Source organism: Podarcis pityusensis, assembly GCF_964106645.2.
Source record: "Podarcis pityusensis genome assembly, chromosome: 17".
Lineage (NCBI taxonomy): Eukaryota > Metazoa > Chordata > Lepidosauria > Squamata > Lacertidae > Podarcis > Podarcis pityusensis.
The window spans coordinates 18,871,914-19,015,212 of record NC_138042.1 but is presented as its reverse complement, the minus strand read 5'-3'; the positions used below and the strand labels follow the sequence as shown (position 1 = coordinate 19,015,212).

The window sequence follows — 143,299 nt, the reverse complement described above, 5'->3', positions numbered from 1 at the left end:
ATAAGGAGCCCCAGCCTGCCAACCAATTCGGTATGCAAACAACCATGTACCTGGAAGTCAGGCATCCTTGCATATCCATAAATTCTGAAGTCAAATGTGATATTCAGACTAATTCCCACCCAGCTCCCTGAATAGTCTTTTCAGAGTCAAATCGTGATGTGCTTTACCATTTAAATCTCAGTTTCGTTGTTGTGTCTCTTTAGAGATATCTTGTGGACCACCGGCTCACGTAGCAAATGCTTTGGTTCGGGGAACGTTTTATCAGTACGGAGATGTGGTGACATACTCGTGCTACAGCGGGTACATGCTGGAAGGCTCCCTACGAAGCGTTTGTTTAGAGAACGCAACCTGGACAACACCACCAGCCTGTAGAGGTAAATAGGCCTTTGCCATAACAGCTGTGCCAGAGGCTCATCCTGCCACATTCCCTAGCAATTGTATGATAGGTGCCCTCTAAAAAGAATTTCCCAGAGCTTTCCCCAGTGTTTACCGTTAAAGAAGCACTGTCTATATAATATAATAATAAACATTTTATTATTTATACCCCACCCATCTGCCTGGGTTTCCCCAGCCACTCTGGGAGGTTCCCAACAGATTATTAAAAACACCAAACATTAAAAACTTCCCTAACAGGGCTACCTTCAGACATCTTCTAAAAGTCAGATAGTTGTTTATTTCCTTGACATCTGATGGGAGGGTGTTCCACAGGGCGGGCGCCACCACCAAGAAGGCCCTCTGCCTGGTTCCCTGTAACCTCAATTCTCACAGTGAGGGAACCGCCAGAAGACCCTCGGAGCTGGACCTCAGTGTCTGGGTTGAACTATGAGGGTGGAGATGCTGCTTCTAATATAGTCATGGTTTTGCTGTGCTGAATTTAGAGACAACATCTTTCAGGAAACAGGTTTTTAAATTTAAAGGTTTTTAAAAAACAACAACACACACATCTTTTTTTAATCTTTTCTTTTCCTATTGCCATTACTGCTGCTTTTAGGTTCTTACTTGGTTGTCCTCAGTTGCTTTTGATGTAAGTTGCTTTGGGTCACTCTGTGAAAAAACATAATGAACAATAATGAACATAATAATTAAAATGGGGAGGTGGAGGACCATAAATGCCACCTTGAGGTAATAATGATAAAGGTAGCAATAATAGAATAAACTCCTCCCTCAGTTTAGCTGCGGGGCTACTCAAACTGGGAGGTGTGGAGTTGCCACCACCCAACCCCCAACAGATATCTAGGTTAAATACAAAGCAGCACGCTATCCGACATCATCGTTCTTAAGGTTTGCTCTGCCCTGCCTTGCAGAATTGGCTGGCAGGGTGTTGGCAAATAACACACAGCCTGATGCTGTGATGTTACCACTTGTCTTCCACTGGACGTTGCAAGGGAGGTGGAATGAAGATGTATCTGTTTCACATTTCCCATAAAACTATCCCAGTTTTGTCAGGACAGTTCTGGAAATCACCGTTACATTTCGGCTCAGTGTTTCTCAAACATTGGGGGCGTGGGGTGAACTTCCAGAATTCTGTTTCCTTCCCTCCCACCCCAACCCCAACCATCCCATGCCAACCACCGGCTTGGCTAGTGAGTGCGTGGGTATTCTTGGATGTGGGTGGCGCTGTGGTCTAAACCACTGAGCCTCTTGGGCTTGCTGATCAGAAGCTCGGTGGTTCAAATCCCTGCAATAGGGTGAGTTCCTGTTGCTCTGTCCCAGCTCCTGCCAACCTAGCAGTTCGAAAGCATGCCAGTGCAAGTAGATAAATAGGTATCACTGTGGCGGGAAAGTAAACAGCATTTCTGTGCGCTCTGGTTTCTGTCACGGTGTTCCATTGGGCCAGAAGCAGTTTAGTCCTGCTGGCCACATGTCCCAGAAAGCTGTCTGTGGACAAATGCTGGCTCTCTCGGCCCAAAAGCGAGATGAGTGCCGCACCCCATAGTCGTCTTTGACTGGACTTAACCATCCAGGGGTCCTTTACCTTTACCTTTTTTACAGCAAGGACAAGCAAGGATGGCACTGGTGTAAATTTTGTGTCTACATATGACAGTCTTATGCTGACCTGCACGTTGCCCTAATCCAGCTGCATGCAGCAATTTGAGAGGATGTGGGATTATCCGTCCCCAGCAAACATTGAGCATCTACAAAAAGAAATAACAACCGGCTTTATTGTATGCAACTCTTTAATCTATTAAATATCGTGCATTATTCATCCTCGCCTTTCTACCCAAAAAATGAGTAATAGAAAAAAAGGACCAAAGGCAGAAAGGGTCCTGTGTTCTCCTGATTCATGTCCCAGAGAGATTTTTTAAAAAGAGAGAAAGGAAGAAGTGTATTATAAATAATGCAGACTATTTGCATTGCAAAAAGACCTCCAGCCCCTAAGCCTTTGAAGGGCCTACATCAGAAGCAACATGAAAGCAGTCAGCATCAATGACTCACGTGAACCCTGTAGGGCTTTAGCACCAATAAATAGTATTAAGAAATGCGCCAGGTCTGCAAAATCAATACATTCTAACCCAATTAATGACATATTAATTAATACGAGTCTTACAAATAAAAATGCAGTGTGAGTACTTTAAGCTGGGACCGTTTCTGAACAGATTACATGTCATATTCTGGCAACTCTGGAGTTGTCCAGTGGATTCATGACAGTAAGACTCAGTGTGACTCGGAGTAACCTCAAGGGAAAAACCAATACAGTACTCAGCAGCTCACTCCCAGTTGTAGACCCCACTCAAGAAAGTGCAGAATATATTACTCACAACAAAAATCATAGTATTCTACATACTTAGTAGATCTGTATTAGTATTTAAGTAACATGAAGAGACAAAATGATGTAACCCCCTGCGACAGGTTTTCTGGGTATTGTGAGTGTGACACAGTGCTCAAATTCATTCCACGTTAGACGCTGTGCTTCACATGGGTTTGATAAGAGGGACTTGCCGATCAAAAGGTTGGCGGTTCGAATCCCCGCAACGGGGTGAGCTCCCGTTGCTCGGTCCCTGCTCCTGCCCACCTAAGCAGTTCGAAAGCACTTCAAGTGCAAGTAGATAAATAGGTACCGCTCTGGAGGGAAGGTAAATGGCATTTCCATGTGCTGTTCTGGTTCGCCAGAAGTGGCTTAGTCATGCTGGCCACATGACCCGGAAGCTGTATGCCGGCTCCCTCGGCCAATAAAGCGAGATGAGCGCCGCAACCCCAGAGTCGGCCATGACTGGAACTAATGGTCAGGGGTCCCTTTACCTTTACTCAGACCACCATGTGGCCCAATACGTTGTCAGATCAGTTTTAATTGCTGCAATCTGATGACAGGGAGGAGATGATGGATGGGGTCCAGCCCCTACATGTATTCCCCACTCTTGTCTTTCTTGGCTAATAAAAGCAAGCTGAAGAGTCAGTTGACTGCGTGGGTCTAGGGGGTGATTTCATGCCTTGACGCGAAAGGGGTGATGGTGCCATAAGCTTTAAAAGAGGCAGTGGTTCATCCCCTCAAGAGGAGATCTCTGGACCCAGAAATATCTGTCAATTACCAGTTGCTAATATCTCCTTCTTTGGTAAGGTGTTTGGGAAGGTCGTGGCATGACAGCTTCAGGTGTGCTTGGAAAGAATCGGTCATCTAGTCCCATTGCAAGTCCAGCTTCTGGTTTGGGACCCAAACTGCCTTGGTCACCCTAGTCCGTTGGTCTTGGTTGGGAGAGAACTCAGAGGAGTGTGCCCCTGTTGATTCTCCTGGACTGCTTTCAGAATTTAGGAGCTGGGTGCATTGCTTTGTAGCGGTTCCGCTCTCAATCTCCGAGAGCAGTTTCAGAAAGCAGCATTGAGTGGCTTCTTCACCCCATGGGAGCTGTTCTTTGGGGTTCTGCAGGGATAATAATAATAATAATAATAATAATAATAATAATAATAATAATTTATTATTTGTACCCCGCCCATCTGGCTGGGTTTCCCCAGCCACTCTGGGCGGCTTCCATAGAAACAAAAAATACAGTAAAATATCACAGATTAAAAGCTTCCCTAAACAGGGCTGCCTTAAGATGTCTTCTAAATGTCAGGTAGTTATTTATCGCTTTGACATCTGATGGGAGGGCGTTCCACAGGGCGGGCGCCACTACCGAGAAGGCCCTCTGCCTGGTTCCCTGTAGCTTTGCTTCTCGCAATGAAGGAACCGCCAGAAGGCCCTCGGCGCTGGACCTCAGCGTCCGGGCAGAACGATGGGGGTGGAGACGCTCCTTCAGGGATCATTCTTGTTGCCCATGCTGTTTCGTATTTGCGTACGAAGTCACTGCAGGAGCAGCCACTGTGATTTGGAGCGAAGTGCCGTCAATAGGCTGTTGACGCCCAGCTCTGTTCCACCAATATCAAGGGAGGAAGTTCCTGAAGCCAGTAAATGGGTGGATGTGGACCTGTAAATTGAAACTGGATCCAGATGACAGAGGTTCACCTGGCTGTGTGGGTCCCAGGTCTAGAATATTTTATTTTATTATTTTATTAACCTACTGAAAAAGATTGAAGTAGGTCAAACATTGAATCCACTAGAGGGCAGCAGTGCATATGCATGTTCTTCTGTATAAATATTTATAGCATGCTTCAGCAAATGCAAGAGCTACTTTTTCCTAACTGCGCCAAGTATTTCTTCTACATTATTTCAATAATCCTGAATTGAATTTACAGAAACTCTGTAAAAATAAGCCAATATTACCTCCAGTGAAGAAGTCAATGTGGTGCTTTCCTGATGCTGTTAGGCTTCCAGCATGGCTTAAGTCCAGGGATGACAAGAGTTGTAGTTCAGCAACACCTGGAATGCACCTGTTGGTGACAGCTGGGTAGAGTGTTGGACTAAGGCCTAGGATGTGGGAATGTTAAGGACAGTAGGAAAGGATATATTGAATAAGTATTATCCTACCTTCACTCGCACTAGTGGATGGTGTAGCATTGCAGATTCCCCTCAGTATCGCAGGAAGCTAGTTTGCAGATTCGTCTGAATCTCTTTAGTTAAGCAATCCAATCTGGCTTGCCCAGATGGATTATTCCCGGTGTCCCCTTTTATCCCTCTTAAAAGAATAAAGACACAAGAGTAACAAGAAGTTTACTCACATATCAGTTCAAGATTTGATCCCTGAAAGGCAGGCTTTGCTTAGTAGTTACCGTATTTTTTGCTCTATAAGACTCACTTTTTCCCTCCTAAAAAGTAAGGGGAAATGTGTGTGCGTCTTATGGAGCGAATGCAGGCTGCGCAGCTATCCCAGAAGCCAGAACAGCAAGAGGGATTGCTGCTTTCGCTGCATAGCGATCCCTCTTGCTGTTCTGGCTTCTGAGATTCAGAATATTTTTTTTCTTGTTTTCCTCCTCCAAAAACTAGGTGCCTCTTGTGGTCTGGTGCGTCTTATAGAACGAAAAATACGGTACATAACAATCTGTGAGTTCATCTCACATGGAGATTGAGCTCATGTGCTGCTAGCTGAGAGCCAGCAGACAGCAAAATTACATTAAGAGATCAAAATGGCAGCAAAAGAGCAGCAAGCAAGCGAGAGAAGACAAGACTGAGAAAATGGCTGTGTGACTTGGCTCTTTTATGGAGTCAGCCCATCTCCCAGATCACATGCAGGGGGAGAATGCTCCAGACCAGTGGAACAGGAAGTTACACTGACTGGATGTCCCCCTGCCTGTGCCCACTCTAGGGAAATAAGGAATGTTGCATTTGATAGTTCCAATGGATGACATCCCACATAGGAGACCAAAGTATAAATCAACCACTCAGCCACGGAACTCACTGGCTGACCTGGGACAGTCACCTTCTCTCTGGCAAGCCTACCTTACAGGGTTGTCAGGTTGATAAAATGGGGAAAGGAAAACAAACTGTGCCACTTTGAGCTCCTTGCAGGAAATACGAGGTCTAACTGTAGGAAATAAATAAAATATTATTCCCGTGTTGCAGGTGGGGGCTTAGGCTGACAGGGTAACCTGACAAAATTAATTCAGTGGCTGAAGGCTACTAATTAAGGTGCTCATCCAGTATGCTGTACAGTGGTACCTCGGGTTACAGACGCTTCAGGTTACAGACTCTGCTAACCCAGAAATAGTACCTCAAGTTAAGAACTTTGCTTCAGGATGAGAACAGAAATCATGCTCCAGTGGTGCGGAGGCAGCAGCAGGAGGCCCCATTAGCTAAAATGGTACCTCAGGTTAAGAACAGTTTCAGGTTAAGAACAGACCTCCAGAACAAATTAGGTACCACTGTACCCGATAATCCTTGCAAGTAAGGAAACCTACTTTGCCTAGAAACCACCTACTGCCAAGAATGTTTGGAATGTGTCTGTTCTGTAGTCATCCTCTGCTTTCACTGTCCCACGTTCTCTAACCTGATGCCGCTCCCCTTTCCAGCTATTTGCCGGTTCCCGTGTCAGAATGGCGGCGTCTGTGAGAGACCAAATGTGTGTTCTTGCCCAGATGGATGGATGGGGCGTCTCTGTGAAGAGCGTACGTACCTTTATTATTTTTTTAAAAAATCCTGTGTGTGTTACCCACCTTAAGTACCTGAAATTACAGCCGTACCTTGAAAGTCAAACAGCTTAGTTCCTGAATGTTTTGGCTCCCAAACGTTGCAAACCTGGAAGTGACTGTTCCGGTTTGGGAACTATTTTTGGAAGCCGAACGTCCAACGGGGCTTCCGGGGCTTCAGGAGCTTCCTGCAGCCAATCAGAAGCCACGATTTGGTTTTCGAATGTTTTGGAAGTCGAACGGACTTCCAGAACGGGTTCTGTTTTACTTCCAAGCTCGACTTCTTCTTTCTTTGGCGATCACTCGTAGCCGAGTAAGATTGTATTCCATAACCACAGTTTTAACAATGAGTCCATAAGTGACTGTGGAGGCCAATTCTGGATCCACACGTCCTTCCACAGTGGGGACATAGGTTTCCGGGCAGGAGTTGATCACGGTGAGGGTTCGCCAATCGTGCCTTCCTCGTAGCACATTTCTCCCTTGTGTCCTGAGTTCGAGTGTCTTCAAAGCCCATGACACCTTTGGAAAAGGCTGTTCTCCAATTGGAGCACTTGTTTCCCAATTGTTGGTGTATACTACATATTTAAAGATTTGCCTTGAGAGAGTCTTTAAACCTCTTCTGTTGACCACCAGCATTACGCTTTCCATTTTTAAGTTCAGAATAGAGTAGTTGCTTTGGAAGACGATAATCATACGACTGTATGCATCCCAAGTTTCCATCCACATTACTGGCATTTTCAGTGCTTGTCAGAATCGGTCCAGAAATAGTGAAAAGTTAAATCTTCCACAGAGAAGTTTGGACTCCCTCACTATCCTGTATCACGATTGGTTCATGCCAATCATGCATCCCTCAGCGATGGTCATCTATCTGCAGCAAAACCCTAGAAATAACCAATCTCTGGTGAAATACTGAAGCCACAGTCCTATCAGCATGCTTAGCTTGGAAATAACCCCCCTTTGAACCCTGTGGGACATACGCCTAAGTAGATATTGCACTGGACTGCGCTGTAATAGTAGCAAATGTAATAAAATGTAGTCACAAAAGTTCTTCCTTCTCCGCACCCGGCAAGTTCAGATTGTTTGAGAATTGCAGAGCAGTGGCGTAAATATTACAAGGAGCATCCAGTGCACATCATCTTCGTTTGCTAGCATTTTTTGTAACCAGGTGAACGGATTATACAGAAAAGATAAAGAGAGTCTAAACAACTCCGAGCCCAAATTTGCACTTCAGAGAGCAAAAACCAAGCAGACAGTTAAAAGAGAACCAGGTCAGGTGCATTTGGTGCTCCAGCTGCCAAAGCAAATGGAAATGACACTGTCTTGTCGGAGCCCTTTCTTTTAAAAGGGTTCGTCCTACATTGTACGGGAAATGCAATGGGTGGTATTGTGCTACGTTTTGCTCAGAGAAGATCCTCTGAAATTAATGAACATGACCAACTGGTTCTGCTAGCAGAAGCCCACATAAGGATTTCCACTAGTGCAATGCCCCCAGTGTCAGATTTACGTATAAGCTAAACAAGCTGCAGCTTAGGGCCCCACTCTCTTGGGGGGGGGGGCAAAAAATTTAAAGGAAAAAAACCTGTGGATGTACATTTCCAAAATATAAGATAAAAACAAATAAAATAAAACCTACATAGAGCAGCAGTGTTTTGTGTTGTGTAGGCTCCTATGTTGTAAGTCATGGACCCCGCCTGCTAGCCGGCTCCCTAAAATATTACTGGTTTGCTCATTTCTATATATAGGGTGCCTACATTCTGCATGGACTGGTGGCATGGCAACATGGGCAAATGGCTTTAGAGACCTGTTAGGTCCATAAATTGCCATATAGCATATATTCAACACAAAAAGCAGTGACAAATTGTTGATGACAAAGGACAGCTGGATATATAAAGGGCCCCATTACCTTCAATAGATTAGGGCCTCATCAAACCTAAATCCGGCCCTGAATGCCCCCCTCCCTTGCCTGTCTCCCCCATACCACCACAATGGTCTACGGGAGTCAGGAGAACACCTGGAACAGTGCAGGGGATGGGAGGAAGAGAGGAGATCTTTCCAACAAGCAAGAGGTAACGCTTGCACGGATGCAAAAGCAAGTCACCGAAATCCTCTGTAATTTAGGTTCATTCATTTCTATAGGTTTGCTGCCAACCTGTCTTTCCCCCCTGTACAGACAAATATATATGCCTTCATTCCCACTGTTTAAATTAACATATTTACATTTACAAAGCAATTATAAATATTGAGAAGCTGTTTGGTGTTTGAAATCCAAACAAAGCAGGGAAATTTCTTCCAACTTGTATACTCTATGCTGATCACAAAACTTATCCTTTTCTAATGATAGTTTCTAAAGCAGTATTCTAGGTCTGCCTGCCCCCCCCCCTTTATGCTTGAACAGATCAGTCAGAGGTGGAGCAGACACACAGCTCTGGCCTTGCATTTGACATGTCGCCGCTTGTTTCCTTACCTTAGTGTCGGCAGCAATGCTAAACCGAGACTCCCAACACTTAGGGACTGCTTTTGTGCTCTTGGTCATTGTGATCTGCCACCTCAATTCACTTTTCAACTCTCTTTTGTAAGGAAAGGAATGGACAGCTGTCTAGAGCCATCAAAGTTCATGTTTTCTTTTCTTTTTTTCCCATTTGGCTTGGAATGGTAGTAACATCCTATGGGGGAGGCTTAAGAATGCCTTATCTAATGTCATCGCAGTTTGTAAAGGATCTAATGTCGAGGATGCTGCCAACCGCTGATATTTCATGTGCCTCTTAACTCAAAAAAAGAGTTAAAGGTTGCTGTTGAAAGTGCAGTTGGGAATTGTATAAAGACAATGTGATTTAACAGAGTAAGCTAGGGGAAAACGTTTGCGAAAACATATTTTTAAAAAACTTGGGCATTTTAAAAAAATTATTTTTGTTTTTATTTTGCTTTAAACTTTAACTTTAAACAAATACAGATAAATATAAACAACCAAAATTACAAAAGAAAAATCCTCGATGATAATAATAATGGAAAAGGCTTTAAAAAACCTACAAAAAATATCAAAGTACATGACATAGAACATAAGCCATTATGGGAAAGAAAAAAGAAAGAGGAAAGGAGAAGGAGAAGGAAGAAAAAAAGGGGGGGTGAGCGAAAACACAAGAAGGCTTGTCTATTGTACGCTTCCGTCAAGGTCACAACAGATCATTATTCTTATCAGTTCTCTCTATCCGCATTCCATAGAATCCCTCATCTTGGTATCAGGGAACATTTCCCTATGCGGTATCATTCTAAACATAACCAGGTCTTTATTGATGAACCCTTATCCCCTAGATAATTACCGTATTTTTCGCTCCATAAGGCGCACTTAGTTTTTAGAGGGGGAAATCAAGGGGGGAAATCTTATTTCCGCCCTCCAGCCCCAAAGAGCAAAGAAGCCAAGACAGCGAGCGGGATCCATCCTCTTTAGCGGCGCGCAACCTCTCCAGCTGGGAGAGGCTGCGCGTGGCTATGGCAATACCCCCACCTCCCACAAAAGCCCACAGGAGCTGCGCACCCTTTAAGGAGCGCGCGGCTCCTGCAGGCTTTTCTACAAGGAGGGAGAAGGGACTGACTGGCCGCGTCAGTCCCTTCTCCCTCCTGGGGAAAAGCCCGCAAGAGCTGCACGGAGCCTGCCTCCCCCCTGCATTCGTTCCATAAGACGCACACACATTTCCCCTTACCTTTTAGGAGGGAAAAAGCGCGTCTTATGGAGCGAAAAATACAGTATGTTTAAATAAGCTTGGGCATTTTAGTTCAATCATCCCACTTTATGAAAGTGGTTTTTCTGGTCCTAATATTGATGCATTTATTTTCTCTGGTACTCCCCCCCCCCATCTTCTCTTTAGCAATCTGCATCCTGCATTGCCTGAATGGAGGTCGCTGTGTGGCTCCTTACCAGTGTGACTGCCAAGCAGGGTGGACCGGATCCCGTTGCCATCAGGGTAAACCTGTCTCACTTTGTGCCTCCCGCTATCTAACAGCAACATCTGTTATGCTGGTCTGTAATTGTTCCTGGGAAGCTTTGAGGGACAATGTCATAATCTTATCATTGCACGCCACCCCAGTCTACTGAGACCTCAGGGGTTCCAGGCACCGAGGAGTCTGTGGTGTCTTTATGATATATGGCTTATTTACACACATATGCAACCTGAAGCTTTCAATGAAGGGGCTCACGGCAGCAGCACCCCAAAAGTCACTAGCTTATTCCATGATTGCCGCGTCAGCATCCATTCTCTGCAGTCTTCCTTGCTCTGAAAGCACATCCCAGCTCACCTTCTCTGCTTCCAGGTTACATCACTCCCTAAACTAAGCCCTCATTATCTACAGGGGGTGGGGCTCCAATTATTTACATACCAACTTCTTTTTCCTTGAATGCTTTGAACTTCTGGTGGTTCACCCCAGGCAGAGACATCTCAAAAGAAGTTTCATCGACACTTGTTGATTTGGCTAGGCTTGCCAAGTCCAAAACACCAACCCAGGAAATGTGCCTCAGCTAATTAGCTTTGACATACATGCTAATTATCGAGGCTTAGAATACATGCTATGCTTCCTTAGAATCTAAGCCTTGGATAGACCTACACATAAGCTTAATTAAACATATTACATTACGTTGTAAATAAGTGTTTTTCTTAACTGGTCTTGCAGTGAGAGTTTTCCAGCAAGGATGTTTCCACAAACACTCATGGCAGTGTTAACGTTCACATAGAGCATTTAGCTATAAAATCTACATACAATATTTCCCAATTGTTTTTTTTTTAAAAAAAGTGGGTGGAGCTATGGTCTCAACCACTGAGCCTCTTGGGCTTGCCGATCAGAAGGTCAGCAGTTCGAATCCCCACAACGGGGTGAGCTCCTGTTGCTCTGCCCCAGCTCCTGCCAACCTAGCAGTTCGAAAGCACACCAGTGCAAGTAGATAAATAGGTACCACTCTGGCGGGAAGGTAAACAGTGTTTCCGTGCGCTCTGGCGTCCAGACAGGATGTTAGTATTTCACGCCTCCATTGCTGCAGATGAGATTGGTGTAAATCACATCTGCAGCAACGGAGGCATGAAATACTAAGAGGAGTTTGGATTTGATATCCCGCTTTATCACTACCCTAAGGAGTCTCAAAGCGGCTAACAATCTCCTTTCCCTTCCTCCCCCACAACAAACACTCTGTGAGGTGAGTGAGGCTGAGAGACTTCAAAGAAGTGTGACTGGCCCAAGGTCACCCAGCAGCTGCATGTGGAAGAGCAGGGAATCAAACCCGATTCACCAGATTACGAGTCCCCCGCTCTTAACCACTACACCACACTGGCTCCAGAAGTGGTTTAGTCATGCTGGCCACATGACCTGGAAAATCTGTCTGCGGACAAATGCCGGCTCCCTCAGCCTGAAGAGAGATGAGTGCCTCAACCCAATAATAATAATAATAATAATAATTATTATTATTATTATTTATTATTTGTACTCCGCCCATCTGACTGGGCCTCCCCAGCCACTCCTGGCGGCTTCCAACAAAGATTAAAAACGCATCAAAATGTCACACATTAAAAACTTCCCTGAACAGGGCTGCCTTCAGATGTCTTCTAAATGTCAGGTAGTTGTTTATCTCTTTGACATCTGATAGGATGTCACATTTGATATAGCCACCTTTGACTGGACTTAACCGTCCAGGGGTCCTTTACCTTAACCTTTTACCTCAGGTCAGTGTGGTCCAACTTTTCATACGAAGTGGGCTGCAAAAGTACTTTGACACAGAACCCAGGGAGGGGCACACACTGCCTTGTGGGGGGGGGTGGAGCCCTCATGCTGCTTTCTACCCAAAGCTGGCTAAGTGAGGCACTGGGAACTCTAGGAAGGAGATGTGTGGGCCCTCTGGGTCCTAGAGCCCTCCTACCTCCTTCCCAAAACTGGGAAATCACTAACTAAGCTTCGGGAAGGAGGTAGGAGGATGTGAGGGTCCTATCAGAGCGCTCGCACCTCCTTCCCCAAACCAAGCACCTTGCTTACATGGCTTTGGGAAGGCAGCGTGAGGGCCGGTGGGGGCATCAAATGCCCCTGAGGGCCGCCTAAAATGCCTTGATAGCCACCCTTTGGACTCCACCCCTGGTTTAGGTGCACACCTGAAATAACTTTAAGCATACTTTTAAAATGTAAATGTGTGTGGCAAGCTCACGAGGGTCGCAGTTGAATGTATTTGCCTTCCGTTTCCAAACCTGTAATATTCAAGGCATCCATTATGTATTGTCTTGAGAGGATTGCGCCAATGTTTTTTTAAAAATAAACTCCTTAAATAGGACTTCCAGTTCGTCTTGGGCTGCAGCCATATGAGGTGTAAGCCCCGAGGGAAAACAGTTGGACTTCTAAGTAAACAGCCATAGGATTGCATTCTCAGTTATTTGTTCCTATCAAACCTAGTCTTTGTGTCTCAGATTTAACAGGAAATGCTAGGGTTTTATCTCTCTGCCCATTTTCCGGGTAATTAAATAGCTAGCACAGTGAAACTACTATAGCTATCACATGGCTATTGGGGCACTATTCCTACTGCGTAAGATTAGTTCCTTAATTATTTGTCCCTTATAGTTCAGCTACAGGCTGTTCCTTTTAGTATAACAGCTTCCACAGAGATTCTGCCCCTTTTCCCACTTTACATCCATGTCCAGTTATCAACAAACAGAGAAGTCCTTATCAAATCATTGCATTTTTCAACTATTTGTTTTCTGTACCTTTCTCTCTTTTTTTGGTTTTTCTTTCCATTCCCTGTTTTCTGGGTTATAAGAACTGAGATGGATTCCGTGCATGCAGGTTAAGAGAATTGGTTTAAAATGTATGTTTCTGGAAACAAAAAACAACAAATGACTTTTGCTGTCATGATCCCTTCATGTCTGTCAATGGAAACAGGCACATAAAAAGGTAAAGGGACCCCTGACCATGAGGTCCAGTCGCGGACGACTCTGGGGTTGCGGCGCTCATCTCACTTTACTGGCCGAGGGAGCCAGCGTACAGCTTCCGGGTCATGTGGCCAGCATGACTAAGCCACTTCTGGCAAACCAGAGCAGCGCACAGAAAAGCCATTTACCTTCCTGCTGGAGCGGTACCTATTTATCTACTTGCACTTTGACGTGCTTTCGAACTGCTAGGTGGGCAGGAGCAGGGACCGAGCAACGGGAGCTCACCCCATCGCGGGGATTCGAACCGCCAACCTTCTGATTGGCAAACCCTAGGCTCTGTGGTTTAGACCACAGTGCCACCCACGTCCCTCCCTTTAATCTGCACCCGTCACAAAAAGTTTGCGCCATAGAGAAATAAGCCCTATTTTGCATGTACAAATTCATCCTCAGTTGTAAGCGTATGTGTAAATATTTTCTGTTCTCAAGGAACGAAAATCGGATGACACTGCAGGGAGCTCTGATAGAAACCTCCCTGAAGTTTGTCGTGATTCATGCCTTCCTTTTCTGAAGAAAGGGTTTGGGGGAACAGCGGGTGGGTGATTCCTTCTCTTTTTTTCAGCAGCCAAAAGAAGAAAAAGCCAATGCATATGAAAAAGCAAAGCAGTGCAGAGAAAGGCTGAGGCCTATGGCAATGAAGGAAATGTACATATGGGAAGGAAGGCGTAGGAATAAAGAGGCAGAGCTATGAAGGGCAAACTGTCCGCTTCCACTAGCCACTGAAAGTTTCTCCCTAGACCTCCATTTGTTTTACCTCCACATGAACAGAACAAAAACCCCTGGAGTTTTCAAAACTGATGTACAGAATCCTTCCATTTGTTTATTATTATTTTTAAAAGACACACCTGCTTGCATTATCATGGCAAGCCATGCAGTTAAACTGGCTGAAAACTTGTTCAGTTGGAAATGGTTATGTGTAAGCAGTTACAGTGGTACCTCGGGTTAAGTACTTAATTTGTTCTGGAGGTCCGTTCTTAACCTGAAACTGTTCTTAACCTGAAGCACCACTTTAGCTAATGAGGCCTCCTGCTGCTGCCGTGCCGCCGGAGCACAATTTCTGTTCTCATCCTGAAGCAAAGTTCTTAACCCGAGGTACTATTTCTGGGTTAACGGAGCCTGTAACCTGAAGCGTATGTAACCTGAGGTACCACTTTATACAGGCCACTATGTAAACTGGGACGGCTAGCCTGCGTCTCCCCCTCCCAGATGTTGTTGGGACTACAACACCCATCGTCCAGTGTGGCCCTTCAACATCTGGAAGGCCCATGGGTTAGCAACCCGTGATGCAAACAAATGCTAATGTGGATCTGTGGTCTTCTAATACAGCTGTCTGCCAGTCTCCATGCTTAAATGGTGGGAAATGCGTACGACCGGATCGGTGCCATTGCCCGTCACCTTGGACTGGACATGACTGCTCTAGGTATGTATGTAGTTTCCCCTGCGGCTTGATGGAGGTAGAAACTGTCTCTCATGTCTTGTTACGCTGCCATTTCTACAGGGATATACGCTCTGTATTTATCACTCCTGTTATACAAAAATCTCCAAATGGGTCCAAACTTCAATGTCTAAAACTCCTGGTAGAGGACAAGGATCCAGAGATCACGCTAAGGGTGGTCAAATTCTGTGCGACGGCCATAAAACTTAGGGAACAAGCTGTACTACCAAAACGATTAAGGTTAATTTTAGGTTATATTTTAGTGATCAAGATTTAATATATATTTTTAACTGCAGCTATATCTGAATTGCCTCTGTCATACCCAATTGCAATTCAATGTATTCCTGTTGTGTTTTATGATTTTCCTGATATAGTAAGTGAGCCAGAACTGGTCTGTGACCATAATAATAAAATTCAATTCAATTCAATGTATGTAGTTTTGTTTTAAGAGTTTCGTCCCAAATTCTGGCCTCTCTGTACACACAACCACTTACAACAGGTCTGGAGAAGGTAGAATCATTTGTTGTTGTTGTTTAGTCATTTAGTCATGTCCGACTCTTCGTGACCCCATGGACCAAAGCATCCTAGAATTGTTGAGTTGGAAGGGACCCCATGGGTCATTGATTCCAAGCCCCTGCAATGCAGGAATCTCACCTAAAGCATCCAGGACAGATGGCCATCTAACCTCTGCTTGGAAACCTCCAAGGAAGGAGAGTCCACAGCCTCCCAAGGAAGCTGAATGCGGCCCCCTGGACCTCTTTCTTTGACCCTTGGAGCTCCTCCCCAGCCTCACTTCCAGGCCCAACACCTTGCTCACCCTATTTTGCACTGGCTCCCAATTAGTTTCCGCGCCCAATTCAAAGTGCTGGTTTTGACCTATAAAGCCTTAAACGGCTCAGGACTGCAATACCTCAAGGACCGCCTCTTTCCATATGAACCTACCCAAACCCTGAGATCACCTTCTGAGGCCCTTCTTCCTGTGCCTCCTCCTTGAGAGGTCCGAAGGGTGGCAACACGAGAACGGGGCCTTCTCTGCAGTGGCTCCCCATTTTGTGGAATGCTCTCCCCAGGGAAGTTCTCCTGATGCCTTCATTACACACCTTTAGGCGGTAGGCAAAAATGTTCCTTTTTAACCAGGCCTTTGGTTGATCTGTTTGACATCCTATACCCTTTTCAAATGTGGCTCTTTGGGGGGGGGGGGCTTTATTGGGTTGTTTTTATTCTGATTATATATGTTGTGATTTTTTCTGTGAACCGCCCTGAGACCTCCAGGTGTTGGGCGGTATATAAACTATAATAATAATAATAATAATCAGGGCAGACGTCTTCCTGATGCAGCACACCCTGCTTTGTGTAATGATCTGTAGTGAATAATTAACCTGTTTTTCCCCTCTTGTTCCATGTGTGCTAATCTAGGAAAAGGAAATCTGGATTCCACCACTTTTAACATGAACTCTGGACATTCCAGGACTGATCCAGTACACCCTGGTATTTTACAGGCATTGTAAAATCGAACCCAGTGCAGGGTTTGTTTGTTTTTTTAAACAACGGCAACGTGTTTGAGTTTTTTAAATGTTCTTTTTAAATTTTGTATGATGTTTTCTTAATACTTTTTTTATTTTGAAAAGAACCACCTTTTTCACATGCAGAAGTGTTATCGTATATGCTGCTGTCAGTACACACAAATGTACAAACAATGTTGTCGACTGAGAGTATTTTTTAATTATTGTTGCAAATCCTTGAGCATAAGTTGTGCCCTGTCATCCTCTGGTTCACACACACACACACACACAAACCTGCCCGTCCCACCAATTTTCGAAAGCAGTTTTTCATGTGGCATGGAAACCCTACTGTTTGAAGGAGACAAATTCATCTCTCCTCACTTCCCGCAACAGAGAAAGAATTGTGCGATTCTTTCAGACCTGACCATCACAATAATAAGTAGAAGGCATCCCCCTCGATTAGCTCTGGTGTGAAGCAACACACAATCACTTTACTGTAGATTTATGGCTTACATATTTAAAACACACACACACACACATGTATTGTGGTGGTGCTTGGTTGCCGTTTAATTCAGAATTAAATAAACAAAACACTAGTTGCTGTTTTCATAAAAGAGATGGAAATTAGGCTTCTTATTTGCCTGCCACTGACATCATTTGTTTGCTGTCCTTCCTTCCTTTTTAAATATATATATTCATTTTCCATTTTCGTTCATTACATACATCTCAAATTCTTAATGTTTACTACATATTCATCCCTCCCTCCCCTCCAAGACTTCCCCCAACTTGCGTTTCTGGTTTGTTTCTATTTTCACCCGCTTTGCTATCTCTCAACCGAAAAAGTTATTAATAACATAACATCAAACCTTAAAAACATAAAAATTAAATACATCATCTTATTTCACTATCCTCCAAACATTTTCTGATGCTAATAATGTGGATGTTTATTTGCTGTCCTTCCTTCCTGAGTGAGGCCGTTACAACTAGTGATCCTAAGCAATACAAAGGTCACAGTACTGTAACTTTCATCACCAGAGATCTCAAACTACAATGAATCAGCCACTGCTAAAATTAAAAGATGGTCAGAAACAAAGGGGGAAGGACGATGTTTGGACCCAGTGCTAATTCTGCTGTATTTCATGTATGAATTTACTACTTTCCAGCCTGAGTGTTTTCCATAGAACAACAGGTGCTTCTTCCACACTTCCTACTCTCTACAAAAAATGACACTATTTGCTGCTTAATTAGACACTATTTGCTTGCTTAATGGTCACTCCTTGATCACTGAATTCTGGTTCTACCCCTGCCCTGTGGCACCTTATTTTTGGCTTCAAAGAGTATTGCAGCTTGCTCCTTAGAGGTGCAAATGGGCTTAGCTTTGCTAGATTGTCTTCTGCCAAGGAGTTCACTGTGACACAGAGTAATGTGACTGGTGAGCGCATCTTTTCCCCACACTTTGCCGCTTCCATATTGCTTTGCTTGCAATACCTGTGATTAGGACTCAAAGACTCGCAGCAAAACAATACAAGTTTTTTTATTATTATTATGAGCGTATTGCAGTTGCCCATAAGCTCCAGACTTAAGCTTGTGGTGGCGGATTTTTCAGAAAAGTGTGGGTGGAATCAACGGCTGCGTCCATCGCGAGTTTTCAGGAGGCTTGTAGTATGTTTGCATGTAATCTATGTTTAAACAAAATGATCGGAGACTGAATATGCCCTGTAGGCTTCTGTTTTTTTTTAAAAAAAAAAAAACAAAACATGGTAGTGCACTGCAAATGTTACACACTTGTTGTTGTTTAGTCGTTTAGTCGTGTCCGACTCTTCGTGACCCCATGGACCAGAGCACACCAGGCACTCCTGCCTTCCGCTGCCTCCCGCAGTTTGGTCAAACTCATGCTGGTAGCTTCGAGAACACTATCCAACCATCGCGTCCTCTGTCGTCCCCTTCTCCTTATGCCCTCCATCTTTCCCAACATCAGGGTCTTTTCCAGGGAGTCTTCTCTTCTCATGAGGTGGCCAAAGTATTGGAGCCTTTGCTTCAGGATCTGTCCTTCCAGTGAGCACTCAGGGCTGATTTCCTTCAGAATGGAGAGGTTTGATCTTCTTGTAGTCCATGGGACTCTCAAGAGTCTCCTCCAGCACCATAATTCAAAAGCATCAATTCTTCAGCGATCAGCCTTCTTTATAGTCCAGCTTTCACTTCCATACATCACTACTTGTAAAACCATAGCTTTTACTATACGGACCTTTGTTGGCAAGGTGATGTCGGTACTTTTTAAGATGCTGTCTAGGTTTGTCATTGCTTTTCTCCCAATAAGCAGGCGTCTTTTAATTTCATGGCTGCTGTCACCATCTGCAGTGATCATGGAGCCCAAGAAAGTAAAATCTCTCACTGCCTCCATTTCTTCCCCTTCTATTTGCCAGGAGGTGATGGGACCAGTGGCCATGATCTTGGTTTTTTTGATGTTGAGCTTCAGACCGTATTTTGCGCTCACCTCTTTCACCCTCATTAAAAGGTTCTTTAATTCCTCCTCACTTTCTGGGCATAGGAGCCAACCCCTAGGGGCCGAGGTCCCTTCGGGCCCCCTCAATAAAATATCTGAGGGGGCCAGGTCCCCCCCCCAACAAGTTGATGGGCATTGCCATTCAAATGGTGTGTGTCACATATTGTGATCAATAATGTGGGGTGAGGCTTTCCTGCTCCCCCCCCCCAATATTTTATTCAAGTTAGCATCCCTGAAACAGGGAATGAGATTACTTCCCATCTGTAACGTACTTGAAATATCAGTTCTGTGCCACCCACTTAAGCATTTGTGTTGTGGATAGACAACCATGACTGTTAGCTGGGAAAATATCTCTGTACTTGGGAGTTAAACATCAACTTTCAGCTGACGGTGGAAGACCACTGACTAGGGCCCTGGTTTGAAAACAGCCCGTGTGTCTGATAGCAGTCAGATTCATTCCAAAAGGGTAGGAAATAATTGTTAATCTTTTATAACCTCACTGTTATGGCCCTTTCTGAGCATAGCCAGGCTCTCCCTTTCTGGTGCATGTGCACAACTACAAGAACTTTATTTTTAGGTTTTTGCAGGGGCTTGGAGATACTAAGAGCAAACAGGATAGAAAGACAAAACATATAGCTCTTTTACCAGGAACCTTTAAAAATTAAGAGGAGGAGTTGAAATAATGAAAATGCATTTTCTAATAAATATATGGTCACCACTGTCTAGTTTTGTTTTTTTAGATCATTTTTATTAAGTTTTCCATTTTAACAATCCAATCACATCACATGAAGTATTCCAAATTATACATATACATATCAAATAATCTACATATTCTGCCGAATTATAATTTTTTTATTGGGACTTCCCATGCTTCAAGTTCGGGGGGGGGGGCTCTGATCATCTCATATCACTACTGCTTTTGATAGTCATTTCTAGTAGTTCCTTTAAATCTTCCTGTTGTTAACCTACCGCTGTCTAGTTTTGAGCAGAAAGTGTAATGAAGAATCAGCCCTGGGAGGGCAACTGTGTATAACACTGACTAAACTAAGAATATATTGTCTTGCAATTCCACTGACGTTCTTTTTTCACAGCCTTCCCCCCTTCATTATTTGCTCCTGTCATTGCAACAGCAGGCAGCAATCTCCACAACATAATGCACATGTGCTGGAACATAGCATACATACACTAATGATTAGCTTATCTTCACACAAAGACTTTTAAGAGAACTTGCTGTTCTACAAGATTTACAGAGCGATACATGCGCAGACCAAACCCTATGCATGTTTACTCAGAAGTAAGTCTTGCTGAGTTCAGTGACAAGTAACTCCCAAGTCAGAGTATATTTCCACCTTAGAAACCTTCACTTAGTGGGTAAGAAAGGGAATTAAAACTCAGCTGCCATTGCCTTCCTCGAATCATTGTAAAATTGCCCCATTTTCCTCTGTGTTCAAGCATTCTGTGTATTATTTTATCCTGGTGGCATTCTGAATCATACCTTTCCCTGAAAAAAAGCCCGTATTTTGAACCACACTTTTGATCTGAGAGGCGGGAAAATGTCGGGGAGGGATCATAAAGCCAACCGACCTGTTTTCAGTTCTAGCTGTTCGTACATTTTGCTGTTTATATGGTGATCAGGCAGAGAGTTCGAAACCTAACGACCCAGAAACATCCCTCAAGAACAGCACTGCTGCTGCGATGCAGTTCCTAGAGGAAACAATAAAAGGCTGGATTGGTGAATTTCAATCTCTTTTTACTATACGAAATCCTCAGAGGGATTAACCCGTTGTTGTTTTTAAAAAAATTAAATTCCAATAATGTATTGTCATTTATGTCACTGCTTGTCATGTGTTTGAACAACTTCTGTGTGATGCACTTTACATTGTAAATAAAGTTGCACCCCATTTATTACCTGGACTGCTCATTGTTGACACCAATCAAAGGGGGTCTCTTTCTTAGCCCAGGCCAGACCCACCTGGCCTCATGTCAGGGACTAGACACGGTGGAACCTTCCTGAACCTTCCCGAGAAGAGGAGGGCAGTATAGATTTATAATGGTGGTTTGCAGAAAGTCATGACTTTTGCATGTTGAGGTCCCCAGGGCCACCCCAATAACTCACACATCACACAGAATTTTTTGTTTAAGATTTTTGGCATAATTTTGGCCACAACTTTATTAAAATACAAATTTGTGAGTGGTTGCTTAGGCATTGGTTGTGACTATCTGCCCCCACCATGGGGGACAGTCTGACATTCTGCACGATGCGAAAGTCAGAATAGGGGAATACACTTGGGGGTAGCGACGGAGCAGGGAACCTGCCCTCACCCCAAATGCAACCAGGAGCTCATTGCTATGGCCCGAGCCCCCTTGGCAGAGTGGACAAGCAATAGTTAGCCCCCGATTCCTTTAACGGAATCCCTTGCCACAGCAGCATTAGAGGGGCAGGCACAGCCAATCCATGCCCCTCAACCAACCAAACCATAAACCAATGCCTAACCACAACCTTACAAGTTGTGACGATTTGCTACGCAGTAGGCAAAAACCAAATGGCCCCAGCCAATCAGGCAGATGGACAAAATTCCTACAGGGCCCCTGCCCCAAGAGCTGATGACCCCATGACAGGCATAGCAAGGTCAAAGTGAACAACCCTAATTCTAGGGGGGGGGGGGGACGGGCAATCCGATGCACGGGCGAAAAGAGGAAGCCCTAGCCTCATGCAAGGAGTTTTAGCATTTCTGGCTGTCAATCAACAAATGGCAACATTAACTTCTTCCCCACAACAAGGGAAGCCGCAATCGCATCAGTGGCCAACGATCAATTAGCCCGCCCCCAACTTTGGAGTGTCCTGGCGGCCCCCACCGCAACACGTGCTCTCCATGAAGGAGAACACGCTTTCCCTAAAACATTTGCACTCCCTAGACCTATTGAATGCACACATAATATCAGTCACATGGAAACCTTGATGAGCGTATACGAAAAGTGACTCATGGCCACATGTTAGGGCCTGGCAGTGAGAAGGGATGAAATAATTACAGCATTGTATGTTGTGGGTTTGGCTGAACAGCTTGCTGTTTTCCAACACAGCTACGCCGGCTTGTGGTTGATCTGCAGTCTGGTTTCAGTACTTCAGCCTCCATACCGACACCAACAGCGTGACACAGAAACTCATGATGCTCTGCAGGTGGAAGAAAATGCTTGCCCAAATCCACAACGCCGCCTCAAGGTCTTTGCTCATCAGAACTGGTTTAAGAGGATTAATGCCATCAGAGGGAATTCAAGCTCTGAGCCACCCCAGCAGTTAATTGCAGGAATCATTAAACAGCGTGTAATGTTTATTCTCCATAACACATGCCTATAGCCTTTTCAGGGCATAGAAAGGCTGGTGGCCACACCTAGTGATGCTTCTCTTTCAGATGTTGCCAGAACCTTAATGAGATCTTTAAAGAGTGTCGCTGAGCCTGATAGAAACTCATGGGGTGGGTTACAATTCTCTTTGGCGGAATGTAGGGAGGAATGGAGAAGGCCAGCTCAACAACAAATGTCCACAAATGAGCTAGGAAGAACACCTCTTTCATTTTACCCAGACCCCAGCGTGGAGAGAGAACAAAATGGGGCAGCCTCAATGATGACTGCTTTGGGAAGGCAGATGCCATAAATGTAGGCCTGGAAACCTGCAGAAGAGAAAGGAACTTCGGGCATTGCAATAGGGCAGGGAGGAAAATGGTTGTATGGTACCATTTACAGCACAATCCTATGCAAATTCAGTTAGCAGTAAGGCCCAGTGTGATATACCTGAAGGAGTGTCTCCACCTCCATCGTTCAGCCCAGACACTGAGGTCTAGCTCTGAGGGCCTTCTGGCGGTTCCCTCCCTGTGAGAAGTGAGGTTACAGGGAACCAGGCAGAGGGCCTTCTTGGTGGTGGCGCCTGCCCTGTGGAACGCCCTCCCATCAGACGTCAAGGAAATAAACAACTATCTGACTTTTAGAAGGCATCTGAAGGCAGCCCTGTTTAGGGAAGTTTTTCATGTTTGATGTTTGATCGTGTTTTTAATATTCTGTTGGGAGCTGCCCAGAGTGGGATACGTTGTTGTTGTTGTCCATAGGATTATATTCTCAGTCCCCATTTTACTTGATCTGGGGGGGCAGCTGCCCCCCTGACCACCCTTGGGTACGCCCATGCAGGCATTGATATTAGCACACTGATGTGCACACTCATTTTCACTTTGCTCAGCCCAAGGCAGGAAAAAAGTCACTCCACTTGGCTCACCCACAGGCTCGCGCATCTCAGCAACTGAGACGAAACTGCCAGGTTTAAGCAAAAGGAGGAGGGGAAAGACACACAGCAACTCCAGAGTTGTTCGTGGTGGAATCCCAACGCCATGGCTTTTCAAAGGGTCTGACCCTTATTCTGAAACCACTTTCCAACAGAATGTAAGCTTATCAACACAGCACAAAGCAGGTCAGTGTCTGCACAAAGGAAGCCTTCTCTGACTTGAGCTAAGCGTTCTGGAAGTAAAGTTCTCTTGCACCAATAAACCAATGTATGAAAATTGGACATGTTGCTGTTTTAGGTTTTTGGTTTTTTCTTAAGCTTCTTAATCTGCCGTGCTACAGTCTCTTACATCAACCGGCAGATTTTACTCTGATAGCTGAGAAGTGTGCTGTTACTGGGAGGTATGAAATTCCCGCATTCGCAGACTCAAATTACCAGGGAATCCAACACCAGCAAAGCTGTCACTCTTCCCTTGTGGCAACTGGAGCAGAGGACTGGCCCTCCCTGAGATGGTATACCTGTGGCAGGTGACACTACCTCAGACTGCAGGTGGGGGCTCACAAAGGTGAATACCAAAAAAAAACCAAACACACTTTCCGCCTTGAAACTTACACGCTGCATTTATTCTCCTTAATAGTCTATCTAGAGATGGTTTTACTTTGTCTTATTTTAATGGAGGCACATTGAATCGTTTGAGTCTGAAGTGGTATAACCCTGACACAGGTTTGCCACCTTCCTGAGCATCCCACCCCTAGCACAGAATTGCAGCCCGAGAAGGCAGTTGTTGATCTTAGGCAAATGCTTAGTCCTGGGCTGTGAATCAGGCTGCAAAATGACAACAGTCCCAAGAGAGAGCATTTGTGAAAGCGTCAAGAGCAGCACTGTTATTTATGTATGTCACTACCGTGGCCCATGTTTTGTTAGCTCAAAAACGGAAAACAAATGAGGTCCCAACTAAAGAAGAATGGCAACTTAAACTGATATAATATATGCAGCTTGCAGACCTAACACACAGAATAAGGGAACAAGAAGAACATACGTTTAAGATAAATCCAACAGTGTAAATAAGCTTTGATGGATGTAATAATGGAATACTGAATGGTTTAATTCATGGGTAGGCAACCTGAAGCCCAGGGGCCGGATCCGGCCCAATCGCCTTCTAAATTCAGACCACAGACGGTCTGGGTATCAGCATGTTTTTACATGAGTAGAACGTGTCCTTCTATTTAAAATGCATCTCTGGGTTATTTGTGGGGCATAGAAATTCGTTCCTTTTTCCCCAAAAAATATAGTCCGGGCCCCCACAAGGTCTGAGGGACAGTGGACTGGCCACCAGCTGAAAAAGTTTGCTGACCCCTGGGCGTCCACCACTACCATAAAGGTCCGGCCGTAAAAGGGGCCGGCCAGATCGATGTGCACCCTCGACCAGGGTGTCTTGGGCGTCTCCCAGGTGTGTCCCTTAGCTGCCGGTGGTGTAGGCCTCGATTCTTGGCACACTTGACAGGCGGACACCCAGGCAGTGATGGCATCGTCCATGTTAAGCCACCAGACGTAACACTGAGCCAACGCCTTCATTTTGACGATTCCCAGGTGGCCAACGTGCAGAGCCTCCAGGACACGTTGGCGGAGTCTTTGGGGAATCACAACACGATCTCCCCACAGCAGACAGCCGCGATGAGCCGAGAGTTCATGTTGTCTGGTTGCGAAGGGCTGGAACTCCGATGCAAAAGGCCCTTGTGGCCACCCCCTCCACACCCAGTTGAGCACATGGCTGATGGTGCGATCCTGGGCAGATGCGGAGGCCACAGTGGCAGCCAATACAGGCGTTGCCGGAAGATCCTCAATCAGGAGGAGCGATGAAGCAGGAGCCGGGTCTTCCACAAACGCTGGAAGAGGGCAACGGCATGGCCCATCAATTTCCCCGGGCGATGGACGAGCCGGTAGTGGTAGGCAGCCAGCAAAACAGTCCATTGCAGCATGCGCGGCGAGAGGACCGGTGGAGTTGGTCGATCACCGGCGAGGAGGCCCAGGAGCGGCTTGTGGTCAGTGATGAGGTTGAAAGTCCTGCCGTAGAGGTATTCATGGAACCTCTTTACTCCAGCCACAAGTGCCAGTGCCTCCTTGTCGAGCTGGCTGTAATTCTGTTTCGTTGGAGATAGCGTCCTGGAAAAGTAGGCGAGCGGTGCTTCTCTTCCGTCTGGAAAACGGTGACTAAGGACAGCGCCGATGCCAAAAGGTGAGGCATTGCAGGCAAGGACCAGCGGCCTGGCTTCACTGTACTGTACAAGCACACTGTCCGATGAAAGGAGAGCCTTGACCGCGTTGAAGGCGGCCGTCTCCCGATGACCCCAGGATCAAGGCGTCTTTGTGCTGAGGAGTCGATGAAGAGGCTCAGCCACCGTGGCTTTGTGGGGTAGGAACATGTTATAAAAGTTCAGCAGTCCCAGGAATGCCTGCAACTCCGTCTTGTTCTTTGGGATGGGGGCCTGCTGGATAGCGTGGATCTTAGATGTGGTCGGGTGAAGGCCGGAGGCGTCGATAAGATAGCCCAGGAACTCCACCTGTGGAACGGCGATCTGGCACTTCTCCCTCTTTACCTTGAGCCCGGCCTCCTGGAACCTGGTCAGCACGGCATGGAGGCGCTCAAACAGCTGCTGGTGTGAGTTTGCGGACACCAAGACATCATCAGAATACGGTACCACGCCCGGAAGCCCTTGCAGGGGACGCTCCATAAGGCTTTGGAAGATGCCAGGAGCCACACTCACCCCGAACTGCAAACCGCGGCAACGGAATGCCCCTCGGTGGGTGACGATCCTCTGGGCTTCAGCAGTGGTATCATCGACAGACAATTGTTGATAGGCTTGGGCAAGGTCCAGCTTAGCAAAGACCTTACCCTCACCCAAGGAATGCAGCAGGTGTTGAACAACAGGAACCGGGTAAGCGTGCTGCTGAAGTGCCTTGTTGATCGTGCACTTGTAGTCAGCGCAGATTCTCACCGACCCGTCTGGCTTGACAGGCGTGACGATGGGGGTTTCCCACTTGGCGTGGTCAACCAGCTCCCAAACTCCTTGGGCGATCAGCTTGTCCAGTTGTTCGTCCACCTTAGCTTTGAGAGCAAAGGGAACCCGGTGTGGCTTTAGCTTGATGGGGGCGACTTGTGGATCAAGGCTAAAGGAGATGGGCGTACCTGTATACTGCCCCAAAGTGCCGTCAAAAACCTCGGCAAAGTCTTTGACCAGACCCTCAGTCTCTGCGTTAGAGATGCAGTTGATGCCGGTGACTTCCAGGCCGAGGGCATCAAACCAGTCTAGCCCTTGGTCGCTGACCTTCGACCACCACCAGTCGGAGCAGGCCCGAAAAAAAGGCGATCCGGAACCGGCCAACACCTACCACGGGAATGTCGTTTCCCTGGTAGTATCTCAGGTGTACGCGGTGAGAGAGTCTTTTGATGGTGCTCCAAGACACGATGGACAGGACAGACCCAGTGTCGATCTCCATGTCACATGGAGCTCCTTCAATGAGCACCGTGACGTTCAGCTTGCGTCGCGTAGGCGAGTCGGTTTGGCCAATCGTGGTTCCAGACGGGCAGCGGCAGTTGGTGAGAGCGAAACAGCTTTCCTTGGCAGACTGGAGTGAAGACTTGGACTTGCGAGTTGGTGAAGGGGGGGTGTCAGACGGAGCCGATCGGCAGACCTTAGCGATGTGGCCCCTTCTGGAACACGTCCGACAGATGGCGTCTCTGAATCGACACTTGGCACGGGAATGGTTGCCTCCGCAGCTGGCACATTCCGGTTGGCCCTTGGACTTCTGTTGGAACTTCTTGCGCTCCCGCTTTGTCTGGTGCACGTCATCGTCTTCACTGGAGGATGCCTCATCACTGCTGGCCTCTTCGTGATGCACTGGAACTGGCTTCCTAGCAAGACGCGGGCTGCTGGCCTTGCGGATCTCCTGGGCGGAGCGTTCAGCAGCTTCTGAGGCCACGGCCTCCTCAATGGCTTGAGGTCTGGCTTGGCGAGGAGACGCCGTTGCAGATGGATGTCCCGGACCCCACAGACGATTCAATCCATCAGGGCATCGTCTAAGTCTCGGAACTCGCAGTGCATTGCAGCCTGTCGCAGGGCAGTGGTGTAGTTGTTGATTGACTCCTCCTCTGCCTGGTTCCTGTGGTAAAACGCATGGCGGGCAGCAATCTTGGACGGCTTTGGCGTGTAGTGGTTGCGGAGCTTTTTTTGGATCGTGTCCCATGGTGTTGCCTGGACTGCTTCAGGCGCAACCAATGCTAGGGCCGTCTCAAACACCTCAGGCCCATAGAGGCTGAGGAATAGGCCCCGCTTCCGTTCCCTTGATACTGCTGTCAGCTCGTTGGCTTGGAGGTAGCAGTCGAACCGAGCGAGGTAGGAGTCCCATGATTCAAAGGCTGGCGCAAACGGCGGTAGAGGCACAAGTGAAGCCATGATTCCGATGCCGGCATGAAGGGCGATGGATGGAACACAGTGCTCTAGCCAGAACAGTCAGCTCTGAATTGGTTCTGTCCAGTGATTTCGCTCAGTGACTTCGCTCAGTGATTCAGCTCAGTGATTCAGCTCAGTTCAAAGGATGGCTGCATCTGGCTGTGCTCTGATGTCCATCGATCCCACCTTCATCGCCAGTATTAAGTTGTGGGTTGACATAGCAGACGACACAGCAATTTCTCCAAAGCAGCTCTTTATTTGTAAGCTGGAACAGAACTGAACTGAGGAGCTCAGTCAGCCTGCTTATATAGAGCTCCAGAACAATTGTAACTGTTGCAGCTTTCTAAAACTATCCAATCACTGAACGTCACTTTCGATCCTTCATTTGCATACAAACTATCCAATCACTGAACGTCACTTTTGATTCTTCATTTGCATAACTATCTACAGTATCCCCCTGCTGGCCCAGGTGAGAACCTCAGTACATAACACCCCCCACCAAAAAACCCACATTTTAAAAGGGCATCAGATTAACCAGATCAATCAAAGGCCTGGTTAAAAAGGAACGTTTTTGCCTGGAGGCTAAAATGAAGGCGCCAGGCGAAACTTTTACTACTCCTTAACTAAACATAGAACTTTTTAAAAAAATGAGTCATTAAAGCAATGGTATCCAGTCAGTTAGCATTCCTTCTTTACCTGTCCTGGGTGTTGCCGAACAGGGAATTTCTGCAGATGAAGCTTTTCTCATTCTTGCACAATAAGAAACCTCACCAATCATTCCACTTCTATGCCGTTAGGAAAGCGACAGGCACCTGCCCTCCTTTCCAGGGGGGTTATTTAAGCTCACCTGCAGCTCAAGGCACAGGAGTGAGCTCTTCCTTCTGTGCCCTTTTTTGGTGGGAACTGTCCAGAACAGTTTGCAGAGTCAGTCCCGGGGCATTTTTCTGCTGGAGGCAAATGGCAAAATGGAAGATATGCACTCTCTCATTGCATGCACAGACTGGCAACTTAATCTGACCTCAATATCTGCAGCAGGAAAGAACCCACCTAGGCACTTGAAGGCAGCAAGCAGGAGAGTCAGAAGTTGTGACCCAGAACTGGGCTCAAGGTTGAGGGGTACATGTGCAAGATTGACTGCTGCCAACGGAGTGTAGCTTAAAATCTTTTGCAGGTTTATTTCACTTTCCCAAAAAATCCAGTTTGCCCATATGCAATTAACAGAACAGTTATGAACCATAAATAAAATAGTTCGATCGATTCCATGAGGGCTATTTTGATTTCTTATTTAAAGTACTAAACAAATACGGAAGCCATCGTTAAATGTATGAAATATGTTCGATTTGTTCAGTTATAATGATTTTAGCTCCATTTTACCATGGCTTAATCCATTGCATTGATACAATTTTGTGAAACTGGGGTGTTTATTGGAGCCTCAACTTAATTAAACTGAGTTAAATCACCTTCATAAAAAAAATAGTTAAATATTGTAACCAGTGCAGGCTCTCCTATTAGGGCTGCTGGGGCACAGTATTCTCAATAAGCAAGTATATATATATATATATATATATATATATATATATATATATATATATAGTATATAGTACAGATAGGTGTCAGGAACGTGGCCCCCCAGAGTGCAGGGAATGAGTTAGACTCAGAAATTGAGCTAAGTGAATGAGGGACCGACTCTGCAGATGAGAACTGGCTGACAGAGAGAGCAGCCCTACCCCCCTTTCCGGGGAAGACTCTATTAGCTCTCTAGAAGAGGAAGAGTTGGAAGGCAGCCAGAGCATTGCTAGGCAATCAGCAAATAAGCAGAGGTCTGTGTCTGTGTTGAGTGAGAGTGGGGAGGAGGAGGAAGGGGGGAGGTCAGCCTCTCAGTCCCCGTTCTAGGCGTTTGGATAAAATCAGAAGGCAATGGAAGAGCAAGAGGGGAAAGGCGGGAGTCTGGCGTCCTTCCTGCTGTGGGAGGGGTGAAACTTCAGACTGACCAACAAACAAATGCGAGCAGGCGAGAAGCCGGGCTCTGGGTGTGTCTTTTTGTAAATAAACATACATAACATTGCCGGAGGGTCATTACTTCTTACTGGGGCTTGCTTGCCGCCCAGAGAAGCAATGCAGTAGAAGCATTTATTTCCAAGCCCTGTTCTTTGGTCAATTAGCTCTCTGCACCATGCAGCCAATCCTAACCCAAAAGTATAGTCATGGCAAAAATGTCCCTCCCATGTATCTCTGGGAAGAAAAAACATGGACTGGTATTGGAGTATCAGGTTTGTGCCTTTCTAGTCCTTGACCAGGTTCAGAACTACTTAGCTTCAGCAAGGCTACTGGTGACTTCAGACTGTACTCTGGGATGCCCTTATCCACACAGGGTTGGCCCTACTATTGGACAAGATTTTACACACACACACACATCCCAAAAAAGTCTATTTAACCTTTAATTATCCAAAACACTTAAACGGGGAAAGGGGTTGTTTCATTTAAGCCAAGGCACATCAGAACATTTCTGCAACGCATGGCTCAGGTTTTCAGAAGGATGTGGAGTCAGTCGATATCCAGACAGGCCAAACAGAGCCCAAACGTCATCTTAGGAATTCACTGAGACATTTTCACACCTGCATTCTGACATGGGACCATCTAGAATTCTTCCACTTGATTCTACATTCCGGGTAGAATGTTATTTCTGCCCACATTCCAGCCCTGTTCCTGCTCTGGAGCCTTCGCAGGAAGAGCCTCGATTGTCACATCAGACATTAAAGGAAGCCTGCTGTGACTCATATGGGCATAAATGGCAACTCTGAGAGGTAAAAGGTAAAGGTAAAGGACCCCTGGATGGTTAAGGCCAGTCAAAGGTGACTATGGGGTTGCAGTGCTCATCTCGCTTTCAGGCCAAGGGAGCCAGCATTTGTCCACAGACAGCTTTCTGGCTCGTGTGGCCAGCATGACTAAACCGCTTCTAGCGCAATGAGACACCATGATGGAAACCAAAGCGCACGGAAACACTGTTTACCTTCCCGCCACAGCAGTACCCATTTACAGTGGTACCTCAGGTTAAGTACTTATTCATTCCGGAGGTCCATACTTAACCTGAAACTGTTCTTAACCTGAAGCACCACTTTAGCTAATGGGGCCTCCTGCTGCTGCCGTGCCGCCAGAGCACGATTTCTGTTCTCATCCTGAAGCAAAGTTCTTAACCTGAAGCACTAGTTCTGGGTTAGCGGAGTCTGTAACCTGAAGCATATATAACCTGAAGCGTATGTAACCCGAGGTACCACTGTATCTACTTGCACCGGCATGCTTTCGAATTGCTAGGTTGGCAGGAGCTGGGACAGAGCAACGGGAGCTCACCCTGTCGCGGGGATTCAAACCGCCGACCTTCCGATCGGCAAGCCCAAGAAGCTCAGTGGTTAAGACCACAGCGCCTCCCGCTTGTTGCTCATCCACAGCAAACATTGAGCACTAGGCTCTTGCGCTGTTTGGTTGCTCAATAGGAATTCCATCTGGGTTACGGCATCTCTTGTGGCGAGCTGCTCGGACCAAACAGCCATGTTGGGCATCAGGATGGAAGCCCTTAGGAAAGGACAAAAATATGGAGGTTTCGGCACTGTTTCAATGGAGGCATAGGAAATAAAGACATCTACTTGGTGGCAACAGTGAAGATGACAGGAGGGGTTTAGCTGGCTCACTCCCATGTCTCACAGGACAGGCTACAACACTCCCTTAATTTATTCCTTCCTTTAGGCTCTGTTGCATTAGTGATAGTGACAATATTCCGAAATAAGACAGACGTAATAATTACAGCCTGACAACACAAAGAACTCTGCATCACTCTCATTTTTAAGGCTACGTACATGCTTTACATTTGAAGCAAATTTGCATGATTCCATGTTAGGTTAAATTGTTCTGCTATAAAAAGCAACAAACTGTTGATGTGCATAATTTATGCTGGTTATACTAGCTATGGCAGGAAGCATGCCAGATTCACAACCCCTGGAAATGTTACTTGGCTATATCTCTGGTTTCTGAGATTACAGTCAGGGCCGTCTTAAGCATCTCTGGCACAGTGGTGCAAAGATCCCTCTGGTGCCACCCCCCTTCCCCAGAGTTGTCAACCTTTCCCCAAGCCTCTGTGGGGATCGCTCTCCTCCCGCAGGGGCTTGGGAACGAAGCTGCACGCCCACCAGCCATATAGTTGGCGGGGCACAGCTGGTGGGCGTGCAGGGAAAGGGGAGGCCGCCGGCAAAGCCACGCAGCTCCCCCACTCGTTGGGGCGCCCCTGAGAGGCCAGCGCGCTGGCGCAAGGTGCCTGTAAGCCCAATAGGAAAGACGGCTCTGATTACAGTATGTAACACATCCACACCTTCAAGTACCTTATTTTTCGCTTTATAGGACGCACTTTTTCCCCTCCAAAAATGAAGGGGAAATGTGTGTGCGTCCTATGGAGCGAATGCAGGCTTTCACTGAAGCCTGGAGAGCGAGAGGGGTCGGTGCGCACCGACCCCTCTTGCTCTCCAGGCTTCAGGCAGCTATCTGCAAGCCTTCGGAGTGCTCCGAAGGCTTGCGGATAGCAGCCTGCAGCCTGAAGCCCGGGGAGCGCAGTGCCAACTGAGCTCAAAAGGCTTGCGGATAGCTGCCTGTTCTGGGGGCTGGGGTCAGGGGAAGTTTGGGCTTCCTCCGCCCCAGCCCCGCGGCTAAAAACGAAGTCGCACGCAGCCTCTCCCAGCTGGAGAGGTTGCACGTGGCTAAAGAGGAAGCCAAGACAGCCAGCGGGGTGGATCCCACTCTCTGTCTTGGCTTCTTTGCTCTTTGGGGCTGGGGGGGGGATTTTTCTTTATCCCCCCCCCAAAAAAAATAAACTAGGTGGGCCCTATGGTCCGGTGCACCCTATGGAGCGAAAAATATGGTATATATCTTCACAGCATAAGGTCTAGATCTTGCCTTTCTAAAAAGAAATGAAAGCTTAAATTCCAAGGAAGCCAAAATCTCCATCCAGGACCACATTTTGCACTCCTGCAAAATGGTAGCATTTACACAGCCCTGGGAGAAAGTTCTCACATTAATTTTAAACTCCCGGAGACATTTCAAACAGCAGGAAATGGTTGACACTCACCGCTAAAAGAAGAAATGTGCTGAGCAGATCACTATCAGCAGAATAATATTAAAAGTTCCAATGCATTTAAGCAGTAAGACCTGTTTGACTTATGGTGAGTTGTTTACTGCAAGTTACATTGTGAGAAAAACAGGATTTTAACAAAGTGGGCAGTACTGAGTCCCATTGACTTCAATGCTTAACTTTCTCCTATCGTGAAATCAGAGGGAATTAGAAGCCAACAGTATAAGCATCTTCCCTTCCATTGCTCTCCCTTCTTCATCTGCTGTTTCTTAAGAATTTAAGTGCCATGCACAGAGATGGTCCTATATCAATAAATCAAGCCTCTTTACATTTGCACTATGAAGTGTTGGCTAACTAACAAATCCTTTTAATATTGGATAGGAGGATGGCATAAGGAGGTGTCATCCTTCACTCCAGGAGACTCTCACGCATTTTCTTTTTTTAATTCTTTTGGGTTTTCTCAGAATTGGCTGGTACCTTTACAGCCCTCTGTGGCTCAACAAGAGTTCCTGACTTTCGTACCTCAAAATGTGTGTTTTTGAACGCCACGCTCAAAAAAAGCACAGCCCAAAATCGTGCAAAATTGTGGCGGCCATTTTGGCAGCTGTCCTCTCGCGAGAAAAAACTGCCTCGTTTTTCCCCAGGACGGTTGACAGGATGGACTTTTTATTTCAAAATTCTGGTACCCAGGTCAGGCAAAAGGCAGAGTCCAGGCAGGTTGTGGTAATCAGGGCGCCAGTTGTGAAACATCTGTCCACAGGAGGTCATTATCATGTTGCTAGGAAAGGACAAATAGGCCGGTTTTTATTTCTCTCAGTCCCTTGTTTTTCTAATCTTAAATTCAATTCTCCACATTTCTGCAGCACTGCGGATGTTAAAAATAAATAAACAATCCTCACGAAAATTCCACAGCATTTTAGTGTGAATTTCTCCTGATACATTTATTTTATTAATATGTGCATATTTTGCAAGCCATTTCCCCTAATAGAAGGTATATTACTGGGGTGTTATGGGAGAAGCAGCCATGCAGAGACCATTCCCACACAGCTATGACTCAGGTTTAAGAGCCGTTCTGAGGTGAACGAGAGTTCCAAGAAAGGAAAGTAAATGGAAGCTGTCCGTCTCCTTTCTGCTTCCTATAATACTTCCATTAAAACTTAATGGATTCTCCAACCTTACATCACCTCTGTTTACCAGCACCTGAACTGATGATACACACTGCAGAGCTGACAACTTAAAGTGCTCCACCGAGATGCTTCTCTTTAGAGCTCAGCACTGATCTATCCCATTGAGGGTCCTATTCTTTCGTTTCTAAACCCAATTCCCTCAAGCTTCCTTACCATTGTAGAAACTAGATGGCCTCTTTCATGACACTCCTAAATATAAGGGATTGGAGCACATCATAATAATTATTATAATTCTAGCCAGATTCCTCACACCTAGAAAACTAACTTGCTTTTGAAGGTTCAGCCCATCCTTCATTAAAGTTACAAAACCTTTATTTATTTCCAATTACAAGGCCTTGATTTGCTGTAGGGATGGGAAAGTTGGGGGGTTGCAGTTGTCTTCTGAGTGGCTTCCACTTTCAAAGCACCTTCTTTCAGATCTTTTGCCGTGTGCTCTGTGATTTAATGTCTGAATGTTTAACCTCAAGAGGTGGGGCATCACCATTTCCCCACATAATAAACACGTTGCATAAATAAAACAAGTCAGGTACCTTGAAACCTGCAGTTGCAAATATCAAAGGATTTATATTGGACCTTTTAGAATGGCAGATCCCAACAGCAAAGGCCAGTTTACCATTTGAAGAGGGCCTGAACTATAATGAACTATAATGCTCATTGTATGTAGAATAGGTACCCAGCCAATTCTTGGTTAGATTGCCACTATACTGTAATTGTTGTGACTGAGAAGATCTGTTTCAGGGTGCCAAATTTTGGCTGTGCAAAGGCTGCCATATTATGAAAGAGTAACACCAAGTAAACTGGCAGAAATGTTTTCGCTCTATAAGACGCACCAGACCACAAGATGCACCTAGTTGTTGGAGGAGGAAAACAAGAAAAAAAATATTCTGAATCTCAGAAGCCAGAACAGCAAGAGGGATCGCTGTGCAGTGAAAGCAGCAACCCCCCTTCTGTTCTGGCTTCTGGGATAGCTACGCAGCCTGCATTCACTCCATAAGACGCACACACATTGCCCCTTACTTTTTAGGAGGGGGAAAGTGAGTCATATAGAGCAAAAAAAACGGTAAATCTAAATCAAATAAATGTTGCAAATGTAAAGAGAAAGAAGGTTCTTTTTATCATTTGTGGTGGTCTTGTAGTAAGACTAAAGCTTGCTGGGAAATGATATATAATGAATTGAATATGATGTTCAAAATAACTTTTACCAAAAAACCAAAAAAAACAGCAACCAACAACCAGAAGGTTTTCTTTTGGGAATTATATATAAATTGTATAGAAATTTATTTATGTATGCTACTACTGCAGCAAGAATGTTACTTGCCCCACAATGGATAGAAGAAGAAGTCCCAGTAAAGGAAGAATGGATACAAAAATTTATGGACTATGCAGAAATGGCGAAACTTACCGGAAGAATAAGAAATCAAGATAACAAACTTTTAACAAAAGAATGGAAATGGTTTATTGAATGTTTATAGATAAACTGCAAACAGATAAAAACATTAGCAGGATTATTGTAATAACCTGCAGTTTTATAAGAGTATATATTTATAGTAGATAACTAAATGAGCAAGTTAAGTGAATTGGATGTGCAGAAGATATTAAAAAATAAATTTAAGGAACCGCAGAAAGAGGGGGAAGAAAGTCAAATTTTGAAATGATAAATGGATTGTAAAACGAATGAAATATATAAATTTGAAAAGTATAAACAAACAAACAAATAAATAAATAACATATTATGAAAGAGTACCAAAGTCTGCCCCGATAGTTGGGAAGGGGAATTACTTGAAATTGGGCGAAGGAAGAGGCTCTCTACTTGTTGTTTTTTTAACTTTTATTTTGCTTTAAACAGGTACATATAAATATAGACAACCAAAATTACAAAGAAAAATTCCTTAATAATAATGAAAAAAACTACAAAAAATATCGAAGTACATGACACAGAACATAAGCAACTATGGGAAATATAAAAGAAAAGAAAAAAGAAAAATAGGGGGGGGGGGGAGAGAGAAAAAGAAAAAGGAAGATGGGCCAAAGCAGGAAAGCTCATCTATTGTACACTTCCTTCAAGCTCACAACAGATAATTATTCTTATCAATTATCTCTATCTGCATTCCAAAGGAATCCCTCATCTTGGTATCAGGGAACATTTCTCTATGCGGTGTCATTCTAAACATAGCCAGATCTTTCTTGTTGAGCCCTTGTCCCCGAAATAATTATTTAAACATTCCCATTCTTCTTTCACCAGTTTTTTAGGTTTATCTCTTATTGCATCTGTCAGCTTTGCGAGCTCCAAGTACTCGCACAATTTGACTACCCATTCCTCTTTAGTGGGTGTATTTTTATCTACTCTCTACTTGTATTAAGGTTCGTCTGCCTAATTTCACACAAACAGGAAAAAGTGCCAAGTTATGAGGGAATTTCTGAAACGGAAAATCGGAGCCTCAGCAAGCCACCTGCACGTGATAGACACTGCAACCTAGCAAACACCACGTGGAAACTCTGTACGTCATGAGGCAAGTATAACATTTGGACCTCGTTTCCTATAAAGCCGTAACTGTTGATGGAGTCAAGAATCCGTAAGGATTAAGAACAAGGCCTCAACAACCTAAACCTCAGCAAATCTCTCCCCACAAAATGTGTTCAATTCAACAGGGCTTTTAACCCCAGAGTGAATGCAACCAGTGCCAGATTTACGTATAAGCTAAACAAGCTATAGCTTAGGGCCCCACTCTCTTGCCCCACCCCCAGAAAAAATTAAAGAAAAAATACCTGGATGTACATTTCTAAAATATAAGATAAAAAACAAAAAAAACCACCTACATACAGCAACAGTGTTTTGTGTTGTGTAGGCTCCTATGGTGTAAGTCATGGGCCCCACCTGCTAGCCTGCTCCCTAAAATATCACTGGTTTGCTCATTTCTATATATAGGGAGCCTACATTCTGAATGGGCTAGTTGCATGGCAACATGGGCAAATGGCTTTAGATACCTATTGGGTCCCTAAATAGCCGTATAGCATATATTCAACACAAAAAACAGCAACAATTTGTTGTTGACAAAGGACAGCTGTACATATACAGTGGTACCTCGGGTTACATACGCTTCAGGTTACATAGGCTTCAGGTTACAGACTCCGCTAACCCAGAAATATTACCTCAGGTTAACAACTTTGCTTCAGGATGAGAACAGAAATCGTGCTCTGGCGGCACGGTGGCAGCAGGAGGCCCCATTAGTGGTACTTTAGATTAAGAACAGTTTCAGGTTAAGAACGGATCTCCGGAATGAATTAAGTACTTAACCTGAGGTACCACTGTAAAGGGCCCCATTACCTTCAGTAGCTTAGGGCCTCATCAAACCGAAATCCGGCCCTGAATGCAACCCGCTCCAGACCCTCCCCAGGGACAGCTAGGAGTCCCTCCATGAAAGCCAACATCTTGCTTGGCCATCAGAAGTAATTGTATAGCTGAATATTGAAAGGGTTTGAGCTGGCACGCTTTATGTCATAAAAGCATCCTGGCAACCTGATCTGACTTTGAATCACTTGCTGATGATAAAAATTGTGGGGGAGAAAATAGCTTGAAGAGGACGTAATGGAGGAATCTGCGGTGCTACCGAATATACGCAATCGGGCAAGTGTTTGAATTCATGCTACTATAGAATTAGCTTGACGTCTCATTGAAAGCCAAGTAGATAACTGGAAGACATTCAGCCAAAGCTGGCCAAATCTGCAGAAATTGATGAATAAGCCTTTTCCCCCTCTCACTCCCCCACCCTCACCCCCTTTCTGGACACGGTGATGGGTGAAACAGAATTATGCCTTTTAGCCATTTGCAAAGATGCTCATGATGTCAGATTGCTCAGTGCCTTGTAAACTGCTGAGCCTAGGGTTGCCATACGCCCGGAATTTCCCTGACATATCCGGAATACTGCAGCTGCAAGCAGTGTCCAGGCAAGAATTGCTGAAATGTCAGGAAAAATCCAGGCGTATGGCAGCCCGTGTCTTCTTTGCAATTTTGCAAAAAAAAAAAAAAAATACTCTGTCCAAATTTTCACTTTTTGAAATATGGCACCCCTAGCTGAGCCTGTATCTTTAGAGCTCAACAGGCAATCATAGCCATGTCTTCTCAAAAGCAAATTCCCCTTGAGTTCCGTGAAGCTTCCTGAGAGAAAAGTGGCTTTGGGTTGCAGCCGTGATTCTTAGTCACTTAGCAAGTCATCATAAGCAAGAAGTAAGTTTTTAAGAAAAGAAAGAAAAAAAGAAAAGAATCACAATTTATCATTTTAAAATGTATTGGGTCTTGCTTTTGGTCCAATCATGACTGAGCAGTTTTGCAGAAAACTCAACTCTGGTTTGGGGTGAATTTTCTTCTGTATTGGGGCAACTTGGCAAAACAGTTCTCTTCATCTGTGTGCTTTAATTTGACATCTAATTCGAACTTCCGGGGGAGGCGCCTCCAGCAATGGCATAATTCCTCTGACCGGGAGGAATCTGCTCTGTGGAAATCTGGGTCTGGCCGCCACGGCGAAGGCGGAGACCCGTTAAAATCACAGGCGGGAGAAGCCTGTGAACGTGGGATTCGGCGGGCACCTTTTGCGCCTCCCCCATTCGCGGGGAACCCCGGTTTTTGGGGCTCCGGAGCGACGTGGGGTGAGCGGCGCGGTGCATTGAATCGTCTGCTTCTTCCATGGAGCGAAGCCGCATAGCTGTTGCCGGAGAGCGCTGACCTTTTCCTGTGGACAATTTGACTTTAAAGTAATTACCCGTGAGTAGAGCTGAAACGGAAGAATTGGATCTCTAAAAGTTTAATTTGGTATCGTAACGGGGAGGTTCAAAACAGGAAGTCTGCCTTCCCTTTTTGTAAATAGACTGAGGCAACAAAGTTGCAAGCTGGAGTCCTGGAAGGTCTTTTGTAAAAGATCAAATTTCCAATGGTAAAGAACATTAAACCCCCTCTTGGAGGCAGGAGAAGAGAGGGGGAAGTTGCGGATTGAGTATGCCTGCGGGAGAGAGCGAAGAGGCTTAAAACACCGCCACTCTGACCCTGGAAACGGGCTGCTAGTAAGACTGACGTTTTTTGGAATGTTCATTGACAGCGCTTAGAACGTTCATTGACAGCTAGCTAAATAAGAGAAATACATTGTTTCTACTGTTTCCGGCTGCTTTAAAAAGGAGTAAAAGTAACTGAAAATTGAAACTAATTTGAAACTAACTTTGGATTGTTTAAAAGAGGATACTATTGACTTTTACAAATAGAAACTGTTTCCCCCTAGTGGAAGCCTTTGAAACTGGTTGATTCACAAGAGTTGCACTAGGGGAATTTCCAGCTGCAAGTTAAAAACCGTGAGACTCTGGGACTGACCTTGAATCTTTCAAATGTTATGGTAAATGGAAGAGGAAAAACAGACCAGTCAACTGTTGATAAAACATTAAGGTCTGGGAGGACTTGGTAACAATCCAGGAGAGGTCTATTATTAAGCCCTCCTGTTCTTTTTGTTGCTGTCTCTGTACTAGTATATTTGAAACTAAGAGGAATGTCGACAGAAGAGGCTTTGGTGGCGGCATTATATAAGATAAATGACTCATTGGATCAGCTTCATAGGAAAATGGACATGATAAATGCAAAGGTGGATGTTTCAATTGTTGAGGTCGACTTGAATGCAGGGAGTATGGACAATACCAATACAGAAACCACCCAGAAATTGATACAAGAACCTATTTTGATATGGCAAGCTGTGGAGGAAGTCAAGGAAAAAGCTGTTGCTGTTGAAGGTACAGAAACACAACTGGAGAGAAAGAGAAAGAGAGCCCCAGCCCTACAGAGGCAATTTGATGAACATAAGTTGACGCTCACTATGACTGAATTTAAGGAAAAATAGACGAATTTGAGGATTAGAGTTCACCTTTGGTGGACATGCCCAAGAATTAAGACACTCTGGGAGATGATTCATAATGAAATGAAAAAGGTATTTAAATATACCCTTTTGAAGAAACCAGAGGCCTTTCTCCTGGGCATGGTCGGCCAATTGGTGTTAAAGAAGGATAGAATTTGTCTCATGTATGCAACAATAGCAGCAAGAATATTCATTGTGAAGTACTGGAAGACACAAGATTTATCTATCCGGGAAGAATGGCAGATGAAGTTGATGGACTATATGGAATTGGCGGAAACGACTGGCAGAAATCCGAGACCAGGGAGAAGAGTCGGTGGAAGAAAACTGGAAAAAGTTTAAGACTATGTATAGAAATATTGTAAAAATAATGAATGTTAGAAAAATGTTAGAATGAAGTTATATGGCTTTAGTAGAAATGTTATAAGGAATTAAGTATAAATAGAAATAGAGTATTAAAGGGAAAAATAAGATTAGAATATGTTAAGATAATTATAGGATAGAAAACAGAGGAAGATGGAAAGGAATTGCTGAAACAATTAATAGAAGTGGAATACAGAAAGGGAGGCGGGAGGAGGTCGTGGAAAAAAGGGAATGAAAGTTAAGATATTGAAATTGTTTTGTGTTTTAAATGGTTTGCGTCTTGTTTTGTTAATCTTATGTTTTTTCTCTTTTTTTCTTTGCTTTTTCTTTTCCTTTTTTGTTTTTTCTGTTTTACTGTGTTCAAATGGTTGGAAAATCAATAAAGATTATTTAAAAAAATAATAATAATTTGACATCTAATTCTTCTTTCTCTTTGACCATGGGTATTGGCCTAGGTTACAGCCGGACAAACCTGTTTTTTGAACATTCATTCTGATTCACTGGCGTAATATTTGTGAGGAAGTTAGAGGACACCATCTAATTGCTGAGCATTCATTTTGATTTGCTGTTGAGGTGGTTATACAAAGTTACCCCACACTTTTCAGCACATTTCCCCCTCACTTTCCTTATCACAGAAAGTCCTTTGGGTGAAGCAGTTGCACAAGGGCACCAAATCAGCTGTAGTTGCACAGCCTGAGTTTGCCGATGTGTGATTTAATCCTGACCCAAAATAGCCCCTTATCTATGATCCAGAGCTGACTCAGTCTTTACAAAGAGGGAAGTGATTATCGTATAGTCTTGGTTCAAAGAACAGTAAACAAAATAAAAAGTTGTACAATAGAAAATATCTGTGATAAAAGGCATAGTTTGGGGGTGATAAAAAATCATCCTCTTAAGAAAAATGTGCAGCTGGTTATTTAAAGTCAGAGGTTTCCACACAAAAACACCCTTTCCACACCGGCAAGTAAGGAGAATGATGTCAGTTCAAGGTCACATCCCAGCCAGGGTAAAATCACCTGAGGAGGTCGTAGAGTGGGACCAGTCGGAGGGAAGGGGTAACCTGGTGAAGAGGTATGGCCCTAGAGAGAGTCCTGAGGGCCAGATAAGAGAGCCCTAGAGGGTTACGGTCAGTCCCTGGTCCAGAGGTTCCCCCTTTCTTGTGCTATGTGATTGGCTCATCTGCTGACTGCCTGTGCCCTTGTTTTCCAAACAGAAAGAATTCAACGATCTACTAAAGAATGCAGGACCCAAACTGGTGGTTGTCGACTTTTCAGCAAAATGGTGCGGGCCTTGCAAAATGATCCGTCCTTTGGTTCACGTAAGTAAGTCTCGTGTTGCCGTCATGGGCCCTTCCGCAGTGCAAGGAGAAAATGTGGTTCCGTTGCTGTCCTGATTTTGCTTTGCAACTGGGCCGATTCTCCCTTGGAATCGTTGAAGGCTGTCTTGCACCAGCACACATCTGTCTAACTTGGTGCTCTCCAGGGTCGCTGGTGCCTAAGTTCTTTCACATCACCTCTTACCTGTTTCATTTTAGCACTGGAGATGACAGGGATTGAATCTGGAATCTTCTTCTACCAGTGAGCTACGGTCCTTTGCTATCTTCTATACCTCAACATGCTTCCCATGTTGTCTCCATGTTGCTTCCTTCAAACCTCTGCTCAGAACACACCTTTCCTATGAAGTCTTTGGCTTATCTCTGAGTCCTCAGCCCCAAACAAAAAAAGAATTAGTTCCTCATATTCATCCCTTGCCAACCTTGCCTCAACCTCTTATCGTTCCATCTATTGTTTCATTCTCCTCACCTCTCAGACTTTACACTGTGAGCTTCTTGGGAGAGAGATTTCACCAGAACCTGCCATAGCCACTTCTCCTTGCTTCTCTCACAGCAATAGTGTTTATTTAAATCCTGCCATCAAGTCGATGTTCTTTCTTTGTTTCTGCAAATATATTATAAAAGGTTGCCACTCTTTTTCAAAGTCACTGGTGTCCTTTTCTTGTAGCCTGTCCATCAGTTTTGCCAGTTCTGAATAATCCATCAATTTCTCTTGCCATTGTTCTTTTGTTGGAATTTCTCCAGTCTTCCAGTTTTGTGATATCAGAATTCTCACCGTTGTAGTAGCATACATAGTGTCCTCTTCTCTTTCAGCAGATCTTGACCTAAAATACCTAACAGGAAGGCTTCTGGTTGTTTAACAAATGTTATTTTAAACATTTTCTTCAATTCATTGTATATCATTTGTTATTGCTTACTCTTTTAAGCAGAGGACTACCTTGGCACCAGGAAGACCTCTCATTGGGTGATGAGATACCTACAGGCACTCGAGGGATAATAACGAAGTCAGAAATATAGGCATCTGATATTGTGAAGCAGCCAAATTGCAGTTTAGGTGGAGAGCAAGTTGCTAATGTGTCTTCCCGGGAAAGTTCTAGAGACTGCAACAAAGGGCTTTTAGCAAAGCACTTAAAAAGTGAAGGGAGATATGGCGTTTGCTTGTTAATGAATCAAAGTCAAAGGTCCTTGGGTGATTCTGCTGAATGATTTAAAAGGCAGCTTCTAGAGAAGCATGTTCAGTAAGTCAGCCAAACGTTGCTGCACATCTTCCTGGCCAAAACTGTCAGTTAAAGGATACAAACAGTGCCGGCTCATTCCATAGATCCCCAAGTCATTAAAAAGGCTGCCAAAACCCTTTTTAAACACAGACTCCTCAGATGTCCCTATTTTCCAGGGACAGTCCCAGATTTACAGAAGCCATCCCAGTTTCTGATTTGATCCCAGAATGTCCTGCATTTCCTTAAGATGTCCCTATTTCCATCGGAGAAATGTTGGCGGATATGGTAGAATGTCCTGATTTTCTTTGGAGAAATGATGGAGGGTATGGAGTTATCTGACCCCCGAGCCATCTCAACGCAGCCCTGTATAGGTGGAGTTTTTTTTTTAATGCTTAATGTTTTATTATGTTTTTATATATGTTGGAAGCCACCCAGAGTGGCTGGGGCAACCCAATCAGATGGGCTCGGTATAAACATATGAGAAAGTGGATAACTCACTGCTGGAAGTGAAGCTACAGGGAACCAGGCAGAGGGCCTTCTTGGTAGTGGCACCCTCCTTGTGGAATGCCCTCCCCTCAGATGTCAAGGAGATAAAGAACACAACTTTTAGAAGACATTTGAAGGCAGCCCTGTATCAGGAAGTTTCTGTTTGACGTCTTATTATGTTTTTATATGTGCTGGAAGCTGCCCAGAGTGGCTGAGACAAGCCAACCAGATGGGCAAATAATAATAATAATAATAATAATAATAATAATAATAATAATACAGTCGGACATCTCTATTTCCATCCCAGAAATGTTGGTGGGCATGTAAACACCAACAATACAAGTCTAGCGTAAAGACTGGGGGTGCAAGCACATGTTATCTGTGACATAGAGCTGCCACTTTAAAGCGATAACTTTGTGTCGAGATATTTTGCTTCCCTCACCCGCCCACCCCTTACAATATAGGATCCCTTACACCCATGTTGTGGGAACATCATGTTCTGATGTTTCCCCCAACCTACCAGAGCAGGCACAAGGGGCACACAAAGGGATGAGAGGGAAGGAGTTGTGTCGCCTGCAACAGTGTAGTTGAATTCTGCCATTTGTTTTTTGTTTCAGTACCTTCTGCACTATTAAAAGTCACGGGAGCCCTGATCTCTTTTGCAAGATTCTGGCACAAAGAGATATTCCAGATCTTATCAGTTTGCCCCTGAGCCAGTGAGAGAGAGGGATCAAAACCATCTTAGTCAACTTCCACTCACAAGGTCATGTGGTGGTGGAATGTCAGCTGCGCTCGGGAAAGAGAATTTCATTATAGAATAACCTACAAATGATGCCTGTCCCCTCCATGTGAAGAATTACGAATTGTCTGCCTCTTGTTTTCACTCATGCTCACTGTTTGGCTCAAGTGTCTGTCTCCCTGTAAGTGCCATCCCATCCGTTCTCATTTGTTGCTTGCCAATGCTCTTAATCAAGCAAACACTAATAATGAAGGGTTTGAATTAAAATCTGTTTCCATTAAAAAAAATGTGAATGACAAAAATAACAGATTGCCAAATCAAATTACAGGAATTGGTGGAGACGGCTCAACTGACTAGTAAACTCAGAGGAAACTCAAAGCAAAAATTTGCGGAAAAATGGGATGGTTATAGAAGATATGTTCAAAAATACAATAATAGTTTTGACTCCATGCTAGCATTCGAGTGATAAAGGAACTAAAAGGAGGTGGACAACAATTAAGGATTTATTATGTTTTCAGAATGTATTAGAAAAATTATATAGAAAGGTTTATTGTTTTGTGTACATTCAAATGTAAGATAAAATATATGCAAAGGGACTTGACAGGAAGTCAAAGTTGAAGAAAAGATTTTGGAAGATAAAAGGGGAAAAAATATTTACTTTCATTATTATCATTTTGTGTGCGGGTGTGCGGGTGTGGGTGTCTGCACATATGTGTGTTGTTGTATGCAATGTTTGGGAGGAAATAAGACGGCAAATAACAAATAACAAACTAAATATTGATGTATGTGATTTTTATTTCTTAATTATATTTAGTGGTAGTATGGCTGTATTGTTTTTTGTAACATAAAATCATTCAATAAAAAATATTTTTTTAAAAAAAATGTGAACAACAAGACTTCATCTGTTTCAGACCTCATAACTTCACAGTATATGAAGTTGTCACCAGATGCATAGGATAAAAGGACTTCTGTGATGTAGATTAAAAGAGGTGGTAATGCAAGGGTAACACATATTCCAGATATGTGGGACTACTTCCTGGGCAAAGGAAACCTGACAGCTCTTCTAATGTTCCTGGGCTCCTACTTCCATCAGTCCTTGCCACCATGATCAGTGGTCAGGGGTGAATGGGAGTTGTTATTGAGTCTCCAGCCTGGGCTCAACTTATGAGCTCTCCAGGGTGCTCTTGAACCCTGAACTCTTGCCTTGCATTGACCTACTTTGCTTCTTTGCTTTGTTCTGCTTGCTCAAAGTAGAACCTTTGCATTCAGTTCAGAAACCCTCTACTGCCAAGGCTGTCCGTCGTGTACAACTGGGAAATGTGGACTAGGGCTTTGGGTGGCCAGGTGAAGAAGAGGACAAGGCTTCTGCACCTTTAGTAGATGTATAGATTTGAAGGAGGTTCAGAAGATGTAGGTGAAGGCTGCAGTGGTAATCATAGGGCTTCGTTTGAGAGCGGAGGTTTTCAAGTTGTATTCTGTGGAACTCACATACACCGGAAAGCTCATGCCAAAATGAAACTCTTTCCTGTAAAGCTGTCACAAGATTTTTTGTTCTATTCGCCCGAAAGGCTCCCCAGATGCAGTCCAGTCAAAGTTAGTCACTCGTGACTTAAGCCTTGTTGAAGTCAGTGTGGCTTGCCATCAAGTAAATATAGCTAGGATTGGGCTGAATCTGATTCATGTCACCAACCATAAAACCCAAGGGCCTTTCCAATGAAAGCCATGAAGAGTCTTGTGGCATTCCAAAAAAATGAATTCCAAAGCAAGTGTTGTCATTAAGAAGTTCATTTGAAATCAATGTGGCTTACTCCTTCCAAGTAAACATGATTAAGAATGAGCTGTGTCCACTCAGCAGCTCTTGATACCATCAGCCAAGATACCTCCAGCCATGGTATCCTTCTGGAGGGTACCATTTTCCAACTGGACTTAGTTGGGAATAATTTTCTGGATGGTGTCTATTGAGTGGATGGCCCTATGAGAAAAGGAGATCACTGAGATTTACAGAGGCAGAAGACCTGGCTCGTTTCAAAATCAATTTCTGGTTAGTTAATTAGGCACATTGAGTCACTTGGGCTTCAAATGATTGCATTGGATCAAGGAGTGTCCCCAGACAATTAACTTGCCTCTTCAGGATGAGCACAACTCTATCCAAAAAAAGGCCATTGCCCAATTCCCACATATGAACTCTGGTCCACCAACAGCATCTCCATCTTCTCAGGAATCAGCTTGTTTTGACACCTCACCACCTCCAGACAAAGGTCCAGAATCTGTCCAGCCATACCTGGTTCAGATGATGTAGAGACAGAGCAGAAAGTTATCAGTCTGTCGACAATACTGAGCCCCAAACTCTCAGATGACTCAACCTAGGGGCTTCATGTAGATGCCAACTTTCTTGGGCGCATGAAACTAACCATAATTACCTTGAATTTCTGCTTAATCTGCAAGAAAGAAGGGCATTTTCGCTGGCCAGGTTTAATTCAAAGCCATCAAACCTCCTTTGGGGAAGGTTCTCAGCAGGGTGGAAGGAGAAAGAACTTGCCCATGTGAAGACCACCTGGTGGAAACCCTTACACATATGGTTCTCAGTTGTAAACTATATGCTGATCTCTGCCAGCAATTTCAAGATCAACTCTGTATCCCCAAATGGAAACCAGAGTCGGAGGTCATACATTTTCTATTACTGGGGAATGATCAGGAGCTCACCAAATTAGTGGCTAAATATCTCTATTTGGTTTTTTGTCGTTGAAATACACTGCAGATGTATGATCTCCCTGGAGACCTAGAGATGTGACGATAGACTGCTCTGCCTCCTTTCTTTTAGCAAATGTTTTGTGCCACTGGGGAAGTGGTAATTCTGTACTGATTTGTTTTGAATGTTGTATGTGATGCCAATAAAAGGTTTGATGATGATGTAGATGCCAACCAGCATAGCAGACAAGAGGGAACCATATGGGGACCCCATAGCACAGCTGCCAGGAAGCTGAGCAGAAGTCCCTCAGTGCCATTTTCTGCAAGCAGTCCTGCGGGTAGGAGTCAACCACTGTGCCTCTGAGTCTCCACCTGCAGAGCCTCTTCAGAAGGATACCATGGCCGATGGTCTCAAGCGCAGCTGAGTGTGCACTTCCCTAGGTTCTCTTATGATACAGGTCCTCAACCAGGGGGACTAAGGCTGTTTAAGTGCTAAACTGAGGCCTTTAGCCAGGTTGAAACGGGCGGAGATCAGAGGTGGGAAACTGGATTTGGTAGGCAGTGTGCCTTCAAGGGGGCTTTGCTCAGGGGAAGCAGTTTGGATTGAATCCAAACCACTTCCTCCAAATGGAGAAGGCAAACTCCCTCAACTGCCCTAGGATTATTTGTGTGGCCATTCCAGGGGGGCTCTCTGTCACCGCTAATCAGAAAGCCCACCTTGCCAAGGAACCTTAAGCTCCCAGTTGTCCCATACCTGTCCTCCACCTGATGTCACAAAGATCCAGCCTCTTCCCAGCCTCAGTTGATTCAGATGGCATTGAGATAGAGCGGAGTGTAATCAGCCTGTTGACCATACTGAGCTCCAAGCTCCTGGTGTCACATCTGACATCAGATGTGAGGTTCTTGGAGGTGTCAGTTTGTGCCGTAGCCTGATGCGTTTGCACAGCAATGGGGAAAGAGAGGATTGTCCCAGCTTCCTAGACTGCCCTTCTTGTTCTGATCTGTGCTGATATCTCTTCGGTGTTAGCCTGATACTCTTAGGGTTACTCGTTCCCTACTTCCCTTCCTTCTTCATGCCTTCCTCTCAAGAGCAGACGTATTTTGGACCTCTCTTCTCTCAAGATGAAAGAGCAAGCAAGTCTTGTTGCATCTCCACCTCCGTCAGATAGAATTAGGGATCTCTCCTATAAAACATGTCGCGTTCCCCAACTCTGGCCTAGATAGTCCCCTTCTTCCATGCATGCCTGAAGCTGTTCACCCTAATACTTCCTCAACTCTTCAGTTTCTCTCTCAGATATAGGTGGTACAATTTTATACAAAGGCCTTCTGGCCTTCTGGCGGTTCCCTCACTGCAAGAAGCCAAGTTACAGGGAACCAGGCAGAGGGCCTTCTCGGTAGTGGCGCCTTCCCTGTGGAACGTCCTCCCACCAGATGTCAAAGAGAACAACAACTACCAGACTTTTAGAAGACATCTGAAGGCAGCCCTGTTTAGGAAAGCTTTTAATGTTTGATGTATTATAGTATTTTAATATTTTTTGGAAGCCGCCCAGAGTGGCTGGGGAAGCCCAGCCAGATGGGTGGCGTATAAATAATAAATTATTATTATTATTATTATTATTATTATTATTATTATTATACAGCAGATATAGGAGGTGCCTTACATATATATATGATATCAATGTGGAATTATCTCTCAAACTGAAGGGCTTTTGAGCTAAAAAAATGTAGTGGTGTTTTCATGCCAGAATATTCCTCTGTGCCTGCTAACTAATAGATTTGTTTAATTTTGTTCTGTAGGAGTTGGCTGTTCGGTATGCAAATGTGCTATTCTGCATTGTTGATGTGGACTTGGCAGAGGTAAGCTACTAAAACCAGATGACGTCGAGAATTTCTGTTAGAGTGTAACTACAAAGCAAGACTTTCTAGATCAGGCCAGGGGTTTATTTAGTCTGGTATTGTTTTCAACAGGAGACTTTAAAACAGGGGTGGGTAACCTTTTTCTGCAATAAAGGCTCCCCTCTGGCAGAGGGTATGTAATCATTTTCATAATTAAAACCCCCAACACAACAACTATGTGACTTTTTTTTTTACTGATGGATGACAGCTTTATACCCCTAGTTATCATTAGACCACATACACTTAGAAACTTAGCTGTAAAGGACAGAAGGCAGGAAAATTAAACAAATAAGACTGGGGAATGAAATGCCAACCTTAATTATTTTGCTCTCTCTTTTTTTTCCAAGCATGTATGGAGAAGCATAAATGCAGTTTTGAAATCTCTGAGCAGGAATAAAGTTACAATTGTCCATCTATATAGCCTACCATTGTATCTCAGACTCAAAAAGATTCCAAACTGCCTATTTCCACCGATGTGCAGGCTTTCAGCAGCTGTTCACATGATCCCCCCCCCCCCAAAAAAAGTGTGCATTCATAGATCATGTCAAGTCTGGTTTGGCCCTTAGACTGTAAGCTCTCTGGGGCAGAAATTTGTTTCTCTCTCTCTTATACAGTGGTGCCTTGGTTTAAGAACAGCTTAGTTTATGAACAACTTGGATTAAGAACGCTGCAAACCCGGAAGTAGGTGTTTTGGTTTGTGAACTTTGCCTTGGAATAAGAACATGTTCCGCTTCCTGTTGAGTGTATTCCATTTGTAAATTGAGTTTCCCGCTAATCAGAGGCTTCCAGTTGAGTCTGTCAGCTGTTGAGTCCCGAGCATTCACACAACACAGAGGTGATATTTGGAGCTTTTGTCTTTGCTATTTTTTTGCGTTTTTGTTTGTGTGGCTTTTTTGATTTTTTTTGACAATGACTTGTTCTTCATTTTATGGACTGACTTGTGACTGTGGCTCGTTTTTGTGGACTGTGGCTTGTGACTTCGTTTTTGTGTCTTGTTTTTGTGACTGTGTAGAACCCAGTTCAGCTACTAGTTGATTGTGTGACTGCAGAAATTGATAAAAGCCCCCCATCCAAACAATGACTATCATCAGTGCATATAAGAAAATAATAATAATTATAATTTTAATCATCTACAATACTGTCTTATTTATTTTATAGTACAGTACATTGATTATTGCCTTCATTTTATGGATCAATGGTCTCGTTAGATAGTAAAATTCATGTTAAATTGCTGTTTTAGGGGTTGTTTGTCATCGTCTGGAACGGATTAATCCATTTTCCATTACTTTCTATGAGAAAGCACGCCTTGGTTTAAGAACACTTTGGTTTAAGAACAGACTTCCGGAACAGATTAAGTTCGTAAACCGAGGTACCACTGTATTTTGTAAAGTGCAGCGCATATAATAACAGTAGATGAGGGTGAGAGTTGAGAGAAAAGGATGCTGGTAAGAGTACCAGCCGGGGGAACCAAATGGCATCAAATGGTATCTGAACAATTCGAATGTTTAGCAAGAAGAGTTCCTGTTTCGTTTAGGCAATCTGCTCAGATGCAATACTTCCAAATGGAGTATCAAAATTTAGGAAATGTGTGGTGCAGCACTGATAGATATGGTATAAAACACCATACTTTGCTTTCTCCGGCATTCCCGTTAGAGATACTTATATAATGTCTAGCGTACTTTAATTAGCTCCTTGACCATATGGCATATTGTTCAACCTCTCATCCCCAGGATGTGGCTGACCTTTGCAATATCGTCGCCATGCCAACATTCCAGTTCTACATGAAAGGAGAAAAGGTATTTGTGGCCTAGAAACATGGTTTAGTGCTCTGAATTCTGGCCGGGGCTACCCCTAATCTGCCAGATTCTGCCCTGGAATGAGCCATTCTGGGAAGGGGGCTACCAAAGAAATCCAGTCACGAATCACCTAATGGGTGGCAAATCCCTGTGGGACCCCTTGCTTCTCCCAAATTCCCAAATTCCTGGAGCTTCGATTGCTTTCATTTATTTATTTTTTTATTTCGGTCCTAGATTTTTGAAATCACCGGAGCTCGTCCCAAAAAACTGGAAGAGAAGATTAAAGAGTTGATGTGATCATTGGAGAATGCTCCCATGTTATCAACATATATGCCAGTAGAATAAAATACCCAAGGGCCCAGGGTTGTGTGCTATAGGTGCCCTCTTTCAGTGCAGCTACGTGGAACGGCAAATGGCCACGGAAAGCAAATATTTAGGATCACGTGTGGTGGAAGGACAGCTTTGACGCCTTTGTCGTTCAGTTACTGCATAAAACAGGACTGCAACTGGGTGCCTTCCTGCCCTGTCTGGGGACTGGTGGTGGGACGACAGTGAGTGGTCAGAGGGGGAAGAGGGTGTTAGAATTCCTGCTCCATGATTGCAATCATGGGATTGTTGTCTATCACATGACAGTGTATGTTTTGACTCCACAGAGTGGGAAGTGACAGAGACAGGATGTTTGTGTTACTGTGTTCCGTGAAGTGGGTCTATTGTCCTTTGTTCTTTCTCTCTTTGCTGTCTGATGCTAGAGAGAGAGGGAGCCATGTTGCAGTGCTCTATGTGTGTTTTTATGTAAATAAAGTAGATTAGCCAAAATGCTGACTTGCTGAGGTCTGTCACACGCATGATGCACAAACTCTGCGGATCCCTAAGTGTGCCGGTGTCGGTTGGCATCGGTAGCTGTGGTCTTCAGGCTGAAGAAAGCTCTTGAAGCTCCCGAACGATAGACCAGGAGGGAGGGAACATGCCAGTCAGGCATGTGTCTCTGCCAGGGTCCTACTCGAGTGTAGGCTGAACTCCTGACAGAGGGAACATGCTGGGAAGGGGTGGTGTCGGAAACTGAAAGGGTTACAGGGCTTAGTGAGAGGTGGAACAGGACTTTGTGGCTGCCATGATGACCAACACGTCACCAGCCCAACGTTTGTGGCAGGACACACCCTGGACATCCTTTTTTCTCTCTCTCTTTTTAAAAGTTTTTAATTATACTTTTCAAATGTATACATTTCATTATTTTTACAATCATTTTAACATTTCAAAGTTTGACTTTGTGCCCCCCCTTTCTGCGGTTCCTTAAATTCATTTTTTAATATCTTCTGCATATCCAAATTCATTTAATTTGCTCATTTAATTATCTACTTTAAATATATAACTTACTTAACTATTGTTGTATGTTATGCTTATTGTATGTTATGTTCATATTTAATGAGGGCGGATTTCTGTATGGGGGGATGGGGGAGTTATGTTATGTTGTAAATAAAATTCCCAATATATACATATATATTCTTATGAAACTGCAGGTTATTACAATAACCCTACCAATGTTTTTATCTGTTTGCAATTTATCTGTAAATATTCAATAAACCATTTCCATTCATTTATAAAAAGTTTGTTATCTTGATTTCTTATTCTTCCACTAACCTTCGCCATTTCTGCGTACAGTATTCCATAAGTTTGTATCCATTCCTCCTTTGTTGGGACTTCGGCCTCTTTCCATTTTGGGGCGAGTAGCATTCTTGCTGCTGTAGTAGCATACATAAATAAATTTTTATACAATTCAGGTAGTTGTTGTTTTTTACAAAGATTATTTTGAACATCCTTTTCAATTCATTATATATCATTTCCCAGTAGGCCTTAACCTTACTACATTCTTTTCTCAACTAGGCAAGAATAGGGTGATCAGAAAGTGAGGAATGGAGACACCAGTCTTTTATCAGAGTCAGATCTCTTCCTACTGAGATTTCGGCTTTCAGCACCCTTTCCCCTCCGCAGAGAGGGTGGTCTGCTCTTCCAAGGCTGAGAGATCCAATGGGTTTCCAAATGGCTCGGGGGGATTTTCCGGCTGATATGACTGGTGCTCCTTTCAAAGCCTTGGCCGACCTCTGGAACATGAGAATGGTTCCGGCCGTCGAAACGATTGCCCCTGAGTGCCCTCTCCCACTTTGTGGTGCCTGCAAGGCTCCCTGCCATATTCTAGAGCTCAGGGCAAGAAAACAAGCACGAGAGGTCAGGAGAGTGGCAGCACAAGAACAGGGCCTTTTTTGTGGTGGCTCCCCATTTGTGGAATGCTCTCCCCAGGGAGGCTCGCTTGGCACCTTCATTATACATCTCTAGGTACCAGGCAAAAACAGGCCTTGGGCTGATTAACGTTCTATGGCCTTTTAAATGTGTTTCGGAGGTGGGTGTTGGTTTGTTTTTGTTTTCTAATGTATTTTTGTGTTATCGTTTTGTATTGTTATGTTGTGAACTGCCCTGTGATTTTCGGAAGAAGGGCAGTAGACAAAATTTAATAAACAATAATTATAATAAGTAACAAAGACTGTGGAGCTCTGCCCTGTGATCTTCAGATTAAGGGCAGGAGACAAATTTAATAAATGGTAGTAGTAATAAAATGATAGTAGTAATACATCCCAGTAGTGATGTATGGAAGTGAGAGCTGGACCATAAAGAAGGCTGATCGCCAAAGAATTGATGCTTTTGAATTATGGTGCTGGAGGAGACTTTTGAGAGTCCCATGGACTGCAAGAAGATCAAACCTCTCCATTCTGAAGGAAATCAGCCCTGAGTGCTCACTGGAAGGACAGATCCCGAAGCTGAGGCTCCAATACTTTGGCCACCTCATGAGAAGAGAAGACTCCCTGGAAAAGACCCTGATGTTGGGAAAGATGGAGGGCACAAGGAGAAGGGGATGTCAGAGGACGAGATGGTTGGATAGTGTTCTCGAAGCTACCAGCATGAGTTTGACCAAACTGTGGGAGGCAGTGGAAGACAGGAGTGCCTGGCGTGCTCTGGTCCATGGGGTCACAAAGAGTTGGACACGACTAAACGACTAAACAACAACAACAAGTAGTAATAAATCACAAAGACTGTGGAGCTCTGTCTGCAGTGAACTTGACTCACCATTGACTGAGACCTCACATTAAATGACAGCACCATGCCTTTGTGTGTGAGCTGAGTCCCACTCTTGCCTTGAGCTAGTTGCACATGCAACAGTAGTAAATAATTAATCTTATTTGCATGCCATCGTCTATTTGCATATACATGAACGAGCACATGCCGTTTGACATCTTGCATGCACATCTGTGCATCTGACTTGAGTTTGCTGTTGTCTAATGGAAATATTTCAGTGATGCTTTGAATCACCATGAAGACAAAAAAAAATTGCTTCTATTTCTGTGACTCTGTTTTTAAGCAGAAATCTGATCTCTGCACAATGTGGATGCTCCAAATGTCGCAATAAAATAGAAGCTTTGCAAACAATTGAGGGAGATAAGAAACAGCTTATCCATTTAAGGCCAAAGAGATTGCAGAATATTTTGTGTGTGTCTACTCCCAAGAGGAAACTTTAAGAAACTTTACTGTAAGAAACTTTACCGGCAGAATTGAAACATGAAAAAAAATATGTGGCATGCATGTTCTTGCAATGCAGGCCAAATCTGAAAACGTGTTATCAGATGTGCGGCAGGTGGAGACCCAGCTGCCCAAAAGTACATAGCCAAGTTGCTTGCCTGGTGTCAACAGGCAAAGAATTCCAACACGTGTGTTTATGGTCCTGCATCATGTCAATGGGGAGACTGCCGGACATCTGTATGCAGCCGATGTCAGGGTTAGGGAATCTGTGCCTCTCCAAACATGGTTGGACTACAAATCCCATCATCCCTGGCCATGCTGGCTGGGTTTGATGGTAGTTGGAGTTCATCAAGCTCCCCATCCCTGACCTTGACTGTTATGTACTGAGCTGAATCCTAGAGCAATAGGATCCAGAATGCAGCAGTCTCATTGGTCTGCAGGAGCCACCCAATCCAGCTCCAGGTGGAAGTGAATCAGCGACCTCATTGGCCTGCAGGAGCAGCCAATCAGGCTCCTGGATGAAGTGAATCAGCAACCTGATTAGCCTACAGGAGCAGCCCGGAATTAGCCAATCACGCGGGGCCCATTGTGTAAATAATGTATATATAGCTAGACGTTTTGGGGAAAGTTTCATTCATTGCTACTACGAGCTGAATAAAGAGCATGAAATTCACACTCGACTCCGAGTATATTTCATTGACCTTAATTCAGCTGGGGGATGAAAACTTACACCAATGGAAAATTTAGATTCTGATGAGGAATTTCAAGGAGAAGAAAGAAGGCCGTGGATTGCAGATGTTCTGGGAATGATTACCAGATGTACAAATGTCTGAGGTTAATAGCAGACAGTTGCTAATAGCAAGGCATGGCAAAGCTGAATGAGCAAAAGTAGGGTGGAGTAGAGTCATAGAAAGCTTTCATTAGTAGATTCGTGTAAGCCACTTACACGTGAGCTTTCTAAAGAGAGATGAGGATATACGTATGATATAACTAACCAAGTTCTTTACCTCACTGCCAATTTACAGCCCATGGTTGAATATTCTATAGCAAACTCCCTAACCTGGCACTCTTGACATGTTTTTGATGCTGGCAGACAAGGAGCGAAGACTCGTTCTTGGCAGGGGGATAAGTTGCTGTTATTCAACTTCCCTGTATATCTCCTGGCCTGGCTGTGCCTTGCCCCTGCTCCTGTGTGGACTCCTCAACTTCATTCAAATAATTTGAGCCACTCTGGGCAGCTCCCAACAGAATATTAAAAACATCAAACATTAAAAACTACCCTAAACGCTTTGGTGAAGTTGCATTCTGTTTCCAGGCAGCACCTCTCCCAGCTTCCCACTTCAAGATGGAAGGAATATGCCAAACAACAAGTCATAAATATTAACCAAGTCACACTTCCATCACCTCTTGATTTATTACTAAAGCAATCAATCAACCTGATTGCAGACAAGCTGCAACCTTGGTGGGTCCCAGACACGTGAATATTTTGAGTATGCAGTTTGCCGGTGCCAAATGTATTGTGTGCCTCCCATTAGAACAGGGCGAGGCTTAGAATGCGCCATTTGCTCATGCATCAAAGCAGCGTCCGACACCCACATAGCACAAATGTGCAAGACCACACCATATCAGCTATTAGACAATCGCATACCATGTGGTTAAGAATATGGTGCTGATAATTACATACAAAATTGCAGCTTCAATCCCCATATGGAACAATGGAGGGGTCATTTAGTCCAGGGGTAGGCAACCTAAGGCCCAGGGGCCGGATGCGGCCCAACAGCCTTCTCGTGGACGGTCCAGGAATCAGCATGTTTTTACATGAGCAGAATGTGTGCTTTTATTTAAAATGCATCTCTGGGTTATGGGGCCTGCCTGGTGTTTTTACATGAGCAGAATGTGTGCTTTTATTTAAAATGCATCTCTGGGTTATTTGTGGGGCATAGGAATTCGTTCATTATTTTTTTCCGAAATATAGTCCGGCCCACAATCACATGGTCTGAAGGACGGTGGACCGGCCCACGGCTGAAAAAGTTTGCTGACCCCTGATTTAGTCCAGCCCGCAGGAATAAGCAGCTGTCTCTTACGGGGATCAAACCTGCTACCTTGGTGTTATCTCTGCTAGCTAAAGGCTCTTCAATCCAACACAGGATCCCATCAACAAAAGAGGGGAGATTTTCACTGATTTCCCTCTCCCTTTTAGCCCCCAGCACCACCCCTCATACTGTTCCAAATGCCCCCCAACCCTCTGGACCGGATTTGGTGGGGGGGGAGCTGCCAGACACAGAGAAAAACCAGTGGAAATTGCCTCTCTGTCCTACTGACGGCAGCCTCTGTTGAATCAAAGAGCTTGCCGTTGTTCAACTGACACCACCAGATACAATTCAATATTTATGGCTCTGCTATCAAGAAGAAATATCTATTTGTTTTCTTGGTACAGCATGTTCTCGCGTTCTCTGTGCATTCTAATCAATACTGGAGACAGGCTAGGAATAACTGCCGCGGTGCAGTCTCTTTCTTTCACGGTCCCAGAGAATGTCTCTGGAATCAGGGCTGGCCTAAACCCATTTGACCCCTGGAGCAGAAAACCCAAATGCACACACTTTACAAAATACAGTGTAAGCTAGACTGGTGACTGGGAGTGGCTGCCGGGACCACATAACACTGGTCCTGAGAGATCTGCATTGGCTCCCAGTACGTTTCCGAGCACAATTCAAAGTCTTGGTGCTGACCTTTAAAGCCCTAAACGGCCTCGGTCCTGTATACCTGAAGGAGCATCTCCACCCCCATCGTTCAGCCTGGACACTGAGATCCAGCACCGAGGGCCTTCTGGCGGTTCCCTCACTGCGAGAAGTGAGCTTACAGGGAACCAGACAGAGGGCCTTCTTGGTAGTGGCGCCCACCCTGTGGAACACCCTCCCTTCAGATGTGAAGGAAATAAGCAGCTATCCTATCTTTAAAAGACATCTGAAGGTAGCCCTGTTCAGGGAAGTTTTTAATATTTAATGCTGTACTGTTTTTAACGCTTGATTGGGAGCTGCCCAGAGTGGCTGGGGAAACTCAGCCAGATGGGCAGGGTATAAATAATAAATTATTGTTGCTATTATTATTATTATTATTATTATTATTATTATAAAATAGTAAGAGAGAGACAATGTGGTGTGGCCATGAAGCTCCCTGTGTGGTCTTGGGTCAGTCACAGTCTCTCTGAGTGGCCTACCTCACAGGCTTGTTGTGAGGGAAAACCTGAGAGGGGGAGAAATGTGTGTGCCATTTTGAGCTCCCTGCAATGAAGGGGGGATATTGATAGATAGATAAACTTTATTCGCATTAGCCAACGGCCATAGCAACATAAAACAAGAAATATATACAATTAAAAACACAAAAATGAGTAAAAAGGGCAATCAAATGACCAAGATTATCGTTCAGATAGTGGCCCTTAATCTCATTGCACCCTCGATAAACCTAACAAACTTTGCTGTTGTTTGATCATTTTGATCTGATAGAAGAAAGAACAATGTGGCCGCAGATGGGTGGCCTGGGATGGTAAGTAAGAGTGGGGTGATGATCTCATTTCTCAGATCTTTATAAAGAGGACAGGATAGGAGTGTTAGGATATTTCCGTTCCACCTTAAAAGGGAGCAGGCTGTGAGTCACAGAGTCTGCGTATTTCCTGTTCACAGGATGTTTATGTTTTCTGTTGCTTTCGTTTTCTCTCTGTGTCGGAGACACTGACGCAGGCAGTCATGTCTTTCTTTGTTCTGATCAACGCTGAATAAAACTTGTAAATAATGCTCTCCTGAGTGCGACTTTTGCTGTGACTATCTGCTGATAGAGTGTGCATGAGCTCTGGAATGTGGCAAGATATTTTCTAGAAACTCATGTCACTAATTGCTGATACTGCGTGCCTACGGGAGATCGATGGATCGTCCGGCAGATGGCTTGGGGCCATGATGGACTTTGTCTCCCTGGCAGTATCCCAACAAGGAGAACATGAGCCACTGTTTCCAGATTGCCATCTCCACAGGGGCAGAGTCATTTCTCAGTTGGAATCTTTTGGTATCTGCCCTCAAGTACGATAGAGGCCAGTGTGAAGGCACGTCTGTATTTTGGGATAGTTATTTTATACAAATATGGTGCCAGAGAATCAAACTGAGAAGGGGGGGGGAAGGCATACCAAGGACAGAGTTTAAGGCGGGATATTAATATAACAAATAAATGAATAACCAATTAGCTGACAACTTGCTGCCTCTAAATCATGCTCAGAATGAGCTGCACAGAGCAGTCTACTTTACTTTCTCTAATGGTGGGGCTGGATCAGGGCCAGATTTCGGTTTGATGAGGCCCTAAGCTACTGAAGGCAATGGGGCCCTTTATATGTCCAGCTGTCCTTTGTCAACAACAAATTGTCGCTGTTTTTTGTGTTGAATATAAGCTATATGGTAGTTTATGGACCTAAAAGGTAAAGGGACCCCTGACTGTTAGGTCCAGTTGTGCCCGACTCTCGGGTTGCGGCGCTCATCTCGCTTTAGTGGCCGAGGGAGGCGGTGTACAGCTTCCAGGTCATGTGGCCAGCATGACTAAGCCGCTTCTGGCGAACCAGAGCAGTGCACGGAAACGGCATTTACCTTCCCGCCGGAGCCATACCTATTTACAGTGGTACCTCAGGTTACATACGCTTCAGGTTACAGACTCCGCTAACCCAGAAAAAATGCTTCAGGTTCAGAACTTTGCTTCAGGATGAGAACAGAAATTGTGCTCCAGCGGTGCAGCGGCAGCAGGAGGCCCCATTAGCTAAAGTGGTGCTTCAGGTTAAGAACAGTTTCAGGTTAAGAACGGACCTCCGGAACGAATTAAGTACTTAACCCGAGGTACCACTGTATCTACTTGCACTTTGATGTGCTTTCAAACTGCTAGGTTGGCAGGAGCAGGGACCAAGCAACGGGAGCTCACCCCGTCACGGGGATTCGAATCATCGACCTTCTGATCGGCAAGTCCTAGGCTCTGTGGTTTAACCCACAGCGCCACCCGCGTCCCTCATTTATGGACCTAACAGGTCTCTAAAGCCATTTGCACATGTTGCCAGTCCATGCAGAATGTAGGCACCCTATATATAGAAATGAACAAACCAGTGATATTTTAGGGAGCGTACACAACACAAAACACTGTTGCTGTACAGTATGTAGGTTTTATTTTACCTGTTTTTTATCTTGTATTTTCGAAATGTACATTGTTGTTTTTTTCCTTTAATTTTTTTGGAGGCCCCCAAGAGAGTGGGGCCCTAAGCTATAGTAAATCCGGCACTGGGCTGGATCTCAAGGTTCCCTGACCCCAGTGCACACACAGGCAGCCTTTATATACAGGCCTCCCAAGTGTCTCTATTTTCCAGGGACAGATTTACAGAAGCTGTCCCAGTTTGTCCCGGAATGTTCTGTTTTTCCTTAGGACGTCCCTATTTTCATTGGAGAAATGTTGGAGGGCATGGAGTTATGCAACGTTTAATGTTTTATTATGTATTTATAATGTTTTTTATTTATGTTGGCTGGGGCAACCTAGTCAGATGGGTGGGGTATAAATAATAAAATTATTATTATTATTATTATTATTATTATTATTATTATTGAATAGGATGTCCCTAGTTTTAGAAATGTTGAAGGGCATGTCACATGACAAGTGGACATCAATTATTGCCTTTGACTTGCTTTTCGAGGGGCGATGACAAATTGGTATCGCCGCAAATGAGCTTTAGTCATTCCAAGCTGTTTAATGCACAAAACAGTTAAATTCTTCCAAGTTAAGTTGGCTCAACTGAAGTCAATATGGCCAAAGGCACTGAACTGAAGGGCTCCATTTTCAAAGCTGTGCATTTAACCTACAGTTACATATGGTAAAGACAAGCATGTCGTTCCTTGAGAAACTTTGGGTGTTTTTTGCTTGGCAAGCATTTTTTTTCTTCTAATTAGTCCAGACACAAGACTCATTAGCGATGCTCTTTTGGGAGAGAGACTGCTTGCATTATGATTGCTATCATTCTTTTGACGATGCTACAAAACGCAGTGATTTGCCATTGTCGGGACTGAAGGTGTGCCAGAAACTATTATGGTTAAAAACAAGGCGGGCAATTCAAATTGCCACAGGGCTGAAACATCTCCCTTATGAGGAAAGGATGAAAGTGTTTGAGGCTTTTTTTTAGTTTATACAAAAAGACAAAGATGGCAGTATTTAAAATTACAAATAGTGTTGAAAAAGCCAAACTAGGCCATGGGAAGTCTATTGCATTACATGGTGTGGTGTGGTGTGGTGTGGTGTGGTGTGGTGTGGTGTGTGTGTGTGTGTGTGTGTGTGTGTGAAAGAGAGAGCGAGAGAGAGAGAGAGAGAGAGAATAATAATTTATTACTTATACCCCGCCCATCTGGCCGGGCCTCCCCAGCCACTCTGCGCGGCTTCCAACAGGATATTAAAAACACAGTAAAATCTCAAACATTAAAACCTTTCCTAAACACGGCTGCCTTCAGATGTCTTCTAAAAGTCAGATAGTTATTTATTTCCTTCACATCTGACGGGAGGGTGTTCCACAGGGCAGGCGCCACTACCGAGAAGGCCCTCTGTCTGGTTCCCTGTAACCTCATTTCTTGCAGGGTGGGAACTGCCAGAAGACCCTCGGAACTGGACCTCAGTGTCCAGGCTGAGCGATGGGGGTGGAGACGCTCCTTCAGGTATACTGGGCTGAGGCCGATTAGGGCTTAAAGATCAGCACCACCACTTTGAATTGTGCTTGGAAACATACTGGGAGCCTATGTAGGTCTTCCAGGATTGGTGTTATATGGTCTTGGTGGCCGCTCCCAGTCACCAGTCTGGCTGCTGCCTTCTGAAGAGAGAAAACAATGTTGTAAGAGCAACCTGGCGTGTGCATCTGCACACACAAATTTCACACTTTAAAAGAAGAAAAAAGGCTACCTATATACAGTGCTACCTTGGGTTACAGACGCTTCAGATTACAGATGCTTCAGGTTACAGACTCCACTAACCCAGAAATAGTACTTCGGGTTAAGAACTTTGATTCAGGATGAGAACAGAAATCGTGCTCCGGCGGCGTGGCAGCAGCAGGAGGCCCCATTAGCTAAAGTGGTACCTCAAGTTAAGAACAGTTTCAGGTTAAGAACGGACCTCCAGAACAAATTAAGTTCTTAACCCAAGGTACCACTGTACTAGGATGAATTCAGTGTCACGCTAAGCTTATTGTTGCATCATCGCAAGTGTTTTGGCTGAATGGATCCCAATCTTCCATCCTCCTCCTCCTTCCCAGCACCCCTTGCTCAAAAATTCTTTTTTCCTCTCATTTCAAACACACCCACCCCATCTCCTTGGCAACATCATCTTCCCCAGGCCAAAGGATTCCTCAACCCAGTTTGTCAACAAATTTGCTCTTCGCTTGGCCAGCGAGTCCGGTTTGCATAAGCCAGTCCAGGGATTCCTTGTCTGGAACAGTTCTGCAGCATGTACTTTCAGCCAAATCCTAATTATTCAAAACCCTATGTCAGGGAACTGCCATCAGTGCCGGAGGGAGAGAGAGAGCTCCAGAGGGATCCCAGAGAGCGTCACGGGATTGGAAGAGGCAGCCCATCTTCTGGGGAAGGGAATCAGCTCAGCTCCAGTGGAGAAGGGGGGCAGATGGGGGAATCTGAGAAGGAGTCACATGACTCCTTGCCTGGGACCAGTGGGGGGAGGAAGGGTCCTCCACTGCCTACGCCCTCCTTGCGCAGAAGGCTTTCGCGCAGAGAAAGTAGGAGGAGACTAGGCGTCAAAGAGCTTCTTTGCTGGAAGAAGTTTAAGAAACGCCCACTGACGGATTCTGCCAGCGATTGAGACAGCCACGGGTGAGTGGCTGTCCGGACAGAAAAGGTTCACTTGGGCAACCCAGCCAGGTGTGGGCACCGGCTTACGCACGAGCAACCCCTTGAACCATTACACCCTACCATTTATTAATTTATAGGGTTGGGGTATCCCCATAATCTATAACAATATATAACATAATCTATCACAAGAAGCTTTACTGTAGCAGCAACCCTAAGAACACCTAGTAACACAGGAATCCAGCCCAGAATTTTCAACAGTGCTTGGCAACAGCTTTCCAAGATTTCAGGCATTTAATTTTTTCCAGCTCTAACTGGTGATACTGGGGGTTGAACTTGGGACATAAAACTGTAATCTTCTAAACCCCCCACCCCCTTTAAAAAAAAATGTCAGGGAATAAACCCCAAATGAATTCAAGGTGACTTTCTTCTGGGTAGGCATACGAGAGATTGCGCTGTAAAGTCAAGCCTGTGAAACTTCCTTCCAAGTTCAGAGCAACAGGGAAAACAAGTTCACTGCTTGCTAAGATTGTGATCGCTTTATTTTTGTAAAAAGAAAAAAACCAACAGCATATGCGTAACTAGAAGGAGGAGGTTTGTAACAGTGGCCGTTGCTTTGCTAAAGTAATTGTTGGCAACAGCAGTTGGAAAAGAGGAAGGAACATATGGTGTGTGGTTTTTTTTAAGAAAAACAAAACAAGATAAACTCCACCCACTAGTTCCCAGCAGCCGGTGGCTTTAAACAAAATGTTAACCTTCCTGTGTAATGAAATTCCAACTGCAAGTACTAGAAATAACAGCATTAGTGTAGCCTTTTCCAGTAAGCAGCTGATTTGCAACCCTAGCAATGAAAGTGAGTCAGGAAAGGGGAGGGGAAGGGAGGAGGGCAAGGCATGTGAGCTTTGGGTGTGGATTGTGTGCTCATATACTTCCTGCTCATCATTACACAGCAGTTTCTTTCCCCCCTCCAGCATAAAAGTACCATGAGTGGGAAGCAGAAGATGGTGTAATGCGATTAGAATCCAGATCCACCTTCTCCCAGGCAAGCAGGCGTCTTTAAATTTTGGTGGGAAACAAGATTCTTAATGTGAAATCTCCAGATGGAAAAGAAAAGAAAAACTGGACAGAGAAGAATGAATTCCTTCTGCATCTGCTTTCAATGTTCCTGGAGCAATTCGTATTTTAAATTGTATTGCACCAAGCGCCTCAGGCTGCCTTTTGCTTCCTTTCTCAGTGTCCACATGAGGGATGGAAGGGGTTTGTATTTGCCAGGACACCCTAGACCTACAAAGACTTGCCAGGCCAGTGGTAACACTGTTATTATTATTATAAAACAAAAAACAAAACAAAACCAGTTGATTAAAATATAAGTTAGAATACAGTTTAAAATGCAGCTTAAAATGCAGCCTTGTTTTTGTGGTAGCCTGTAGATCAAAGCCATAAGGGGAGAAAACATCAAATTATTATTATTACGACCATTATTATGTATTAAATTTGTATACCAGCCTTCATCTGCAGGCCACAGGGTGGTTCACGGCATTGAAAAAACACAACATGCATAAGAAAAACAAAACAAACCTGTAAAGGTAAAGGACCCCTGGACAGTTAAGTCCAGTCAAAGGCGACTATGGGGTTGTGGAGCTCATCTTGCTTTCAGGTCAAGGAGCCGGTGTCTGTCCACAAACAGCTTTCCGGGTCATGTGGCCAGCAGGGCTAAACCGCTTCTGTTGCAACGGAACACCGTGACGGAAACCAGATCACGTGGAAATGCTGTTTACCTTCCCACCACGGTGGTACCTATTTATCTACTCGCACTGGCGTGCTTTCGAACTGCTAGTCAGCAGGAGCTGGGACAGAGCAATGGGAGCTCACCCCGTCACGGGGATTCGAAACACCAACCTTCTGATCAGCAAGCCCAAGAGGCTTAGGGGTTTGGACCACAGCAGCACCTGCTATGCAGCAGCCAAGAAAGACAGAAGCATGAACAGAGAATCCTCCCTTTGCACATCACTTCTCTTTTAGGGGTCTCGCTGAGGGTGCTTCACTTGGAGAGACTCCCCAAATCCTGCTGCCAGCACCAATTTGCATCCATTCCAGAGCACATTTATTTTTTTGTTAATTTGAGCCTGTTAGGAAGTTTCCTTTGCCTTTTTCCAGTATGCTTTTGCACAAGGCTTTTTTTCCAGCCAGAACTCACCGAAACTCAGTTCCCGCACCTCTCAGGTCGGCTTTGTTACCATTCTGAGAGAACAAGGGAGAAGTTCAATGTGAGACCCAACACCTTTTTTTTCTAGAAAAAGAGCACTGCTTGGGCACTCGTCTGTGCTTGAGTGCGCACACACCTTATATTACGATTTCTGAAGTTCAGTAATGCAGAAGAGAACCTGGTTTAGCTACATCTGGGGTGAGTAACCTTTTGCCCAAGGACTACATTCTGGTAGTGGGTGGAGCCAGAGCAAAAGTGGGTGGAGCAAGGAATGCAAATTTCACCACTCTACCTGTAGGCTTCTACTCACAAGTACACATGTCTCTAGCTTCTCTCCAAACAAGGAAGAGGCAGTATCAGAGTTCTAGGTCCCATTTCAACCAGACAGAAACACTCGGGGGTGGTGGGGGTGGTCTGGAGAGAGTCCTGAGGGTCAGACAAGAGAGTGATCATCTCCCTGCTCCTGAATGGGGTAACTGTGCCCCTGAAGGACCAGGTGCGCAGCCTGGCAGTCATTTTAGACTCACAGCTGTCCATGGAGGCACAGGTTAATTCTGTGTCCAGGGCAGCTGTCTACCACCTCCATCTGGTACACAGGCTGAGACCCTACCTGCCCGTGGAATGCCTCGCCAGAGTGGTGCATGCTCTAGTTATCTCCTGCTTGGACTACTGCAATGCGCTCTATGTGGGGCTACCTTTGAAGGTGACCCGGAAACTGGAATTAATCCAGAATGCAGCAGCTAGACTGGTGACTGGGAGTGGCCGCTGGGACCACATAACACCGGTCCTGAAAGATCTGCATTGGCTCCCAGTATGTTTCCGAGCGCAATTCAAAGTGGTCGTGCTGACCTTTAAAGCCCTAAATGACCTTGGTCCTGTATACCTGAAGTAGCATCTCCACCCCCATCGTTCAGCCCGGACACTGAGGTCCAGCTCTGAGGGCCTTCTGGCGGTTCCCTCATTGCGAGAAGTGAGGTTACAGGGAACCAGACAGAGGACCTTCTCGGTAGTGGCGCCCGCCCTGTGGAACGCCCTTCCATCAGATGTCAAGGAAATAAACAACTATCTGACTTTTAGAAGACATCTGAAGGCAGCCCTGTTTACGAAAGGTTTTAATGTTTGAGGTTTTATTGTGTTTTTAATATCCTGTTGGAAGCAGCCCAGAGTGGCTGGGGAGGCCCGGCCAGATGGGCGGGGTATAAACAAATTATTATTATTATTATTATTATTATTATTATTATTATTATTATTATCATCATCATCATCATCTGAACCCAAGACTCTTGTTCATCTACGCTTTTAGCTATCTGGAATCTGGATGTTCTCAATGCCCTGTAATTTGTCCAAGCAGATTAAGGTTAATTGCAACATTATGACTCTGTAAAGATGAAGGTTCCCCCCCCCCCCCAACACACTTTTCAAGGCTTTGGTTAAGCTTTTAAAAAGATGCTTCTTTAATAGATAGTGATGCACGATAATGCTTGATTAAATGAACACGCATGGCCTTTGATGGCTGGTTGCTGCAGCGCAAACGCACCATCTGCTTGGCTTGGCTGTCAGCTGGAGGGAAAGATTGGCAACTGGAATGGAGCTAGTAAAGGGGAGAGAAACGTGTTTTAGCAGCTAGCTGGCAAGACAAAATGTCACAGGGCTCCAAATGCATGTAGTTGACTTTAAGGGACATTGTGCTACTTTATCACCTAGTACTGAGATAGGTTTGTTGGTTGCAGTGGGGTGGGGACCTAGGGGGCCAGTGGCCAGGGTGTAGTAGGGGAGGCACATCACAGCTCTCTGCCCCACCACGAGCAGTTTCATCCTTCTCAGCGCCCTCCAGCCCCACATCGTTTTCACGAGTCTTGCAAAGCGCCGTGGGGCTTGCAGGGCACCGTGAGACACCCCGCTTTGCAGCAATGGGCAGGGAGTGCAGGCAGGAGGATGCTCCGCCGCTGGTTGGTCAAGCATAAGACTCTTATTCTCAGGGTTGTGGGTTTGAGCCCCACATTGGGCAAAAGATTCCTGCATTGCTGGGGGGTGGACTAAATGACCCCAGTGGTCCCTTCCAATTCTATGATTCTGTAATTCTGTCTTGTCTGGATTTTCACCTGCCCTTGCTTCGTCAAGCTCTAGTTTATGCAATTGTAAAACACACACACACAACCTGCTTTTGGGGAGAGGCAGATTCCATACATCTCCAATACTCTCTTACAGTGGCAGTTGCCCTGTGATGAAAAGGGGAAACATCTAACCACTTGGGGAAGTGGAGACATAAAGCAGTACTGCTTTTTTGTATAATATCAGGTGTGTTTTGTATTTCAAAATTTTAACAGGGGGAGGGGGACCCATTCCTGTACACAGCACATCACTGGTCTCCGTACTGTTTTGTTGTTTAGTTGTTTAGTTGTGTCTGACTCTTCGTGACCCCATGGACCAGAGCACGCCAGGCACTCCTGTCTTCCACTGCCTCCCGCATTTTGGTCAAACTCATGCTGGTAGCTTCGAGAACACTGTCCAACCATCTCATCCTCTGTCTTTATAGCACTGGACTTTCCTTTTGCTTCCAGGCATATCTGCAACTGAGCAACCTTTCGGCCTTGGCCCAGCTGCTTCATCAGCTTTTAATCTACTTGTACTTGTCCTCTGCTCTTCCTCAGTAGCACGTTGGACGCCTTCCGACCTGAGGGGCTCATCTTCCAGCATCATAACTTTTATATGCCTGTTGTCTTTGTCCATGGAGTTTTCTTGACACAAACAGTGGTTTGCACAGGAGGCTGAACTCGAACCCAGAACCAGGTGGTAGCTGCTGTCGCAATGCCACAGAGCCCTGTAAGGACATCTGTGTTCTGCCACAGAGGGGTGGGGTGGGGAATACGAGATCCTGTCACACAGAAGAGCTGCTCAGTGTCATCTTTGCTATTTTTGATCTTACATGCATGGCATGTAAGGCTGGTTCACACATGAATGTTCACCGCACACTGACTGTAGCATCATTGCATGTGCAAATTAATCATCGCAGGGGAATCGCTTCCCACCAAAAGGCTTCAGATGCACCATGCCTTTAAAGCACGCAGCTTTGCCCTAAGAATCCTGGGAACTGTAGTTCACCCTTCAGAGAGGCCCAACTCCCAGCATCCTTAACAAACTACAATTCCCAGGATTCTTAGGGGAGGGAGAGCTTTAAATGCACAGTATGTCTGCAAGCAAGGTCTGCAGTAGCTGAGCACAACTAAAACACCACAGTCATTTTGGGGTGGGCACGCTGTTAAGTTGTGAGTCACTGAAAGCTGAACAGTCAAATGTCAAGAGGTCAAGGAATAGGCAGGCACACCCAGGGCCAAGCTAGTCATTTGATAAAAGCTAGGGGTTGTTTCTGAACAGCTGAAATGCAGAGCTGGTGGGAAAGAGGTTGTTTTCAAAAGCTGATTCAGTGGTTCTCAAACTTTCCCCCCAGGTTTCACTTTCAGAATAAAAATTTGCTTCTGCAATGTCATTCTTTTTTCATTGATAAGAAACACATTGGAAAACAGAAAGAACTCTTATCAGTGCTTGATTTATAACACAGAACACATACCCTCCAATATTTCTCCAACAGATATAGGGACGTCCCATTCCACAATGAAAATTTTATCGTTCATACCCCACACATCTTACTAGGTTGCCCCAGCCACTCTGGGTAGCTTTCAACATATATAATAAAGAATTAAACATAAAAAAAAAAACCTTCCCTATACAGGATTGCCTTCAGACAGCGCAGGGGTTGGATAACTCCATACCCTCCGACATTTCTCCAATGAGAATAGGGAGATCCTAAGGAAAAGTGTTTTGAATTATGGTGCTGGAGGAGACTCTTGAGAGTCCCGTGGGCTGCAAGAAGATCAAACCTCTCCATTCTGAAGGAAATCAGCCCTGAGTGCTCACTGGAAGGACAGATCGTGAAGCAGAGGCTCCAATACTTTGGCCACCTCATGAGAAGAGAAGACTCCCTGGAAAAGACCCTGATGTTGGGAAAGATGGAGGGCACAAGGAGAAGGGGACGACAGAGGACGAGATGGTTGGATAGTGCTCTCGAAGCTACCAGCATGGGTTTGACCAAACTGCGGGAGGCAGTGGAAGACAGGAGTGCCTGGCATGCTCTGGTCCATGGGGTCACGAAGAGTCGGACACGACTAAACGACTAAACAACAACAACAAGGAAAAGTGGGACATTCCAGGATCAAACCAGAAACCAGGACAGCTTCTCTAAATCAGGGATGTCTGTGGAAAATAGGGACACTTGGAGGGTCTGAGAACGCAACTTCTGTATAATATGATCATGGGATATCCAGAAAGCAGACAACGAAGACAAGAACATGAACCATTCCTGAAATATTATATTGATTGCCCTTGAATTTTCCTCCCACACTTGCCACCCTCTCCTACCACACCAAGTGTGGTCCCTTTGAGAATCACTGGTTTAACTCATGGGACCCCAGCTGCAATCCTGCACAGGGCAGTTATTTTAGTCCAGGGTTTCTTAAACTTGGGTCTCCAGCTGTTTTGGGACTACAACTCCCATCATCCCTAGCTAGCAGGACCAGTGGTCAGGGATGATGGGGATTGTAGTCCCCAAACAGCTGGAGACCCAAGTTTAAGAAACCCTGTTTCACTCAAAGCTGGGATACTTAAAATGCTTCTTTGGTTTGAGCTGAAACTTCAACAAATAGTTAAGAACCAATTTGCCATTGGATTCAACAAGGCTTACTCCCAGGTAAATGAGGGTCAGGATTGCATCTTAAATTAGGAGCTGTAGACAAGTTGGGCCAGAGCAGAGCCTGTGAAAACTCTGATTAAGGAAAGGGTTCGCGACTGCAAATATCGTGCATGCTTACTTGGGAGTAAGTGGACTTTTACGTGAATCTGCTTGTGCAAAAAGGACTGTCTACTGCCTCACAAAACATCCCTGGAGGGAAACAGCTGAGTGGGAGAGCAGGCAGAAGATCCCCTCACAGGGACGTTGTGAGAGTAGAGTGGACCAGTGGCAAACCTTCAAGATCTTGCATTCCTCTTCTTGAGGAAACCTTCAACGTGGCTGTGTTCCCAGTTCACACCAAGAGGGGAGCCACGTGGTTAATATGATAGAAATCTATATAATAAAGTGGTGCCTTGGTTATCAAACGCCTTGGTACTCAAAGACCTTGGTACTCAAACACCTTGATTCTCAAACGCTGAAAACCTGGAAGTAATCGTTCCGGTTTTCAAATGTTTTTCAGAAGCCAAACACGTCCAATGCGGTTGTTGGCTATTGTTTCTGGGGCACCTGCACCAATCAGAAGCTGCGCCTTGGTTTTTGAACATTTTGGAAGTCAAATGGACTTCTGCAATGGATTAAGTTTGGTGCTTTTGTTTTTGCTGTTTATTTTGCGTTTTAGTTTTTGAGGCTTTTTCAGTTAATTTGTTTTTGTGACTGTGTGGAACCCAGTTCAGCTACTGATTGATGGATTTATTGATTGATTGTGTGACTGCGGAAATGGATAAAAGCCCCCTATCCAAACAATGACTATCAACAGTGCAGGTAAGAAAAAATTTAAATATATATTTTTATTATCTATAATACTGTTTTATTTATTTTATAGTAAAGTACATTGATTATTGCTTTCATTTTATGGATCAGTGGTCTCGTTAGATAGTAAAATTCATGTTGAATTGCTGTTTTAGGGGTTGTTTTTTAAAGTCTGGAATAAATTAATCTGTTTTGCATTACTCTCTATGGGAAAGCGCACCTTGGTTTTGGAACGCTTTGGTTTTGGAACAGACTTTGGGAACGGATTAAGTTTGAGAACCAAGGTACCACTGTATAGTGAAAACACAAATGGAAATGGAAATGATTGCGTTTTACACAGGCCTCTGTAACAAAGTGCCTAGAGAGATGGATTTCCGTCAGGCAGTTATTTCTTAGGCTTTATAGGCCTCCATCATGCATGATACTTGATGGTTGGGTTAGATAAATAAGGAACCAATAAGACAGAGTTGTTTGCTATTGCAGTTTGGAGGGGGAACGAAAAGGAAGTAGGAAGTGATCTGCTGAAATCTTTTGTCATGGTGACTCTGAACTTTGAGCTGACATATCTTTATGCAATCTTGCTGGGATTGTACGCTATGCTGTAAAAGAAATGTAGCTATACAGATTTTTTAAAATTAAAAAAACCCTGCTACATATATACACGGATGGTGCTTTTTTTCTTAAAAAAAATATATGTTTAGGGGTACTCTCATTTTCCTACTCATATTGAAAGTTAGAGTCATGAAAAGCTTAGGGATATGCGCACCCCTGCGTCCTCCCAGAAAAAAATAACTGTACTGTACACTGATATTATTTTACAATGGACTTTGGTTTCATGTAAATAATGTAACTAAAATAGAAACTGAAACCATTCTGCAATGATTCGCTCCTGGAATAGCCTGAGCTTTTCCAGAAGACCAATCTTTATTGGTTGTTGTTCCTATTTTCACTAGGTATTTTGTGGATTCTATATTGCAATTTTATGTTGTGAATCTCCCTGAGATCTACAGATGAAGGGCCAGTATACAAATACAATAAATATTATTATTATGATTGAAGACAGGAGTGCCTGGCACGCTCTGGTCCATAGGGTCATGAAGAGTCGGACACAACTAAACGACTAAACAACATTATTATGATTATTATTAAAATACTTATTCAGATGTGAGTCTGGTTTGCTTCATCTTAGGATGTCTATGCACCTTGTCTGGGAATAAGCCCCATCAATCATGGAGCAACATACTACAGTCATACCTCTTGTTACATTTGGTTCAGGTTACGTCTTTTCAGGTTACATGCCACAGCGACCCGGAAGTGCTGGAAAGGGTTACTTCCAAGTTTTGCCACTTGCGCATGCGCAGACGCACAAAATGACATCATGCGCATTCGCAGAAACGGCAAATCGCGACCTGCATGTGCGTGGGTTGCGTTCCTTTCAGGTTGTGAATGGGGCTCCGGAACAGATCCCGTTCACAACCAGAGGTACCACTGTACTGAGGAAGCAAGCATAGGTTTTGCACCTCCCATTTGTGGAGGAGTCTTTCATCCAGGAATCTCTCCAGTTCGGCGAAAGGGATGGAGAGGCAGTTGTCACTGTCTCAGGTTTTCTTCTTCCATGCCTGTTTCAAAGAGCCCCTATGCCCCAGCCTTCCAGAGCAGTTTCCGACGGACAAAAGGGGCTGTAGCGAGAAAGGAGAATAGTTGAAAACCACCTTTCAGAAGCAGCCTTCTGTTGGCACTCAAGCAGTGTTCAAAACTATCATCTCCGCCATCCGGAAGTGCATGCCTGAGGATCAATGGATCTGGACTGTTTTCACACACTATCACCCCATCCCATAGAATTCTATCAGTTATGTTTTATCTACAGAATCGGGATGAATTTCAGGAACCAAAATGCTTTTTCTGTGCAGCCTGAGCAGGAGCAGTGAACTCTGTTACAGTGAATGGTTGTAGCTTGTCTTCGCTTGCCCCGTCCCACTGCCCTGCTCACCGTTGTGAAGGATATTCCTACGTTATGAATGATACCTGTCACCATTAAGAAAAAGAGGTCGGAATAGGCCAATATATATGTGACCTGTCTCTGGATCAAGGGACTTTCCTTCTTGCAGTTCTCCAAGCTCAAGGTTTTCATCTGAACTAGCCAGATGCTTAACTGAGAATCAACCCCAGTCAGTCCATCATTTGGAAAATAAAACATCAGAGCCATCTTGCCCAAAAATGGCAATTAGAGATTCTGTTTTAGCAATTGCAACCTTGGTTTAAGGAGCCATTTGGTGCCTAACTTATATATCTGAGTTTCTAGCACTGCTCTCGTGGGATCTCAGTATCCAAGGTATTATTCTCATGGTGAAACTGGATGGTACCTTGGAGATTATTTTTAGAACACTTGTGGCTTTTGCTGCACACTGTGAAACTGGGACCGATTTGCCTCATCTCAATTTGCCACACGGTGTTTCATTCAAAACTGGCATTCTGGACTTCCCAGAGTTACGCTGTTTTGTGTTACAGCTTGCAAAACAGAAACCGCATGACTTCTGTTTTTACAAAGCACAAGTTCACCTGAGGAAGCTAAAGTCTTTTCACACCTCAGGGCCTCTCCCCACAGGTGTGAATGCGGTCCAATGTGGTCGGATGACATGTACCTTTTTGGCATTCTTGCAAACTTTTTGTTTTAATGAGGATGGGCTTTCAACTTGGGTGGGTGCTGTTTATTTGCAGTGTGGGGTTGTTTTAAAATAATTGTTGTTAAATGTTACATGTTAATTTTTATTGTCGTGTTTGTATCTGAGGGCTGGACTATTGTTTAGGATGAGCTTTTGTTGGGGTGTGTATTGTTTAGTAGTGTATATATTAGTAATGTTGATTGTTTTGATTATTTTTATTACATTTATTTTTATTATGTATTTTGTGCTTTGTATATTGTAACTTTGGATTGTGTGAACTGCTCTGAGACCTACTGGTATAGGGTGGTATATAAATGTAAATAATAATGATAATAATAATATCCATCAAGTTCTCGATAGCAGCTCCCCAACTCTGGAATGCTCTCACTTCAGGTGTGATCTGAACCAACAGGAATGGAGTTTTGATGCCAGATAAGAATGTAGCTTTTCCCTCAAGAAAAGAGAGCCAGTGTGGTGTAGTGGTTAAGAGTGGTGGACTCGTAATCTGGTGAACCGGGTTCGCATCCCCGCTCCTCCACATCCTGCTGCTGGGAGACCTTGGGCTAGTCACACTTCTCTGAAGTCTCTCAGCCCCACTCACCTCACAGAGTGTTTGTTGTGGGGGAGGAAGGGAAAGGAGAATGTTAGCCGCTTTGAGACTCCTTCGGGTAGTGATAAAGCGGGATATCAAATCCAAACTCCTCCTCCTCCTCCGCAAGCATTCAGCTTAAGTGGGGCTTGGCTGAAGTAGTTGTTAGCATATTGTTTGATTTTCTAACAAGTCGCATTGAACTGGAATATTGCTTCTGCTGTTTGTAATGCTCCTCGTTCTGGGTTTGTGCCAACAATAAAGATAAATACATCTGCAAATAATTTAAATAAACTGATAAATTAAAAAAGCAGGGTTTTTCGTATGTGTTTATGTGTATGGTGTGTGTGTGCATTTGTGTTTTTTCCTGAACTTCTGAATAAATCAGTCTCTGCAGGCCTATGGAAACTGCCTTTGTAGTGCAGCCTTGCTATTAGGAAATGGCAGGCAAGCTGCTTCGTGCATCAGTTTTGGAACCACAACAAGTTGGCTTAGAACAATGTCGTTTGTTTACTTCATTATCTTTTTACTGCCACAAGTGGTTTGGATTGGATTTTCTGGCCGAGACGCCAAAGCTATAGAATCTTAAGAGTGAGATGGGACCCAAGGGTAAGGTTACCAGAATGAATCTGGGGACACTTTAAATAAATAAATAAATAAATAAATAAATACTACACATTCGGACATTGATGCTGCAGCGATGACAGAGGGGCAGCCACCGTCTTGACCTCGACTGCCACGTTTCCCCTTCCTCCGAGGCTTCTGTCTCCTTTCTCCATGAGCCTGGGCAGCCCCTGAGTTGCTGGTTCTTTGGTGGTGGTGGTGGGGAAGCGGTGTGTGGTGGGTCAGGCATGGAAGGCGGAGAAGGAGGGCCGAGAGCGGCGGCTCGGGCAGCGCAATCCCTTCCCATCGGAGCAGCCCCAATCCCATTCCTACTTGCGTGCAAGCAGGAGGGGGCGGGGATCCCTCAGCTGGGAAGGGAGGCTTCCCGTTGCCTAACTGAGAGATCCCTGCCCCCTCCTGCTTGCACGCAAGCTCTGATAGGCAGCGTGAAGCCTCCCTTCACAGCTTAGTTGCTGGGGTCAGGGAAGGTGGAGGCAGCCCAGAATTTGCATCTTTGAGCCCCTGCACTACCATCATATGGGGACTTCCGAGCAGCTCCTGCAGCCAGCCAGAGCCAACTGTTCTGGGCTGCTGAGACTGATGCTGCTGCGTTTCCCGGGGACATTAGATGAAATCCGGGGACTTTCCGGGGATGGAATTTGTCTGGGGACTTATTCGCAAATCTGGGAACTGTCCCAGGGAAACGGGGATGTCTAGTAACCCTAGCCAAGTGTCATCTGCAATGCAGGAAACTCAGCAACCATTTTAAAAAATGAGTATTCATTGCAGACAACGAAGCTTTTACCTTTATATTATGGATGCATGAAATGCAATCTCACCCAACCCTCTGAAAAAAACCCCAAACAACATCCTTAGATCATACATTCCCATGCATGTCTACTCAGAATTCATCTGAGTTCAATGGAACTTATCGCTTAGCGCATGTTCTTAGGACTGCAAATGTAGGCTTCAGGTGTTTGGCAGCAAGGCCAACCTTGCCTGAGGCTGCTTTCCTTTTCATAATGAAAATAATTGTATGGGGGAAACTGTATTCTCCTTCCCAATATACATGTATATTTGCAGCTCCGCAGCCTCCGCTTCGTTTTAATTAACAAGCAAAAGTACACTGTGATATTGGGGGGGTCAGATGCAGGGCAGCTGTTCCTGCACCTTTAACAGGAGAAGGGATTTCAGAAGGTGGACTTGGCCTCACAAGCTGCACCTGCTCCCACCCCACCTCTAACAAAACTACAAAAAAAAATACTAATTAACTGTTCACATGCCAAGAACTCTGTGCTCTCAATCACCTTGCATGTGGGCCTGTGTAATTATCCCTGTATGTACTTTTCCGCATTTAATTCCATCGAGATCTGAGTTTACAGGTGCTCCCCAACTTTGTATACCTGCTCCTGCAATGAGCATTAGATGAAGTGGTCTGCAGCAGCCCTGGGCGTAAAGGTAAAGGGGCCCCTGACCATTAGGTCCAGTCGTGACCGATTCTGGGGTTACGGCGCTCATCATGCTTTACTGGCCGAGGGAGCCGGCGTACAGCTTCCGGGTCATGTGGCCAGCATGACTAAGCCGCTTCTGGCGAACCAGAGCAGCGCACGGAAACGCCGTTTACCTTCCCGCCGGAGCGGTATCTATTTATCTACTTGCACTTTGACGTGCTTTCGAACTGCTAGGTTGGCAGGAGCAGGGACCGAGCAATGGGAGCTCACCCCGTTGTGGGGATTTGAACCGCCGACCTTCTGATAGGCAGTGGTTTAACTCACAGCGCCACCCGTGTCCCTGCTCCTACAAGGTGCATTAGATGAAGTGGTCTGCAACAGCCCTGGGCATAGCCAGGATTTATTGGGGGGGGGGTGGCAAGACACCCACCTGTCATCATCCTCTGTCAGGTTCTGCCTAGCAGATTTGGAAGAAAACATCTCAACCGCAGTTATACTTTCTTTTGACTCCAAGCGCTCAGAAAAATAGGTCAAAATCTTTCTAATTTTAGTGAAGCATTTTTATTACTTTTTTTTACCACTGAAGCTTGTTGCTGCAATATATCTGCACGTCTTTAAAGATGCCACAAGACTCTCTTTGTTGTTGTTGTTGTACACTGAGCAACGCTGAGCAAACGCGCATGCAGGATCGTGTGCGCCCACCTACTCGAGAGCACCATCTCGTTCCACATTTGCTCCTTGGACGTAAAGCTAGGACTTAGCGGCGGGGAGAACCTCAGCTAGTTAAGTATTTTTTATTGATTTACTTTGATTGGGGGGCAGTTGCCTCCATCCCGTGCCTTCCCCTTGGCTACGCCTTGGGCACGTTTTGGAACTACCTTGCCGCTGATTCCAAAGATCCCGGCATTGCAGGGGGGTTAATCTAGATGCCCCCCCTTCCAACTCTACCATTCTATGATCTCGGTGGGGGCTCACTTCTAAGCAACATAGGACTGTCGGCTTGCATCTGGGGGCTGGGGGTGCCATGGCCCTGGCACCGAAATTTGTGGGTGCCCGACCCCCTTCCTGGGGAGTTTTTGGGTGCTCAAGCAATGATAATTAATTAATGAATTATACCCCGCCCATCTGGCAGGGTTTCCCCAGCCACTCTGGGCGGCTTCCAGCAAAATATTAAAATACAATAATTCATCGAATATTAAAAGTTTCACTAAACAGGGCTGCCTTCAGATTTATTTTTTTTTAACCTTTTGGGGTTTTTTTGCACATAGTATGTACGGGCTGCAAAAATCTGTAAATAAATAAATAAATAAATAAATAAGGCGTGTCCCTTTTATTTGTTCTCCCTGTTTTCCCCAACCCCAACCCGCCTTTGGGAAAAGGAGAGCGGGGGAGGGGAAAGAGAGGGAATTCCCCCCTTCTCCCCCGCATCAGAAGCCCAGGGACTTCCCTGGAGGGCGGGGCAGAGGAGGAGGAGAAGATAGGAAAAGGCAGGAAACTCCGCGCCTGCGCACGAGCGAGCCAGCCAACCCTCCCCCCTCGTGTCCCCCTCCTCCCACCGCGGAGCCCCGCGCGCCTGCGCAGCCTCCTCCTCCTCCCCCTCCTTCCTCCGGACTGGGCTGTCCGCCCTGCGATACATAAGGCAATGCAGGGAGGCGGCGCTACGGAAAGAGCCGCTGCAGCCGCCGCCGAGAAGTCGCAGGAACCGCCGGAAGGACGCGCAAAGATGGTGAAGACCGTGGGCAGCCTGGTAAGGGTCTTCCCCCTTGCATTGGGGGGCGGCTTTCCCAGGCCAAGGCCCGGGAGGGAGTAAGGACCACCGCCGGGGGAGAAGCGCGCGTGCAAAAATCCCGGGGTTGCAACATTTGCAGCTGCCGACCCCTAACTCCTCCGCCCTCTCCTTTTAAGGGACCTGATCTGACCCCCCAACCCCGGGGGGGGGCTGCAGAGGTGCCAACTTGAATGAAATATTTGGGGGGCCCTTACCCATGGGCGTAGCCAAGGGGAGGGGGGGCAGGGGACAGCTGACCCCCCCAACACAATCCAATAAAAAATACTTAACTAACTGTGGTTCTGCTCCACAGTCTGCTCAACCCCCCCAAGAATCCTGGCTACGCCCATGGGACCCCCCCCCCAAAGTATGTAGCTAGGATTTATATTGGGGGGGCGAGCTATCCAAGGTGCCACTGGGCGGTGCGTTTAGTATTTTTATTTATTGGGGAGGGGGAGAGCAGCTGCCCCCCCAATCCGGCAACGCCCATGGGCCCAGGTAAGCCCTGTCATCTGGCATAACTGGATCGCAAGGCGCACACCAGTTTGAATGGCAATGCCCGTTAACTTGAGGGGGGGGCTCCAGCCCCCTACAATATTTATTGGGGAGGGGCTGAAGGGACCTTGGACCCCTTAGGAGTTGGCTCCTTGCCTCTTATCTAGTGTGGAAAAGATCCTTTGGGTGCCTGTTGCATTCTTAGTTCCTTGCGCTTAAAAATAAATAAATGCATGCAGGGCTTTTACGCTGGTGGTGGCTTTGCAGGGGTCAGGAAGAGGCGCTTCTAACTTCCTGAAGTGCCCCTTCTTCTTCTTTTTCTTCTTCCACCGGCCGCCTCCTCTCCCTGCCTGGCATTGCGGCTGCCTCTGCCACCCGGAAAACCTGCCCCAGAGGCTCATTGGGGTTGCATCAGCATCTGCTTCCGCATGTGCCAGTTAAGAGGAGCATTGGGGCATGGGAGCGAGGGCTTTTGTCTGCTTCCATTCCCTCTTCTCCTTGCCTGCATCATCTCAGAGCCCCTTCCTAGCTCTGTGTACAGGGGCTCCTCCTTCTCTGCTTGCTGAGAAAACAACCATGGCGGCCCCCCAGCACTTTTCCTCCTCCGACTTCTGCCTGGATCCGCCTGATTAAACTCTTTCGCAGGCTGGCTACCTAGAAAGGACACTTTGCCCCCCAGTGGAAGGAGTGGCGGCAGGTACAATTGTCTTCTTGCCGTGGAGAGTTAAGAATCTTGCGGCACAACTCTGCCCATGTGTAAAGTCCGCCGTCAACCAAAGTGTGGTCCTCTTGAGACGGCAGCTTTTCTGGCAACTCCCCATTTCCGACTCCCGCTTTGAACATCAAGAGTTTTTGCCAAGCTCTTATCTGAGCTGCGGCCGTCTCTTTGCCTAGCCGAGGCCTTGTTGTTTGGAGAGTTGTGCCCCACTGCCCCGGCGAAGGGCCTCTTGTGTTCTTGCTGTTCTGGATTTTCCTGCGGCAGACTTTAATGGCTGCTGCAAACGGTTGCAGCAGCAGCAGCGTGGGCACAGAGGGAGGAGGCAAATGGCAGGAGGAGCGACGGCGGTTGCAGCCAAAAAAACGACAATTGCTGTAATAAGCCGCTGCAGAGACACACACTCTCTCTCTGACAAGCTCCTGCATTTTAAGAGATTCCTGGCTGTCCCTTTTTTAAAAAAAGGATTCCATCCCTCGTTTCCTTTACCTGACGGGAAGCTTGTGTTAATTGCAGAGGGAGAGATGCTTGCTGCCTTCGCCATCCTTCAGTCTTCTTAGTCGTGCTCGACCCTCCATGACCCCATGAACCAGAGCATGTGTTGGAATTTCTCCTCAAAGCTTCTGCTTTTGTCCACGGAGTGTTCATGGCAAAATACTGGAGTGGGTTGCCAGTTCCTTCTCCAGCTTGCTACCTTATAATTCTATGATTCTTGTAGCATAGTATTCTCCTCTGTTGTTTACATAAACTGCTCATGCGCTAGTGCCCTATGTCCTGGGGATGTGGCTGCTAGTGCCCCCCCTCCCCCTGTGATCAGCTGTGCTCAGCCGTAGGAAGGCTTAAATTTTCCTGGACTACAGAAACATCCAACGCCGTTGTCAAGCAGGGCACTGCTGCACACTCAAAGATGTCTGTACTGAGAACTAGGAAATAAGTTTTCTCTTTAATGACAACATAATGTTCCGCTCCGGCGGGAAGGTAAACGGCGTTTCCGTGCGCTGCTCTGGTTCGCCAGAAGCAACTTAGTCTTGCTGGCCACATGACCCGGAAAAACTGTCTGCGGACAAACGCTGGCTCCCTCGGCCTATAGAGCGAGATGAGCGCCGCAACCCCAGAGTTGTCCGCGACTGGACTTAACGGTCAGGGGTCCCTTTACCTTTAATGTTAGCAAGTTGGTGAGTTGCTGTTAGGATACAAGTTTCTTCCAATTTAGAGGGTGTGTGTTAGATATGTACTGGAGCATACAGTGGTACCTCTGGTTACGTACTTAATTCGTTCCGGAGGTCCGTTCTTAACCTGAAGCACCACTTTAGCTAATGGGGCCTCCCGCTGCCACCGCGCCACCAGAGCACAATTTCTGTTCTCATCCTGAAGCAAAGTTCTTAACCCGAGATATTATTTCTAGGTTAGCGGAGTCTGTAACCTGAAGCGTATGTAACCCGAGGTACCACTGTAGTTATAAACAACTATTCAAATGCATTGTTTCCTGTGATTTGGGAGGAGACGACAAAACATTCTTGATTTATTCCTCAATCATACCGGTGACCAGTTGTATGCTTCTTGACATTTGCTGAATGTGGTTGTGTGGCTTTGCTCATTTGGGAAGGAAAACAACTGCTTGGAAAAAATTAGTTGGTGTGAGCCTAACCCATGTTTTTTTCTTTCTCTTTTTTAAGCCTTCACGGCTTCTCCTTCTCCATCCCCACAATTCATGCTCTACTATCTCTTATATTCCTCTTTCTAGCATCCCTTCCCTGGCCTAGGCGGAAAAGTTGAAATGTGGCTAGCTTTCTAATTCTGACATGCCCTAGGCATGAAACTGAAAGGATGACCTGCTTTTGTTTCTTCCACCCTCAGCAGAGATTTCCGGTAGCCACCCCAGTGTCTGAGAAATGACTCACAGTGGCACAGGGAAGTTTTTCTCGGGCTGGTTTCATCTGCTCACATTGAGACATAAAGGGTTGTCTTGGGTTAGCAGTGCTTAAACACTGCTTTGGGAGAAGAGGGCTGGAGTGTTAAAGGGAAATGCCAGAAGGCAACAAAACTAAAAACATCTGCATCTTAAAACAACAAGAACAACAAAACTTGCATTTTGTAGAGATCTTTCTCTCCCCTCCCTCCTTCCAGTGTTAAGCCTATTGTGACTTTGTAAGGTAGGCCAGTCCTTTCAAGGTGGGATTGATTACAAAAGATGCAGCCAGGGAACTTATTGCTGTCAGATGACAGATGAACTTCCTGGCTTCCCCTTTAACAAGACATTGACTTGTTACAGGCTAAAGTTATGGAAGTCCCCCAGTGTCTGTGGGTGCGTTCATTGGAATTTAGCAAGAATCCAGCCCCAGATCTGGATTTTCTGCCTCTTCATAGAGTGTTCCTGGAAGATGTTTGCTCCAGCTCTTCTCATGAGGGCTTCAAAGAAGGAAGCTCTGTAATTTATAAGCTCTAGTCCATTGCTGAGCCGTAATCTCCTAACCTATAGCTTGACTCTTTCTCTCTACTGTGATCTTTAGGTTATTGCCACTTGAGCTCTTCTCAGTCATGTTGAATTGTTTTTGCTGGCCTCTTAATATAGTTGAAACATAAGGGTATTCCTTCTCCTCTCATCCCCTTTATGTAAATACAGTCAAACCTCGGTTCCTGAACACTTCCGTTTTGGAACGTTTTGGCTCCTGAACGCCAAAAACCTGGAAGTAAATGCTCCGGTTTTCAAACTTTTTTGGAAGTCGAGCATCCGACGCGGCTTCCACTTGAGTGCAGGAAGCTCCTGCAACCAATTGGAAGCCGCTCCTCTGTTGTCGAACATTTCGGAAGCCAAATGGGCTTCCGGAACGGATTACGTTAGACGGCCAAGGTTAGACTGTACAGGGAGACTGTAATCGTAAGCACTTACTAGGAAATTAGTATGACTGATCACAGTGGGACTCGCTTCTGAGAAAACATGTCCAGCTTGTGCTGCCATATGGCATACAGACTATCCTTTCTCATTCTGTTTCCCTGCTGGAAATGCTCTTCTAACTCTCCACTGGATTGCTTTTTCAGTATCCCTTAAATTTGGTGCCGTGCTTGAATCTAGCCTTCTTGCTATCCAGTGAGGCATTGCTGCTACTTTATTCCTTTATGTGACCTGCAGTGCTAGAAACTCAGATTTACAAGCCAGGCGCCAAATGGCTCCTTAAACCAAGGTTACAGTTGCCAAAACAGAATGTCTAGTTGCCGTTTGGGGGCAAGACGACTCTACAGTTTTATTTTCCAAACGATGGATTGACCGGGATTGATTCTCAGTTAGATTTCTGCCTAGTTCAGATGACAACCTTGAGCTGGGTTAAGAACTTTGAGAACTTTCTTTCCTTAAGCCACTTGATCCAGGAAGAGTCTGCAAATCTATTGGCCTGTTCTGACCTCTTTCTTAATGATGACACAGACCATTCATAATGTAGGAATAAACAGCACCCATTCAAGTTGAAACCCCATCCCCATTAAAACTAAAAGTTTGCAGGAATCCAAAAAAGGTACATGTCACCAGGCCACGTTGGACCGCATTCACACCTGTGCGAAGAGACCCCGAGGTCTCGTTGGTGCAATGTGTGAAAAGGCTTTAGCTTCCTCAGGCGAACTTGTGCTTTGTAAAACAGAAGTCACACGGTTTCTGTTTTGCAAGCTGTAACACAAAATATTGCAACTCTGGGAAGTCCAGAATGCCAGTTTTGAATGAAACACCGTGTGGCAAATTGAGATGAGGCAAATCGGTCCCAGTTTCACAGTGTGCAGCAGAAGCCACAAGTGTCCTAAAAATAATCGCTGTGGTGCCATCCAGTTTCACCATGAGAATAATACCTTGGATATTGAGATCCCACGAGAGCAGTGCTAGAAACTCAGATATATAAGCTAGGCACAAAATGGCTCCTTAAACCAAGGTTGCAGTTGCCTAAACGGAATCCCTAATTGCCATTTTTGGGCATGATGGCTCTAAAGTTTTCTTTTCCAAATGATGGACTGATTGGGGTTGATTCTCAGTTAAGCATCTGTCTAGTTCAGATGAAAACCTTGAGCTTGGAGAACTGCAAGAAAGAAAGTCCCTTGATCCAGAGACAGGTCACATATAAATTAGCCTATTCCAACCTCTTTTTCTTAATGGTGACATGGACCATTCGTAAAATCGGAATATGCTTCACAACAGTGAGCAGGGCAGTGGGACGGGGCAAGTGAAGACAAGCTACAACCATTCACTGCACCATCGTTCACTGCTCCTGCTCAGGCTGCACAGAAAAAGCGCTTTGGTTCCTGAAATTCATTCCGATTGTGAAGATAAAATGTAACTGATAGAATTCTACAGGATGGGGTGTTAGTGCGTAAAAACAGTCCAGATCCAATGATCCTCAGGCATGCACTTCCAGATGGTGGAGATGCCATCCTGGTGCCCATCATCATGGTCACAAGTGGCTGACGGCCAGCTGCAAAATGCACTTGGCTAATTTTGAACACTGGTAACCCGAAATGGTTACCAAAAGGGACGTGGGTTGCGCTGTGGGTCAAACCACAGAGCCTAGGACTTGCTGATCAGAAGGTCGGTGGTTCGAATCCCCGCGACTGGGTGAGCTCCCATTGCTTGGTCCCTGCTCCTGCCCACCTAGCAGTTCAAAAGCACGTCAAAGTGCAAGTAGATAAATAGGTACCGCTCCGGCGGGAAGGTAAACGGTGTTTCCGTGCGCTGCTCTGGTTCGCCAGAAGTGGCTTAGTCATGCTGGCCACATGACCCAGAAGCTGTACGCCGGCTCCCTTGGCCATAAAACGAGATGAGCGCCGCAACCCCAGAGTCGTCCGCGACTGGACCCAACGGCCAGGAGTCCTTTAACCCAAAATGGCAGCATCCCTATGTGCCGCACTTCTGCCATCTGTTTAAGAGTGATTTGAATCTTTAGCTTGTCTCTTTCATCTCCTCTCCACTTATAAGTTCTGTGGACTTGTACTGTCTTCATCTAAATTTGGGGGAATGCTCTTTATTTAATAAATAGTAAACAATAGCTCTATTTAATGAACACCATCCTCTTTAAATGCCACTTAGGTTAAGCATCACTTAAGTTAAAGCCTGGGTTATTCCACAATGCCCATATGCCCCCCTCCTATATGATTATCATTGTGAGCTTTGCAGATATATATTTATACCTTGGCTAATAGGAAGATCTGCTGATCAAGTACCATGTTATTAATGCTGCAACCCGACTGCCTCTTGATTAAACTGGCCTGTAATTTGTGGGCATTCATCTATTAGTTTAGACTTCAGAAGAAGCTTTCTCTGAACAGCAACTTAACATGGAAATGTGGATTAAGCTTATTAGGAGTAGACTGTTGCCTTGTCATTAGGAACAGACTGCTTGCGGCCTTGTATGGCACAAAGGGAATTTGAGAGATACTGTTGGGACTGCTTGGCCATTCATTGGTGACCTTCACAGGTTGATTTTTCTGCCAAGGCAGCTTAAAATGCTAAAACAAACAAATGATGTGAACTGTAATGCGGGTTGAGTCATAGATGGCCGTCTTTTATGTTTCTGACTAACATCTCTTCAGTGGCTGTGAGAGGAAAGGGCTCTCTCACTTTAACAATTGGGTGACGCCTTGAGAGGGCCTTCTTGAATTCCTAAGTCAGTGTGGTTTAATGGACTTGTCTGACGGCTCATTCAGCTATTGTGGCTGGTGCACATGCTTCTGCTGACCGGTAGGTCTCTAGGGAGCTATAGAGCTCGATAGCTGGTCCCTCTAATGTATTGTCTACATCAGGGGTGACCAACTCCCAAGAGACTGCAATCTACTTACAGAATTAAAAACTGGCAGCAATCTACCCCCATTTTGGGGGGGTTCAGGTCAAAGTTCTTGAGGTTTTTTTTAGGGAAGAGGAAAGCTCTGGTTTTAAGGGTTTTGGGGAAAACAGGAACAGCAACTCACCAACAAATCGCTGGGGAAACAACCTCACTCAGTAAACTCCATCTTCCGTTCTGTAGATGGAGGGCAGGGCAAAGGGGCTGGGCTAAAAACGATTTTAGCAACGCTAAGGAAAGGGACCCTGCGATCGACCGCTATTTACCAAAACCTCCCGGGGATCTACCAGTAGATTGCGATCGACCTGTTGGACGTCCCTGGTCTACATTAAGTAGCAGCAGCCCCCCAGGATTTCAGATGGGACCAGTGCTTGAAATTTGACACATTTTGCACCTGGGTATCAACCACTAGCAACCAAGTAAAGATGTCTGGGTGCCAATATGGCGCCTGAGGTCTCCTCCATCTGGAGGCAGTGTTAGAAACGCAGATATATAAACTAGGTGCCAAATAGCTCCTTAAACCAAGGTTACAGTCACCGAAACAGAATCTCTAGTTGCCATTTGGGGGCAAGACGGCTCCAGTGTCTTATTTTTCAAAGGATGGACTGACTGGGATTGATTCTCAGTTAAACATCTGGCTAGTTCAGAGGACAACCTTGAGCCAGGTTAAGAACTTTGAGAACTTCAAAAAGAACAGTCACTTGATCCAGGGGCAGCCCACATTATTGGCCTATTCTGATCTCTTTTTCTGAATGGTGACACGGACCATTCATAACGTAGGAATGTTCTTCACAACTGTGAGCAAGGCAGTGGGATGGGGTAAGTGAAGATAAGTGACAACAAATAGCTATAACACTGCTCCTGCTCAGGCTGTACAGAAGAAGCATTTTGGTTCCTGAAATTCATTCTGATTGTGCAGTTAAAATATAACTGATAGAATTCTACAGGATGGGGTATTAATGTGTGAAAACAGTCTGGGTCCAGTTATTCCCAGGCATGCACCTTCAGAAGGTGGAGATGCCATCCTGGTGCCCAGGCATCTTGGTCACAAGTGGCTGACAGCCAGGTGCAAAATGTGCCTGGCGCCTGGCTAATTTCGAACACTGTCTGGAGGTGCCTGCCTGGGGGATCCTTGGATCTTGACTGTTTTCACAAAGAATTCGACAGGATGGGGGAATTCTATCTATTGTGTTTTATCTGCAAAATCAGAATGAATTTCTGGAACCAAAAAGTCGTACTGAAAAATATGACTTTTGAGCCGTCTGGCCCAAAAATGGCAACTAGGCATTCAGTTTTGGCGACTGTAACCCTGGTTTAAGGAGCCATTTGCTGCCCAGCTTGTATATCTTAGTTTCTAACACTGGGTGGGGCATTCCTGGTACAGTGGTACCTCAGGTTAAGTACTTAATTCGTTCTGGAGGTACATACTTAACCTGAAACTGTTCTTAAGCTGAAGCACCACTTTAGCTAATGGGGCCTCCTGCTGCTGCCGCGCCGCCAGAGCGCGATTTCTGTTCTCATCCTGAAGCAAAGTTCTGAACCTGAAGCACTATTTCTGGGTTAGAGGCGTGTGTAACCTGAAGCGTATGTAACCTGAGATACCACTGTACTACAGAGCTGCCAAGTATTGTGTGTGGGACCTTCTGCCTGCACATCAGATGCTCCACTTCTAAGCTTGAGGACCTTTCTGTCTCAATATCTTGGATGGCGGTATCCTATATCCTTGCCCATAGGAGTCCAGCTCCTTTTGTGTTTCGAATACACTGTGAGATACCTCCTCCTTAAAGAGCAAAACCTTTCAACTCTGCTTATTCTTAGCGCTTGTTATATTGTTTTATCTCGGAAATGGCTACAAAATATTTGGGCAGGTTCCCTTTTTTGGGCTTTGAAAACTGTCCTTGGACTTGGGTTTATTTGTCCAAGATAGCTGCGTGTATTCCATTTTCAAAAAAAAAAAATCCTTTTTTGAAATGGATGTTCTCAAAACTTCTTAGTATAAGGCATTCTTTTTTATAATGTGGATACACGATGTTCAGCCAGCAACAAAATGGTGCATGCCAGGGGTGCATTGCAGCTGAGATTTCATAATCTTTAATGGCAAAGTTGGCTGGGGTGAGAATGTTGTTTTCTTTGTCTTGAATACAGTCTGAATATAATGTCCAAAGGGGAATGCAGCAGTTTCTTAGACTCGGGCTCTCTCTTCCCTCCCCAACCCCTAATTTTCTTTCCAGTTTGCTTGACTGCATTTGGAGTTGCTGAATTTCTTAAGACCTGACTGCAAGCCAAGGCCATCGCCATAGGCACGGACCTATCTTTGATTCTAGCACAGTGGTTCTCCGGACAGCTTGGTCCAAATTCATACACAGTACAATTCCAGGAAGGTTATTTTGCAAAAGTTCACTGAGTGCAACAGTTGGGCACCCAGACTTCTTCACTTGGTTCCAGGTGGCTGATAACCGGGTGCAAAATACGCCAGGCGAATTTTGAACGCTGCTTAAAACTTGCTATAAAGAGACATGAAAAAGGAATGGTGTACATGTTCTCTGTTTTAAATGATGTAAAGTTGGGCAAGGCCTTACGTTACTGAAAACAGTTTTAAAATGTACTGAATTTTGGTACAGTGGTACCTCGGGTTAAGTACTTAATTCGTTCCGGAGGTCTGTACTTAACCTGAAACTGTTCTTAACCTGAAGCACCATTTTAGCTAATGGGGCCTCCTGCTGCCGCTGCCGCACCGCCGGAGCACAATTTCTGTTCTCATCCTGAAGCAAAGTTCTTAACCTGAAGCACTATTTCTGGGTTAGCAGAGTCTGTAACCTGAAGCATATGTAACCTGAAGCGTATGTAACCTGAGGTACCACTGTATATCCAAAGAGCTGTGCATTCCTTATACTCTTCCAAAGGGATAGTCATCTAGGGTACAAAGTGCACCTGCAACTTTGAAACGGCCCTGTTTGATAGCTAGTTGTATTTTTGGTCACGCTACCGGTTGTGCGGGTTTTTCATCCGGCTGTAGAAAAGTTTCCATGGATAAACACAGTGAAAACATTCCAACTCTCAGTGCATGGCTTGTGGACCGCATTGTCCAGCAGGGCAACTCAGCCCCGTCAGTAGATCTGCATTCTTAATTCCACCCCTGTATATGTTGTTGCAGCCTGCCTCGATTTGGGTTGCAACCCCATCGTGGGTCTTGACTGAAGACTCAATGGCTTGCACTCACCCACTACTCCTCCTGCTCCTCCTGTTGTGCTGCACTACTAACCAGTGTTAGAAACTGGGATAGAAAAGCTAGGAGCCCAATGGCTCCTGGGACCTGGGTTGCAGACGCCAAAACAGAATGTCTAGTCGCCATTTTGGGGGGCGTTCGGCAACACTTTTTATTACCTTGATAAGCATGAAGTAATACACAGTTCACATAAAGCAATACAGTGGTGCCTCACAAGACAAAAATAATTCGTTCCGCGAGTCTTTTCGTCTTGCGATGTTTTTCGTCTTGTGAAGCACGGTCCGTCGCAACTGCGCCTCTTCAAGCGGCTTTGAGAAAAAAGCGCAAGACGTTTTCGTCTTGCGAAGCAAGCCCATAGGGAAATTCGTCTAGCGAAGCAACGCAAAAGCGAAAAACCCTTTCATCTAGCGAGTTTTTCGTCTTGCGAGGCATTCGTCTTGCGGGGCACCACTGTACACTGTTAATATCACATTTTTAAGAGAAATTGTTTAATTGGGTGTTGACAATAAAAATATGGGCGCCATACTTCAGTTTTCAAACCACACTACTCTTTATTGTTAAACTCCTTAACGTATTGCCTATCCTTAACATATACAGTGGTACCTCAGGTTAAGTACTTAATTCGTTCCAGAGGTCTGTTCTTAACCTCAAACTGTTCTTAACCTGAAGCACCACTTTAGCTAATGGGGCCTCTTGCTGCTGCTGCACCGCCGGAGCACAATTTCTGTTCTCTTCCTGAAGCAAAGTTCTTAACCTGAAGCAATATTTTTGGGTTAGCGGAGTCTGTAACCTGAAGTGTATGTAACCTGAAGCATATGTAACCCGAGGTACCACTGTACTCGGGAGCTTCAAAGCACATACATTTCAGTCATCCTGGAGGGTCAGCCAGGCGCCAAAAATGGCACCCAGACTTTTTGAGCTTGCAAATGGAGAATCTTTAGGCGCAAAATGCACCTGGCGCCCTGTTAATTTCAAACCCAGCACCAGGTGAAGGGAGAGTTTCAGAGAGCATGGGATTCACCCCTCAGCTTCCCTTGTTTAAATGTGCCGATCTTGGCTACTAGCCGAGTTCACCGGACTCGTGGCTGGAGGCGTGGGCTGCATTGACATGCCACGTTCCCCTCCATTAGTTGTGCTACTTTCTGGCTAGTAGCGATTCCAGGAAGATGAAATTATTCAGGCCTCGCTGACTGCGGGGAAATGGTTTTGGAGCTGTCCACCAAGGTAATGGAAATGGATATTGACATAAGATACATTCAAAGAAGCATGCCAACTTCAAAGTGCATGCACTTAAGTCGGCCCTGGGGAATGCAACCCAAAACCTTCCAGCGAGTTCTCAAAATCTAACGTGAAAGCTGCATTCCCTGGGCAAAGGTTGGGGAGATGCAGAAGGCTGCACTCAAAGGCTGCGTTCAGTGTCTTTTCTTACAGCTTGTTCTGCAGAGAGATCTTTGCACCCAGTGTTAGAAACTCAGGTATATAACCTAGGCGCCAAATGGCTCCTTAAACCAAGGTCACAGTCGCCAAAACGGGATGCCTAGTCGCCATTTTGGGGCAAGGCGGCTCTAAAGTCTTATTTTTCAAATGGTGGACTGGCTATCAGTTAAGCATCTGGCTAGTTCAGAGAACGACCTTGAGCTAGGTTAAGAACTTGGAGACCTTGGAAAAAAGTCCCTTGATCTGGGGACAATCCCCATATCTATTGGCCTCTTCCAACCTCTTTCTTAATGGTAACACGTTCATGTTGTTGTTGTTTAGTCATTTAGTCGTGTCTGACTCTTCGTGACCCCATGGACCAGAGCACGCCAGGCATTCCTGTCTTCCACTGCCTCCCGCAGCTTGGTCAAACTCATGCTGGTAGCTTCGAGAACACTGTCCAACCATCTCGTCCTCTGTCGTCCCCTTCTCCTTGTGCCCTCCATCTTTCCCAACATCAGGGTCTTTTTCAGGGAGTCTTCTCTTCTCATGAGGTGGCCAAAGTATTGGAGCCTCAGCTTCAGAATCTGTCCTTCCAGTGAGCACTCAGGGCTGATTTCCTTCAGAATGGATAGGTTTGATCTTCTTGCAGTCCATGGGACTCTCAAAAGTCTCCTCCAGCACCATAATTCAAAAGCATCAATTCTTCGGCAATCAGCCTTCTTTATGGACCAGCTCTCACTTCCATACATCACTACTGGGAAAACCATAGCTTTAACTATACGGACCTTTGTTGGCAAGGTGATGTCTCTGCTTTTTAAGATGCGAGAATATTCTTCACAACTGTGAGGAGGGCAATGACAAGTGAAGCCAAGCAACAACCATTAAATATAATGTTTACTTCTCCTGCACAGAAACAGCTTTTCGGTTCCAGAAATTCATTCTGAAACCTGGAAAACCTGAACACCCACTGCCATTCAGTGAGAAATATACTGGATGGAGCCCTGATCTGGCTCGGTGTAAGGCCGTTCCCTAAGGATGTAAACAACCACTTGGTTATGGCCTGTAAGGACGGCTTCTCAGGGCACCTGTGGGCTTAGTAACTTCCATGGATTGCAAAGCTCGGAACAAATTGATGTGGTTAACGGTTGGCACAAAGTGTTCTCGTGCGGCAACTGCGTGGTGACATGGGTTTGCAATGCTTGCCTGCTCTCAACAGATGTGCTTCCTGCTTCCTCAGCTTTTAGCCGGCATTCCATCCTCTTACTCTTTTTATCAGGCTCTGGGGAGATCTGAATGCAGACCACCCCTCTGGAAGGCACTTTCCAAAAGCCGGCATAGAAACGAGTCTTCGGTGTGGCTGTTTTGTTTATTTGCTTTTTGCAGCACTTCCAAATCTCTTCCTGCATCGTGGGGGGGGGGGGGCAGGTATGGACCTTGGGACGGGCTGTTTCAGTTTTGGATTCTGCCTTTGAAAAAGTGCTTCATAAACAGAGTTGCGTCTTTTTGTGTAGAAGGGGCGCCTGAGTTAATTGAAACTGCCCCTATAAACTGGTTTCTCTCTCTTCTCTCACCCTGCCCAGACGGAATTTCAGGCAGAATTGACAAATGCTGGTGGAAAGCTCATAGTCGTCGACTTCTCTGCCACATGGTGCGGACCATGCAAAATGATCAAGCCGTTCTTCCACGTAAGTAAGCTGCTCTGAGTCTACGGGCTGAATAAAAATCAATGAACTTTTAAAAAAAAATTAAATCAGATTTTTAAAAAATTTAAATCAGATTTTTAAAATAAAATGCTTTTGGAGCAAAAATCTTTCTAAAGATAGCTTTCTATTTAAGTTACATTATAGTCCATTATAGTCCAAAGGCTGTTCATCAGGAAATAAGGATTTGTTTTAAGTTTTTCATGTGTGCTAAAACTCAAAAATAAAATAAAATGCTTTAAATCAAGTCTTCCTGACTAGTGATTTAAATCGTGATTTAAATCGATTTGATTTAAATCAAATCCACCCTGAATGTCTAGTTCTCATTTTTGGGCAAGAGGGCTCTAAAGTTTTACTTTTCAAATGGTGGACTTACTATCATTTAAACATCTGGCTAGTTCAGATGTGACAAGCTTGAGGCAGGTTAAGAGCTTAGAGAACCTGGAGAAAAGTCCCTTGCTCCAGGGAAAGTCCCCATATCTATTGGCCTGTTCCTACCTCTTTTTCTTAATGGTGACATGAACCATTCATAATGTAGGAATATTCTTCACAACTGTGAGCACTGCAGTGGGACAGGGTAGGTGGAGACAAGTGACAACAGTGAGCTATCACATTGTTCACTGCTCCTGCTCAGGCTGCACAGAAACAGCATTTTGCTTCCAGAAATTCATTCTGGTTGTGCAGATAAAATATAACCGATTGTATTCTACAGGAAGGGTGTGTGAAAAGATCCACAGAATGTGGAGATGTCACATGCCATCATGGCGCCCAGGCATCTTCAATGGCCCTGGTGCCTGGCTAATTTCGAACCCTGAATAGTGCTCATATACATTTTTAAGATGGGACACTTTAATTTCCTCCCTGCCATCCCAGCACAACAGGAGATGAGACCATTTCGTCGTCTTCTTCCCCTTGGTAGTTGCCAATCACTTCCTTTTTGCCTGCAGACCAGACTTGGCATCTTGCTCATCATGGTAGGCTGGGAAAGAGACGCCTGGAACGTGACTGAGGACTAGAATTTGTGGGAGAAACCATGGTTTCCTTAGCTCATGAGCTTGTGTGGATGGGGGATACTTGCAAATTGACACTGGTCCTGCTCAACAGCCTCAAACATCAAGAGGGTGGACTCTTGAATTGTCCCCTCAGCTTCCTTTCGGCTTTCCCGTAGCCCATGAACCATGAGGAGAAGAGAGCAGAGCAGTAGAGGTTGTGCCCACTGATTCAGCTGCTTGCCCTAGCTGCCAGGGAACGAGAATGACCCATGGCCAAAGTGGAAGGCTCCCAAAGATGAACCTTGCCCAGCCTCTTGAAGGATCCTCTACGCAACATGTCAACTCCTTTTATGCTCAGATTGACCCCATCATCTCTGCCATTTGCTTGGGGGTGGCTAACGGGGGCTTCCATGTACGAGAGAGTAGATAACTCACTGCTGGAAGGGAAGCTACAGGGAACCAGGCAGAGGGTCTTCTCGGTAGTGGTGCCCTCCCTGTAGAATGCCCTACTGTCAGATGGCAAGGAGATGAAGAAGACAACTTTTAGAAGACATCTGAAGGCAGCCCTGTTTCAGGAAGGTTTTTAATGTTTGACATTTTATGTTTTTCTATGTGCTGGAAGCTGCCCAGAGTGGTTGGGACAACCCAACCAACTGGGCATGGTATATTATTTTATTATTATTATTATTATTTATTAATAATAATAAAAAATAATAACCTCTCTCCTCCTCTCTAGTATAACCCTCTCTCCTTTCTTTACCCAACAGAGTCTTCTCGAAAAGTATCCGGATGTAGTGTTTATTGAAATCGACGTGGATGATGCTCAGGTAAATTCTAGAGTGCGGCTGTCAAACTAGAGGAGTGTGTGTGTGTGTGTGTGTGTGTGTGAGAGAGAGAGAGAGAGAGAGAGAGAAAGAAAGAAAGAAAGAAAGAAAGAAAGAAAGAAAGAAAGAAAGCGAAAGCTGTAGCTGTGTATTTTAAGGACTTGTCTCTTGGGGAAACTCTCGCACTTTGCAGAGGGTTCTGGACAATGTCCTCCTAGGGGGCAGGGTGGCACTCAGACTTCGTTGCCAAGTATTCAGCTTGGGACCAGGACCACCTGAAGCATGATCTCACCCCTTTTAGACCGACTGGATCACTGCGATCTGCGGAAGGGTCCTCTTGCAGATGCCCATCTTATCAAGAGGTCTGTTCTGCGCAACACAGGGATCAGCCTTTAGTCCTCTGGCACCCAAACTCCAGAATTCCCTCTCCTTGAACACTCAACGGGCTCTGCCTCTGTTGTCTTTTCGGCGCCTGCGGTGCGGAAGACCTTCCTCTGTCAACAAGTTGTTTCAGTTGTGGCCTTTCCCTGGTCTGTGTTGGGAATGCTTTTAGGATATATCATTGTTTAGTCACGTGTTGTTTGCCACCCTGGTCTCCTTTGGGAGAAAGGGTGTCATATATGTTTAACGAACAACCCCAGGCTTCACCAGAACAAACTGAAAACAGCTTCATGCTATCGCAATCCCAGAAATAAGGATGGAACTATGTAAAGGTGAACCTGGGCTTTTAAAACTGCTCGAAATGCAGAATTTCTCTTGCCAAGGAGCCCTGGGAATTTGTAGCTTGGCCAGTGCTGACCATTCCATTCTCAAGCCTTGGCTTCACAGAACTAAACTTCCCAGGCAAGAGGGAATTTACTGTTTAAACTGGCTTCACTACGTGGTGTGGTAGATAGGGTGTGATATTTTGCAATTCTCGGCATTTACCCAGCTGCAATTTACAATTTTTGGGGGGTGGATATTAAAATGGTATAGAAGTTTAGAATACATATTGGCTATTCCTCCATTAGCCCTAAGGGCAGGCAAGCATGACATTGTGCAATTGGAACATTGCTGTTCCATAGTTTTTATTCCCCTATGGCTAAGAGAAATGCAAATGGGCGACTTGTGCATAATATGGTTTGCCTTGGTGCAGGCAAAACTTAAGGTCCACAAATGACAACATTTTGGAGGTCCCAGGTCGCAAGGTGGTTAGATTGGTCTCAACTGGGGCCAGGGCCTTTTCAGTACTGGCCCCGACTTGGTGGAATGCTCTGTCACAAGAGACCAGTGCCCTGCGGGACTTGACATCTTTCAGCAGGGCCTGCAAGACAGAGCTGTTCCGCCTGGCCTTTGGTTTGGACTCAGTCTGACCTTTATGTTTCCCTCCCCTTATGGTTTTGATCTATGGGCTACTTTTAAAATGAGGCTGCATTTTAGATTGCATTTTAACCTGTATTTTAAATTCCCCCCCCCCCCATTATGAGTTTGCTGTAATTTTACTGGTGTTAGCCGCCCTGAGCCTGGCTCTGGCCGAGGAGGGTGGGTTATAAATATTATTATTATTATTATTATTATTATTATTATTATTATTATTATTATTTATTATTATTAAATGAGCTGCAGCTTCTTCCTTGCCTTGTGGAAAATATCCCTGTTGCATCTTATTCTTCTCCTTCCCTCCCTCTCCTCTCCCCCTCCCCCTCGAATCTTTATAAGTGGTTCAGATTCTTTTCAGGTTTTCCTGATCTTGGGTACCAACTCATGTGCTCACCTAAGACTAATACAGATAACCTCTTTCATCTCCTCTAGGATGTTGCCGCTCACTGTGACGTCAAGTGCATGCCAACATTCCAGTTCTACAAGAACAATCAAAAGGTATGTGTAGTCCCACATTTCCAGCAAAACATCTTGTGGGGGGGGGGCTGTGGGACGCTACCTCCAGAATTATTATTTTTGGGTGGGGAAGGTAGGCACTATATTCAGTTGTTGGGGGTCTTGTGAGGCATCCCTCTTGGCTCAACCTACCTGGATTTCTGCCCTCCCTACCCAACACTCCGTACAAGGTTGTATCTACAGTGGTGCCTTGCTTCTCAAACTTAATCCGTTCCGGGAGTCTGTTCGACTCCCGAAACATTTCGAAAACCAAGACGCAGCTTCCGATTGGCTACAGGAGCTCCCTGCACGCAGTCAGAAAGCTGCGGAAGCCGTGTCGGCTGTTTGGTTTCCGAAAAGTGCTCGCAAACCGGAACACTCGCTTCTGGGTTTGTGGCATTTGGGAGCCGATTTCTTTGGGAGCCAAGCCGTTCGGGAAACAAGGTACCACTGTATACAGTGACACACACCTGGTGGCAAAGGGATAATAATAATAATAATAATAATAATAATAATAATAATAATAATATATTACTTATACCCCGCCCATCTGGCTGGGTTTCCCCAGCCACTCTGGGTGGCTTCCAACAGAATATTAAAATACAATAGTCTATTAAACATTAAAAGCTTCCCTAAACAGGGCTGCCTTCAGATGTCTTCTAAAAGTCTGGTAGTTGTCGTTCTCTTTGACATCTGGTGGGAGGGCGTTCCACAGGGCGGGTGCCACTACCAAGAAGGCCCTCTGCCTGGTTCCCTGTAACTTGGCTTCTCACAGTGAGGGAACTACCAGAAGGCCCTCGGTGCTGGACCTCAGTGTCCGGGTAGAACGATGGGGGTGGGGACGCTCCTTCAGATATACTGGACAAAGGCTGTTTAGGGCTTTAAAGGTCAGCACCAACACTTTGAATTGTGCTCGGAAATATACTGGGAGCCAATGTAGGTCTTTCAAGGCCGCGTTCTGGATTAGTTGTAGTTTCCGGGTCACCTTCAAAGGTAGCCCCACATAGAGTGCATTGCAGTAATCCAAGCGGGAGATAACCAGAGCATGCACCACTCTGGCGAGGCAGTCCACAGGCAGATAGGGTCTCAGCCTGCGTAAACAGCTGCCCCGGTAAACAGCTGCCCTAGACACAGAATTAACCTGCGCCTCCATGGACAGCTGTGAGTCCAAAATGACTCCCAGGCTGCGCACCTGGTCCTTCAGGGGCACAGTTACCCCATTCAGGACCAGGGAATGCCTGTTGAGTCTACCTCTGAGGCTTCAGGCGCCAGATTTCATCATGTGCATCGCTTGTTAGGTTATGGGTAGCAGTGGCTGTGGCCGGGGGAATACTGCAATTCTCTGGCAGGATTCAAAATTAGCCAGGCGCGTTTGTGACTGGCGGGGGTCCCATTTCTGCCACGTGGAGATATCTGGGTGCCATGCTGGCGACAGACAACTCCACCTGGCTGGTCCCTCCAGCTTTCTTGAGCAGGTAAGTAGAAAAGCTTATTTATTTCATTTATAGCCCCCTCCTCAGTTAATCCCTGGGTTAAGAGGCTGCGACTAGCTCCAAGGTCACGCAGTGAGCTTCAGGACGGAATGGAGATTTGAACCCTGGTCCCCCAGGTCCTGGTCTGACACTCTAACCACTAAACCACACTGCCTCCCTAGAGTACTTCTGCTCTGGGGCAGCTTTATAAATTAAGCAGATAAATAAATAAATAGGGGGGAAGCAAAATGTTCCTTAGAGAACGATCTGAAATATTTTCCTTGAAGCTTGAATTTGTTTTATTCCAGATTGTTTTATTTGATGTTTTGATGTGCTCTCAACCACTTTAGAGATTTTTCCTTTAAAATATAAAGCAGCGTAGAAATGAGGAATAACGATAAAATCTTGCTGATTAAAAGGAACATTTGTTTGTGGTGATGGAACCTTGGTTTAAGGTGCCATATATATGTGTGTGGGATGTTATTAGGGTTTATAGAGAAAAGTACAAAACTTCCTCTTTTTTTGTCCAAACTGAAACTTATCTAAATGCAATAAAAACAAAGAGGAGGAGGAGGAGAAAGGAGTAAAGAAAAATATTTAATAAAAAAAAAGATTAAGAGGGAGAAAATAAAATTCAGAAGGGACTTCCGATTCTTCTGTCTGCTATATGTAAACAACATTCACTTCTTCTACTCCAATAGAACACCCAACAATTAGCCTTATATGTTTGAGTTTCTAACACTGCACAAGTAATAACAAAAGTGGAATTCTGAGGTTAGGATGAATGACAGAGAGAGAGGCTGGAAACTGAGAATGAAGCTGCTAAGAAACCTGTGAACGGGAGAAAATTACAATCGTCTTGACATGAAAAGCACGCATCTTTTGAGCGTCCATAAACTATAAGTGTTAGCAAGTGTGCATTTCTGTGTCACTTTGAATGCTCTCAATTTGTCTGCTTTCTTACTTCAAAAGTGATGGTTTGAAAGAAAGGCCTGAACTTGGAATTCCTGTATTTCAGGTGCATGAATTCTCTGGAGCGAACAAAGAGAAGCTGGAAGAAACCATCAAGAATCTAAAGTAACCTAACCCACAGATTCCTAAATAATAATAAAAGTGCTGACTGTTAAATTATAGCCTTTTCTACATAATGAACTGATCAAGTTAGATCATGTATCCAAATACACTTTTGACTCGTTGGCCTGTAAATGAGAAGAATAAAAATGTATAAAACGGGTGTCGCTGCATGAATCTTGTGGCTTCGCTGTTAAAAAACACAATACAACAAGCGTCAGCTATGTATTCCTTTATTACAGCTGTCAGTAAGAAAGTAAGCAAATTTAGAAGAAAGCAGAGTTTAAAACTTAAGGAAAACAACCTTGTTGGGGGTTAGTTTTACATTGAGCTGAATGCATGGCGCCAAAATATTATGGGTATGTTTAACAGGTGGTAGCAATTTTTTTTTTTTTTAAGGGCTCAAAACAATTGTAAGCTGCCCTCAACCAAGACCCCTTTCCTTAGGGTATGGACAACATGTAATCAATATGTTGGTTTACCTAAGTCATTTTTATTTCAAAATACCCACACATTAAAAGAATAGCCCAGCATTAATTTTGTAACCTCCACTATGGACTGGAAGGAAGGTGTTTTTGAGCATCCTTATGGGGACAATAAAATCTCTCTCCCCCCCCCCCCCCGCTCATACCAGATGTTTTCCAGAAGAAAAATGGTTGCAGGCTTGTAAGGTAATAAAAGAGGACAGAGGATTCTACACATGCCTCTACCACTCCTTAAAATTGGACATCCTACTTACTACAAATCTTTCCCAACACCTAACCCTTAGAGCACACGGGCTCAGGCTTTCAGCATATTCGTGTTACGCAAGCAACAGGAGCAAACTGGCATGTTTATGAATGAGATTTTGGCAGTTAAAAGAGGGAGTAGTCATTTATTGTGCTGAATTTCTTGCCAGAGTAAGCCACGTGCCCGTCAGACTTTTAGGACCGCCTTCCCAGTGTTTTCTCCTTTGAGCATTCCCATGAATGCTGCCGGCATGTTTTCAAAGCCCTGGGAGATGTGTTCTTGGCACTTAATTTTCCCCTGTACAAAACAAAAAAATGGGTTTTAGATTTCAGTTAGTTTCTAAACAATCCATGAAAAAGTTTCCACTTTAATGTACTGTATCAGGGTGGGGGCACTGAGCCAGGTTAATAATAATAATAATAATAATATTTATACCCTGCCCATCTGGCTGGGTTTCCCCAGCCACTCTGGGCGGCTCCCAACAGAACACTAAAAACAGAATAAAACTTCAAAAAGGTTTTTTCTTCTTCTAAAAGTCAGATAGTTGTTTACTTCCTTGTCATCTGATGGGCGGGCGTTCCACAGGGCGGGCGCCACCACCGAGAAGGCCCTCTACCTGTTTCCCTGTAACCTGCCTTCTCGCAGTGAGGAAACCACCAGAAGGCCCTCGGAGGTGGACCTCAGTGTCTGGGCAGAACGATGGGGGTGGAGACGCTCCTTCAGGTATACAAATGTCCAGCTGCCCCACTTTTCACCTGGGGTAGCACAGACACTCCCAACCCTCACTCTCATTCAGGGGAGGGGTTCTTTTATCTGCAACTGTTGTAGGCTCTTACCGCTCATGGCAGCCAAAAAACTTACTTCCCTTCCCCACCAAAAAATTATATTTCAGTCCGGTATGGGGTGATGGCACCTTGGTTCTCATGGTGACCCCTGAATTAGGCTGAAGCCCAGAGGAAAACCCCTCTTTGGGGTCGACCTTCCATGTTTTCCCAGTTTGACTTTAAGTTGTTTCACAGCAGGAATGTACAGTGGTACCTCGGGTTACATACGCTTCAGGTTACACACTTCGCTAACCCAGAAATAGTGCTTCAGGTTAAGAACTTTGCTTCAGGATGAGAACAGAAATCGGGCTCCGGCAGCGCAGCGGCATCAGCAGGCCCCATTAGCTAAAGTGGTGCTTCAGGTTAAGAACAGTTTCAGGTTAAGAACGGACCTCCGGAACAAATTAAGTACTTAACCTGAGGTACTACTGTATACACTTCCAGGTTTGCCATGACCGTAACCCGAAGACCCCGTATGTAGAGGGATCTGAGAGAGATTCGCTGTCCCAAGAGTTTCAAAAATTACGAAACCTCTATCACAATATGGACTTCAAACTGGTTTCGGATGATATACTGCCCAGCCCTAACGCACATCATGATTCATGATATATTGCCAGGCCATAAATTATGAGACCAATATCACAATACGGACTTGGGTCAAGCTTCACAATTCTAAGGTCCAAAGACAACACAGAACAAACTTACCTCTGCGACCCATTTCAACAGTGCCGTCAAACCTTCCTCTCTCCTGTCCGCCCAGCGCTGGACGACGAACCCTTCCATGCGCAGCTCTTTTAGGATCATCATAAGCTGCATATAAGGTCCTGGAAGAGACATGAGGGAAAAGAGTTAGTGAAATTTGCACGCTACAGGCAGTTTGCACCAGCTTTAGCTTCATGTTAGAATTGCACAGTTGGAAGGGACATCGGACATCATTTATTCCAACCCCCCAAACTCAGCGCAGGGTGCAAATACTAGTCATGGCTCAGTGGCGGAGTTATCTTGCGGGGTCAATGCCTGGTGTCTCCATGTAAAGGTAAAGGGACCCCTAACCATTAGGTCCAGTCGTGACCGACTCTGGGGTTGCGGTGCTCCTCTCGCTTTATTGGCCGAGGGAGTTGGCGTACAGCTTCCAGGTCATTTGGCGAGCATGACTAAGCCACTTCTGGTGAACCAGAGCAGCGCATGGAAATGCCGTTTACCTTCCAGCAAGAGTGGTACCTATTTATCTACTTGCACTTTGACGTGCTTTCTAACTGCTAGGTTTGCAGGAACAGGGACCGAGCAACAGGAGCTCACCCCGTGGCGAGGATTCGAACCACCGACCTTCTGATTGGAAAGTCCTAGACTCTGCAGTTTAACCCACAGTGCCACCCACGTCCCTTGGCATCTCCAAGTAGGACTGGCAATTTCCCCTGCCTGAAACTTCAGAGCCACAACCGGTCAGGGTTGACAATACTGAGCAAGACAGGCTAATGGTTTGACTTGGTGCAAGGAGACTTCCTACATTCCTGTAGTTTTCATGGCAAGCTTCTATCACTGCCTGGGAGACCAAGGCAGCGTGCAAGCTCATTTCTCTTCAAAAAAAGGAAATCAGGCGTATTTTTCAATACGAACAAGTGTCTTCCCCCCATCTTTTGGCAAATCCAGTTGAGCAAATATTTCAGCTGCACAGTTAATGCAGGTTTTTCCTAACTGATAACTTGTGTCCCCCCTCCCCCCCTTTCTTCCCCTTCATAATCCAGAGGTGCTTCTGCACTAGGGGTTTAAGATAGAATAGCCGTGCTTGGTCCCTCTCACTTCTTACTTTTTTCATCACCAAATTGCTTTCCTCCTCCCTGTTTTCCCTGTGCTTCTTCCTGTCTGCTGGAGGAAAAGTTGGGGAAAGGAACCTGATGGAGCAGAAGGTCAGGCAACTCAGTCACCTTGGAATTGCCAAGAGGAAAGACGCCATCTTTGACTAAAGCCCAGTTAACTATTGTTCCACAACTTCCCATTCCAGCAGAGATCGCAGGGCTTTCACATAATCCTGTTGCACAGCTCCCCCTAACAGTCAAAATAAGCTCAGAGCAGAACTGTTGTTTTTTAAAATAAATTTTAAAAAGCCCACAAAAAACTGCGCTCTTCACTTTGTCATTCTTACCAACAGCCCTGTGAGGTAGGCGACATTGAAGCACTGCCTCTTGCTTAATTCTGCCCAAACTGTACAGCTAGGTAAAGGTAAAGGGACTTCTGACCATTAGGTCCAGTCGTGACCGACTCTGGGGTTGCGGCGCTCATCTCGCTTTATTGGCCAAGGGAGCCGGCATACAGCTTCCGGGTCATGTGGCCGGCATGACTAAGCTGCTTCTGGCAAAACCAGACCAGTGCACGGAAATGCCTTTTACCTTCCCGCTGGAGTGGTACCTATTTATCTAATTGCACTTTGGCGTGCTTTCGAACTGCTAGGTTGGCAGGAGCTGGGACCGAGCAACGGGAGCTCACCCCGTCACGGGGATTCGAACCGCTAACCTTCTGATCCGCAAGTCCTAGGCTCTGTGGTTTAACCCACAGCGATTTTTAACTGAGGTTTCTAGGCCCGATACTCTTTTTCATTACATCCCAGCGGTTGAAAGGAATAACCGTGGAAGCCAATCGCAAACCAGTGATTAGCAAATTTCGCTACCGCTTCCAAGTGCTTTGCAAGAGGAATGGTGAGCTGACTTGTACCAACGGTCCCAATGACTTCAGAAGACTAGGAGTGTTTGGAAACTGCGGCAGGGAAGAGGGGGGAGCCAGTTAACTCAACTAGAAGCCAACTAGAAGCCCGAGTTTCAATTGCTCAACTGTGCTACTACGATAAGGGGGAATGCTGAAATTATTTTCAAAGCAGCAGCAAGTGGTTTTTTATATATATATATAATTTTTTATTAATTTTTCAACTTACCATTTTCAACAGTAATTAAACATATTTTCATTTCTTACACCATTTTTTTTTTACTTCCACCAAGCACATCTGACAATTTCCCCATCTAATCACTTAATATACATTTCTTACTTCCACTATTAAATTTAACTCTCAAAACTAGCATCTCTCTTCTTTCTCCTCTTTGCAATATTTCATATATTTCTCCTTACAAAACGTCTAGTCCTGCTAGCATAATTTGTTGATTACAGTAGCAGCAAGTGGTTTCTAGCTCACTACGGACCTCTTGTGGTGTCAAACTATTCTGCTCCTCAAATAGGTATTTCAGAAATGTTGCCCGTATGGCCTTATCAAGCTACACTGAATGCTGATATACAAAGGATCCCTAAAAAGATCCAGCAAACGTTATAGCCTTTGTTGTTGTTTTTGAGCAGGAGCTTCTGTCGTCTACACTCAGGTTGTTCCACACACTAACCCAGGGGTCGGCAAACTATGGCCCGGGGGCCGGATGCGGCCCACCGGGCTCGTAAATCCGGCCTGCGGACTCTGCCGCCCGGTCAGTCCCCGCGTTAAACCAGCGCAGTGCGGAGGCCTCGCCATGCGGGGACTGACTTCCACAACACTGGCGTGACTTCGGATTTCTGCAGGAAGCTCCTGCAGCCAATCCGAAGCCGTGGACACCTCTGGGTGACGCCCCTTCCTTCCCACTGAGGCGGCCATGTATGGCCAAGAGCAGAAAGGGAGGAAGCTGCAGCGGCAGGGAGGCTGCTTCTGCCGCCCCGGCCAGCAGCATGGGCTCTGCACCCCGCAGACCCCTGGCAGAGGCAGAGGACGATGACGACGACGCTGCTGAAGACGAGGTGGCAGTGGCATGAGGGGCGGGTCCTTTCAGGAGAAGGTGGGTCTGGCCCCCCACAAGGTCTGAGGGACAGTGGACCGGCCCCCTCCTGAAAGGTTTGCTGACCCCTGCACTAACCGTTTCTCACTGCCTCCATTTCCATTTCTCACTGGAGGCAGTGAGAGGTTTTACTTTCTTGGGCTCCATGATCACTGCAGATGGTGACAGCAGTCCCAAAATTAAAAGACGCCTGCTTCTTGGGAGAAAAGCAATGACAAACCTAGACAGGATCTTAAAAAGCAGAGACATCACCTTGCCAACTAAGGTCCGTATAGTTAAAGCTATGGTTTTCCCAGTAGTGATGTATGGAAGTGAGAGCTGGACCATAAAGAAGGCTGATCGCCGTAGAATTGATGCTTTTGAATTATGGTGCTGGAGGAGACTTTTGAGAGTCCCATGGACTGCAAGAAGATCAAACCTCTCCATTCTGAAGGAAATCAGCCCTGAGTGCTCACTGGAAGGACAGATCCTGAAGCTGAGGCTCCAGTACTTTGGCCACCTCATGAGAAGAGAAGACTTCCTGGAAAAGACCCTGATGTTGGGAAAGACGGAGGGCACAAGGAGAAGGGGATGACAGAGGATGAGATGGTTGGACAGTGTTCTCGAAGCTACCAGCATGAGTTTGACCAAACTGCGGGAGGCAGTGGAAGTGTTTGGCGTGCTCTGGTCCATGGGGTCACGAAGAGTCGGACACGACTAAATGCCTAAACAACAAAACACTAACCGTTTAAAATGGAATTGCCATCCTTCGTTGACTCACGTTTTAGGGCAAACCCAGACAATGCCACTGAACCATTGCATCCCAGAGCTTTCTACGTGTTGTCTTCTTGTAGAGCCCAATTCAAAGTGCTGGTTTTGACCTATAAAGCCTTAAACAGCTCAGGACCACACTACCTCAAGGACCGCCTCTTCCCATTTGAGATCATCTTCTGAGGCCCTCCTTCGTGTGCCGTCTCCTTGAGCGCCCGGAGGGTGGCAACACGAGAATGGGGCCTTCTCTGCAGTGGCTCCCTGTCTGTGGAATGCTCTCCCCAGGGAAGTTTGCCTGGCACCTTCATTATACACCTTTAGGCAACAGGCAAAAACATTCCTTTTGGTCGATCTGTTTGACATCCTATGCCCCCCCCCCTTTTTAAAGGGGGTGTATTGGGTTGTTGTTTTTATTTTTATTATGTATTTTGTGATTTTATACCTTGATTTTATTCTGTGAACTGCCGAGACCCCCGGGTATAGAGCTGTATATAAATTCAACAACAACAATAATAATAATAATAATAAGTTGGAAGGGACCGCAATGGTCATCTAGTCCAACCTTCTGCAATGCAGGAATCTTTTTGCCCAATGTGAAGCTCAAACTCACAACCTTAAGATTAAGTGCTCTACCAACTGAGCTATTGAACTTTCAATTAAAAGCTTCCATTGGCAGCTTCTGGCAGTTGTTTTGCCTGTTAAACATGGCAATGGAATTCCTGAAGAACAGCCCCATTAAATTGCAAAGTGTGACCTATGTAAGCATTATAAACTTGTGCCTTTATCAGCCCGTGACCCTTTCGCCCCAGAAGCTATAAAGCAACAGACAAAAATAAAAATACAAGTTTTACCTGTTTGGGGCACTGTGTCATTGTACAAGGAGATGGCGCCACACACAGCAATTCTCCCAAATTTCTTCATCTGGCCCAGGGCAACAGTTGAAAACTCGCCTCCGACCTGTTCAGATAAAGACCGTTACAATGTGCCATGATGCGATGCATTGAAACAAACACTAAGGGGTTTCTGCTACAATTCCCAGCACATACTGTACGTTTCCCAGTATTCTTTGGAGGAAACACATGACTGCTAAACTGGTGCAAGCATGCGTTATTAAATGCATGGTGTGCATGTGGATTTGACCACAGTATCTTTCTCTTTTCTCTCTCCATTCAGGCAGGCTGGCCACTTTTAATTTTTTTGGTGAGGGGAGGTAGGTCCCCCCGCCCCAAAGCACTTTGCATGCATATCTGCTTAAATAAAATCAACTTCGGAGTTTGGACACTCTGACAGTATTCTTTACTATTGAAAAACTACCCGGAAGGGGAGGAAGGTTGCTTTGTGTACTGGAAACCAAGCCATGGGTGGATCTACACACGGGGGGGGGGGGGGCGCGACTCTATAAATAAGTCAGAAATTAAATTGTTATAACAAAGGTGGGGGGGCACAATGTAAAAAAATGTATAGAAAATGTTTTCTCTCTGGTGCCATCTAGTGGTGCGTGTTTGTAAGGAGTTCAAAACATCATTTGAATTCAACCGTTAAGAGGAACGGTTGAAGGAACTAGGTATGTTTATAGCCTGGATAAGAAGAGCTACAATTCCCAAAGCTCCCTAGAAACAGGAACTGCCTGTTAAACTATTTTAGGAATTGTACCTCTAGAGGTCTGGTAAAAACTCTCAGTGCCCTTTACAAATGACAGTATCCAAGTAGTACAATACTGCTTTGAGCGTATTCTGCGGATGGGGCCGAAGTTTTCAAACCGAAAAAATTTGCTGCAAGCAGTATCTCTTATTTCCAGGAAATTGAGGAGGTCAGGAACCAGGCCCCTGCAGTTATACGTTGGGAAGATCAAACTGGCAAGTCAATGCAGGTGTTCAAGTTATTCCAGGCAGGCTTGTTTTTACAAGGTAGGCTTCTCTGGTTCAGCACACAAATCTTAGCTCCAACTTGCTGCAGGTGTGTAAGTCACTGTGGCTCGCTCAGCACCTATCCCGCCTGACATGTATGATCTAGCTGAGATTCCTGGATTAGAGCAGGTTGGACTAGATGACCCTAGAATGACCCCTTTCCATCTCTACGATTCTTCACATTGGGGACAGCCTCAGGCTGTTGTTTGACCAACACCAAGGATGTTTTGCAGTTCACTTGCTACAGTGAAGTCTGTGCACTTGCATAACCTTGCTCTAGCGAGGTTAGACCAAAAGCTTTTTACAGCGTCCCACCCCAAACAAGCAAACAATACTAAAAAGCTTTCCTTCAATCAGGGGTGGAGCGTGCGGGGTCCCCAGGAGGCACAATTTTTAGGGGGGGGGGTGAACCAGGCGTCCCCATCCTGCCCTGCTTGTTTGCTAGGGGTCTCTGGGACCCGGAGCCTGGCCTCGCATCCGCATCCCCGGGCCCCTTGCTGAATGGTCGCCCGGCCAGCGCCAGGGGGACTCGACCGTGTGACGTTGACATATGAGAGTGCTGGAGGTGAAATAGTTAAACAGGTTACCCAATCAGAACCCAGGGGGTAGATCAGAGAGACTATAAAACCAGCTCTGGGAGGGCCAAAGGGAGGAGTTTGTTGGGAGTTGTGGGTGGTTGGTTGGAATGGGAGTGAATTGGGATAGAGTCTGTGGGGAGGCTGAGTTAGTGTAGCAAAATAAGCTGGGTCAGGAACAGTTAGGGGCTAGGGAGACAAGTAAATATCTGAGAGGTGGTTTAGTGAGAGAGAGCAAGTAGTGGAAGTTATAAGTCTGGATAGGAACCCCATGTTTGTAATTGACCGATACAGTTTATGAAACCGCACGCTTGTTGAACTGCAATAAATAAACAAAAGTTTATGTTCCAATTTAAACCTGTCTGGACTCAGTATTGTACCAGGTAGGGCCTGGGTGGTGGCAGCGAGAAATAAAGTGGTGGCACAGGAATCAATAGACGGTGAAATGTCCGGGGACCCTGTGTGATCGCCACAGACCGCCAAGGGCCGCACCGGCTGGCTGGGCTCATTCCTGTGTGAGTAGCTGGCACAGTGCAGCCCTGCTGGGCTTCAGCTGCAAGGGCTTGGCCATGGGCTCCATAAGCCCTCCGTGCCCACCTGGCAACATTGGCATCGGCGGCTGGGGCGGTGGGTTCTGTTCACCCTCCACACCACCCCCCAGTGTGCATGCGCACACGCCGTAGGTGCCAGCAAACGGCGCAAACGGCCTCCGCATTTCAAGAGTTGGCGCTCCGTTTGAGCTTACGTTGTCAAAGTAGCAGTCGTAGCCGTCGGGCGAAGCTTTCTTCAGGGCCTCTTCCAGAGACCCCACCGTCTTATAGTTGAAGGCTTCATCATAGCCAATTTCTTTGAGGAAGGCCACTTTCTTGTCCGAACCTGCACAGCCAACCACTTTGCAACCCTGCAGGATAAAGAGAAGTTATATAACGCTTCCTCGCACTGCTCGTGCCATTTCCAAACCCATTTGTTTTTCATGCCATTCAGGAAACCATCATAACGCTACACGCTCAAAAGGAAACCGGACCCACAGCTTTCTTCCTGCCATTTCTCATCCATGCTCCTCTTTGGAGCGCTGCAGCGTCCTTAATTCTCCTGACTGTGCAAGCCGAAAGAGCCCATGCACGATAAACAACTCTACTTTGCAAGAAAGGAATGTGCACACACCTTTTTTAAGGTTCAGGGTGGGTGGATCACAGTAGTTTTGTCCTAAGTTCGCTCTCTCTCTCTCTCTCTCTCTCTCTCTCTCTCTCTCTCTCTCTCTCTCTCACACACACACACACACACACACACCATTACATTACACACTTTCTTTTAAAAAAATGTTTATCTAGTCTCCAAAGATACTCAAAAACCCTTGTCGTACAGTAGGGCTGCCACATGTCTAGAATTTCCCAGACACATCCAGGATTTATCCGATGGAAATAGCGTTGGCCAGCCCATATTGGAAGTGTGGATTTTTTGGCAAATTTCCTAAGAAATAGCTCAAGAAAGAACTTATCTTTGTGGGGGGAGGTAGATTTTGCAAAAAAACGAAAACCCAACTTTGCCCCCCCCCCCAAAAAATAGCTCAACCACTTTTGTGTCTGGATTTTCATTTTGAAATATGGCAACCCTGGTGTGTGTGTTTTTAACACAATTTCTTCCTGACTTCCCACCCCTCCTTTCCTGATGTTTTTATTCCTCCTTTTTATTAGCGGTTGTAAAACACGTTCATTATCCAAGCCCCGATGTCGTCAATTATTTTAATAACCCGCTGCTTATATTTCAAATCTCTCTCTCTCTCTCTCTCACACACACACACACACACACTCACATTATGTACTTTCTTGTCCCATTCCCCATCAAATCAAGGGGTGCAGAGATGTAATAATAATAATAATAATAATAATAATAATAATAATAATAAATTATTTATACCCTGCCCTTCCCGGTTCAGAAAACCGGGCTCAGGACGGCTAAGAACAAATTTTAAACAGTTAACTGATGCAACCAAAAACAGCATAAAATACAGTATAAAACATGAATAACAGTAAGTTCAGAATTCAAAAATCAATTTAGGGGGAAATCCATCCAATAAACATTAGATGATCACCAGGGCTAACTGGCTAAATTAGTCCTATTTGGGCCAGCGAGGAGAACAGGGGAGAATTAGCTGTGGGATCCCAGAGTGGGGTAGTCTTCATAAAAAGGGGAAGGGGAGGGTAGGAAGGGGAATAAAAGATCAGGCTAAGTTCAAATTGAAAGCCAGGCGAAATAGCTCTGTCTTACAGGCCCTGCAGAAGGAAGTTAAATCCTGCAGGGCCCTGGTCTCATGGGACAGAGCATTCCACCAGATCGGAGCCATCACTGAGAAGGCCCTGGCCCTGGTGGATAGTCTGACTTCCTTAGGGCCCGGGACCTCTAAACTATGATTATTCATGGACCTTAAGGTCCTCTGCAGGGCATACCAGGAGAGGCGGTATGTACTGCCTGGGACACTTCCTCCGAGTCCCCCTGCCCTTTCTGCTCTGGGCCCATAATACCAACGTGTTTTTCCACGACCGCTTACCTTTATTTTCGCGATCTGCCCGGCCACACTCCCCACAGCCCCAGCTGCAGCGTTGATCAGGACGGTATCTCCAGGTTTCATCTGACAGATCTCAAGCAGGCCAAAGTAGGCAGTGAGCCTGGGAGGGAGAGAGGGGAGGGAGGGAGAAAAAGTTAGCTTGTCAAGGATGTCGAAGGGAGCATGGCGTCCTTCTCACACCAACCTCCCCAAGCTGCTTTGCGGGGCTGGTACCACTCTGGCAGTGGCGAGGGTTGGGCTGGCATTCGGTGGGCTCCCTTTGCCCTCTATATCCCCCCCCCCCCGCCTGGTGCAGACAGCTCCCATTGCTCAGTCTCTGCTTCTGCCAACCTAGCAGTTCAAAAGCATGTCAAAGTGCAAGTAGATAAATAGGTACCACTCCAGCGGGAAGGTAAACGGCGTTTCCATGCGCTGCTCTGGTTCGCCAGAAGTGGCTTAGTCCTGCTGGCCACATGACCCGGAAGCTGTACGCCAGCTCCCTCGGCCAATAAAGCGAGATGAGTGCCGCAACCCCAGAGTCGGCCACGACTGGACCTAATGGTCAGGGATCCCTTTACCTTTAAATACAGTGGTACCTCAGGTTACAGACGCTTCAGGTTACATACGCGTTAGGTTACAGACTCCGCTAACCCAGAAATAGTTAAGAACTTTGCTTCAGGATGAGAACAGAAATCACGTGGCGGCGGCAGCGGGAGGCCCCATTAGCTAAAGTGGTACCTCAGGTTAAGAACAGTTTCGGGTTAAGAGCGGACCTCCAGAACGAATTAAGTTCTTAACCCGAGGTACCACTGTATATCCATAAAAAGGGGACATTATGGGGGGCAGGCTTGGGTCGTGGGGGCGGAACCTCCGTTAATTGAGTGCTTTCAATGCTTTTCAATGGCTTTTGTGGATCTGGAGGGGGGAGAGCTACACAACCGGCTACACAACCGGGTCTATGCCTTCTCACATGTGGCACAAGCGCCACGATGCGTCAGTGCCCAAAAGTGAGTGAAAGCCACACACTTGAAGCTCATCCCCAAAGCTTCTGTGCCACTTCCAAGGCTACTCACCCAGGCATGCCAATAGCTCCCAGAGCCAAAGATCGGGGCAGTTTTTCCGGCCAGTTAGGTAGCATAGGAAACAGCTCTTTGCTTGTGGAGATGAAGTGAGTTGTCCAGCCTGCTCTCGCTAGGGCAAAGGAACCCACAGGGAACGTGGGGCACTTGCTTTCCAGAACTCTATATATATTTTTATGTTAAAAAATAAAAAGCACAGTTGCATCAGCAAAACTGCTCTGCGTACAGCAAAGTGAAAGCAGATTTTGTCATTTATATCTAAACAGGTATCAAGCAGCTGCAACAATTTACTGTGCAGAGAGAGGTACCGGAGAGGATTTTTTTGCATAGAATCGGCAGCATGCTCTCCAAAGATGGGACACAGGTTACACTGATGAGGGTGCCCCGTCTGCTCTACAGACTTAATGCAGTGCCGTACCATAGTCACACCTTCTGCCAAAGAATTGTGGGAACTGTAGTTAGTTAAGAGTCCTGAGGGTTATTAGCTGAGAGTTCTTCCCTCCACAGAGCTACAATTCCCGGAGAGGTTTAACCATCACTTCCTTTTCCCAAAATTCTTTAGGGGAAGTCACATACAATACAGACAGGGCTCCTGACACTATAGCTCAGCACTATAGCTATGCCCAGATTCAAATCCTCCCATCCCCAGCTATGACTGAGAAAGACTGTCTGAAGCTCTGGGGAGCTGCCACTAATGGGTGTGGACTGTACTCAGATACAGGAACCATTGGTTTAAGGCAGGAAGCTGCCTACGTTTCTAATATCAATCACCACAAATCTACTAAAACACAGTGCTTATTTCTAAAAAAAATGTTTAGGGGTACTCTCATTTTGACTCAAGGAAATCACCATTTTATAATTCAAATCGGGGAAAATAAATACAGTAAATGGACAAAAGGATTCACAATATGTTTAGGGGTATGCGTCCCCCCAGAAAAAAGCACTGCTAAAATATAATGTGTTCCCTGAAATCTTAATTCTGTTTCCAGTCTGTTTCTCTCCCTCTCTCCCTCTCTCGCATGCTTGTTTAAAGAACTCCACCTTAAACATTTGCAAAGTGCAAAAGATATGCTAGAACTACTTTATATTAACTAAGACTCAATGATAGCAGCAGCAACACAGCTAGCAACATCAGCAAAAAAATTTCACAAACACAGATATATATTGATTGAGGACCTTACTTTGCAACTTGGGATCCTAACATTGTATCCCCTTCCTTCAGATGAATCCTGCTGTATGGTCTGTAGAGAACAAAACAAAACACACCAACAAGACGGGCTTGTCAGAGAATGCCTTTGCAGGAATGGGAGCAATTTGCACCGACATTTGGGATTCGAACCCAGAACCAGCCTTTTACTATGCGTCTTGTTTTTTGCCTTTATAAACTTTTGATAACCATGGCCGCTTCAAAACACAAGAGCGTGCAACAAGAGGCATGCTATCCAAGTCCATGTTTTCGTTATGGTGTATAGCTCGGAGTTTGCCAACTGACCAGAGCAATGGCCTGGCCTGCTCCTGCGCGGTCAACAACCACCTGGAGAGCAGAACTACAGAACAACTCATAGATGAATTTTACACAGTCTGTATATAAACGTTCTAAACTACCAGCATTTGCAGAGAGAAGTTGCTATTAAAGGCACTGGTAAGAATTGGTAAGATTAACAACCCTACTTATGGCAAAAGCAACAGAAACGAAATGCTAATGGCAATATAATGCATGGGTGATCAAGACCACACAGAGGACAGAATAAGCTGTTAACAATGGGCGGTCAGTCTATAATTTTTCATGAGGAACTTTCTCTACAGTGTTTGAAATTTCATAAAATTGCCTGTTGACGTTCTTCAAAAGCGTGTCATAATATAGCGAAGTAGAAGAAGAAGAAGAAGAGTTTGGATTTGATATCCCGCCTTTCACTCCCTTTAAGGAGTCTCAAAGCGGCTAACATTCTCCTTTCCCTTCCTCCCCCACAACAAACACTCTGTGAGGTGAGTGGGGCTGAGAGACTTCAAAGAAGTGTGACTGGCCCAAGGTCACCCAGCAGCTGCAGGTGGAGGAGCGGAGACGCGAACCCGGTTCCCCAGATTACGTGACTACCGCTCTTAACCACTACACCACACTGGCTCTCTAGGTTCAGCTACTTCCTGGTCATGGCCTCAGCATTTGAAAGTATATTTTTATCTTATATTTTTAATGACAAATTGCTCATAGGAGAATTCCGTACAGGGATTTCAAATCCTGAAGTCGTAGGCTGTGGTGACAGACTTATCCTCTGGAAGCTTACACCAATTTACTGTTAAAACTCTGCTACAGAATAAGCTCTCAAGGGAAGACAAAACCTGCGCTCCAACACAATGCTCAACCACAGATTCAGCTATTCTTGGGCTCACACTCTTGGTTTCCTCTTTCCTCACGGCCGTGAAGAAATTAGAAACTTCTGCTTTCGAATAACTGTGGTTTGCTGCGATGCCTGAAACCTTGTCTGTAGTTATTTGTTATGTATGGTTAGTGGAAATGAGCCAAATTTGTTAACTATGGTTTGGAGTTGGCTTGGTTCCACTAACTATAGCTAAGACTACATAGCTACATCTTGTTGGAGTTTTGCAAACTTTCAAAACCGAAGTGAAAGATTCTGAACTCTTCTTGATGGCCACAGCGACAAAGGAGCATGCGAGAGCCTAAGGTTTGCTGTGGGCTCATTCACATCATGCGAAACTATGGTTTCGTCTTGCATCCAAACTGGCCCAGAGTTAACATTTAGTAGGGATATCTAGGCAAGAGGCGTAGCCAAGCTGTACTGCAGTTTCAAGAACGGGAACATTATACTTCAACGGGTAAGTCCAACAAAAAGAACAATACCTCATATATGGGTCAAGACTGAGGAACACAGTTTCAAGCAGCACCTCTGAAATACAGAGTATGATAAAGTAGATTAATGGACAAACTTGACCATAGATCGGAGACAATCTTAAGTCTCTTAAATTCGTTAAAAAATAGTCACCATGGAAAGAGAGAACCAGATAGGGTTGGGGCATTTGAAAGGCTTCAGGCTGGGATCCAAGACATGTTTACTCAGTAGTAAGTCTTACTAAGTTCGAATCGTAGAGTTGGAAGGGGACCAAGCGATCATCTAGTCCAACCCTCTGCAATACAGGAACCACAACGAAAGAAACCCTATCCAGTGGTGTAGCATGGGGAGCACAGGGGCAGTCGCCCCGGTTGCAAAATGATTAGGGGTGCAAAATTTCAACACCCGGTGCTGCCTGAATACAGCTGCACACTTCTGTCACTGTACGCCGTTGAAAAGAAGCTTTTCCATGCAAACCAGGAAGTGACCTCTCCAGACAATGACTCTTCTTTCCCTATCTCTGCAGCTGCAAACTCCTGGGTGACGTGGATGTCATTAGGCGTTGAATGTGCATGCGTACTCCACCCATTTCCCTCCCTTCCACCCGCTCCATGTGGCCCCGGGCACTGTCAACCCAAGCTACACCACTGTCCCTATCCAACCTCTGTTTAAAAACCTCCAGTGAATGAGAGAGTCTACCACCTTCTGAGACAGTTCATTCCATTATCCAACAACTCTTGACCTGTCCTGTTCTCCGGAGCAGCAGAATACAAGCTTGCTCCACCTCCCTTGGAATCAAATGCAATGAAAATCATTTCTTCTTAGCAAACGTTCAACATGCATCCTATTGAGATTCTTGTTCTGATGGTGGGCCAAAATGACGAGTCACTGGATTCACCCCTTCAGTCTATTCACATAAAACTTTGTGAGTACAAAGGCAAAAATCCCTTTTACCTCCATCCTTCAGTGCCGGCAGTTCCACCTCTTTCAGTTCAAAATCACTGTGCTTAGGAAATCCCTCAAAGTGCTTCTTCAAGATCCAAATCTTTGCACGCACCATCTTTCACGTCCTGAGTGATCAAATAAGATTATACAAAGTTATAAACCATTAGAGGAATTGCCAGAGTGCTGGTCTCCACACTCTTCGATTGCTGAAGCAAAGGTTTGTGTGTCTCCCCAGCCCCACATTAAAACTGGGAACACACTTCTGTGATTTATTTTCTTAATCAGCTCCCTGAACAACAGGCTGGTGGGTATCCTCCTTGCAATTCCAGGATACCCCAACTAACATTATTTTCTTGCAACCTGCTCTCTTCTTTCCATTGGATGAAAGTACTGCATTTTTCAGATTTCATCATGCCTATCAGCTGTATAGCACAGCTGACAGAATCCCAATGCATCCTTCCTTTCTTTTGGGTAAAGGACTGTGGAAGAGAGCTGCGTTGAAATGGCAGATTAGTCCATTTCCCCAACATTCCCCTAACGGTTAATTTCCGCATTATACTTCAGCTTTCACATGATGTGAAATCCAATTCCAGAAATATAGCAGAATCTGGAACAAAGTTAGCACTCCTTTCTGTGTCGGTTGCAAATGGGCGCTTTTTGAAGCAACAGCGCAGAAACAAGCACTAATCCTTGCTCTAGATTTTGCTGTATTTCTGGAAGCAGATTTTTACATCATGTGAAAGGGCCAAATGTAATGTAGAAGTTAGAGAAAAGTCAGGAAATTTGAGACAAATTGTCATGTGAATATAACCTTGGTTTCCAATCACTGCCACTAGATTTTGTTTTATATACCTGCTTCAAGTCTCCTTAGACAGCCCCTCTTCTCCATCCAAGTCACTCCCTTTTAAAGATTTAAACAAGGCACTGAAATGTGTAACTAAAGGGTAGGTTTGCACACAACGATTTGTCAATCTCTCTGCCCTTTTCTTCTCTTGTACTGCAAGGAGATTGCTTTGTAACCGGAGCAGTTATGAAACCATCACTCTCTCTGTGTGAAAGGGCATTTCACTGTGAACGATCAACACAAGCTTCGTGCTTTCTCCTAGCGATTCGCTCCTGAACGGGAACATTACCTTTCGCAAGTATTATTAACAAAGCTGCTGACACACCCTGAACGTTAGCATATGGAAACTTGTGGGAAACTGCAACAAGGTGTGGTAGATTAGTTTCGGCCAGAGGTGGGGAATCTGGTCTTCCAGATGTTGCAGGAAGTCCCATGAGTCCTAGAGCCAGCGTGACCAATGGACAGGGGTGGTGAAAATCCAACATCTGGAGGACCACAGGTTCCCCGGATGGTGAAAATCCAACATCTGGAGGACCACAGGTTCCCTGGATGGTGAAAATCCAACATCTGGAGGACCACAGGTTCCCTGGATGGTGAAAATCCAACATCTAGAAGACCACAAGTTCCCCATCTCTGGACTAGACCAGTGCTATAGCAATAATTATCATACAATCATAGAATTGTAGAAATGGAAGTAGGGTTGCTATATAAAAAGGTAAAGGGACCCCTGACCATTAGGTTCAGTCGTGACCGACTCTGGGGTTGCGGCGCTCATCTCGCTTTATTGGCCAAGGGAGTCAGTGTACAGCTTCCAGGTCATGTGCCCAGTGACTAAGCCACTTCTGGCGAACCAGAGCAGCGCATGGAAACGCCGTTTACCTTCCCACCGGAGCAGTACCTATTTATCTACTTGCACTTTGACGTGTTTTCGAACTGCTAGATTGGCAGGAGCAGGGACCGAGCAACGGGAGCTCACCCCGTCGCGGGGATTTGAACCACCGACCTTCTGATTGGCAAGTCCTAGGCTCTGTGGTTTAACCCACAGCGCCACCCGCATCCCTAGGGTTGCCATATATTGAAGAGCAAAAAAGGGCAGCACAAGCCGCTGCCAGCCCGAGTCAGGGAAAGAGGCACGTGGGGCTGCCACAGCAATGCCCGTGTGCCTCTTTCCCCAGCTCAGGCTGGCAGCAGCATGCAGATCAGCCAGAGCAGAGGCAGGACCCCAGCTCCTGATATTCGCTGCAAAGGCCTTGCTCTGCTGTGCTGCTTCTGGGGCACAGCGCCCTCCCAAGCAAGTGTGCGCCCCCCAACATTTCCTTTAAACTGCAAAAAATCTACCCATATGTGCATGTTAGGGCCCCCCAAAAGAGGAGAATGTCTAGTTTTCCTGGATGTATGGGAACCCAATAATAATAATAATAATAATAATAATAATAATAATAATTTATTTATACCCCGCCCTTCCCAGTTTAAAAACCAGGCTCAGGGTGGCTAACAGCAAATATAAAACAGTGATTAAAATGCAACTTTGAAACAGCATAAAACAGAACATAAAATGCAGCAATAATATCAATAGAATTCAAAAATTCAGGGGTCATGGGGGGGGGGACAAAACCCAGTCAGTAGACATCAAATGATCACCAGGGCAACTGGCCAAGTTGGTCCTACAAGGGCCAGCAAGGAGACCAGGGAAGAATTTAAATGTGGGGTCCCAGAAAGGGTTTCTTCATATAAGAGTAAAGGGAAAAGTCCATAGAGGATCAGGCTAATTCAAACTGAAGGCCAGGCGGAACAGCTCCGTCTTACAGGCGCTGTGGAAGGAGATCAAGTCCTGCAGGGCCCTAGTCTCGTGGGACAGAGCATTCCACCAGGTCGGAGCCGCCACTGAAAAGGCCCTGGTGGAGGATAGTCTGGCTTCCTTAGGGCCCGGGACCTTTAAGCTATTATTCTTCATGGACCTTGGGGTCCTCTGCGGGACATACCATTTCCTAACGGAAGTGACCCTCAGGATCCTATAGTCTTAATGCAGGAATATCCAGCTCTCCCATTACACAGATTAAACCTGCAACCTTGGCTTTATCAGCACCACGTTCTATTCTAACCAACTGAGCTTGGGTTGCTCAGGTGTTGTTGTTGGGTTTTTTTTTTTTGGGGGGGGGAGAAATTATTTTCCATCAACTAATGAGAAAAGACTCAGCCAGCAAATGGCCACATACGAAAGCTAATTTCCTTGTTAGATAAAAGATATGGATGCACATTATATGGGCAAAGGGCTGCAGCTTGGCATCTGTTTCCCATGAAAAAGGTTCCAAGTACAACTCCCAGAATCCTCAGCGAGGGCGTACCTTAAACCCTGGACAAAGGCAGGTGTTGCCCACTTCAATTTGTTAATCTCTCTAGCTTATCTTCTGTCAAGAGCTTGCTTGGCTTTAATAATCAGAAGAATTATGAAACCACCACTCCCTCGAGGTCAAAGAGCATGAGCAACGAAAGCTCAATCATACATTCACCTGGTGATTCATTCCTACATGGAATGTTACGTTTTGCAAGTTTTCTCTTGCATTATGTCAAAGCTACTGACATCCTAGACGTTAATGTACAAGATGCAATTTACGGGGAAAACACAAGATGTGATAGATTTGCCCAGGGATCGTGGAATATACTCGGAGCCCTGTAGTGATTTCATGCTCTTTATTGCAGCTTGTACGCGGGTGGCGCTGTGGGTTAAACCACAGAGCCTAGGACTTGCTGATCAGAAGGTCGGCGGTTCGAATCCCCGCCACGGGGTGAGCTCCTGTTGCTCGGTCCCTGCTCCTGCCAACCTAGCAGTTCAAAAGCACGTCAAAGTGCAAGTAGATAAATAGGTACCGCTCTTGCTGGAAGGTAAACGGCATTTCCGTGCGCTGCTCTGGTTCGCCAGAAGCGGCTTAGTCATGCTGGCCAAATGACCTGGAAGCTGTACGCCGACTCCCTCGGCCAATAAAGCGAGATGAGCACCGCAACCCCAGAGTCGGTCACCACTGGACCTAATGGTCAGGGGTCCCTTTACCTTTACCTTTATTGCAGCTTGTAAAACAGTGATTGAATTGCCCCCCAAACCTAACATAAAGGTTTTCATAATCATATAGTAAGAAAAATGCTTATAAAAGTTTGGAATAAATATGAAGACTTTCTAGAACCAAAAACCCCATGGTGGCTCTCGCCAGTGGAAGCATTAGCATTAAAACCACTTAGTAAGGGAGGAAATTGGCCGGCATATAGAGAATTATTAATAGAGGTGGAAAAAGGGTTAAGGCTGAAAGGATATGAGGAACTGAAGACCTTTTTACAAAGTTGGTTACATCATAGACAATTGAATGAACAGTTTAAGGAAGACAGTAAGAAAGGTTTTAGTTATACAGTTTCAAACTTTCAAAAAGAGATAGTCGAGAGTGGCGCGAAATTACTTAAAAAAATGTACAATCTCCTACTTTATGGGGAAACGTTAGTTTGAAATGGTAAAGTCAGCACAAATAAAGTGGGCTCAGGATTTAGGTCAAAATATACAACTTCAAGATTGGGAAAAGATGTGGAAGGTGAACCTAAAATTTACAGATTGTATCTTATTGAAAGAGAATTATATGAAAATGATGTATAGATGGTATATAACCAGAGAAAGTGGTCAAAATGTATAAAAAGGTATCAAAAACCTGTTGGAAATGTAAAGAAAAAGAAGGAACATTCTATCGTATGTGGTGGGAATGCAAAAAGATTAAAAATTATTGGGAAATGATATATAATGAATTAAAAAAATGTTTAAAAAGACCTTTGTTAAGAAACCAGAAGCATTCCTTCTAGGAATTTTAGACCAAGATGTAAAAAAAGAAAAATGGAAATTATTTATCTATGCAACAAAAGCAGCAAGAATTATATTAGCATAAACTTGGAAGACAGAAGAAATACCAACGAAAGAACAATGGCAAGGGGAACTTATGGAATATGCAGAACTGGCAAAACTAACAGAAGAATTACATGAAAAGGACAACAAAGACTTTAAAAGAGAATGGGAACAATTTATAACATATATGAAGAGGCAACATAAAGAAATGGACTCATTGCCAATCATAACTATATACAACAAAAAATAAGACTACAGTGGTGCCCCGCAAGACGAATGCCTCGCAAGACGGAAAACCCGCAAGACGAAAGGGTTTTCTGTTTTGGAGGTGCTTCGCAAGACGAATTTCCCTATGGGCTTGCATCGCAAGACGAAAGCCCATAGGGAAATGCTGGCGGTCGGGAGCAAAGACTTTCGCCCACAGCCGGCCTTCAGAAGAGGACCTCTTCTGAAGGCCGGCGGGGGGCAAAAGTCTTTGCTCCCCCCCGCCTGCCTTCCCCCCCGCCTGCCCCGGGCGATCTTAAAATGCTGGCGGGCGGGAGCGAAGCGTTCGCTGCCGACCCCCAGCATTTTAAAATCTCCCCGGGACAGCAGAGAAGTCTCTGCTGTCCCGGGGAGATTTTTAAATGCTGGGGGTTCGCTGCCGACCCCCAGCATTTTAAAATCTCCCCCTGTCCCGGGGAGATTTTTAAATGCTGGGGGTCGGGAGCGAAGCGTTCACTGCCGACCCCCAGCATTTTAAAATCTCCCCGGGACAGCAGAGACTTCTCTGCTGTCCCGGGGAGATTTTAAAATGCTGGGGGTCGGCAGCGAACGCTTCGCTCCCGACCCCCAGCATTTTAAAACGCTGTTCCGAAGCGGGGCGGGGGGCCGGGAACACCTGCCCCAGCCGCCCCACTTCGTAACACTGTTCCGAAGCGGGGCGGGGGCGGGAACACCTTCTGAAGGCGGGCGGGGGGCGAAAGTCTTTGTCCCCCCTGCCTGCCTTCCCAGGGGCTTTTAAATCGCCCCGGACAGCGGAGAAGTCCTCCGCTGTCCGGGGAGATTTTAAAATGCCGCCCGCCAGCATTTTAAGATCGCCCGGACAGCGGAGAAGTCCTCCGCTGTCCTGGGGTTTTTTAAAATGCTGGGGGTGGGAATAAAAGCCCTTGTCCGTCCCCCCCCAGCCTTCAGAAGAGGTCCGGGGACAGACTGTCCCCGGACCTGGTCTGAAGGCGGTTTCCCTAGGAACGCATTGATTGATTTTCAATGCATTCCTATGGGAAACCGTGCATCGCAAGACGAAAAACTCGCAAGACGAAGAGACTTGCGGAACGAATTAATTTCGTCTTGCGAGGCACCACTGTATATGTATTGAGAAAATTTTGGGGAAACAATACACAGGGTGAACAATATGGGGTAAAAACAAAACAGGAGTATGGGGGAAGTCCAGGGGAGGAGGGTCAAAATATAAAAAATTGTTAAAGATATATTGTTAAAAGAAGCATACATGGAAAAATCAATAAAAATTTATTTCCATTACATTTACATACGTTTACATTATTTACACAATGAGTCTCATCTGATTGGCTGAGTCTGCTTCCCTCCTGGATCCTGACTGGTCTTTTCCTGCAGGCCAATCAGTTGTTGCATTCTAGGATCCTACTTGCCTATTGTTCTAGGATCCAAGCTTAGTACATAACAAAGCTAGTGTCCAGTACTTTTTATGTTCCGCCTGAATGGATCACTGAATCAAAGACAAGGAAAAGATAAGCTACAAAAGAAGCCAGGAAAGCATCATAGCGACGGATCAATTAACCCAACAGTTGTCAATAGTTAAGGTAGGACTGTGCTTGACTGACAGATGTCATTAACACTCCTCCTCCCCCTACAAAAATAAAAATAAAATTGGATGAATGGACCAAAAAGATGCTCTCTTTCTGCTTACAGAGAAGACCCAGAACAACATACTAACAATTTCAAAACACCAAACAGAAATGGGTAACTTTGAGAATGTCAGCAATTCATCATTCCCAGAAAGCCTTCAAACCAAGCCTGCTTTTCGCATTACAAAACCTGAACTTTGGACTGCACTGAGTGATTGTTAAGAAATTAGAAGATTTAAAATGGTCTGCATACTGCAACACCTGGTTCCAATTTCCCATTCCGCTCCCTCTCCGCTCCCTGCTATCAATTACTAACCTGTGTGGCCGTTTGACAAGTCTGCCTTGCAGCCGAGAAAACCAACTTTGCTTCTGGCACACTACGGAGTTTGGAGAGGATGTTGGGTGTGTGCAAGCATTTATATACAGTACTCTGGGTTGCCTCCTGCTGTTCCTCTGCAACACTACAAGTCAACACTAGCAAATTATGCAGAAGCTGGGAAGCTAAACTTTTCCACTCTATACTTGGCTCGAAAAAATTGCCCTGAAAACTGTTCGTTTTCTTCTCTGCCTTTTCTAAAAACCAATTTTTAATGGGTTCATAATTAACACGATGCAACAGGGGTGTCCACAAATTGCATTCAACAAACGCACAGTCTGTATACTTAGGTACTACAAGTTCTTTCTATCGGATGTAAATCTTGTCAGAAAGCAAGCTGCACTTCCTGAAACAGGCACAGGGCATTCCTGGTCTTGTTGCCAGCAAAAGAAAATGGCTTCAATGAGACGTATTAGAAGCATCACTGAAGCAATTCCCTTTTACTGGCAACGAGACCAGGAATGCCCTGTCTATTTCAGGAAGTGCAACTTGCTTTCTAACAAAAGAACTGTGGCAGAAAGGGGAATGTAGCTCATTTCATTTCTCTTGCGCAATTTCCCAATTTTAAAAAATCAAAGCACCAACATTTAAAACAAAAAATACCAATGCCTTTAAAGGTCATAACTACAGTTTGCAAATGCTTTATTTTCATTACAAACTTTACTGTTGTTTTTTTTTTAAGTATCCAGCTTACCGGAGGAGTCTAGATCGTGCTGCAAAAATCTCGACAAGACATGCAGCTGGGATCTCATTCTTTGGCAAATACTTCTACTCACTGGACCTCTGCACAACATTTAAATAAACTTGAAGAAATCTGAAGAAATCAGGATACACTTGACGAATTGGCTGCAATGTTGTTGTTTAGTCATTTAGTCGTGTCTGACTCTTTGTGACCCCATGGACCAGAGCACGCCAGGCACGCCAGTCTTCCACTGCCTCCCGCAGTTTGGTCAAACTCATGCTGGTAGCTTCGAGAACACTATCCAGCCATCTCGTCCTCTGTCGTCCCCTTCTCCTTGTGCCCTCCATCTTTCCCAACATCAGGGTCTTTTCCAGGGAGTCTTCTCTTCTCATGAGGTGGCCAAAGTATTGGAGCCTCAGCTTCAGGATCTGTCCTTCCAGTGAGCACTCAGGGCTGATTTCCTTAAGAATGGATAGGTTTGATCTTCTTGCAGTCTATGGGACTCTCAAGAGTCTCCTCCAGCACCATAATTCAAAAGCATCAATTCCATACACTTTTCACAAATCAATTCCCCTTTCAGTTTCCGCAGACGGCTTTCTTCATAAAGCTGATGCCTGAACCTCAACATGTCTTCTACATCTTTAGGCGAAACATTTCCTCAATAGACAAGAGCTTAAAGCCATTCAATTCAAAAGGCAACAGGTTCATGCAGATATACAAAATTTAAAGGATTTCTTAAGTTATATGACATTTTACCTAACCGTTTTTTGTGTGATTGATGATGGGAGTCCTGTGAAAACGTTAAGAAAAACACTGGGGCCTAATTTGAATAGTAGAGTGCTGGGTATCTGGTGGGCGGGGCTTGTGTTTTGCTCTGGAATCAGCCCCTCCCTTCAGTGGGTGTTCCGTTATGTTCAGTTAAGACGGCTGTGCCGTCTCCATGGGGATGGGCGGTGCCGGTGCCAGGTGAGGGTCGGGAGCAAAGAGCGCGAGCAGGAGCGGCGACGGGCCTTTCTCTCGGCAACCTGCCATGCCCCGTTGCTTAACACAGGGAGTGTGAGGTTGAGGGCGCTTGGGAGCCCGCGGAACCAGGGCACGTGTCTTGGCGCCGCAGACCCGGATTGAAACCTTGATCACCAATGAGATAAGGTTTGAGGTCTCTGCCCAAAGGGAGCTATGAGTGATTGCGCTGGAGGAAAAAGTTTGTATCCCTCTGTTGTGTGAGCATGAGGTGTCCCTCTCACCTGGGATGCAGGCACTGAGAAGATGCTCCAAGCCAGCAACTATAGCCTGGTCCTTTCCTTGCAGTTTCTACTGCTGTTCTATGACCTCTTTGTCAACTCCTTTTCGGAGCTGCTGCGCATGGCGCCCGTCATCCAGCTTGTCCTTTTCATCATTCAGGATATTGCCATCCTCTTCAACGTCATCATCATCTTCCTCATGTTCTTCAACACCTTCGTCTTCCAGGCTGGCCTGGTTAATCTTCTGTTCCAGAAATTTAAAGGGGCCATTGTCCTGTCAGCAGCATACCTTGCTTTGAGCATTTCCTTCCACATCTGGGTCATGAACCTCCGCTGGAAAAAATCCAACTATTTTGTGTGGACAGATGGGCTGCAGACTCTCTTTGTTTTCCAGAGAACGGTGGCTGTGCTATACTACTACTTCTATAAGAGGACGGCTCTGCACTTGGGAGATCCCCGTTTCTACCACGACTCTCTTTGGCTACGGAAAGAGTTTGCACAAGCGCGCCGATGAAAGCTGCTTCTGGATCATTTGGCGCAGAGGCCAGCTTGCTAGAACGTCCACAGAGATTTTACCAGTGTCTTGCAAGTTCCCCTCCTCCCGCTACAATTTGTCTCCTGCAGTCAAGTTCTAAATCTCATGTGGTCAAATGACTTCATCCCTTTCCTACGTTCGTGCACACTGAGAAGCATATAGTGGCAAGCAGGGTATCCACAAAAGAGCAGTTTCATTGATGAGCAGCCTAGTCTCCAAGCTCCCCACAATCCTCCTCTCAGTTCAGTAAACTGCACTCTGGATGCGGCTGCAGCCTTACTGAGGAACGATTTGAAGCGCCAAACAGATCTGGCTGAGAACTCCCACTGAGTAGCAATGCTGCCTTTTCCTCCTAGAGAATATTTCCTTGCCCTAAGCTCCCCTGTGACAGAAAAGGATTCCTGCCACTAGTACCTCTGACAGTGTGACAAGGCACAAAGACTATGGTTTGGCTTTGCAGGATTCAGCCTGAGCAAATGTACTCTCATTGACTTGTTAGATTCTCCTTTTGTAATTGCATTTTCATTCATATGTTCAGTTAAGAATGTCAGTTAAGAGGGAACAACTGCCTCTTCTTGCCTCAGGTTTGCCTCATGTTGTATTTAGCTTCTCTCAACATGTTATTTTGTTACAGCTTTCTTCATTATTAAAGCTTAGTTTACATTTACGTGAGTCACTTAATTTTTCTCATAGAAGAAGTATGCATCTCTGGGTTATCTGTGGGGCCTTGCCTGGTGTTTTTACATGAGTAGAATGTGTGCTTTTATTTAAAATGCATCTCTGGGTTATTTGTGAAGCATAGGAATTTGTTCATTAATTTTTTTTTTCAAAATATAGTCCGGTCTGAGCGACAGTGGTCTGAGGGACAGTGGACCGGCCCCCTGCTGAAAAAGTTTGCTGACCCCTGGGAGAAAGGTTATGGTGAACTAACTATAGCTGAATGTCCAATTATTATTTTTTATATAAAATGCTGTGTAGATGCTATGATGTGTATAATGAAGGTGGGGTCATGATTATGCTGTCTAGATTCACTCTTCACATGCCCAAGAACCCCTGACCAGAATCCACAGGAAGATGCAATTCTGAGCATGCCATGTCAAACCTTCAAGTAATAAGATGCTATTATATCTGTGAAACGTCAGGAACAAATGTTTTTACTTCCTGTAGATCATTTTGGACCCGAACAAAACCTCAGCTGATGCCTTTCCTCTTCAATATTCCAACTCTGCAATTCTATGATCTATGCTTTTTGGTACTACAAGTCAGTGACTCTGCATACAGAATCAGGTGATATTACAATGGCCCGCCAACCGAGGCCTCCCCCCAGGCTGAGAAGGTGGCAAAGGCGGAAAAGGCTGCCGGAAGCATGGAAAATGGCAGCCATCCAGGCTGCCGAAGCTTTCCCTCCCCTAAGCTGAGTACGGAGGTGAAGGAGGTTTTCGCCCGCCCACTTTGTAGAGTTCCATTTGAGAAGTTTGACCTGAGCTGCCGCTTCAATTTGCTGACGGGAAACCCTGGTGGGGCTGCTCTTGAATGCACTTCCATAGGATTTGGCGTGAGTTCTGGAGCAGCCATGGTTTCCTTTTACTGCCCAGTTATTTCTACTGTCTTTCTCCCCCACATCGCAATGACAATGTATTCTGCAAAGCTCTCATGGAGTCTCCAACCCACCAACCCACAACTAAATATATAGTGGGGCTGGGCCATGGCTAAGATTACGTACCTAAACTGTAATACGGAAGGGGGGCATGCGTGTCAAATCCCTTTCCACCAACCATCAGAGGGTTTGAGGCGATGACCTCGGGGGCACCCGGCCCTACATGAACCCTTCAGCCCCCCCCCCCAGTTTGCATAAGCACCACACATAACCCCAAGACCCATGAATAAAAGTGCCTTTTCCCCTTCCTACACCCGTTTGTTTCAATGAATAGACCGGGCGACATAAATTCAAGCGCCTTATTCCTCCCTCCCACCCGATTATTTTCTTTGGTAGACCTTACAATGTAGTATTATGTATCTTATGAATGAGAAGCCAGCAAGATGGCATCGTTAGTGGAAGCACTGACGAGCTCCGCAGTAGTTGTGCGGTTTTTATTAGTTTTTATTAGTTTTATCAGTTTTATTCACCTTTTATCAGCCTCAGTATCTTATCTACAACATTTGGCAGCTGTTCTTTAACTAGTATATTCACAAGGCTTGAGTTAAAAGCTCAAGTTAAAAGTCTTAGAAAAAGGAAGAGGGGGAGGAAAAACGCCGAGAAACAAGGAGCGGCTGAAACTGAAGGCAAGTTCTGCTTCATTTATCCCCTGGCAGAATTACTTGCCTACCTTGGAAGTAGTCTCGCGGAGAACCCTCCTGCAACACCCGACGGAGCTAATGAACCGAGGTGAGATTTTTACCAACTTGACCCTACAAGGTAAATAATGGTGACGACCAGGAGTGGCTATAGAACATAAGGCTTTTACCAGAGTGATCCAAGACCTCTCTCTAAAAGAGCTACCCTAAAGGGAACTCAAACAAAAAACACTTGGCCCTTTAAGAATAGGGGTAAAGTTAAGCCGAGTGAGAATCAGCAGGAAACTGAAACTTTTCCCTCCTGCACTGAAGGGCCGGCTGTGCAGAGAGAGGATTGTGTAGAAGAATGCCACAACAAAGGGCCAATAAAGCCCAAAGTAAATCCAAACACAATTGGTACAGTCACTGAAGTACTCCCAAAACAGAGACTTAAATCCCAAGCTTCTCCTGAACCATCCCAAGTCCGAGAAGTGGAAGAACTAATGTTAAAACAAATTGCAGAGATCTCTTCGGGAAACCCTAAAACATCAGGAGACTCCTGCTTCCAACCTGAGACAAATGAGGATGAGGATGAGGATTTATCAGTTATCAAATGGCTTGTGCTTTTAACTGAGGATATCAAAAATATAAAATCTTATCTGGCCACCTGTACAAAAATCCTCACTATAATGTTGGACACTTGCAAAACTCTCTGTAGGGAATCCAGCGGGATGACTGTAGAATTGGAAAGTAATAACAACTTCCTTCCTATCACCTGCAAAAACAGATCACCAAGGAAGGCCAAGAGATCTTGTAGGGCTACTGCCTTGAAAAGGAGGCCCATAAGGGCAAAAAAGAGCAGAAATGTTAAAAATTTTAAGGCAGTGCGTTACAAAAAAATGGATTTTAAAAAGCTTTTTAATCTTCTCAAGAGTATCCCAATAACCGAGACCAGTGGGAACACTGAAAAACTTTTAACCAGGAAATCTTCTAAGCAAGAACGTTTTATAAACCCTTGCCCTGACGCTGCGATGGATTCCTTGAAACCTTAACACCTACCCCAACACCTAACTCCAAGCAAGACATCTTGATCCAAGATCCATGGTCTTACATTCTATCTGTAGATGAAACCAATCCCTCTAAGAAGAGAAATCTGATAAATCTAACAAATAAAAACTGGAATCTGGTGCTGTACCGAAACAAACTCGTTTTATCAAATTATCCCAAACCCCCAGGACTCCTGTCACAAGAAGAGCGTAAAGCCCATCTATTGAACCTTTTAAAGATCTATATGCCGGGCATCCTTAATAACCCTACTGATTTGGCCCAAGTGGAATATCTATACTTCAATGGATTCCTTGCCAGAGCGGTGGTCTCATTCTACGAAGGGAGACTGGCAAAACAAGTGTACAAATGTAGAGAACAACTGGAGACGAGTGGTATAAGAATCTCAAGGTACTTTAAAAATGAAGCACCTCCAATTCCACTTATCCCCCATATCGTAAATTTGCCAAAAACTCAACTTGAGATTGACCAACACGTTTTAATTGATATAAACTCTGCGGAGGATATCTCCAAACATCCCACTGGTCTGGTTGCCAAGGACTCTCAAAGGTTGGACTCCCTTGGGCCCAGGTATGCGGAGAATCAGGGAATCGATCTTGACAGCTTTGATAATAACTTACTCTACTCTTATAGCGTTCTCCCGCAAGAAATTCAGAAAGAAATACTCCATAAAATTGATACCCTTTACTTCTGCCTGACAAAAGTGACGGAGGAACAGCTGAGATTACCTAAACAAAATATGCTTGATAGAGACAGTGGTTCAGATTCTGTCCCACGTTTATACCACCAAGAACTGGACCTGTGGGTTGGGAAGGCACCCACCCCTACCAGCCAACTGGTTGTTGCGGAAATGAATCCACGCTTCCATATTCTGGAGGCGGAAACCTCACCACCAGACCCATCTACCATGCACCCTATCTCTGAGGCAAATATGACTACAACATCTGCCTGGGACAAAATGAGGGAACTTAACGAATCTGAATTAGGCTCTCCATGTAAAGTGCCCCATATGGGTCCACTTACTTGTAACTTTATTAACCCACTCTCTTCTAACGTGTGCAAGTTGAATAAATCCATAGATACCATCGAACCGATAACAGAACGAGCTGAACCAGACCAACAAATGAGAGACGACTCCATTTTATTTTTAGCCCCGAAGAATGATCTGGTCGAAGACCAGACAGGTCGTATTAACAAAATTATCCAAACAATTAATGATCACTCAACTAGTGGCACGATACCTGTTGACTTAAATTCGCTCTCTTTAAGTAATACCCCCCTAATTCTACCATCTGGCTCTGAAAAGTCGACTATCTTAGGCCTAACATCTGCCTTTAGCGAGACGAGTGGCACGACTTTGCAGCCAAACCACCCCAATAAATCTAAACAGTTGGGATGAATAGCACGATTGCCACCTTCTCAAAGGAAAATTACTGATTTTTTTGAAGCTGAAACTCCCCCAAATTTAGACTCCCATTCCCACATGATCTGACTACCTAACGACCAACCCAGCCACTCCTCGATGTCATTTTTATGCTGGAATATTGCGGGATGGAGGGGGAAGAAATCTGATCCAAACTTCTTAAAATTTGTTAATTTATTCCAAGTAATTCTCCTACAAGAAACTTGGGAAGAGGAGGTGATTGACATAAATGGATACGATACCATTTTGCTCCCAGCTAGCCCCCCTCTTAAAGGTGGACGCCCTAGGGGAGGTTTGGTAATAGCCATCTCCCTCAAATTGCAAGCAAAACTTACACTTGTTAAATCTTCCTCGCCTTACGCGATCACAGGATTGATTTCAGGAGGGAAATTTGAACTACTGGTAACAAATGTTTATTTCCCCCCTGGGGGGCAGGTAGTGGACCTCCATTCCAAATGGGAAACACTTGAAGAACACCTAGTTTTCTGTTACACTAAGTTCCCAAATATTTCAGCAGTCATGGGAGGTGATTTTAATGCTCGTACAGCTGCAAACTGGGAAGCGCTAGGCAAGGCCAAATGGTGGGTCATACCTGATCACCAGAACTTGGATTTCTCCCCCCATATACAGAGAAAATCGAAAGATAATAGGGTTAACGAAGAGGGAACCCTTTTTTATCAACTGATTTTACGTTTGAATTTGATAATTTTAAACGGAAATTGTCCCCCGGATATTCCGGGTGAGTTCACTCATTTGAGCACACTTACAAATAGTGTTCTTGATTATTTTATTGTTTCTAGAGATCTATTCCCAAATTTTTCTTATTTTAAAATAGAAAACGTCCAAATGAGCGACCATCTCCCCTTGAGTGCCAAGCTTTCCCTAGACTGGCAGTCTATCAAGTCCAGACACCCCATATATATGGGAATAAATACTGCAGAACAAGTGAGAGGAATAAAATGGTCAGTAACTCAAGCCCAAAAATATATGGAATTTTTCCAACAAGAGATAATTCAAACTCATGTTGCTTTGGATTTAGATTTGTATGGGCATGAACAAATTATTAATTCATTTTCTCTGCTTACAGAAGATCTTATGTCCTTTTTTACAGTACCAGCCATCCAAGTAAATCGGGCCCATTTTAAGAAGGGTGCCCCTTGGTTCAACTTAAAATGCAAACAAGCTAGACGACATCTCTGTGCCATTTACAATGAATATAAATCTTCTGGTGCTTTAGTATTACCTAGGAATTACCAACAAGCAAAAACAGCATATAAGCAAGCCCAGAGAATGGCTAAGCAAGAGTGGCAACAAAATCGCTGGCAGGCGCTTATAGTCGCCTCTAGTTCATGTAACTCACGGCAATTTTGCCAATTGGTTAATAGAAGATCAAGGAGATACCCCTTAACAATAATTCCTGCCCCGGTCTGGGAATCCTTTTTAAGGAAATATTTTGCGTCACCAGATTCCAATACCAACGCTCTTGATGATGTATTTGACCATCTCCCCATCTGGCCCCCTACTGACCCCGATGAAATCTTGAATTTAATCTCTAAACTTAAAATCGGCAAAGCCCTTGGGCCAGATTTGGTTCCGGCGGAAGCCATAAAACTACATTCCGTCTGGTGGGCAAAAATCCTGGCTGTTACTTTCGATGCTATTAATGCAACTGGAAGGGTGCCAAAAATATGGAAGGACGCTATTATAATCCCAATATATAAAAAAGGCTCCCCAGACGATCCGGAGAATTATAGGAATATTAGTTTACTGTCAATAGTTGGAAAGATATACGCACGTTTTCTGCTGAATAGACTTACCCAATGGGCTGAAGAAAAGAAACTGATAGGCCCCGAGCAAGCAGGATTCAGACCGAACCAGTCAACTACGGACCATGTTTTAGTCTTGCAACATCTAGCCCGGAAATATTCCTCTTCAAACCGAGGCCAACTTTGTGCGGCTTTTATCGACCTTAAGACTGCATTTGACAGCATCCCCAGAAGGTTGCTCTGGGAAAAGTTGACCCAATGGGGAATTGATAGAAGACTTTTATGGTTAATAATCCAGCTGCATGAGGGGTCGGATGCTAGGGTGAGAATAACCCCAGCCGGCGATCTCACAAACTCTGTGCCCATCAACAGAGGAGTCCGGCAAGGATGTATCCTAGCTCCTTTTCTTTTCAATTTATTCATTAGTGACATGAGGATACCATTGGCTGAATCGCAGGAAATCACCCATGCCCCCCGCCTCGCAAACTATCGTTGCCCACTATTACTCTATGCTGATGATGCTGTGATTTTATCCTTCTGAAGAACTGGCCTCAGGAGAGCATTAAAATTCTTTGTTTCATATTGTAAAACAAATTCCCTCACTATAAATCAATCTAAATCAAAAGTACTAATCTTCTCAAAAAGTCGGAAATCCTCTAAGTGGCAATTAGATGGAAAACCTATTGAACAGGTCTATAAATTTCAATACCTGGGAGTCTTTCTCCAATATAATCTGGGTTGGAAGGCCCATACTGCACATATTTTAAACAAGGCCAAGGCCCTATCCTTTGCGCTTTTGCGCTTTTTCTTTTCGGACGGGGCTCTTCATGTTCCATCTGCCCTGAAAGTATTCAAAGCTAAAGCAATTGCAACATTGGCATATGCTGTTCCTTTATGGGGGACCGCAGTAAACTTGATGCCCTTGGAGGTAATTCAAAATCAATTTCTAAGACGACTGCTAAAACTTCCTCAGTGCGTTAGCAACGCAGCTATTCGTTTAGAATTAAAAACTACATCTTTAGAAAATACTCTTTGGAGGCGCAGCCTTTGTTACTGGTTGTCCTTAAGGCAGAGGCTCCCGAATCCGTATTTGATTCAATGCCTCTGGAGAGATAATTTTCCTGTCCTAGGGGCAAAAGAGATCCATTCTAAAGTAGTGACCTATGGATTGTCTCCATCAGAATTATTGGAATTGGACCTAGCCACAGCAAAAAAAATCCTCACTCAAAAACTTGAGGAGATTGACCTACAACAAAACACCATTTCGGGTAGTGGCACTTGCTCACCATTAAATCTTGGCATAGTGCCCTCACAGCAGATACCATCTTATTTGACCTCTTTGTCTGTAGCGGCCCACAGATATGCCTTTATAAAGGCAAGATTTAATGCCTTTCCTTCCAATGTCCTGAATAATAGATTTTCCAATGGTCGGATCTCAGCGGTGTGTGTATGCGATAATAGATCTATAGAATCTTTACAACATATACTATTCTGTTGTTCACTACATTCAGTTTCTCGGACCAGATTTTTGTCCCCTTTATTATTGGAAATCTCAGGTGACTCCTTGGAAATACAGCTAATTCACTTATTGCAAGATTCTGATCCGAGTAGGTCCCTTTCTGTTGCCAGATTTCTGATAACAGTGTTAGCCTATAAAAAGAAAAATGGATTACTCTATGATTATTGATTTTGCCTAAATAATATTGATTTATACTGATAATTTGATATTTTAAGTGCTATATTGTTCTTACTTTAATGGAATTTAGAAACTTACGGTCTGAGATGTACTTGATTTAAACGTAATTTAATTTATCAATTTTATCTTGTTATACCTGTGTTGCTGTATGATGTATTGAATATGGGCCTATGGCCGTAATAAACTGTCTGTCTATCTAGAAAAATGTTGGAACGAAATTATTTGGCTTTAGCAAAAATATTTAAAGAATTATGTAAGAATATTATGGTTATGAGAAATTGGTAAAAACAAGATTTAAGTTTTAAGTTTTAAGTTTTTTTATAGTAAGATAAGATTAAAATAGATTAAGGTAATGACAGAATATTATGAAATATGGAAAGGATTTGCTGCGACAATTAACAACTAGGATACAAAAAAAGGGAGGAGGAGGAGGTCAAAGAAAGAAGGTAATGACAGTTAAGGATTTGAGAATATTGGATTTGTTTTTAAATGTTTGTGGTATATTTTTTGATTTTGATTTTTATTAATTTGTATTGTTTGATGTGGTTTGTTTTTTCTTTGTTTTTTCTTTCTCTTTTTCTACTTTGTTTTCTTTTGTAATTCTAAAATTTTTTTTCAATAAATATCATTTAAAAAAAAAAAAAGGGTGGGCAAGCCTTGGGGACCTTGCGGGGGAGAGTTGAGGGCCTGTGATTCAGCTCCATTTCTCCCTGACTTGTTTTCCCTTACTGGCTTTTGGTGGTGCCTGGAAGTCAGTTCTGTCCCCAGGCGGGGGGGACAGATAGTTTTAACCGATGCCTAAACAACCACTCACGGTTTTGTATTTAAATAAAGTTGTGGCCAAAATTATGCCAAAAACCTTAAACAAAAATTAAGTGTGCATTGTGAGTTATTTGGGGGGTGGCTTGGGGACCTCGACACGCAAAGGAGAGGGAAGAACTGCTCTTCTACTCTTGTGCTCCTGACTGACTGCCTGACTCTGTGTGTGGAGAGAGTCTTATCTATGTAGTGACTAGATGGCTGAGTGGGAGCTGTAACACGCATGCAAGCCAGTAGTTCTTTAAGTTTGCAGTAGCTATTAGAAATAAAAGGAGTTATGCTTCACAGGTAGCTTCCGCGTTATTTATACTCTGCGTGAGTCTGGTGCTCACAATCCACAGCTGTGAGTCCAGTGCACTGGGACCTATCTTCCACGATTGGAAGGTCTCTGAAAGTGCTCCAGTCCAGTCGCCTAGCCCAGTTAGGGCAGAACCAGTTATTGAGCCCAGTTGCTGACACCAGTTGAAAGGCATACTGACACCCTACCCCATTGCCCCTAAACAATGAACCCTAGCATGGTGCCATGAGTATTATTTAATCCAGACCCTCCAAGTGTCCCTATTTCCCAGGGACAGTTCCAGATTTACAGAAGCTGTCCCAAGATTTGTTCCTGGAATGTCCTGCTTTTCCTTAGAATATACAGAGAACACTTCTATCTCCCAGGATATTCTATACAAGATCTCAAAAGAATTTCAGAAATAGACTGGAAAGAGAAGTTGCTGAATTACAGCTTATTACCAAACTGAAAACTATGGAGAGACCTGGTCTGAATAGAGATAGTGGGTTCTTGTCTCATTACACGTACTAATACTATTTTTGGTCTTCTGTATACTATCCTTTAAAAATCCCTTGCTTTTTCCTGGAGGACCAATTGCAGCCCTTAATAGTCATCACAGGTTCACCCTACCCATTAGCCAATCACCCATTTCCTCCCCTACTTCTCATTATATATAAGGGTCTAGTGACTTCAGAGTATCTGAAGAAGTGTGCATACACACCAAAGCTTATACCCAGAACAAACTTAAAGGAAAGGACCTTTGACCATTAGGTCCAGTCGTGACCTACTCTGGGGTTGCGGTGCTCATCTCGCTTTATTGACCGAGAGAGCCAGTATACAGCTTCCGGGTCATGTGGCCAGCATGACTAAGCCGCTTCTGGCGAACCAGAGCAGTGCACAGAAACACAGTTTACCTTCTCGCCGGAGCGGTACCTATTTATCTACTTGCACTTTGGCGTGCTTTCGAACTGCTAGGTGGGCAGGAGCAGGGACCGAGCAACAGGAGCTCACCCCGTCGCAAGGATTCAAACCGCCGACCTTCTGATCAGCAAGTTCTAGGCTCTCTGGTTTAGACCACAGCGCCACCTGTGTCCCGAAACGTAGTTGATCTCTAAGGTGCTACTGGACAACTTTTTAAAATAAATAAATTTTTAAATAGAAGGATTCTTTTAAAGACTTTGTTATGAAAAGGGACTTGATTCTTTTAAGACGGTTTCTTTCGGAACAATTATTTTTTTAAAAAAAATTTACTACAGCAGACCAACATGGCGACTACTTGAATCTGTTCTCATTTGAGGCTTCCCGGAAGCCCAAGGACCACCAGCTGTGGGGAGGACGACTGCAGGGCCTGCTCCCTTCAAGGCCTTTTTACCAGCTGGCCTAGGGGGCGATGCCCAGACCCTGACACTTCCAGCTATAAAGAGACTCCTGCTGGACTACAGGGTCCTAGAGGATGTGGCTGGACTCACCGGAACCAACTCTTGGGGGCAGGGCAGTCGTTCTTGTTGGTATTTTCACCCCCTCCCATTGCAAGAATCTCCTGATATGATGTTTTCAGAAAAGAGGGGGCGGAAACTGCTCTTCCCTTCTTCCGCTCCTGCCTTACTCTGTGTGGAGTCTGAGTGTTATCTATGTAGAGATTAGATGGCTGAGTGGGAGCTGTTAACACTCATGCAATCCAGTAGCCCTTTAGTTTTTAGTAGCTATTAGAAAATAAAAGCAGTTATGCTTCACAGCTTTCTTCCGTGTTGTTTATACTCTGCTGAGTTTGGTCTCACAATGGACAGTTGTGGGTCCAGTGCACTTAGACCTGCTTTCCAGGAGTGGAAGGTCTCTGGAAGCGCTCCAGTAGCCTAGCCCAGTCGGGGCAGAACCAGTTGTTAAGCCCAGTCGTTGGCATCAGCTCAAAGGCGTACTGACAGTTCTGCTTGTTATGTACTGAAGTTCTCACCCTGGGCCAGCAGGGGGATACTGTAGATAGTTTTGACTCAGGTCCACATGTGCAAATAAGGGCTTGAAAGTGACATTCAGTGACTGGATAGTTACAGAAAATGGTTACTGTTGCGTTCTAGTGGAGCTCTATACAGTGGTACCATGGGTTACATATGCTTCAGGTTACAGACCCAGGTTACCAGAAATAGTACCTCGGGTTAAGAACTTTGCTTCAGGATGAGAACAGAAATTGTGCTCCGGTGGCGCGGCAGCAGCAGGAGGCCCCAATAGCTAAAGTGGTGCTTCAGGTTAAGAACAGTTTCAGGTTAAGAACGGACCTCCGGAACGAATTAAGTACTTAACCCGAGGTTCCACTGTATAAGCAGGCTGGCCGAACCCTTCAGTTCAGTTCTGTTCTGGCCTGTGAATAAACAAGAGCTGTTTGAAGAATTGCTGTGTCATCTGATATGTTCACCCACAACTTAACACTGCTATTGCTTCCCTGCTCTGTATCTAGTGCATTGGTGCAGAGCCTATGGCACACGTGCCAGAGAGGGCACTCAAGAGCCCTCTCTGTGGGCAGGTGCGCCATCACCCTGGCAGGGCCATGCCAGGGGTGGGGGTGGGTAGGAGAGGACGGCTTGCGCCGTCCAAAGTCTGTGGCCCCAGGGCCTGGCAACCCAGCGAGGGGCCGAGCAGGCATTGACTTTTGATGCGCCAAGGCCTCCCTGCCATGTGATAAAAGTATTTGAGAGCAGAAGCTGTAAAGGAGTCTAGAAATGTTGTAAAATGCTGAAAAGCTGCATAATCATTCAGCATGCTGACTCACCATGTGTCATCCTGTGGACGACTCATTCTTTGTGCAAGTATTGTATCTATTACAGGAAGAAACAGGACAACCAGGAAGGATAAATGCAATGGTCTCTGTGTGTGATCTCTAGCCTAGTCTAATCTTCTTCTGTTCGTTATGTGTTTGTAAAGAAGTTATGTTTTGCCGCAGTGAAGTTTTATTCAATTACTGTGAAGACTCTGTGTTTTTAACTTCGCTGCGCAACACTCCCGCCAGTCTGTTTATCCTACTCTGGAGTAAGCTGCCTTGAGTTCAGCAGGGCTTAACTCCCAGGTCAGCAAGCATATAGAAATGGCTGCTGGATTTACATGTTCGTTGGGCTTTCCCGTGGAAGCCAAGAGAGAAAATCATTCTGTGGGGGCTGCAACTAAACAGCAGCCAAAGAAACGGCAAAATATAATAAATAATAATAATAATAATAATGTCAGGGGTTCAGGGACAGAGGCACAGGGTAGGCAGGAGATGGAGAGCGATGGGGATGAGTCCCAGGACAGCGAGGAAGAGGATGACAATGACTCAAGAGATTCCATGAGTCTTTCCAGCGAATCAGAGGATTCCCAGAAGGGGGCGCCGGTGGTCAAGGCCAGGGGAGCCCCAGGGGGAACGTGTCAGGAGCAGGGGGCCAGCGGGGGATCCCAAAGTGGCAGCTGGGCGTCAGGACCAGCCTCCCCGCCAGAGTGCAGCGAAGGGGGTGGAGGTTCCAGTGTATCAGGGGAAGCAGCTCCGGCAGCAGAGAAGGGAGGGAGGTCGGAGCAAGCCACCCTCCCGGAAGGGGAGGGGAGTAGTGAAGGGAGTAGTGTAGCTGTCAAAAGGAAGGTTAGAGGTTGGGCGCGCGCGCCAAGTTCAAATGTGGAGGCGCGCGGAAGTACAGGGAGCCCGGAGGAGGGGCCAGGTCCCAAAGCCCGCAGGAGGGGGCAAGAGCAATCTGGGGATTCAGCGTCAGAGGAATCCAGGAGGGGCGAAACCCCAGCGGGCAGGAAGACCCTGCGGAAAAGGAAAGAGAGAAAGAGGTGGAGCAGCGCAAGCCTCTTAAACTGGTGCAGGGGAGGGACTGACTCAGAGGGGACTTCAAAGGTCTAAGCGTAACAGACGTAGGGCTGCGCGCCTCGGATGTGAAGCAAACAATGAACTGCAATAAACACTTTTGTATATAAGAAGAGATTGGCGTTGGTCTTTTGTGAGCTGAGACTTGAGGCAGCCCTGACAAATAATAATAATAATAATAATAATAATAATAATAATAATAATACTGTTTACACCCTGCCCATCTGGCTGGATTTATATTTATTTGAGTGTGCGCACAATGACAATGATTATTATCTCATATTAAAAATTGGGAGATGGTGGCTCTTAGTACAGCCCTCCAGTGTACACTAGAAGCCAAAATTGTGGAACCTTCTGGAAAAAATATATTTCCAAGGTTTGATGGCTCATAACACCACTTTGTTTTGGAGTAATACTGGTTCTTTTTTTCTGTGGGGGACGCATAACTCCTCTAAAACTTTTGTGAATTTAATGGGAGAAGAAATTCACTGTATTTATTTTTCCGGATTTGAACTGTATTTATTTTCACCCGGTGGCGATTTTCCCCGAGTAAAAATTAGAGTACCCCTAAACATTTTTTTTAGAAAAAAAGCACTGAGTTATACAATAAAATTATATATCAATGGAAATATAATTAGATGAAGAACGTAATGCAATAACATTTATGTAGGATTATTTATTAAAACGGCAGCCATAAAGAAGAAAAGTGAAACACACAGAAAAAATGAGAGATTCAGCTTAAATTGCCGTGTTGGCACTGTGCGATAAATATGTGGGTTTTGAGTTACAGTTTGGGCACTCGGTGTCTCAAAGGTTCGCCATCACCAGTCAAATGTGTTGCAGGGTATGGAGCTATGCAACCTCTCCTCCTCCCCCAAGCCAAGGAAGCAAGTTAACTATACAACCTTTATAGGAAAGTTTTTCAATGTTTAATTACATTTTTATATATGTTGGAAGCTGCTCAGAGTGGCTGGGAGAAACCAATCACATGGGACAGGGTGTAAATATTATTATTATTCCTCCTTTCATTCCCCCCCCCTTATTTTTTCTTGCAATTATTGAAAATGCACAGGAGAGCCTATAAAACTGCAGATCAAATGCACCTTGTAAAATCCACAGCCATGAGGCCGAACGCAACATCCATCATCATTGCAGCACATCCTGGGAGTGGAGGAGGAATAGGACAATTCATTTTTAGGTTCCCCACCCCCCCATATATGCATCAAAATTATTTTAGTTCCATCAACCCAACCTTTCAGAACGTTTCCCTTACGGCTGAAACAAGCAACTGCCACCAAGACCATAATTATGACCATCCGGAAAGCCAAATTTTTCAGCGGAGAACATTCTTCTGGACTGCAATACCTACTGTATGGAAGCTAGCAAAAGAACAACAAAAATAGATTCTATGTGCCCCAACAGTAGCCAAGAGACTGATACTGATGAACTGGAAGAATAAAGGTATAATCCCCTTTAATAAATGGATTGATAACGTAACATTTGCAACTTATGAACAGACTGCTTACAGGCGTAGACTTTGCATAAATATAACAATATTTGGAATGAGTTTATACAAAATGTAGTAGGCTATAAATATGTAGGATAAAATCAAATTTATAAGAATGCATGGGTTAGGGTATTTATTTGTATATTGTTTCTATCTACACACTGTTGTACCTTTTCAATTTTCTTTGCATCAGTTTCTTAGTATTTTATATTAATACCAAAAATTAAATAAGGGGTGGGGAGGAAACCAGACCAGAACTTGCGTTTTTCCTTCTCCCTCCCAGTCCCCTTTTCCTTTACTGCTATGTCTTTTGACTTTACATATTGAAGGCCCAAGGCTTGCAATTCCCATTACACCTGGTAGCTAAACACAATTACAGAGCATGTGGATGTGTTGGAGGGCTGTAAATCATCCTACTCTTGGTGGCAAAACTGACAAAGTGATCCAGTACAAAACAAACAGCTAGTAAATGTTGTCTACATAAGATTAAAAACCTCTTTTGTAGTGCACACAACGTTGTATGCAGAGAAAATAGGAGCCACAGCAAACCCTATGTCTATTTTCAAGGGAAAGGTATTTAAGGAACACCCCCCCCCCCCCAGTTCAAAGTTCCCCATTATCTTATGTTAGAATACAGTATTTCTAAAGTATATATTCAGTCCTTCAAGAACTGCTTCCAGCAAGTACAGAAAAAGAAAATCCGTCAGTACTGGAGAAGGAGCTGGCACACTTTCCCAAATCTCTAGTTCAGTGTTTCTCAAACTTGGGTCTCCAGCTGTTTTCAGAGTACAATTCCCATCATCCCTGACCACTTCCTAGCAAGGGATGATGGGAGTTGTAGTCCAAAAACAACCGGAGACCCAAGTTTGCGAAACACTACTTTAGTTAGTATCTCCCCATTTTTTAGGATCACACTACACAAGTATCACTCTTAATCACACATCCTTGGAAAAGACCCAAAAGAAAATATGCTTCTTGTCAGGTTCTAAGCTGTTCAAATGCTTAAGAATGGAAGAATACACTTTAATCTGGTATGTGCCGCTTCCATAAATTGTTAACGCAGGTGGGGGGTGGGATTAAAATCAGTATAGCTAAAGAGAAAACTAAATTCCAGTCAATGTAGGGTTTTTTTGTTCAATTTAAATTAAAACACAAAATTTGTGGAAGACTCAGGAGTGTTTATCCCATGGCTACAAGCAGTGAACTGCGTCCACAATCCCCTATGCTTACTTCTAAGTAAACCTGCATCGGGTTAGGTTCTTACTGGCTTATATTGCTGAAGATCCTGTCTGGGGGTTGGGTTGGAAGTGAAAGATATTACCAATAGAAATAAAAAATATCTTAAGACTATTGTTTATGTACGCAATTACTGCAGCCAGAACAATAGTGGCAAGAAATTGGAAGAATGTAATCTTACCAATGATTACAGAGTGGCAAACTCTTATGATAGAATACCTGCAACTCCCAAAATTGACTGAAAGTATTAGAGTGTCAAACCAGAAGGTATATAGGGAATGGAAAATATTCAAAGAAGACTTAAAAACGTACTATACGAACAATAAGATACTTGCAGAAATAAAATACAAGTGGATTATATATATACACACACAAAAAAATAATATGAATCTGTGCAAGGAATACAGATAATATATGTAGTATAATGAGAATTATTGGAAGTTATATATTTTATTTTAGCAAAAATTTTATTAGTTTTTACAATATCAACGACAAACAAAAACATAAAACAAACAAAACATAACAAACATAAATCATAACCTTATTGAAAATGACAGTTATTTACTTTGTAAAACAACTTCCTCGTTTCCCCTTAGTTGAATTTCATTGCATATCCTTATAACGGTTTTCCAAATCCCAATTTTAATACCCTTTAAATTAAACATTAACATCTTTAAATCTTCTTCTTGTATTACACATATTATTTTATCAGTTAACGTAAATACAATCCTAAACCCATTAAGTATCTGGACGCTATTTCCAGTTATTTTAGCTTACCAAATTTAGCTAAATAATCATTAAATTTCTTCCATTCTTTGTGGTGTTCCTCCTCCTTCTGGTCGCGGACTCTTCCGGTTAGATCGGCTAACCGGAAGTTATATATTTTAATCTGTCATGTAAGCGTAATATATTGTATTTGTTTATGTTTATCTTTTCTTATTTCAGTGTTTCTATTCATTTGTATTGTTTTCTGTTTTATATGTTATGTGACTCATGTATATTTGTCTATGTGAAAATTTATAAAGATTTTCTAAAATTAAAAAAAAGGAACTGGAAGAGGGAGAGTCCAGCCTTAGCCTTGCCTCTCCAAAAATTTGTCAGTTTGCCTGGAATGGGGGGTGGGGGACTGGCAGCCTTTTAATTTTGGGAGGGGTGGGCTTTGGAAATGTGTGCGCGCACGCACGCAAACGCAGACACAAATGCAGAATTGTCCCATTATTTCAATGCAAAATGCTACATCCTATATTGATAATTTTGTCCTGTATTTTTTTTTTAATATTTTATTGAGGATTTTCTTGTTTTACAGAAGTGTAGTGCCTCGTATTTTTTTCTTTCCATGTAACATTTTTACAAATCCATTTCATTTGTTGAGGCATTAGGGGGAGAAGGAAAAAAAGAAAAAGAAAAAAGAAAGGGGGGGTGGAGAGAGGGAAGATGGATAGGGGTGGGGTCGGGTGGCGGTGTTTCTATTACGTTTAATGTATGTAGAGTTTGGTGTCAGCGTTGCTTGTGTTGTTCACTTGTGTTCCTTTGGTGGTGAGAGAGGTTGGGGTTGGCCTAGGGTGTGATTGTTTTGTCCTGTATTTCATAGAACTGTAGAGTTGGAAGAGACCTCGAAGGACCACCCCACTGGAATGTAGGTTCTCCCCATCTCCCTGCCAAGTTAGGGATCCTCTCCAAATGCATGTGTTTGAATGGGAATGTGAAAACTCACGGTTTTTAAAGCTCTGGGTAGCCAAGCACGGACAGAATCAAATTCTGTTTGGCTGCGAGGGATTGCAATGGGAGTGCCTTGAGCACCAGATAAAAAAACTAAACTCCCCCCAACCGCACTGCTCCACCCTGTCCTGTATTTAGCAAAAAAGAAAACAGCAGCCCCAACAGAAGGGTCATCCAGCCCACCCCTGCAATGCAGGAGTCTCGAACCCACAGCCCTGAGATTTAACTCTCATGCTCTACCGGTTGAGCTCTCTCCCTTAACTTCATATTGTATTGGTCCCATCAAGCTCTGGGATTTGGAGGGCTGCCAGATGTCGGTGGCAGGTCTGAGGTGGAGCCTGTTCTGCTGGCAAGTCACCAGGGCAACAAGCTGGTCGAGGGAAAGGAGGCTCCAAGATGGCGATGGCTTAGCAAGGAGGCTTCGGAGCTCCGCAGATAACAGGACTGTAATAAGCGTTGATTGCCACCCAGGGAAGTAATTTTTCCTTTTTTACTTCTCTACTTTTAAACTTACCAACCTACTGAGATTCTAACAGCACCTTCTTGTCTACGCAATGAGAAACATCTTGGGCAAGTTCTGTGAAGGACAAGCTGGTCACCACTTGCGCGCTTCTCGTCCAGGGCAGCCAAGTTGCACTCACAGAAAAGTCTACCAGGAACTCCACCTGCTCATGCATCTGGAGGGCCAAGTTTGCCTATTGCCTGCTCTACATTTGACATCACCAAGAAGTGGCATGGGCTCACAACAGATCAACGAGTATACCTGAAGGAGCGTCTCCACCCCCATCGTTCTGCCCAGACACTGAGGTCCAGCGCCGAGGGCCTTCTGGCGGTTCCCTCACTGCGAGAAGCCAAGTTACAGGGAACCAGGCAGAGGGCCTTCTCGGTGGTGGCACCCACCCTGTGGAACACCCTCCCATCAGATGTCAAAGAGATAAACTAGCTGACATTCAGAAGACATCTGAAGGCAGCCCTGTTCAGGGAAATTTTTAATCTGTGACATTGTAATGCATTTTTAATCTCTGTTGGAAGCCGCCCAGAGTGGCTGGGGAGACCCAGCCAGATGGGCGGGGTACAAATAATATATTATTATTATCAACGAGATGTAAGGATGGACCTGCAGGCTTTCATGGATGTGATCTGCTTCCTGGCCCATCATCCCTGACCACTGGTTGTATTAGCTAGGGGTGATGGGAGTTGTAGTCCCCAAACATCTGGAGGGCAGAGTTTGCCAATGCCTGATGTAGAGGATTGTCTGCAGAGGCCATGCTGAAGCCACGGTTGCTTATATTGCTGTTTCTGGTGGCAGGGGAAGAGAACTGTGAGAGAATCATCCTGTTAGAGGCAGAGCAGGCTCGCAATGGCACCATGAACCAAAGCAGCTCTTGAGGCAAAAGACGTGACAAAGCATGTTCTCCTTCATGGAGAGCACGGGTTGCGGTGGGGTTAACCAGACACCCCCTAGTTGCTGGGTGAGTTAGTTTGGATGACCATCGTTGTGATTGGGCTCCTCTGATTGCTGGGGAGAGTTGACTGTTGCCAACTTTGATTTGACAGCCTTGGTTTATATATTCCCAATGCGCAGCATTGAGCATCCTCTTTTCACTGAGCGCATCGCATCACCCGCCCGCCCTCCCTAATTTTAGGGCGTTTTTTGCATTTGACATTCCTATGCCTGTCATGGAGTTGTCTGCTTTTGAGGCAGGGGCCTGGTAGGAATTTTGTCCATTTGGCTGATTGGCTGGTGCCATTTGGTTTTTGCCTACTGCGTAGCAAATCGTCACAACTGGTAAGGATGCGGTTACGCATTGGTTTTAGAAAATTGGTTGGTGGAGGGGTATGGATTGGCTGTGCCTGCCCCTCCAATGCTGCTGCTGCTGCTGCAAGGGTATTCCGTTAAAGGAATCCAGGGGCTCGCCATGCTTTTGTCCGAACCCCTGTCAAGGGGCTAGGGCCACGCAAGAGCCCCAGGGAGCATTTGGGGAGAGGTGAGGGTCTGGTACCCAGCTCCATTTACTCCCCATAAAATGTTTTCCCTTACTGACTTAGCAGGCTTGCAAATGTCAGTTCTGTCCCTGGGCGGGGACAGATAGTCACAACCAATGCCTAAGCAACCTCTCACATTTTGCATTTTAATAAAATTGTGGCCAAAATTATGCCAAAAACCTTAAACAAAATTAGGGTGGGAAGTGTGAATTTTTTAGGGGTGGCTCGGGGACCTCGACATGCAACGCTGCATTATACAGGACAGGTGGCAACTCTGTGAATTCTACGATTCCTCAGCGTGCATCTGAGGCCCTCAGCAGCAGCAGAAGCTGCAAGGAGGGGGAGGAACAGGCGTCTGAGGCTCCAAGCCCTGCCCATGTGCTCTAGCAAGCTCCGCCCTCCTCCGTTACATAGAGCCGGACAGAGCTGCTTTCCCCCCTTTTCCTCTCGAGGCGCAGAGAGGTGCCGAGGACCACGGATGAGACGCATGCGCAGCACCAGCCGCCACTGGAGGGGCTGCTGCTTCTGCGGGGCTCGGGGGACTGGCTGCCGCAGCAGCATCTCTGCTCGGAGGGGCCAAGGCAAGGAAGGGGAGTGCTGCTGCGTCGGCTGGCGAGGCCGGGCGGGCGGCTCTCCGCAGCAGCTGGCAGAGAGGTACGCAGACCTGGCCGCCAGCCACGCCGAGGCGCTGAGGCTCGGGGAGGAGCGTGAGCGCCAGAGCGTGCGGCTGCGGGAAGAGAACGCGCGCCTCAGGCTGGAGAACCGGCGCCTGCGCAGGGAGAACCGCAGCCTCTTCCGCCAGGCTCTGAAGCTGCAGCCCTTCCAAGAACAGGAAGTCAAGCCTGGAGAGGCGGGAGGAGGAGGCTGCGATGGCGGGGAAGATGTGGAGCCTGCAGGAATCACCATTTCCTCCCGGGAAGGAGAGGAGCTGATGCAGAGTGGTGCAAAGAGGGCACGAGTTGGAGATGGAGACAGAGGGGATGCGCCTGACATAGCCTGATGAAATCTCCCAGCAGCGTAACAAAAGGAGAGTTGGATTTGACAAGACTCCCTTTTCCTTCTTCGCTCATCCTCCGCCTCTCCCATCGGAGAAACTGATGCCTGAATCTGGCACCTCCAGGAGGAAGACTGCCTCAAAACTTTAACGCTTTCCTTTTTTTGGCACCTGGTGGGGGAAATCAGGCTCTCTGCACACCCCGCCCCTCACGGAGGGAAGCATCCTCCCCGTTTGTACCTTTCCCCCCTCACAGGCAAAACAAAAGGTTCTGGTTGCCTGGTTTCCAGAATCTACACCCTCCCCCCTTGTTTACCTGCTGGCAGGAGGATGTCTTTGCCACCTGCCTTGTCCCAAAAGTGCATCCCTTGGGAGCCTCTGCTTATGCAAGGAAGCCGTGATCAGCAGAGCACCTGCCGGCAGCAGCCTCAAAAGCATGGGATGGCGTAAGGAAAAGACTTACTTGTCAGTCTTCACTTTAACAGCCGTCTTTGGAAGGCTGGAATATTTGCTGAATTGCTGGCCTTAAAACACATTGCCTCTGGGGTTAACCAATCTTTGAAAGGCTCTTCAAAAAATAAAATTTGCGATGCACTGGATTGTTCTCCGTTGTACGTTTGTAATTGGTCCTGTAATAGCTGCCAGCTTTGCAGTCCAAACTCCAGGAACGGGTTTGATTCTTGGGGATGAGGGTTGCTGGCTAAAGAGAGGCTAGTTTGCAGGATACAAAGCTGGGCTGCAGTGCCTATATACATATGTACCTGGGAGTAAGTGTTATTAAACCCATTGGGTATGTTTAGGAGTGCACCGTTAAGCCAACAATGCTGGTCCAGTTTCTGTTGTGCGTTGTTGTTTTTTTTGGTGTAAAAAAAATGATTTGTCTTGCAGATGCTATACCCTTTTAAAATGTGGCTCTGGGGGGGGCATTATTGGGTTACTGCATTTATTTTTATTTTATATACTGTGGTCTTTTTATGTGAACCGCCCCGAGACCTCCGGGTATAGGGCGGTATATAAATACAATCAATCAATAATGATGCATCCAAGTTCCTGCAGCAGAGAGAGACCACCTGAGTTTTGAAGTGAAGTTGGCGCAGCTGTATTGAGGTTGGAAGTCCTGAAAGGCTGATATTGTAGAACCCTGTTTGATATATATTCAGTGAGCCAC

At 45.2% G+C, this 143,299-nt stretch overlaps 5 protein-coding genes and 1 pseudogene across 6 annotated transcripts in view; 5 read left to right on the top strand and 1 right to left on the bottom strand.

The window, feature by feature from the left end:
* Positions 1–20,787, top strand: part of SVEP1 (sushi, von Willebrand factor type A, EGF and pentraxin domain containing 1) — a 131,285-nt gene extending 110,498 nt beyond the window's left edge. Inside the window, 5 exon segments of the mRNA XM_080987996.1 lie at positions 204–374; positions 6,379–6,474; positions 10,359–10,454; positions 14,769–14,862; positions 16,294–20,787. Coding sequence (XP_080844122.1) covers positions 204–374; positions 6,379–6,474; positions 10,359–10,454; positions 14,769–14,862; positions 16,294–16,324 — 488 coding nt within the window. The 3' untranslated portion in view covers positions 16,325–20,787.
* A 16,622-nt stretch (positions 20,788–37,409) lies between these two features.
* Positions 37,410–50,667, top strand: LOC308466790 (thioredoxin-like). The gene is made up of 5 exons (XM_080987994.1): positions 37,410–37,528; positions 41,365–41,469; positions 48,412–48,471; positions 50,241–50,306; positions 50,541–50,667. The coding sequence occupies exons 1-5, from the start codon at positions 37,490–37,492 to the stop codon at positions 50,601–50,603; spliced, it is 333 nt and encodes a 110-aa protein (XP_080844120.1). The 5' UTR covers positions 37,410–37,489; the 3' UTR covers positions 50,604–50,667.
* A 25,690-nt stretch (positions 50,668–76,357) lies between these two features.
* LOC308466785 (thioredoxin) lies at positions 76,358–96,283 on the top strand. The gene is made up of 5 exons (XM_080987982.1): positions 76,358–76,518; positions 89,788–89,892; positions 91,667–91,726; positions 93,515–93,580; positions 96,068–96,283. The coding sequence occupies exons 1-5, from the start codon at positions 76,414–76,416 to the stop codon at positions 96,128–96,130; spliced, it is 399 nt and encodes a 132-aa protein (XP_080844108.1). The 5' UTR covers positions 76,358–76,413; the 3' UTR covers positions 96,131–96,283.
* Positions 96,284–96,337: 54 nt separating this feature from the next.
* On the bottom strand, positions 96,338–119,185 carry PTGR1 (prostaglandin reductase 1). The gene is made up of 10 exons (XM_080987922.1): positions 119,026–119,185; positions 112,133–112,248; positions 111,190–111,235; positions 109,514–109,573; positions 108,327–108,494; positions 107,257–107,374; positions 105,454–105,609; positions 103,078–103,183; positions 98,379–98,497; positions 96,338–97,146 (listed from the first exon to the last, which is right to left on the bottom strand). The coding sequence occupies exons 2-10, from the start codon at positions 112,236–112,238 to the stop codon at positions 97,036–97,038; spliced, it is 990 nt and encodes a 329-aa protein (XP_080844048.1). The 5' UTR covers positions 112,239–112,248; positions 119,026–119,185; the 3' UTR covers positions 96,338–97,035.
* Positions 119,186–120,565: 1,380 nt separating this feature from the next.
* LOC308466566 (transmembrane protein 138 pseudogene) lies at positions 120,566–122,210 on the top strand (annotated as a pseudogene). Its single transcript has one exon. The product of its transcript is annotated as a transmembrane protein 138 pseudogene (transcript).
* A 19,334-nt stretch (positions 122,211–141,544) lies between these two features.
* Positions 141,545–142,730, top strand: TUSC1 (tumor suppressor candidate 1). The gene has a single exon (XM_080988434.1). It carries the CDS (start codon positions 141,616–141,618, stop codon positions 142,135–142,137), a length of 522 nt encoding a protein of 173 aa, XP_080844560.1. The 5' UTR covers positions 141,545–141,615; the 3' UTR covers positions 142,138–142,730.
* The last annotated feature ends 569 nt before the right edge of the window (positions 142,731–143,299 follow it).

Coding starts and splice junctions, on each gene's coding strand:
- LOC308466790 (XM_080987994.1), top strand. CDS start 37,490: ATGGAGGAATCTGCGGTGCTACCGAATATACGCAATCGG. Junction 37,529..41,364: donor TACCGAATATACGCAATCGG/GCAAGTGTTTGA, acceptor TTTTCCAAACAG/AAAGAATTCAACGATCTACT. Junction 48,472..50,240: donor TTGATGTGGACTTGGCAGAG/GTAAGCTACTAA, acceptor TCTCATCCCCAG/GATGTGGCTGACCTTTGCAA.
- LOC308466785 (XM_080987982.1), top strand. CDS start 76,414: ATGCAGGGAGGCGGCGCTACGGAAAGAGCCGCTGCAGCCGCCGCCGAG. Junction 76,519..89,787: donor TGAAGACCGTGGGCAGCCTG/GTAAGGGTCTTC, acceptor CACCCTGCCCAG/ACGGAATTTCAGGCAGAATT. Junction 91,727..93,514: donor TCGACGTGGATGATGCTCAG/GTAAATTCTAGA, acceptor CATCTCCTCTAG/GATGTTGCCGCTCACTGTGA.
- PTGR1 (XM_080987922.1), bottom strand. CDS start 112,238: ATGGTGCGTGCAAAGATTTGGATCTTGAAGAAGCACTTTGAGGGATTT. Junction 111,236..112,132: donor GCCGGCACTGAAGGATGGAG/GTAAAAGGGATT, acceptor TCTGTATTTCAG/AGGTGCTGCTTGAAACTGTG. Junction 97,147..98,378: donor TGTTGAAATGGGTCGCAGAG/GTAAGTTTGTTC, acceptor TGTTTTGTACAG/GGGAAAATTAAGTGCCAAGA.
- TUSC1 (XM_080988434.1), top strand. CDS start 141,616: ATGAGACGCATGCGCAGCACCAGCCGCCACTGGAGGGGCTGCTGCTTC.